The sequence below is a fragment of the Protopterus annectens genome, chromosome 9.part0 (genome assembly GCF_019279795.1).
Source record: "Protopterus annectens isolate FY-2018-M chromosome 9.part0, PAN1.0, whole genome shotgun sequence".
Taxonomy (NCBI): domain Eukaryota; kingdom Metazoa; phylum Chordata; order Ceratodontiformes; family Protopteridae; genus Protopterus; species Protopterus annectens.
The window spans coordinates 1,649,354,625-1,649,498,803 of record NC_056743.1 but is presented as its reverse complement, the minus strand read 5'-3'; positions in this window follow the sequence as shown (position 1 = coordinate 1,649,498,803).

The following is a 144,179-nucleotide window of genomic DNA, read 5'->3' as shown; positions in this document are numbered from 1 at the left end:
AGGACTGTATGCATTTCTAAGGGATAAATCAGAATAGTTATTTTATTTCGCAGTTACTGTTTTGTTGATTCTGTTACTGATTTCACAGAATATTTCTGACTTTACTTCATATTTTTGGGTTGACAAGTAATCAAGGAATGGAGCCACTAAATGGGAAGTGGGGTCAGCTGTGGTTGGAGGCAACTTTTTCGCTGGTAATTTGCTCAATCATATATGGTTTTAAATAAACAAGACTGCAATTTTATGAATTAAGCAGGGCTATTTATTCTCTGGCTATAGTTTAATGTGTACCAAAGTTGAAATTAAATGGGGGTCGGATGGCTTTGGCAGAAAATAACTTCATGTTATTGCTTGCTTAATTTCATGTCTGGCTTTAGAGGAATAGTATACATTTTGCATGAAATAAGTTGAATATTTATTTTGTGGCTGTTGTTTTTTTTTAAACTGCCCAGAATTCACAGAATGCCCCTGACTTTGCTTCATATTTTGGGGCTGTGAAGGAATTGAGGATTGCAGGCACTAAACTGGGAACTGATTGTGGCTAAAGGCAACTTATTCTCTTGTCAGTTGCTTAATCATCTGTGGCTTTAAAGGACCATACTGCCTTTTATGAAATAATTTTTAATATTTAATCTTTAGCTACTGTTTTGTGTGTATCAAAGCTAAAACTATACACAACTGCAAACACTGTCCCTGACTTTACTTAGCATTTTTGGGCTAGCAAGCAGTTGTGTATTGCAGTCACTAAATAGAAGGCTGGTTGTGACTGAAGGCAACTTATTCTCGTGTTATTTGCATAGTCATTTCTGGCTTTAAAGGATCAGACTGCACTTGCATGAAATAAGTTGGAATATTTATTCTTGGCCTACTGCTGTGTGTGTACTAAAATTAAAGCTGTACCCAGTTGCAGAGAATCTCCCTGACTTTGTTTCTTATTTTGGGCTAACAAGTAGTCAAAGACTGCAGTAACCAAAGGATGTAACTGAAGGCAACTTACTCTCTTTTTATATGCTTATCTGTCTTAAAAGGACCAGTCTGCAGTTGTATGTAGCAAGTTTGAATATTTACTCTCTGGTTGCTTTATTGTGAAGCAAAGTTGAAATTGCTCCTGATTTCACAGAAAAGTCTAGCAAATTATTGAGGTTTGCAGTCACTTAATGTGGAGAGGGGGGCTAACTGTGGATGATGGCTTTAAGAGATCAGTCTGCACTTGTAAGAAATAAGACATATGATTTATTTTGTGGCTACTCTTTGGGGTGGCCACTGTGGTGCAGCGGTTAATGTCACCTTACAGCAAGAGCAAAAGCAGAAAACACTGGAAGCAGACCACCACGATATGTGAAAAGGATTTATTTGACAAAGATGAGTGCTTTCGCGTACATAAAGCACGCTTCTTCAGATCACTTAAAACTAAGAATAACTAGTACTATATATACGTCAGAAATCATCTTGTGATGGGCAATCAAACAATCAAGTCATCAATCAATCAAAAACTTCATTTAGTGCAACTAATTAAGCATTTTTCTGCATTTTTTAAGCATTTTTAAAGTGCTAATATCTAAATATACTATTCATAACCCCATGAACTAATGGCAGGGTAAACCATTTATAAATGAATAAATTAGATAAAATAAGTTTTGCAAGATAACGATCATATTGAGCACATAAAACGTAAAAACGTAAAAACATAACAATACATAAAGGCAAAACCTTCTCTCAAAAATCTAAAATCTAAAACTACATCTCTTGCATTTGCACTCATAGCAATGTATATATATTGATGCATGAACAAACAAATCTGATCTAAACACTACCTAAAGCTAACGTAATGATCACGTCCCTTTTAGAAGTTTTCTCGCATATTTACAGCATTATGTTCTTGCTTAGAAGAAACTCATAACTCTTCTAAAAACAAGACCTGCTTAATATATCGTCTCAATCATTAAAAGTAAAGCACTAATCGCTATATGTAAAGCGTATTCTTCTGCAGCATCTATGTATTGACTTCATGATTTAAAATAGAAAAGTATCTGTTGCATATACATCATAACCTAACTTACTAACTTAGTAGTTAAGTAACTCCAAACATTATCTACTACTATCTACTCTAGACATCTAAAAATATATCTATATATAGAACTGTGTGAAAAGCGTAAGATAAGCTGAAATATGCTAAATGTATAAAAAATATATGTAATGTGCAACATGCAATATAATACATATTGTAATATATTCTAATGAAATATGATATAAAGTATCTAAAAACAGTCGCTAATATAATATGACCTCAGTAAATAGATATTTTTATTTAAATGTTTCTATTACACAGGTAGCGCTACATCTGATCATCATACAGTTTAAAAGCATATAGCTAATATACGGTACTGACCAAGAATTCAGTCTAAATTGAATTAAATGGGTGATATTTAATGACTAAATAGTCCTTAAACGAAGATATTCCTTAAACGAAGATATTTAATACTTGATATTTAATATTTAATGCTTAAATCTATATCTCTGTGTGTGCTTACATATAAAAGTCAAAGATGTTCCTTATCGAGCTTCTATAATTGTTCATTTAACACTACGTGCTTTTAAAGGAGCTCTAACACTCACATATTGATTTAGTCCTGGAAAATATTGAGCCTTCAATTTAAGAATCCAACTTAGTTCTTTGTTTTCCAAGTCATTAAATACAACTCCTAACCTTTTACATGGTGTGATAATCTGTAAAACTCTAAAGGCAAATGTATGTCCTGGATTATTCATAACGTGTTTTGCTAACGCATTTTTGGGATCACATTTCTTAATGTCATAAATATGATTGTATATTCTTTCTTTCAGGTACCTAGTTGTCATACCTACATAAAAGGCTTGGCAGACTTGACAATCCGCCAGGTATATCAAATTCCTATCTTCACATGTTGCTGTTAAGCTTGGTTCAAATTTAAAGGCTAGTGTAGGATGTACAAAGACTTGCCTTGTAGTAATCATTGCACACATGCTGTATTTTTCACAAAGAAATGTACCTAATCTCTTGTTGATATCAAGTCTATCTCTTTTATGTTCACCCAACTGTTCAACACACAATAACCTTCTTAAGTTCTTACTATTACGATAAACAAAGGAGGGTATAGAACCAACTATATTCACTATCTCTGAATCTGTCATGAGTATATGCCAATTTCTAGTTATTATATTCTTGATGTCCTTGTTATCACTAGTAAATCTAATATTAATATTCACCTTGGATTTATCAAAAGCTTTCTTGCTAAATCTATATTGTTTAGAAATGAAAGCGTCAGATCTTTCAGTTTCTCTTATGGGTATAAACATTTCTTTAATGGAACGTACCTTTTCTGGATTATATCCTCTATCTATAAAAAAAAATTCTCTAGCAATGTACCTTGTGTATGTAGTTCGCTCGTTGTTTTACATAGTTTCTTAATCCTGGCAAACTGACTCTTTACTATGTTGCCAAAAACAAATCTAGGATGCATGCTATTGTAATGGAGTAATGTATTTTTCCAGCATTCTTTTCTAAAAATGGTTGTACTAATAGAATGCTGTTTGTCTTTAGTAATCGTGATGTCTAAAAAATCTATGCTAATGTATGAGTAATTGATGGTAAACTTCAAAAATGTAGTAGTTGATTCTAAATGTTGAATAAACAGAAAAAGCTCATCTAAAGTACCATTCCAAAATAGGAGTACATCGTCTACAAATCTTTTGTACAGACTTATTTTCTTGAAACAATCATTATTAAAGAGATGAGTCTTTTCCCAGTAATACATCACTAAATTAGCATAGGTATTTGTGCAGGGGTCCCCATAGCTACCCCCCACTGTTGTAAGTATATTTTATCACTGAACATGAAGACATTGTTGGTCAATACTAGCTCTAAAAGTGCACTCAATAGAATCTGTTCACTATTCGTAAAATTGTTACTACTATTCATAATAAACCTCATAGCTTCCAAGCCAAAAACATTAGGTATGGAGGTGAATAGGTTTTTGACGTCTAGTGTAACTAAGATACATTCTTCAGGTAAACCATTAGTGAATTAATTCAAGGTATCTAGCAACTGATATGTATCTTTTAGGATAGAGCTGACTCCAGTAACTAATGGTCTAAGTTTCTTTTCTAAATATACTGATAAAGTTTCAGTGACCCAGCCATTTCCTACTACAATAGGTCTCATAGGGGGTGGCATTGTGTTCTTATGTATTTTAGGCAGGCCCTTTATATAGGGAACTTTCGGTTTCTCTATGAAGAAGTAAAGATACAAATCATAATCTATCTGTCTACTCATCATGAAGTCATATAATTCCTGATGTACTACATAAATTATCCTGTCCAAATCTCCTTTCTCTATTATTTTATATGTATCGACTTCACTTAACATCTCTAACATGCTGTTGACATACATATCAGTATTAAGCAGCACAACGCCACCTCCTTTGTCAGCTGACTTTATCATAAGGTTACTGGCACATTTCAAGGAATAAATATTATCCCATTCATTAGTATACATGTTGAAAAACAGTGAAGCATGCTTATATTCATAATAGTATTTATACAAGTCACTTTCACAAGCTTTTAGAAAACATTCTGCTACAGGTGATGGCGCTGGTGTAAAAACACTTTTTCTTTTGAAACTAATGATCTCAGTGTTATTAATTTCAATATTCGTTTTATTCTTCTTATTGAAAAACAATTTTAAAGATACTGAATGAATAAATAGTCTCAAGTCTATTAGCACTTCAACAATATTACTGACCTGTGCAGGTACATAAGAAAGTCCTCGGTTCAATAAATTAATGTCCAGTTCAGACAATACATGGTCAGATAAGTTGAATATTAAGTTGCTCCATCCCTCATTCGACCTCTGCGGCCCTGTTGTTCGTCGGAGTGCTTCCTCTTGGTCCTCCCTCGACTGTTTGATCTGCCTCTCAGGATACCTTGATTGTAAACAGGTAGCGGTAAAAAACGCTCAATGTTACTCTGTAGTATTTTCGGCTTAGCTCCCATATTCTGTTGGATTTGTCACGGTAAAGCTAATTGATTGGGCGGAGGTGTAGATTCTACATCCTGTGTGGAAAAAACAGAAATCCCAGATTGTGACGTAAGAGCATTCTCAGCTAAAACTTCTGTTCTTAAAGGGGGTATGCTCTGTGAATCTAACGAATCAGTTCGTCCTACTGGATTCTTGGATTGAATATCAGAGTTCATATCTCTGGTGTCACGGTACCTAGGCCAGACAAAAACTTGGCTGTTGGTAAAATCATGATAGTGTCTCTGTAGCTTACAAAGCTTTATCTGTTGCAGCCTGTCTCCATACGAAGAAGTTTGATACCGTACATTATCTAGCTGTTTCACAAACATATCCCCTTTAAATTTAGTAGTAATGTCATTATATAAAATTTCAACCTTGCTGTTTAGTTCATTCTCTATCGGTGTAAAATATTCAATGAGTAGTTTCATATAATTGTAGCTCAAATCAAGATTTAGTTGTTGCCACCTCTTTAATAAGTCAGGGTGGCTATTGCCATAAGATGGCATACAGAGAACTCTCATTCCCCTTGGTACTACTTTGAAATGTAGGCAGGCTTCTAGGTGACGCCTCTGCCAAACAAATCTAAGTAACTTATATAGAGTGTTCTCTAAATCTTTGAGCATAATGTTGAATTCAGGTACATTATTAGTGTTGTTAGTTGTATTCGAAGTACCTGTTGCTGAGAGTTCCATTTCTAAAAAGGGGTTGTCTTTTTTTCCTCCATAAGTAGAGTCCATCTCCTCTTCAGGTCTGGTCTCTCTGGTAGATAATCCAGCTCAACAGCAGCATTATCCATCGTGTGGAAAACAGCAGAACAGTTCAGCAGCACAAGCAATAGAAAACACAGTAACGCTGACTCCTAAAGGTCCACTCCAAAAAACGAGGAATAAGTCCAAAAGCAGAAAACACTGGAAGCAGACCACCATGATATGTGAAAAGGATTTATTTGACAAAGATGAGCGCTTTCGCGTACCTTACAGCAAGAGGTTCTTCAGTGTGATTCTTGGCTGGGGTGCTCCCTGTGGTCATGTGGGTTTCCTCTGGGTGCTCTGTTTTCCTTCCACATTCCAAAGATATGGAGTAAATGGACTGGACCTAAATTGACTGTAGGTGAGAGTGTGCATGCAAGTGAGTGGTATGAATGAATTACCATGGTAGGCCTAGCCACCTGGTGGTTTAAACTTTGGCTCAAGATGATTGTCACTGTTTAAGTGACACCCCGACCCCATGTGCATAATGGGAAAAGGGGTTGAGGATGGATAACTAGTGTTCTATTGAGACAGTCCTTGATATCAAAGAATGTTTTTGACTTAGCTTCAAGCATTGGCCTGCAAATAACTAGGGATTTCATTCACTAAATGGGGAGGGGGGGCCCGGCTGTGGTTCAAGGCAACTTGGTCTGCTGATGTTTCTCAATTTAACAGCTTATATTTTGGGACGACTATGCATTTGTATTGAAAAAGTCAAAATATTTATTATTAAACTTCTAATGGTGAAGGGAATCACTCAGCAACTCTGTCTACATAGACACCAGTACTCTTCTCCCATGCAGTTAAATCATGATGCACAGGAAACTAGTTTAAGCTAGATCAATTTAAAGCTATCTTGCCCTGACACCTAACATATCAATGGTTAGCAGGCATGACAAAATGTTGAGGAATGTTTAACATGTGGTCGTTGTTAAAGGTTTTTCAGGTAGATCATATTTGTAGATGAAAAGTTGGAGATAAGTTCACTTGTGGAGCGGGTCTCACAGGTAGATGAGGCATATAAGCCCACACAAAGTCCAGCTTGCATTTTCCTGGAGTGAAGCAAAAACAAGTCCTTGGGCTTGTAGGTCACGTCCCATTTTACTTTCCTAATAAAGCCTGACTTTAACTCACTTGGTGATAAGTATAAGGCTGAAGTAATCATACTGTATCAACACAACTTCTTTTACAGAGCACAAAAGAGAGAAAAGTTCTGAGCTTCCAAAAGGTGGTTGGTTGCTATTATTGAAAGTGGTCTCCGCAGTAACTCTGGGACACTGGCAATGTGTGGTCATGAGAAAAGGTAAGACTTGGGGTGTCTGGGAAAAACATAACAAAACAAAACTAAACAAAACAAAAACTCATCTGAATCTGAATAATATATATATATATATATATATATATATATATATATATATATATATATATATATATATATATATATCTGGTGCTGAAGGAATATGAATGGAGTCTGACTTTTTTCTGTCACACAAAATCAGAGTCCCTGGGAAAGAAGAGGTGCACAGTGGGGTCTAGGCCAGGGCTAGGTTGATAAGGACCATCTCAGGAAGATTAGAATCTCTAGTAACTAGTTTTATAATTTTTTCCAGTGCATTGATATTACAACTCTAGGAATCATTGAGCAATGGCAAATAGATAATAGACACTACTTTAATACCACTCAGAAATTAAGTATAAAATGAAATAGGGGACATCCTTACACAAGTATTAATTAACAGACTTGTGCTTCTAAAGTGGACATGCTTAGATCTGCCCTTGACAAAACCAAACTGGGTTGGGTCCAGTGTCTGAAGGTTTACTATATCTCTATTGATCATTATCATCTCCATGATAATTCTTTCAATGGCTTTACATATAAGACTCTCGTAATTCTCATCAAACTAAGCAAACAGCTGAGAGGACAAATACATTTTACCAAAGCCAAATTTCAGGTATGTTTGGCGTCCCAGGCCAAGGACAACCACAAAACATTCTTTAGCTATGTCTGCAACTTCAAGGGAAATACACCATTGTGTGCAGAGCTCATTGTAAATGGAGCCACCTATACTGAACCAGAAGATATAGCAAACCTCCTGGTTGATAATTTCAGCTCCAGCTTTACTCCTCTCTCCCCATCAACCTTCCCTCAGGAAATGTCATCAAATATAACTACCCCTACTATCACTAGGGAACAGGTTCTTAATTATCTCTCTAAGACCAAGAACACTGCATCAATGGGTCCAGACAATATCCCAGGATGCCTTCTAAATAGCATGAAACATGACCTATTAGGGTCTCTGGAATTATTATTTAATTGTAGCCTCCAATCAGGTTTCATGCCTCATGAATGGAGAAAGGCAGCAATCATCCCTCTACACAAATTTGGGCCATCCACAAACCCTGGAAACTACAGACCCATAAGTCTTAAAGTTTTGAACTTATGTTGGACGATCTTCAAAAAATATAGCTTTTGAAAACCAAAAGGAAGACTTGAGGGGTTTTATTCAACTTTTGAAATAAGAAAATATAAGATTGTAGATCGAGGACTGGGTTTATTCTCTTAAATTAACTTGGAAGCTTGTCCAGATTGACTGAATCTGTCAAATGGAATTCAATCTTTGTATGGTTATTTTTTAACAATAAAGTAACAGATGGAATTGTTAAACATGAATTGAAGCTCCAGAACTTCAAGTAAGCATTTTAAGAAATTTGACGTGAGGTGATGTTTTGGACAAATATAGATGCTTCTCCACAGTCACTCAAGGGCCTGAAGGCAATTGATATGCTAAACCCTGGCATGGAGACAGTGCTGTCATTGCACTGAAACCATGTATCAGTAACTACACAAATATGGTTAGGTTCAGGATTCAGGAGGGCCTCTGGTTCTGGTATCTTTCTATTTTGATTCCCTGTATTGAATAGTGCACCATGATGTTGTCTAAATTTGAGTTTCTATTCTCTATGTAGGAATATCTAGGAGGGGGACTCTGCCTAAAAAAGGCACTATGGAGGTAACAAAGACTTCAGCTAGTATGTGGAAGCCCTGACAAAAGTGTAAACCTCCCTGGTAAATCAGGACGTCCTATCTTATTCCAGGTTGACACATACTACATCTCCTTAAAATTACATCACCTACTTATCCAACATTTAAAGCAAATTATCTTTTCTTTTTATCTTGGCATCATTCATCATGAATGCAAGGTACTACTCAAAATTAATGCCTTTCCTGCCTCAATCACACACAGTAGCACAGTAAGTTCCATTATGTCTCTCTCTGCATGTCCTCTGGGTGGAACACCTTAGGTCATTTACTCCCACCTGGACTACCATTAGGTCATAATATTATTTTAATTTTAAGGAGCCTTGTGTCATCACACATCCTGAAAAAGAACAAGGAGCTTGCAGTCACCCTGCTCCTGTTCAGTCTGGTGAGTCTGGAATCTGTATGCCAAGCTAAAGAGTTCCATGACAAAAACACTTGCCTGTGTAGAAGAATGCTTAGAGAGGTTCTAAGACTTAAGTTTACTTACTTAATGATTCTTGACTTGATCCATGTGAGTCTGCAGTATGTGTGAATGGATAAAGGGTAGCTAGTGTCTTATGTGCTGCAGGATGGGATCTGCTACTGTGTGATGAAGGAGGAGGTTTTAGCAAACTTTTCATTTACATTCTCAGCATAAGGTATGAGCTTAGTGGTGCATTGTGATTGATGTGGTGTTGTACAGGTATAATGCTTACTGATGTGTATAGTGTACTAAGTTGTCTCCATGTTTCTTAAATACTTACATCACTTGCAAGTCACACTATTAATTGACAGAAGCAGTGAACAGTTAGCAAGCATAAGGTGGTTATTATACTGCTTTAGAGCACCTAATGCAGTCAGACTACCCACCGATCATATGACAGCAGACTGTTGAGACATACTGCCAGATGATGGAGGACTAGTGCTGGCTGTATTACTGAGGAGTTGGAGGGATACTATTCTAGAAGACTTTGAAGATATATGCATGAAGTTCTAGGCTGATTTTCTGAAGTTAGGTTAAGCAATGGCAAGTCAAGCAGCGCATAGGTTTCCCAAAGATTCAAATATTTTCCTTTTCTGATTATCTTAAATAAAAAATGGTACTTCTGAGCTCCTCACAAAAATTTACAAACTGCTATCCCTTTGCATTCAGAGAGCAAAATACAAATCTGTTGCTAAAGGCAACTAACCAAGAACTTTAAGGATAATAAAATAAAATAGAACACATATCAAGTGAATAAACTGCAACAAAAAGAGCAATAGAATGGAAACCAAGCAAGTGTGCAAATTTAAATGAAGATTTCCAAAACAACCTCACAACAGCAGCAACAGTCACAGATAACTGGATGTTCCCCGAGATTAAGGGCCCAATTCAGAAAGGAAGGGCCCATTTCTGAAAGGTTAAATGAGGAGTACAGCTCACTATAACCATTTCTGATTCAGAAACAGGTCTACCAGCATGCTGCAACATGAGGACATGCAGCACCATGGTGGACTGTCTCCACAACCATGCTAAATACTAATGAAGCATTCCAGGGAAGAGGCATATGCTAATTAGCAATGTGCTCTCTCCTAGAACAGTCTGTGAGAAGGCATACATACAGCCAAGTGATTCATAGAATTGTATGGCTATCTAAAGCAACACAGTTGCTCCTGGCCACTAGTTGTAATGAACATGGCCAAAAGACTGTGTTCATCCATCATGGTATAGGTAACTGCTGGGGAGTCTAGTGATCAGATAATGTTATGGGGGCTGTGAGTGTGTGTATCCAAAGCACTGCATGGGTCAGTGTATATGTGCATGTGTGTGTGTGTGTGTGTGTGTGTGTGTGTGTGTGTGTGTGTGTGTGTGTGTGTGTGTGTGTGTGTGTGTGTGTGTGTGTGCGTCTCTCTCTCTTTGTCTGCCTGCAAGGTTTATGAGAATGTGTGTGTATATGCGTGCGTGTGTGTATGTGTGTGTGTGTGTGTGTGTGTGTGTGTGTGTGTGTGTGTGTGTGTGTGTGTGTGTGTGTGTGTATACATATGAATTAATGGCAGAATGTATGCATGAATGCCAGATGGTAGGGAGTGTGTGTGTGTGTGTGTGTGTGTGTGTGTGTGTGTGTGTGTGTGTGTGTGTGTGTGTGCGTGTGTGCGTGTGTGCGTGTGTGCGTGTGCATATGTGTGGGGATGTGGATTGGTGCATGGAATGTTGTGGTGGAGATCATACCTCCACAGATCGCTAGACTAATGAGTAAAGCCTGCAACAGTGGCTTGGGAGTAACCAGTAGTACTAGGGCTAACCATCAGCTGTGGGTCACAGAGTACAAACATGGGTTGGGGGACTACTGGATATCAGGAAGAACTGTACAGATGTAGGTTGGGGGGACAGTAGCCCTCATGGATAACCCTAGAGAGATTGGATGGAGGAACAGTAGCCCTCAGGGATAGCACTACAGACATGGGTTGGAGTGTGGAATATCAGACACCAGGGAGAAACTCTCATGTCTTAATAGCACTGAGACATGACAGAGACGGGGGAAATACTAGACAGAAGGGACAGCACTGAAGATATGGACCGGCGTGACAGCAGACATCAGGGATATTATAGCATCTGCTAAAGGCACTTAGTTAAAAATAGAAAAAAAAAAGTGATGCAGAGAATGTCTAGACACCAGTGATACTATTAAAAGTAGTCTGCCTTAAAGACACTAAAATACATTCCGACTTTGTGCCCTCCTACTTCACAAATTAGTCCTTCACTCCACCACAAAAAACAAATGATGCACTAATGAAAACAAAAAAATAAAAAAACATAAGATTGAAAACAAATTCATCCACAAATCCTACACCCCTTGCCACAACAAACCTCAGCATCATGTTTTTTTTTTTTTTTGGATGTGTGCCAGGTCAATGAAGGTAGGTTCAGTGAATGCACAAAAATCAAAACCATTTCACTGAAACTACATTAAATGACAGTAGAGATTGCCTTTTTTTTCATTGTTGTACAACCTCAGAGTTTTTATATATATTTTTTTGGGATGCGGAGTGTCATCGCACATCAGATACAGCGGGGGCTTACCTCGAACCCTCACAAAAAAACTTTGCTTTAATGTTTGTTGAAGATAGTTTCAGTGAAATGCTTTCAATTTTTTTCCAGAGAGTCGATTAGTGTGCTGTTTGTTGATTTATTTATCCATATGTTACACACATGCAAGCTCTGCTGTGCAAATGTCTGCATGCAGGATGATATTATATCACTATGTATACCCGTGTAGCAGCAGACTGTTGCATCAGACATGGCAAGCTTGTTGTTGAAACAGTTTTGTTGGGGGGGGGGTATTTCCACACATATCACAATGCATTTTTTTCTGGTTCTGTGTCTGCTGTTGCTGATGCACCTCTAGAATGTTGAAGGTTCCAAGTATGATGAAGAGACTGCAATCAGTAGCTTTGGGTTTGAGATTTTGCTTCCAACAGAGCTGAAGTTGCCACTGCTGGTAATGTAATGGCTGAGTCTGATGTACAAGCTCAGACTTTTGTTGTTGAAGGACAGTGTGGCATAATAATGGAGAATGACTGTTGAAAGGCAGACACATAAGGACAAAAAACCTGCACATGTCAGACAAGTAGTCTTCTAGTGAGGTGTCTCCTGTGTCAGTTTCAGGGACAAATCATTGAGGAAGTCAGGGTTCAAAAACATTCCTGGTCCTAATCCACATTCTGATGGCAAACTCTCAGACATGTAGCATGCTGCTGTAGCAAGGGAACAGCACTATTCACATCTACATATCAGAGAGGAACCTGCTGTGTCCTTTTTGCAGCAGGGACTATGTTATAGGCTTACTTTTACAGCTGGTATGTCTGTTGCTGCTGGTCATGCCCAGACACAGCATACAAACCTATTGTGGGCAAATGTAGAATCACAGACCAAGACAGTTATAGCACTGTATGGATTAGACTGCACTGTGGAACATGTGACACAATATTACTGCATGCAGGCACACAGCAGTAGGTTAGATCTGAGGATGACATGATGCAGTTATCTGGCCAGTGAATTATTCTATTATAAATTTCTTTTGACTCTGCAGGGAGTCTGAGATAAGAAAAGTACTGTACATGCATTGGTGCCTCTACAGGCTATCATGTAACAAAACCATCAGTGAGTGTTTTAGTCCTTGCAGAGTGTTAGGTCAGGGTTTTTCATTGTACAGTAGTTATTAGGCATTAGACAGGCATAAAGAATAAAACAGGCCTAGAAAGGATGTTTCGTTTGTGCATACATTTTAGAAAAGCAGAAACAAAGAATCTTCCACTGAATATTGACCTTGCTGGCCAAGCATAAAAAAGATAGTTAATTAAAAAGGAAAGATAAGCATAAAGTGAGCAGATAGAATGTTCTTTTCTCAAGGAAAAGATCAGCTACAGAATGTTCTTTAGTGAAGCACAGACAGACCGAGACCAAGGTTAGAAAAAGTAAATAAAGAAAATTTACGAGACTAAAAGAGAATATAATATGCTGTGTTCAGGACAGCTGGGCAGTTAAGATTAGTAAGTTCGTTTGACCTGTTACTTCAGTGAAGATGTCTAACACTTGAGCAAGAATACAGAAAACAGGTAATCTAGAGACTATGTCAGTTTACGCTGTCCTGAACAATCAGAATGATGTACAGCAACTTGAATTGTTTATCAGAACTGTTAATGGAGACAGTATTCTAATATTGTGAACATCTAATAAAACCTTATTTAATGAACTATAGTGTATGAGGAATTCAGGCTGAATAGTGCACAAGACTTGGTTCATAAGGGAGAGACTGACACCTATTGGAGCATGAGCTTGGGTAATTAAGTCTTTAATTTCTCAGTCTCATTGCATACAGTGTTTCCAGCTAATTAAGGTACAGTACTGCATTTTCAAATCTTATAATGGTACCCAAAGAGGGACCTGCTGTCTGGGAAGAGATATATATTTCTCATAACCCAGTAAGCAGCTGAACCTTTTCACATCCATTTTCCACTACAAGCATGTTTTCTTAAGTTCACAGTGACTGTTTATACATCAGAAGAATGACAGCAGCAGCACACCACTCTTTCAGTGAAGGTATTGTTCATTTCCAAACTTGGTCATACTACGTGTGTTCTACAGAAATCTACAAAATGGCAGTGTGTCGTTCAACTTCATTTGTTCTTCAGACTATAAATAACACTGTTTTCATTAAAGTGTAGCACTCCATGTTTCATTCAAACTTCAACAAAACAGCTACAGTAAGTAATTTTTTCAAGTACAGTTTTATGGCAATAACTTCAACATTTCATTAGCAGTTTAAAGTGACCGCTACTGTTTCAAATTAAGGCTTGACAGTTTCTCTTTAAGACAGCATTAAATTGCACAGCACCAGTGTTTCCTTCAGGAAATCATCACACAACTTCAGCAGACCAGTATTATCAAAACAGTGTTCCTTCAAAACATAAAAGATATTATCTCCACAGACTTTCATGTTTTTCAGAGTGACATCACAAGTCAAAATGCAACAAAAAGGTTAATAAGCTGCAGACAATGGCTCACATTCTATCCAAGCCATAATGTTATGTAAGACTTTATATGCATCTTTTAGTTAAAGGTTCAACAAAGTTTAAATTATTTAATTTAATTTTTTTTGCATGTAAACGTGTCAAGTAATACTGCTACAGTTAAAATGTCAGTAAATTTTTGGTTTAAATTTAAAAATGCTCTCTTAAAGTCAAAGGTTATTAGTTCAAAAATGTTCAATATGTCTAAACGCAAAAGGTTTAATGACTAAGAAGTCAGTATGGTCTCCAGTTTAAATGTGCATGCTTCAGCACATGCAACTCAACATAATAATTTCAGTTGTAGTATAGCTTCACGTACAAATGTTCAGAATATAATACATGCAATTCGGAATACAGAAGTATGTTGCAGTATTGCAAATGTCAACACAGTCTACATGCATAACATGCAACCAATGTCTTAAGTTCATATTGCACTAAGAAGAGTTAAGGGGAATCAAGTGCAGATTTTGTAACTGAAGAACAGACTTCGGTGTTAAGTAAAAATATACGTTCCATAGCTAGATGTAAAGATCAGTGCACTAATCTGTCATGGTTTAAGGTTATTTCATTATTTACAGACAAATCAATTTCAGTGGCGCATATAAAAGATACATGTGTGGTCTTGTCAGAATTTAAAAAGTCAAAGATTATAGCAGCTACCAGTTCAAAGTGTAATAGGTCTGTATATACTGGTTTAGATTTCAGTAAAGAGATATGTGCAAATGTACAGATTTTATAGAATTGGTTATGAAAGAAACATGCAGATTTATGGGTTCAAGATAAAATAAACTCCAGTTCAGCTAACACAGCTGAAGTGCTCAGAAAGAAATATTGGGGTGGTCAGTCAAGGGAAAAAGGGTAACTGTATGCCTCTTTGTTTTGAGGTATATCAGAACTAACACTCAAATTAATTAGCAGAATAAAGGGTTTGCAGTTACAGTTGGCAAATATATTTTTTTGTATTATTGTTTTGTTTAAGAGATTTTGTATTAAAGTGTTGCAATGCATAAACACTATTGTAATACAAAATGTAAAATTTAAAGTCAATGCTACATTGTAAAAGTGACAACACAGTTAAAATCCGGATCCTATGTATAAAAAGTACATTATGCAATCAGTTTCAGACTGTATGTGTTTCATACAGACATGGCAGTTTGCCAAGCATATGAGCTCAGATTACAGTCAGCCTAGCAAGCTGAATTATATCACATGGCCTCCATTTTGATAACACATTATTGCAGCATTCAGTAATAATGAAATGTTAAATGATGTCAGCTAAAGAAACAGTTATGGTGAGACAGTGGGTGGAGTGTCACTCACTAAACAGTATGTTAAAATCTAAGGGTCATGAGGCAAAATGTAAAAAGTTCAACAGTTAAAAACGATGCACAGTGTTACATTATTTTCATTTACAACTATCAAGTTAAATGCAATTGCTACAGCCAAGACCATAGAAAAGCTGTCCATTTTAGTGTTGAGACAGAAACAGATTTTAATACTGAGTTTGCAGCAGTAAATCCCAACAGTTAATACCGGACATGGAAACACAACCGTGTAAAAGCTAGTACTTAGTTCCAGTTGTTTCCAATAAAGCTAAACAGGTTACTGTCAAGGCAGCCCACTATGGCTAATGACTGGGCAAATGACACAAGTAATGTACAAAGTACAAGCCCAAAGGATAATCACAAGTATGCTGTAGCTCAAGTTAATTTTGCCAGTGACATACCAGATTTTCAAAATAAAAAGAATGGCAGACAATACATTTCATTACTTATGACAGTTTTCATGCTATCAGGGTTTAAAATGTCAAAGGTAATTGCAGTTAATAGCATGCCTTTGGAGTTTGGATTTTTAAATAAAGCCAATCAGTCTGTGAAGAAAATAACAGCAGAATTCTTGTTACATTCTCAGTGTGACAGTACCATTTTAAAAATTACATTATGTCAAAAATAAGTGTTGTGTTCAAATTTAATGTAAAAGATCAGTTTGTTTACAGACTTGCAAAAGCTAATTAGCAGCAACTGTTTATTTCATACAGAAAAAAATCTGTTTATTTTCATGCAGAAAAATGTAAATAAAGTCAGCACAGCAAGCAATGCTGCCAGTTTATAGTTGTTGCATTTTATGCAGAACTTGTAAATAAAGTCAGGGCAATAAGCAATACGATGTTATTGTAAGGACCTGATACTAAACACAATCAAATAAGAAATGAAAAAAAAAGAGGTTTAAAAGGCCTAACTATAAAGAGGACACTTCAGCATTAAAGCAGGCCTTCCTTTACTTCATCAGCGAATGGAACAATGAAGAGCAAAATTTGGCAAAGAACTGTGGGACAAAAATTGACTGTCTATGTGTTCCAGTTGGTTCAGTTATTTCTTCAATGCTTAAAGCAAGTTCGGATGTTTTTAGACAATGTTCTCATGTTTTAGTAGTAGTGTTCAGTCTATCTGTGTTCAAATGGATTTCAGTTTATTTGTGTTCAAATAACACTGTCAAAATGTGCTCATGTTTCAGACAATTTTATTAGTTAGAATATAACATGTACAGTTTCAGTTATGCTTTTATTCTTTTAGTTTAGTTAGTTTTCAAAATATACATAACTATTTTTAAATGTTCAGTAGATGCTATTGTAAATATCAGTCAAGTTTCAGAATATGACAGTTATGTGTTCAGTATAGTAGCTTTCAGTGAAATCTTAAAATATTTCACATTATTCAGTCATTAGTTAAGGGTAAAATAACAAAATTATTTTTTGCTACAGCCTTATTATTTAAATAGCAAGTAGTAATAGTAATAGTTAAGGCATTGTACATTTCAGTCACATCTCAAAATATTAGTTAAGGGTAAAGTGACAGACTTGTTTGTAATTACATTATTCAGTCAGCAGTTAAGGGTAAAGTAATAGAATTATTTTTTTCAGGCTTATTATTTAAATAATAGGTAGTGATAGTTATTCAATGCCCTCAAGGCATAACAGGGCATGCTTAACTTATTAAGTTGTTTACAGATTACAGTGCATGTTTACAGATTACGGAATACTTTACATTAGTCAGAAATTTGGGTGGCCATGGTGTTGCAGTGGTTAGCATTACCACCTCACAACAAGAGGTTCTCTGGTTCGATCCTTGGCTGGGGTGCCTTCTGTGCAGAGTCTGCATGTCCTCCCTGTGATCATGTGGGTTTCCTCTGGGTGTTATTGTTTACTCCCACATCCCAAAGACATGCTGCAGGTGGATTGGACACTCTAAATTGGCCCTAGGTGTGAGTGTGTGCATGTGTGTGCCTTCTGTGGAAGGTTGGGCTGTTAACTCAGCACTGTAAAACTCCACTGCAAATCATGAGTGGACAAGGTGATCTGCTGTGGTGATCCCTAACCATGAAAAAGCCAAAAGAAGAAGTCAGAAATTAAGGACACTAACAAGGTAAAGACTTAAAATACAGAAAGTATAGGTTTTAGTAAACTATTATAGTTCATAAATATTCTTAAAAGATTAAAAAAAGGTAAATAACATTAAAAATAAAATGTATACACACAAGCTAACACAGCATATGGTAATTATGCTTCAAGACCATTTATAAAGTTATCTTTTTAGTGCATATTTCAATTAGTCTTCAGAAAATAGCCATCATGTTTGATAGGCTATACAATATGTGGTATAAGAAGCTGCCAAGGAGGGGATTTCCTCTATATCCAATGCAGTAAAAGAAAATTAATGTAAAAAGTTTAACAGGTGAGCCAAGTGGGCTCAACGGTTGAGGTAAATCTGGCAAAAACCCAATACATACAGGGGAATGCTAATAAAAGAGTACAATGCAAAGTCGCCAGTCCTTTCCTGGGAGTAAGGTTGTAAGAAGCTGATAAAGTACAACCATCAGCTACTATGTTATATAGGTTTTCAGAAAATTTGGCGTATTATAGGGCATACATTTTAAATAAAAAGAAAGTAAGTAAAGGTAAAGGAATTCAGGAGGAGTGTATAATATGTCTGCAGACTTACCCTACGTTAAAAAAGCCTAAGTTGCAGAGAAGGGCCAATTTCAGAAAAAAGCATAGTACAGTAAACAAATAAATTTTGCAAGACCTCTTGATGGGGTTAAATAGTGTACAAGTTTTAAGATACTCTAATCCAAACAGGTCATAAATGCTCAAGTGACACCTAGTGGTCAAATTAAAATTGCAAGTTTATTTATATCATAAAGTTAATTCAAATCATAAAGTTAAAAGACTTTAAACCAAACAAGGCATAAATGCTCAAGTGACTCCTAGTGGTCAACATTAAAATTGCAGGTTTACCAAATATTTTTTGTTTTATTTTTATTTTCAGATTATTAAGTCAGGTCGAATAAAGCTCAATACAGTAGCTAGTAATATAAATGTAAGGTAACTACAGATGTAGGTCCCAATAGACTTTCATCAGGGACCTCTGGAACAACTGTTAGATCAGGGTTTTTCATTATTCAGTAGTTATTAGGCATTAGACAGGCACCCTAGTTCCAGGAGTGTGCAGTTAGAACTTGTCTGATCAAAGACTGCTGGAACAGGGCTCAGTTTTTAGCCTCTTACTGGTTAATTTGTTTAAATCAGTTTGCTCATTTGCTACTGTTATATAAAAAAAATACACTTTATGCATTGCCGCTTAGATAGGGTTGAACTATTCCTGGCGCCATAAAATCTGCTCTTCAAATTTTCCCTTAGAACTAGCCAGGTTTTTAGTTTTAGCATTCTAATCTGTTTCTTTGAGCTCAGCACTTGTTCAGAACTCATTGTAAGCACTAAATAAGCTACAAATTACTACAGCACTCAACTTTCCTCACTTGTCTAGAGGAAAACAGTTTTTAGTACTTAATAAATAAGCACCTATTCAGGCATGTCTAAGGGTCAGCTCCTGGTGTTTTCTCCTGTCTACCTGATGAATCTGGGCATCTTGTGGGCAATGCAGCAATTGCCTCATGTACACAGACAACCATCTCCTCCTACCACCCAACACTACAACTTGTGAGAGATGCACTTATATAGCCAAACTGGAAGCAAAGCTCTCTTCACCCAAGACTGGACTAGACAGTCAAGAGGAGAAGGTAAACATTTGTACCACACCACACTCATCACATAGCCCTTTAAAACCTACATAACCAAAATACATACATAGCAACAAAGCACACACACACACACACACACACACACACACACACACACACACACACACACACACACACACACACACACACACACACACACACACACACACACACACACACACACACACACACACACACACACACACCTACATTCAAGGAGGCTCTCAATAAATATCTGCTCAAGCAACAGAGACCTCCAAAGCAGAAACACATGCAACTTCCACCCCCCAGCACAGCCCAAATGACACATAGCCCACAAACTCAGTGTGCCACCCAGCTATAGCCCATAAGGCATAACAATGTACCCAACACTCTAGTCATAGGTGACTCTATAGTCAGGCACACTGATGTTCCACTGACCAGGCTAAACAAGGAGAAAGTTTCTGTCAGCTGCCTGTCAGGTGCCAGGATCTACCACATAATGCACACACTCAGGTCACTCCACAACAAGTACAAATATAACTCTGTCATTGCCCATGTTGGTGTGAATGATTTGAGACGTAACTCCCTGGACTACATGAAAAGAGACATGGAAGAGCTCTCCGATCTTGTAGCCCAGGCAGGCATGATCCTAGCCCTAAGTAGCATCCTGCCATCACCCAGAATTATACCACAGTACAAGGACAAAATGACTGACTTCAACAATTGGCTAAGCTTCTGTTGTCATTCTAAGGGGATCCAGTATCTGTCTGCCTGGGATGACATGATCAACAGACCACGATGCTTTGCCAGAGATGGCCTGCACCTATCACCCTTGGGATTCCAGATACTGGCTAAGGCTCTTGTCACCCCTATAGTGCCTTTTTTTAGGCAAGGTTCATATGACAAATTCACCACCGTAACAGGTACAAGCAAGCAAAATCTGAGGGTAATGCTACTCAATGCTAGAAGTCTAAACCTCAAAATGCATTCACTCGAGGCACTCCTTAAAATGGAGAACATCGACATCTGTGCAATGAAACAGACCTAGTTCAAGGCTTCAGAGCACCCCTGCATTACCAGGCTATAATTCATACCACACCTTTCGGCCACCTAACCTGGACCGAAACACTAAAGGTGGAGATGTGTCCATATTCTTTAAGGATATCCACAACTCCAAGCTAGTTGCTTAGCATAATGCATCCGAGATTATCCAAGTGCAACTAACCCTGGGCAAGACCACAATCCAAATTGTAACCTGCTAAAGATCCCCCACCATGCCCCAGGATTCCCACTCCTTATTTCTTGATACACTGGAAAATATTAGGGTACAACCAACAACCTAATTATGGGCGATTTCAACTACCCCACCATTAACTGGGAAAACTACTCATGTACCAAATCTTTTGCTCAATGTTTTCTGGAATCCATAAATTCCAACGCCTTGGATCAACTTATCCACACCACCACCAGGGGCATCAATATCCTAGACCTGGTCATTACCAACATGGGCAGCCGGTGTTCCACACCAGAGGTCAATTCCTCGTTGGTCAGATCTGACCACAAGCTAATCAGCCTTGAGATCCACAATCCACCCCCACCCCCCATTAGGGAAACCACTGTCAAAAATTTCTCCAAAACCAACTTCATGCTTCTTAAGACAGAAGTGGCAAACTTTACAAAACCCATGCAGACAGACAATAGAGGTATGACTGCTGAATCCTACACAAATGCACTTTATAAGCACTTACTCAAATGCATGGATTGTGCTATCCCTAACAGAACCAAGATGCTATCCTCCAAAAAAAGGAAGCCAATCTGGTGGTCCTCTGCCATAAACAAACTCTACAACAGCAGAAAGAGACTGTTGCAAGAAAGAGTAAAATCCCATGACTGGAAGAACTCCCTGTTCATCCTCAGTAAGAAACTGAGATCCCTCATAAAATCCTCCAAAGCTAGTTATGAAAACAAAATCGCCACTGATTCTAAAGACAACCACAAAGCATTCTATAGCGATGTCAAGAATCTCAATGGCAAAACTCAGATCTGCTCTCAGTTACAGCACAATGGCACTAAATATACAGAACCAACTGATATTGACAACATCCTGGCAGATAGCTTCAGTGCTAACTTTACCCCCCCTCACCCCCTAAAGGGCCCATCTCTATACCAGAAGAATGCAAATTTCCTGTAATCATGGCTGTACAGGTAAAAACCACACTCTCCAAAGCCAAGAGCACAGCATCCATTGGACCTGATGACATCCCAGGCTGTGTTTTACATGAACTACAGAATGAGCTGGCACCCCACCTAAGCCCCATGTTCAATCATAGCCTCACCTCAGGCTTTATGCACACTGAATGGTGCACAGTGACAGTTATCCCACTTTAAAAAGGGGGAGCCACCACAGACCCTGGGAACTACTACCCCATTAGCCTAATGAGCCTGGTCTGCAAGGCCATAAAACATATTATCATGGAACTTATAAACAAAGACAATGATAATCTCCAAACTCTGGACCCCATCCAGTTCAGGTTTGTAAAAGGCAGGTCATGACTCCTAAACCAGATTGACTTCTTTGAAGCAGTCACGAAAGCAGTAGATGAGGGTAAGGTGGTTCACACAGCCTATCTAGATCTCTCCAAGGCTTTTGACACCATCCCTCAGTCTGGAATTATAGATAAACTCACTAAACTAGGTATAAATCCCTGTGTCACAAGATGGATTGCCAACTGGCTCACTGACAGAACCCACACTGTGAAAGTAACAGACTCCAAATCCGACTTCAGACCAGTGACAATTGGAGTACCACAGGGTTCAGTCCTGTGTCCTCGCCTGTTTGGTATCTACTTTTCTGAAGTACAGGCTAACACAGAAAGTCTTTGGCTAATGAAGTTCACAGATGACTGCAAACTAGGAGCCATAATTGAAACTCCTAACAATGTGGACATCCTATAAAAGGGACTCACTGAGACAGATGCCTGGTGTCAAAGACATGGCCTCAAGCTCAATGCCAAAACATGCATTGTCATCCCCTTTGGTAAAAACTCTGTACACATGAGCTACCACATAGATGGTAGTCTACTTAACACTGAATGTGTGATAAGAGACCTTGGGACACAGGTGGACAGTAGTCTCTCCTTTGATAATCACATTGCCACGGTAGTCAGAAAATCCTTCTATGTGGCACACCTCATCATAGAACGTTTCTCATCCAGGAAAAAAAGAGGTCATTATTCCCCTCTACTCATCACTCATTAGACCCATTATAGAGTACAACACTCCTTTTGGTGTGTACCTCACAAGATAGCTACAAGAATGGGAAAGGCCACAGAAATACCCCACAAAGAGGATTACTGGCCTCAAACAGATGCCTTATGCAGACTGTCTGAAAAACCTCCAGCTTTACTCCATCGCATATCGCCTACTCAGAGGCGATCTCTGCCTAACATACAAAGCTATATCAAACCCAGAGCTATTGGACATGCTTCAATTAAAGAAATTCCAATCCCTCCGAGCTACACAAATAACAGAACATGCTGGAGGGTTATATTCCTATCCCAGAGACTTCCCATACTCTGGAACAAGCTAAGTTCCGCATTAGCACTTTGCAAGAAAAATCTTGATGATTGGATGGGAAATTGGAAATTCACCCCGGGGATCACCTCTGTGGATCTGCTCAACAGGGGCACAGCAGGAAAATAATTTTCTTGAGTGGCGAAGGTGGCTAGGCATGTATAGGCCCTAGGGCCTCTAGACTAGTACCTACTTATGAACCTTGTGAAACTTATAAAGAATAAAACAGGCCTAAAAATGATGTTTCATTTATGCATACAATTTAGAAAAATTAGAAAAAAATTTAGAAAAGCAGAAACAAAGAATCTTTCACTGAATATTGACCTTGCAGGCCAAGCATAAAAAGACAGTTTATTAAAAAGGAAAGCATAACATATGCAGATAGAATGTTCTTTTCTCAAGGGAAAGATCGGCTACAGAATCTTCTACAGTCTACCCAGTTTGATGCAAAGGCAAGAATCTGGGTTCACACTTGAGCCATTAAAAACAGCCAAGCAGGTCCATTTCTACAGACATTATTCAAACAACAATCTCAGGGGACAGATTGATTGGATGCATGCCTTGTGGTCACTGTAGCCACTGCAATAAGGTCACCATGTCAAAAAAATTTTGAGCAGGAATTGTGGCATGGTTTTTGACATTGGTTTCTTTGCAAATTGTAGTAGTGACTGGTTAGTTTATCTGGCCTCATGTAGTTGCACTGCATTTTATGTAGGACATATATGAAGGCCACTTAGATTGCGGATTTCTGGGCATCTAAGTGATATTAAACATAAGGGAATTAGTAATGCTTTGTACAAGCATACTATTAAACACCCCACAGCTTCGTTCAACTTCATGATTGATAGGATCTTGGGCAATAGATCTAAAAAAGTGGGATGGCACTCCATCTTGGATATTAAAAAAAAAAATGGATCATCAAACTGGGTGGAACTTTTCCTCCCGGATTAAATGAATATTTATGAGGTAACCAATCACGGTATGTAACTAATTCATAGTATTGTATAAAAGGAACAAATGAATGTTTCTGTCTTTAACACTGATGAAGGCTATGAAAGTATTCTAGCCGAAACCAGTCTGTTAATTTTTGTTTTTTCTATGTAATATAATAAATATATTTTTTATATTTGTTTCAGCATACAGTTGCTGGCTCATTATTTTCTTGACAAGTGCAGACTAACCTATGAAGAAATTTGCACAAATGTCTTTAAATTGCATGTCACTTGAGTATGTTCTTTCATTCACCCTTTATTCCTAAACATTGTACATTGTATTTGCGAAAAGCTGCTCAGTAAGAGTGTTTGTTTCTACAGCACTTTCAAAAGATCCATTGCATAATTTAATAAATGCATATAGAAACTCAGAAAGGAACATAAGTGAATAATCCGATCTTAGAATTTTAATAAATGCAATGAATGGCTGCTCTGCAAAAGAAAAAAATGAAGAATATATTATGCTCCTTTAAGTTTCTGAAATGGACATACATTTGATACTGATGTTTACATTCAGGAAATGTTCTGCCCATCAGCCACAGTATAGCTACATGCAACCGTATTGTTTAGGCAGTTTATATAAGGAAAATGAATTACCTTTGCATAGAAGAATAATTGGAAAAACACCCAACTTTGCCGTTTTAGAGAAATGTAATCTCTGGCTGGTGAATCCATGCAATTATGTATTTCAATTTGTCTATTACTCAGTACAATACCTGGATGCCTTATAACATTTTCATACCACTTTATTATCTTATCTAGGGGTAGGATATGATTACCAGATTTGATTGGTGATGGTGTGCTTTCCCCCTGTAGCCTGATACAAGGAGAAACATGAGAGGAGCATGCCTTCCAATTGTACTGAATTACTAAGTTTTTACTGAGTTTTGGGGTTCAAATAATGGGGTGCCATGATTCCTGAGTGGCACCCCTTCATTCCCAAATTTTTTTTAAATTATTTTCGTTTTGCGCTTTAGAGCTGATGTCATCACGAGCATGATGACGTCCGCTCTGTCAGCCTGCGAGCGCGGAAATGTCTCTACTTTTGAATTTAAGCTTTTAGCTGTGAGCGCTTTTGGGCTAGTTGAAGGAAGCTTTGGAACTGAGTTGCACTTTCTGCTGGTATTTGCTGAGACTGCTTGCTTTCAGGTTGAAACAAAATTATTTGTCAAGACTGGTTGAAGTAGAATTGTGTATTTATCTTTTCTTTATGAAAATTGAAACAGAATTGCTTTTGCCGAGACTGCTTTGGAGCCATATTGCCGAGACTGCTTTCAGGTTTCTTATGAAAGTGATTGCTGCCTTTTCTGAGTTGATTAACAGAATTCTTTTTGTTGAGACTGCTTTAGAGCCATACCGTATTGCTGAGACTGCTTTCAGGTTTCTTATGAAAGTGATTGCTGCCTTTTCTGAGTTGAAACAGAATTGCTTTTGCTGAGGCTGCTTTGGAGACAAATGTTTCTTTGGGAAATGGAAATGAAGAGATTGCTTTCAGGTTTCTTATGAAATGAATTGCTGCCTTTTCTGCTTTATGTGTGCGTGTGTGTGTGTGTGTGTGTGTGTCTATTTTAAAATAATTCCAGAAAGCAAAATTGAGATCTTGTTAGAACACACATTTTAACAACATATCTCCTTTCAGTTGTAATAATCACTATTCAGAAATATCAGAAAATGATTTAAGTCAAACTCCATCCATATGGCTGGAATGTTAGGGAGTCCCACTGGAGCAGTTAAATCTTGTATTGTGCATTAAGTTTGGAGAAGGAACAGACACACACACACACACACACACACACACACACACACACACACACACACACACACACACGCATATACAATAAAACACAGGTATTATTTACATATTGCTTGGCAATGCTGAAACTGCTGACTAGTTGCATTTTGTAAAAGTCAAAATAGATAGGGACAGTTCATAGTCTTGCACAAGGTGGATCCATTTGTTTATGCACATGATTATGGAGTAGGTAAGAAGCCTTACAAAAATATGATTAAACCTTGTAAGGACTTCCTGTTCATGTTCTGGACTGGTTTATATTATACATATAGATTTATATATTATATGGTTTATACTAAATATTTATTATATTTTATGCCATATTATTGGCCTGATGTTTGTTTCTGAGATCTGTTCTTCATAAATGTTTAAACCTAATGCACAAATGTTGTGTGTGAAAATGCCCCCAACTCAATACACCTGGTGGCTAGAAGTATTCAGGCTCAAATCCTGTACCTTGGGTACAGGTAAAAAGAGCCAAAAGTCGCTAGCCATCACCACTTGTGAATTTATGCCTCATATTTTTGTTCTATTCCTCATTAAATCTGTGTTTTTTCAGGATTTTTTGGCAGTGGCAAATCATTGAAGGATTGAATTCACTAAATAATGACAGGCATTTGAATTTCAGACTTCATATTCTTCAGAAAATAAATGGTAACACAAAACCTTTTATTCTAGCAATTTTCTAAGTTTATAAGATCAGTATTTGAAAATTGTCCCTATTTTGGGTCTGTATATCCCCATTATTGGCTTTGTCCAGGTTTTTTGTGCTAAGACGTTGAGAGCTATGGTGAGAAGAAGTGAGAACTGAATTCACTAAATGATGGCCATTTAAGTTTCAGTCTTCCCGTCTTTCTAGAAACTGCTGATTGGGCATAGTGGTATGTTGCTCTGACTGTAATGCATACAGCATCCTGGGTTCAACACTTGGCAATGAAATGCATGGTGGTAACACATTTTATTCTAGCAACTTTCCAAAATTATACAAGCAATGTTTAAAATGTGTCCCTGGTTTTTGGCCTTTCACCCCCCCCCCAAAATAGACTTTTATGAAGGATACTGTGGTGGTGGTGCTGTGGTAGCGTTGTCGCCTCACAGTAAGATGTTGTCCTGTTCGATTCTCAGCTAAAGCATCTTCTGTGTGAAGACATGCGTGAATGGGCGTACTTTCGTTGAAGGTTGTACATCAGGGCTGGCAACTCGGTATGTAAAAATCTGTTGCCAATCATTAGCAGACCGGAGTTCCGCTGTGGCGACCCCTAACCAGGAAAAGCCAAAAGATACAACAACAACAACAGACTTTTACGAAGGAAATGTTCTGAACTGGGCAGTTTTGTCATTATTGGTTCATGCATTTTGTTTCATTGCCTACTGGAAAAATGTTCAAACAATAAATTTTAAAGTGCACTCTAACTTCTAACTTCTAACAAGTGTGATGTATTATACAAGGAATATAATTTAATAATGTCAGGAAGATGTATCAAAGAATGCATGTATTTTTCTTCTTTTGTGTGCAAGCCAAGGGCCTATGATTTAAAAACAGCCCAAAGGTAATCTTTATCCACCACTGGCCAGATGCATTTTCTTTGGCTGTGGTATGGATTTCAATGCTGTTTCAATGAATGTGAGGGTTTCAATGCTGTTTCAATGAAGTTTTAATGCCAAGTCTATTTTCAATGTGAGACAGTGTTGCTTTGTTTAGCAGATATCTATAAGTGTTTGTGCACTGTGTTATAAAATGTAAAAAAATAAAATCAAAATAATCATTGTAGAAGTAAAGCAGTATGTACACATTAGTGTTTATGGTAAATGGGGTGAAATAGACAGGTAATGGGACATTGGAATGGCTGCAGGGGGACTCTGGTGCCATATTTTGGTTGTATGTTCTTCAGTTTGTGTTGGGAAGTTGGTATCCCACAATTCCACTGGTGTGGGTGGGGCTACTTAATTATGCATGCACATTTTATGATAATCAGCATACAGATTTGTACCTATTTTTCATGGGCCTTGTCCAAATTTTTGATGTTTTCAGGTTGAGAGGTATGGAGAGGATTATAAATATTCAGAGGGCAATATATGAATTGTAGGTTCCAAAAAGGCAGTAACTGTCTAGATCTATTTTAAGTCTCAAACTGGGCAAAAGAAGAAGGCTATATATTATGGTGATACATGTTGCTGGTCTACCCTTTTGACAATTTACATTAGGTCCTCCTGTAGGATTTGTGTTTATTAATAAGCCATCACTGTAACCTTAGTGCTGACTGGTTAAATGTATTTCCTAGCTTTATTATGACAAATGACTTGCTGTTCCAGTTGATATGGCTGTTGCTCAGGTGGATCCAACAAAATAATTCTGCAGCAATCTACTAGCCATTAATTTTCTATTTGGCAGTTACTTCCTAAGTGTTACTATTTATTTTGTGCCAGCTAAAATGTACTCTTCCCATTTCAGCATTCTATGACCATATCTTGCATCATAGGTTTACAAATAACATTCTGTGGAGCATAGCCTCAAATGCATTAAAAACTGACTATGCCTTGATTAAAGAGTAAGATGAACATATTCAATTGAATTAATTTGTTGGTGTTGTATGTTTTTTTATTACTTCTCTAGACAATCTACCATTTCATCATTTTCTTAGTGTACCATAGTGGAAACTCAGGGAGAAAATTGCATTTAGAAAGCTTGGTAAGAACTTGATGCATGACTATACTCTTGCATATTTCATCTGCAATTTCCTTGGTCTCGCATATGACTAGACATTTATGGACCAGGTTAGACTCTGTTGGACCAAAAGAGAAGGTTTCATCCACCAGGTCACCACCAGTAAGGGAAACATTGTGTCCTTGTTTACAGGAAGCTATGGTAACCACTGGTGTCCTAGCAACAGAATCTTCAGTCAATATTGACCGTGTTGTACATGGCCTCATCTCATCTACTCCCACAACTGGACCTGCAGATGGACAAAACAATGAGGACAAACTACATGTTTTACTACTACAGTTATGGTCATATAGTGGATTTGCACAGACATTATGGATGCCCTATTGGTGGGATGCTAACAAGGGACCCATTTTGGGGTCCAAATGGAGATATGAAAAGGTCCAAATGAAGAGATGGTAAATCAACAAGCAAAGGAAAGTAGTATTGCTGGAACTGAATTCATCCTCAAGTCTTGCTGAGTACCTTCACGAGCTGCACCCTGTTTTTCACAAAATCTCTCCAAGATGACACTGATATACAGACTGTAATTTCTATAGCCTATATCATGGATAGAAATATGTTAAAAATAAAAAAGATAGCTGGGTGCACAAGATCCAGGATAAACAATGCTCAAATTCTGGTAGGTGCACTGGTGCCAGGAATGGGAAAAATGACAGTGTAGAATCCTCAAGACATGGAAACAATGGGGATAGGTCAGGTCCAGGGAGAGGATGGACCCCTATTGTAGAAGGAAGTAGTAGTCCACAAAAATTGCAAAAAATGATATGCCAAAAAAGAGCCATAAAGACAACAGAGTGTACTATTGAGGAAAAGAAAGGATTATATATTGTTACTATTATGCAAGAAGCCCAGAATTTCCAGACAGAAGATATACAAAGAAATTAAGACAGAAATTAGAGGACAGAAAAATAATTTCCTAACAAAAACTGTCAGAAGCTTCAAATAACAATTTGTGTTCATTAATACAACAGATTTATGAAAAACATTATATAGACCAAGAAGCCTTGGGACGATTGGAAAAAAACTGACTGACAAAGTGCGAACATATAAAGAACAAAATCTAGAGATTTTTGAAAGGTATAAAAAAGAAAAATAGACATGGGAAAAAAAGAGTGATCTGATATGGTGGAATATTTATGTAGAGGAAAAAAGCAAAATCAATACAAAAAGCAGCCCCAAAGATATTTGAAGAGAAATACAGGCAAAGCCTTCCAGTTATGGAAAATTTCACAATAAAAAAAAAATAAGATCATAAAAAGGGAACATAGAACAGAAGATTAGTAAAGGAGAAGTTAAATAAAAAGAATGTTGCAGTTATGGAAAATCTGCAAAGTGAAGGATTTAGTGTAGAAAGTCTAACACAGGTTATATTACAGCAGGATGGAACAATGAGTCATCCAAGTAAGGAAAAACAGGAGGAGCAGGAGACATCTGAAGAAGAAATATGGACATGGAAAAGAAAAAGATATTTGTAATGAGATAACGTCTTGCCTGTAATTAATCTCTTTGAGCCATACAAACTGCTGAGCCTTTTTGAAGCCACGGGAACCCGCATGTATTAGGTACAAGGAATGTATATAAGCTCAACTAGCGTTCTCTCTAACATAACTCATGCAGCTCTACAAAGCTAGTGTTAGCCTGGAAATAAGTTACAGTGCGTTAGATTGATTAGTGCATCACTCCTCTGTCTAAGCACTACAAGTTTAAACATTAATCACTCTACTGATTCACTGACGACTAAACTCTGCATTGCTATATGCTGTTTTATACTGAATTACCAAATGTTATTGATTTATTGGCGACTGAAATGCGTATTGTATTTTCTACTGTTTTATACATATTTTCCCTATGTGTTGAGTTCTTGCCTTAAGGCTGAGTGAGTTTATATAGTATCCTCTGTGTTTTAGTACTACAACCACAGTGATTCTAATGTGCTATCTCTCTCCCTTGTATCATAGGAAGCCCCCCACTCTAACTAACCAACTCGTGGCTCCCAAGACCCAAAACGCTCCTACCTGGACTACAAACTAGTGCGAATGCACAGACCAGTACTCACATCCTTAAAACTACAAGTTAACCACTTTAAGTGCTTAAAGGGTAAAATTCATAGCCTTGCTATCTCTGAACTAGCTAGGGTTAGCGTTCCGGTGGCAGGAACCTGGCAGTACCCTTACATTACCTGAAAGTGCAAACTATATTCCCTGAAAATTGCTTCATTTCTGCAAGCAAAATAGAAACTTAACTACACTGACTATTGCACTCACATACTGCTGCCTCTAAGACCCTGAGAACTCCTGGCGGTGTATTCCCCGCTCCGCTTCACCCTCACTTCGCTCGGGCTTCGCTCCGCTTCCCACCCTGCCCCCATATTCCACCCGCCCCCACTACCTCTACATTTATAAGGGTAGCCAGCCCCTCCCACCTTCCCCCTAGCAAATCCGACGGCCCCTCAATTTCTCTACTACTCCTCCCACTCTCTAGGCCCTCCTCCATTACTAAAGTAAAATCTACAGTCCCTCCCCCCCACTACCCTTTCCCTTTCTTATACCATGGCCAAAATCACATATACTATCACCCCTCTCACAACATTACTCCTTCTTACTGCTTATTTCTCAACAAGGTATGAAATCCAAACTCTGCTAGGAATCCCCTTCCCTAAGGGTTATACTAACTCCCAATCTAATCTTTCTGCCATTACTATCCCACCTTCCCTCTACCCTGACAAAACACTATCCCCCAAAATAGTGCATCTCACCCTCCATCTCCCAAAGATACCAAATAATAAAGCTAATCTCAAATTACAATTCAAACTACAAAGCTTCTTAGTTCACCTGAAAAATCGTATCACCATTGATGGTGATATCCATCCTAACCCAGGTCCCACTACTGTCCCTGACTCTATCCCCTCTAAGATAGCCCGAAATTCTTCAGACTCCCTACTTATACTACATCTGAACCTAAGAAGCATTAACAACAAGGTTCACAACCTGCATGCTATGTTAGCTACTCATTCCCCTGACATTATGTGTCTATCTGAAACATGGCTAAAACCTACCACTAAGGACGAAGAGATTCTCCCACCTGCGTAAAATATCTTCAGGGCTGATCGGGTAAAGAAAAAGGGTGGAGGAATAGCTGTAATGTTTAGGAATACCCTGAATATCATTAGGAATCCATTACAACCTCCTAAAATCTCTAATTTAGAACTTATTGCCCTAAAGATATGCCTAAACACTCAAAAATGCATCAACCTCATAGTAATCTATATCCCACCAGGGAAGAATACAGAAAACCTGGAGCAAACCCTATGCTGGTTAGCCACTAGTTATCCACAAGAAACCATAGTACTTGGGGACATTAATATAGACTGGTCCCACTGTTCTACCCATATAACCCCACATCCTATTAACCTACATGGTTTTTCCCAAAATATACTATTCCCAACTAGAATTGGCAATACTCTACAAAAAGAGAGCACCATTGATTGGATCCTTACCAATAAAGATTCAAACAACTATACCACCGGGACCCTTCCCAACGACCTCAGCGACCATCTAATTGCCTATATTATTAAACATAAATGCCCACCTTCCAACCCCCCCTTATATAGACTAATCAGAAACAAAAAGAAATTTGACCCACAACTATTCCTTGCAGATCTAAAATCCTGTAACTGGTCCATTCTAAAAACTCTACCCCTCCAGGAGAGCATTTCCCACTTTAATGACACATTCCTTAAGATACTTGGCTCCAAATAGACAAATCAGATCCAAAGTACGGATAGCACCTTGGCTAACCAGAGAAACCAAAACCAAAATTAAACTCCGTGACCAGGCCTGGGATAAATGGAGAGCCACTAAAACCCCCCAAGATCGCATTAAATTTCAACAGCTTAGAAACACTACTAAAACAGCCATTACCCAGGACAAAAAACAATACTTCTGCCACCTCCAGAATAAACACCAGAACAACCCAAAGAAGTTCTGGGCTGGAATTAACAACCTCCTCCACCCAGGTAAATCTACTACCCCAACCCCTGAGAAACTTATTGGGAAAGATCCGGAAGAAATAGCCAACACCTTTAACTCCTTTTTTACCGAGACTATCCAGTCACTAGCCAGTCAACTAACTTCTACTGCCTCACCCGCCACTCAATCTCATGACTCTGCTCCTACCTCCTTTAACTTAAAGCCAGTCTCTACCTCCTATATTCGTACCCTCTTAAAAAAACTCAAACCAACCACCCTAGCGGCGGATCACCTCCCAGCGGAATACTTACAAATTGCGTCTGATATTATCGCCTATCCCATATCAATCCTGATCAATAGAACTATAACGGAAGCTACCATTCCCTCTATTTGGAAGATTTCTTATATCATCCCTCTTCACAAAGGAGGTACCTCCACTGAAACATCCAACTATAGACCAATAGCAATACTGTCCCCAATAGCGAAAATTATGGAAAGATGTGTTCACAAACAACTCCTTCACTACCTAACCCTTAATCGTCTCTTGTCTAACTCCCAGCATGGCTTTCGCCCCCACCAAAGTACAACTACTGCCCTCCTCTCCTTTGCTGACTCCATTAATAATAACCGTAATAACAAACTAATATCCTCCGCCCTCTTTCTTGATCTATCGAAAGCGTTCGATATGGTCAATCACCAGCTTCTACTTAACACCCTGGAAAGCCTACATCTGAACAACCCAGCACTAAGCTGGTTTAATGCTTACCTCACTGGTAGGCAATAAGCTGTCCAGTGGCAAAACAGACTATCTGACCTGCTCCCTAACTCCATTGGTGTTCCTCAGGGCTCTATACTTGGTCCTCTTCTGTTTTCCATCTTCATAATTGACCTTCACTCAGTCATCCCTAAATCCACCTGCATTCAATATGCAGAGGACTCCACCCTGATCTGTTCAGACGTCTCCCTCTCAAAACTCCAAACAACTACTCAACTCTGTTTTACTTTAGTAGAAAAATGGTTCACCGACTTGAAACTCATACTCAATCCAACAAAAACCAAACTGCTACTATTTTTCCCCAACGTATCCACACCCCTAGGAAAAGAACTCCCAAATACTAACAATATGACCTTCCATGTTGAATCCATCAATGGGACCATCATAGTCCCTGTCACCAGTACCAAACTACTAGGTGTTACTATTGACCATAAGCTTAAATTTGACATACACATTAGCCAAACCATTAAATCTGTAAACAAGAAACTTGGATCCATGTACAGAATAAAGAACTTTTTAACCCCTACTGCCAAATTAACCATTGCCCGCACCCATCTCCTCTCCACCCTCCTGTATGCCTCCCCAGTTCTCTCTTTCCTCAATAAACATGAACTTAACATGCTCTCTGTTGCCTATAATCACATTGCTAGATTCATAACAGGATCCCCTTATTGCACTCACCATTGCCTTAACCTAAAGAAACTTGGCTGGTTGGAATTGCCCAATCTTCTCAAACTCAACCAACTCACTGAAGCCTTTAAAATAATCAACCAACCGGATAAAACTCCCTCACTGTGCAGTATTCTGACCCCCTACTCCAACCTTAACTGCCTTCGATCATCAAATAGCGTACAGATACTAACCATTAAATCTAAGAACTCGGGTGGTGATGCCCTCTACGCCAACTCCATTGGAAAGCCTTGGAATTCCCTCCCAAACTACCTAAGACTCATGACCTTGCATAATCAATTCAAAAATAATCTCAAAGAATATCTCAAGTCACACTGGCTATGCCCCTGTTCTGAACCAGACTAACCGAAATATCTCATAACATCCTAGTCTCATACCACCCTAGTCTCATCCCTTTCTCAGATTATTATAATCTCTCGACCTCACAAAGTAACCATGTAATCCTTGTTCTAGACTATCTTCACTTAGTGTATGCAATATAACTAGTATGTATAACCTGCTGTTTTCTATCATGTTTATATAAAACCTATGTTAATCCTATTTTATTATGTATGTAAATGTAACATGTATTCTCATTATGTTGGAGCTTTTCTCCCCGGGCCTCTACTAAAAAAGGATATGTATCCAGCTAGACTAGCCCGGTCAACAAATGTAAAATAAATAAAATAAAATAAATTTAATGCGGTGCAACATTTATGAAAATGAGAAGGCAAACTAATCAATACAAAATGAGTAACACCAACGATAATTGAAAAGAAATACAGGCAAAGGCATCTGAATATGGAAAATTTTGCAATACAAAAATAAGAAAACAAAGTGGAAAAGTAGAAAAGAGGATTAGTAATGGAGAAATTAAAGAAATAGAAATAGAGGTTATGGATTACCTGTGAAGTGAAGGATTTAGTGTAGAAAATCTAACTTTGATAACATCACAGCAAGACAGAGCAGTGGATCCCCAAATTAAGGAGAAACCAGTGGAGTGGGCAACATCTGATCAGTTGCCATATGAGGATACTTTGGAGCCGACCATAGTTCAGTTGGAGTTACAGAGAAAGAGAAGGAACAGGAAACTGTGGCAATCCTGACACAGTCAATATTGTATAGGGATAGGCCGGTAAGTTCCCTTATGAAACAGCCACTGATGACACAGGTTTAAACTGAAGAGAGTATGGCACAGGAAGAAGCTGTAGAACTTTCTATAGAATGCCCACAAGAAAAGGAGAAGAATGTGCCCTCAATTTATAAAAAAAATATCTAAGAGAAGAGTTGCTTGACTTAATAGACATGGGCAGACATATTGAGATCAATGAAAGAAATAGTCTGCAGAGAGTCAATAAAACTCCAAAAGTTAGAAATTTGATAAAACAAATGAACACAATAATTATGACTGTTTGGAGGGATTCATGCAATATAACAGAAGTAAATAGACTATATTACTTTGCAGCTAAATTAATAACAGGCACTCTTACCACAGAAACACAGGGCATTAATAGAAAGGAAGGAGATTAATCAAATGCCATCATGGAAGTATCAATCAGAGAAAATCATAAAGCAATTAAGACAAGTGGTGTCACTGTTAGAAGAGTATAGAAGAGGGAACAGATGAACAAAAGAACTCAGAAACCTAGACAAGATAAAAGTGATGCTCTGTATCAGAACAGAACAGGATCTATCGTGCACTGTCACAAATAATAAACTAAAAATATCAGCACAGGCAGAAAAACTTAGAAGATATCCTTGTAAATATAAACGAAACTACAAAATAACCAATTTATTGATAACCCAAAAAAGTTTAATGGAGAATTGGGAAATAAGGCAAAAGGAATTGAAACACCACCAAAAAAGAAGAAATATGTACATTTTGGAGAAATATCTATGAAGATCCTGTGGACATAACAAATATGCTAAATGGATAGAAGAAGTAAAAGAAAGAATAATAAGTTTAAATGTACAGGATATGAAATGGGATGAAGTAACGGCCAGATAGACTGAAGCAAAATTAAGAAAAGCTTCTAATTGGAAAACTGTAGTCCCAGATGCAGCACGTAACTTCCTACTAAAAGTATTAACATCTTTACATGAAGATTTGGCTATGAGTAAGGACTATTTATATATGCACTCCACACAGAGTACTTAAATGAGAGAATCTTCAAGCTATCCTAAAAACTTTAGACCAATAACTTGCCTTCTGACAGTGCATAAACTATACGCTGGAATTGATGCTGACAGAAAAAAAGTCATGATGGAAAACTGTAAAAAGGGAAAGAATCCAAGTATGGCATGGATAGACTATAGAAAACATTTGACAGTATCCCCCATTCATGGATAAAAGAGTGCTAAAAATGGATAAGATACACCCTACACTAAGCAATTTCATTGCAGCAACCACAAAACAGTGTCAAACCACTTTGCAGTTAAGCCATGATAAAGGCCAGATTGTTTTTCCAGAGATAAAAATTCAAAGGGAATATTCCAGGGTGACTCTTTGTCACCGCTCCTCTTTTTTCTTGCCATTGGAACCCATTAAGCTGTCTACTTAACAAATTAGATCATGGCTACAATTTGTATCCCATAAAACAACAAAGTGTGAAGATTTTTCATCTTCTTTTTGTAGATGATTTAAGACTATAATTCAACAGATAAGAAACTGAAAGAACAACTGCAAGTGGTCAAAACTTTTTCAGATGACAAAAGAATGTCTTTTGGTCTCGATAAATGTGCAAAAGCAACCTTTAAAGCAGAAAAGCTGAAGCACCAAGAAAACATATGTTTGAGACAGGAATGTGATATAAAAGAACCTGAAAAAGTAGGAGTGTATATAAATATTGGGACTTGATGAAGGATCAACAATAAAACATGAACAAATGTGAAGAAAACTCAGTAAGGAATATTTTAAAAGACTAAAATTGATACCGAAAACAGCATTGACATTCTGGAACAAAGTCCAGGCTATAAACCAATTTGCTCTTCCTGTCCTAACTTACAGTTTTGAAGTGATTGACTGGCGCCAAAAGGTGTTAGATAGGTTGGACAGGAAAATACAAAGGATGCTTCATGCTCATCAAATGATTTATAAAAATCAGTGTATACCAAGATTATATATACCCCATTCTGAAGGTGGTATCGGCTTGCTTGAAATTGATTACATGTATAGATCTGCAATCGTGGGACTGCATACATATTGTCTAACTTTACAAAACCCAAGCATAGTGAACATTTTGAAACATGAGAATAAGTCTAAGATGACTTCCCTGTTTAGTTTAGTAGACGCATATCTGTTTGAAACGTTAATGGAAATCAAACCAGAAGTAGGTAAAAATCAGGCAGCAACTGAATGTGCAAAAAAAAAAAACAAATGAAAGAATATAAGGTGAAGGATCAGATGAGAAGGCAAGAAATGTAGAAAATACATACATAAATACAGTTGCAAGTACAGAAAACTCTTAGAACAACCTTATATTGATCAGGATGAAACATAGGAATGGTTAAGGAGAGGTGAATTTAAGCCAAAAGACGAAAGGTTAATATTGGCAGCCCAAGATAGTGGACAACATATACATTGGTTTATAAAGTCCATTGAATATGTGGGAGAACAGAGAAATGTAAGTTTTGTAAAACAGAATTGGAAACAGTTTCACATCTTGTTGCTAGTTGTGATATACTAATGGCAGAAGTGCTATATACCGAAAGGCATAATAATGTGTCAAGATTATTGCATTGGGGATTATGCAAACATTATAATACTTGAAGCAGAAGGAAAACACTAGAAACATGAGCCACAAGGCATTATACAAAATTATGAAGTTTAAATCACATGGGATTACCCACAAAAACAGTTAAAAAATATATGTGAAAAAAGCAGTTATAGCAGTCCAGGAAAGAAGACAAAGTAGCATTGATCATTGAAATTTGCTACATCCAGTGACTATAGTGTCCTATCAACAGAGAAACACAAAGTCATAAAAAAGCAGGATTTACAGGCAGAAATTAGAGCAATGTGGAAGAAGGATATGCAGACCATTCCAATAGTAGTAGGAGCAACTGGTCTTATAAAAAGAATTTACAGTCGTACTTAGATGTGTTACAGATACATGTAACTCCACACAAATTACAGAAGGAATTGTTACTGAGTAACAGTGCTGTAAGCCGCACTTTTGGCTAACATCAAAGATTGAAACAATACAAATTTCATGAATTTGAATCATACTTTGACTTAGGAATGGGGTCCATTCCCCATTATGGTATTAGAAACCCAAAAGACTTGGAGAAATTAAGGGATTCAGCATATTGATAACATATTTATTAGCTACTTTGACATAAATGGTTACCACCAGCATGTCTGGTTAGCGCAATGCTCTATGCTGGTCAGTCAGAAACAAGTAGCTTTATTGATATAATCATAATGCAAATTAGCCCTTGTTAGCATGGAATAAAGTATATGAACCATTTTGTGCAACAGTGTTCATTACCATAAAACCATTGATTAGAAGAATTTTGGTAAAAGTCTGTAGGATTGCAGGTTTGCAGAGTAAATCTAAGGAATGTGTCCTGCCTGGTAAAATTCCTCAGGAAGATCAACAAATGCCATGAAAGTCGGTCACAATGGAAATCAATTATAGTGATCAGGGACAGTGTAAGGCATGTGCCTCATCACAATGAATACTCACAGTCTCATAGTTTTGTCCCTTTTCTACCATGCACCACACCATGCCCCAACTCCACAAGCCAAGAAAGTGGACAATGCCAACAATCACAGTGTGGCAGCTTGAACTCAGCAATAAAGCATAGCCGGCTTTAGGCACCAGCAAACCCTGCAGTTGCTGGGGCCCCCTGTTCCTGGGGGATCCACAATCACAGCAGGTTAGCTTATCTTGACATTTTGTAATATGTCTGTCAAACTGACAAAAGGTAGCACATCAGTCTTGTATACTTAATAAACCATGTAGGTAATAACTCTTATTTTACATATCCTTTAAAATTCAAAGATAACTCTGATTATAATAACAGTATTTTATAAGGCAACAGGCTTCACAATTCCATTAAATATTTTACCACTAGCATATTGCCCCTGGCTTACTTAAACCCTGCTGGTGGACATTTTCTCCACTACAACTAACAACATAGGCAGCTTTAGGTAACTGCAATAATCGTGGTTGCAAGGGGGCCCCCTTTAATCATCCTTGACTGTGAGGACCCCACAAAAGCTGTTGCTGGTTAGGGAAAAACAAGGAGAAAAAATATATTAATTTTCCAATTATGCTGTTTAACCTGAACAGGGCTGTGATATGACCCTTTTTGGATAAAACTGATAATGAACATAAGAAAGCTAAGCACCAGAGAGATCAGCAGCCCAGAGTGACTGATCTCAGTTCCTGCCTTGGATTTTAGGAAGAGCTGATGCTGCTGATCTTCAGAGATAGTTTTCTCTTTCAGGAAGTTTTGTAAATACTGGCAGAACACCAAATACTATAACTTTCAACTTCTTTGCTAATGAATTCAGTGCAATACTGAAACTAATAGTAGAATAGCGGCATAAAACCAGGAACATGTTTTAAATAGTATTCTAATTCAATTACAAAGTTAAAAGAATAGCACTTTTTACATCACATTACATTTTTTGGACAACAAGTGTAAAACTCTGATGTCTGGATTTAGTTACTAGCTGTAATCCTGAATGATTTACAAGCAAATCAAACTTTTGTATGAAAGACAGAAAATTATGAACAAAATCAGGGAAGGTGTTTGAAATCATGGACGGTAACAGGTTTGCATTACTGAGGTAAGTAAATGTGACTTAGCCCTGCTGCTGTTTGATGACTGCTAAACAGCAGTCACTGATCTGGTGTGCCCTTACTAGTGTCGCACAATGTATTGCTACTTGCTGAAACAAGTACAAAACTAGTATTGCTATGGCTTATGCATATGTGTGTGTGTGTGTGTGTGTGTGTGTGTGTGTGTGTGTGTGTGTGTGTAAAATATCCGTGATTCTTTGTATATACACACACACACACACACACACACACACACACACACACACACACACACACACACACACACACACACACAATAATGCTAAGATGCACATATTATTCTTCTGGGTATCAGTAAAAATTGTAGCTAATAAGTAATTTTATTTCAAATGTAACACATAAACTATATCAAAGATTATTCAGACACTTAGATTTTCTAGAACACTGCTCTCCCCCATACACGCACACTCCTCAGACTGTATAAATGGATACGAGGAGCTCCGTTAGTCATCCTTGACTGTTTGGGGGGCTCCTCATAAGCTGTTGCTGGTTAGGGAAAAATAAGGAGAAAAAATGTATTAATTTTTTGATTATACTCTTTAGCCTGAACAGGGCTATGACATGACCCTGTTAGGAGAAAGCTGATAATGGCCTCTGCTCTTAACAGCACCCATTCTAAACCAGCCCTGCTTGGATGCGTGTGTACAGAAAGCTGCTGTAGGTTATGTAGGGTGTTGTGTAGTTAATACTTCTTTAATTTTCATCACAGTCAAACCTTAGAGATGTGCACATGAGGTCATTATATCTTGTGTTAAGGCTGAGGACAGTGTTGACAATGTTTCTTCTACTCTCCTGCACAGATCTCAGAAGTGTACAAAGAAGTTTACTATAGCTTGTGTAGGGACCATGTACAGTCTCGGAGCAACACAGTAGAATACATTACTGCAATCTATATTTTTTTCACTTTCCTCACAATCACACTTGCACGTACACAAGTAGTTGTCTTTGACGGTTAAGGTTGAGGAGTGAAGAGGTATGCTATGTATACATATGTCAGCAGTCACTTGAAATATATGGCTTTGGCAATTTGAACCTCTGCTTTCATCCCAGTCTAACTCTAAAATCAGAGAGATGCATAGGCCACATAAGAGGCAGACAGTTCCCAGATAGGACCTGTGTATCCAGACAACAACTGGCTTGTTAGTTGATTGTAGGCTACTGTCTTGTCATCTCTGAACATTAAGCCTTGGGTACAGCTTATGTCTTCATTGATAGAAAAAAAAATAAGACTGAAATTCTTCTTACTCATGTTTTTTGTTTAGGACACCATTGAATTAAAAGGTTGGGAAAATGCTCTAAAATACATCCTAAAACGTCTGTAACCCTATTGCTTCTTGGGCCCTGGCTTATTTGAGCTATTTTCTAAATGTTTTTTTGCTGTGGTGTATTGGTCAGCAAAGGTGTGTCGAAAGGATGTAATAAAAACTAAAGCTGAATGACAGTATAATTTCTTTCCTTAATCAGAATTTCTGTTCAAGCCATCATTGGATGAAAAGTTTGTGAAATAAGAAAAAAAAAAAAACTCTAAAATGCACTTCAGAGTATATAGGAAGTTATAGCTTTTGGAAAAGCTGAAAAGTAAGAAAAATGTGAGAAAAGGAAGAAAAAAGTGATGTGCATGGTGTTGGGAGCATGGGCTGGAGGGAAACACAGGGGAAGACTGGATTTTGTGTGTGTGTGTGTGTGTGTGTGTGTGTGTGTGTGTGTGTGTGTGTGTGTGTGTGTGTAGGCTGAAACAGCAGGCCTAGGGTGCTATTTTACCTAAGCCAAGACCTGCATATAGAGTTGCTGCAAAGTATCATTCTTGCAGCTAAATACCAGTAACTGTAAATATCCCTTTGTGAGATGGGTCAACATAGTGTGGTACACAGTCTTGTTGTAATGTAAGAGTGTTATAGCTACAGGTCATTCTGTGTGTACTATTCATAAAAGGTTGCAGCATAAACTAAAGGGCTGCTTAGTAGAGGTGGCAGTGACAGGGTGATACTTAAACTGGAAGTGCCTATGGGGACCCCAACTTGACATATGCTGTGGGGCCCCAAAATGCTAACACCATCCTTGCAATAAAGGACATGATTCCTGACATCCCATGACTTCCAAAGTATGTGGCTGACCTGATTTAATCCCATGTCTCTTCTCCTTCTTATAATGAGGCAGTCACCACTCACTTTGTTCACATATCTCTGAAAGCAATGATAAATGCCCTGCCCACTCCGTAAACTCTGTGACTATAGTTATGTCTGACAAAGTATGGTTGGTCCATTTTGGGGCTATAATAATGCATGCAGTATTTTTCTCTATCACATGTATCACAACACTTTATCAAATTCTAGATACCTCTTTGCCCTTGTTGCAATGCATTGTTGCCATCACTGCCATGGTTGTGGTACAGCTTCTACATGCTCCTCACCTGACTCTGTACCCTGAGCTTCTACTGCCTGGACTACTGGTCACATGCTGCTCCAACACTTTGCACAGTGCCATGCTGTTCAGAATGGCAGACACAATAAAAATATTATTACAGATTACAAGATTACTTCTGCAGTACTCCACCTAATCCATCTCAGCAATGAAAGTATCCTTTGAGGTGGCTGAACACCTACTCTACAGTATTACAATATTAGCATGTGCTGTGTTATAGGAGAGTTTCTGCATGGTCTGTGGTTGTGGAAGTGAGTCATCTACCAGGGCTCAGGAGCATATCTGGTGCCACATACCACAAATAAAAACAACATATTTTATGCAATGGGCCATCTGTTTGTATGGTACCTTTTGTTTATATATCTGCCTATCTTGTCTCTTTGTGCCAACCAGCTAGATAACACTTTGGTATATGTCAGATATATTTCAAATGTAAAATTCATAGCAACTGCTTGGGTTGTAAAAGAATGCAATGTAAATAATGTGCTGGGCATTGAAGACCACTAGGCAATTACAAGAGTGAAAGTTCTTACTTTTGATGTATCTCAGTCACAGAGGTCCATTTGGGTCCTTGACAGCAATATGTGCATGCAATCCATAGCTTCCAATACCTATGAAAGAAGGGCAGCATCATAATATATTCCTATGGTTTTGGCTTTCTCTTCAGCTAGATATACTACTCCACATGCTGCAGTGTATTGCCGAGGAACATGTTCAGGATTCATAAGGATGATGCATGCATTGACCTTAATGTGTTCCAAGCAGTTCTCTAAAACATCTCTATAACTAAGATGGTTAAGGCTTCAGCTACACATGCTTAGCAGCTGCAGAAATGGGCATACCTTACATCCCTCTTGAATCCACTCATGGGAAACACAGTTTAATATGGTCCCCTGCAGACTCCCTCTCCACGTGCTGCGGAGTGTTAGCTGCTACTAAACTAAATCACATGCACCATGGTTCTCAGTCTTAAAATGGTTATATGCCCCAGTGCAGTGCATTCATTTTATATGCCTCTGAGCTGGTACACAGTTTAGGTGTGATCATTTACATACACTGTCTAGAGAATTTGCATGCACTTCCTCATTTTCAGGTCAATATGAACTAATTAGCATACCCTGCATAAAGCAGTATTTTATAACTCATATGACAACCCTGCATCTTTGAATATCTGATACCCTGTACATTGCCATTTATCATCGACCTTCTTTTCCCCACTTTTTTTTGTTTGTTTAACATAAGACTAGAATGTCACATCAACTGACAGTGCCTCTTTTGACTAAAAGCCAGACTTCTTCATTTTTAGCAGTAATGTCAGACTATAGCAGGTCTTCTGTCATGTGATCAGTCGATCTCTTGGCCGGTCATCCACATCTCCTTTGCATTTTTTCCTGCCTTTTCCAAATCTGCTTTACCAAATTACCTTCTATTTTTCTGCACATGTGGCCGAACCACAATTATCTGTCGTCCTTTACCTGCTCTGCAATTGTACCTATTTTGGCTTTTGCTCTGATATCTTCATTTCTTTGTCTCCCAGTGTGCAACCTACTACTCTCAGATGCTTCATCTGTATCACTCTCAGCTTCCTCAGCTGCACTGTCTTCACTGCCCAGGTTTCTCTGACCTACAGAACCACTAGTTGTACCACTGTTTTGTATACCTTACTCTTCACCATGAATAAAAAGATTTTTTGGGTAAATGCATACATGAAAAATTGACCTGTTTTGAAAATGTGTAGAGCATTCAATCCTAATTTGGGGTACATGTGTTAAGACAGAATGACATGCAGTTGTCAAGATCAGGAAATAGAATTTTTTGCAGGAGACATTTTACAAATTTTGACAAACACAAGGCAGGATTTTTGCCAGGTCAAAAATGTAACAGTTTACAGATGGCAACATTTGATGCACCTCTGATGGTTGTTAATGTTAGGAGCATTGATAATATTTTTTTTATTGGAAGATTTGCTACATTCCCACAAGATTAATATTGATATTGTTTGTGAAACATGGTTAAAGAGCAATGACTGGAAGCTAGTTCTATAAAAGTATAAATGCTTTTTCTGTAAAGGACATTGGAAAAAAAAATCAGTTAGAGGTGTTATGATAGGGCTTAAAGATTATGACACCTGTGATTATTGCATGTTCAGTCCGAATACTAATACTGAACATTGTGTACCTGTGACAATAAAGACACCCCTGGAACATATAACAATCACTGGAGTGTATAGACCACCAAAGTCAAATGCTGATGACCTTGAGGAATTCATAAATGTGTTGAATGAAACACAGGAGGGAAGAATAATTGTGGATGGGGACTTAAATTTACCAGAAGTAGATTACAATAATATTGATTCAACAACATTAGTAAGGAAATTATTTACAACATATGTTCAGGAGCAACAATTGCTTCGGATTGTAAAAAAAAGACTATGAGGGAACAGACCATACTAGACATTCTTTGTGTCCCTAAATAAATTACTGTTACTTCAAATCAAGTTTTACCACTGCTGATGTGTAGAGATCATGGGGTTATAATGGTTAATTTTATGCTAGACAATTATTCCAAACTGAAATATAAGCCAATGCACAGGAGATTAATATGTAATTGCATGGAAGGAAAATGACCAGTACGTAAAACTAATTAGATGCATTCAGTGGAAAAACTGCAGAAGGAATATGGAAAGTTTTGAAAAAGAAATTCTTTCAATGCAAAGAAAATGTTTAACACAAGGATCTAGGCACATAACTTCAGGTGGATATATTTCCATTAGAACAAGATACTTTAAGGTGAGAAACAAAAAATATAAGAAAAGGAAAAGAGGTCAAACTACAGTTTGAAAACTGAAATAAACAAGACGGGCAGACAAATTAAACAGTGTGAAACAAAATCGAGAACATTTTGAAGAAAGTTTATATGAAGATACCTTTTTGTAGGTACAAAAGATGTGGTAGGAGTAAAGACGTGCAACTTGATAAACTGTGTGCAGATTCTAAAATTTATTATAAGACACAACATATTATAGATATATTTATACAATATTATGGAAAACACTTTGGCTGCACAAAGGGAGTGATACATTGCAGTAGTGACATCTAGGTGACCTCAGATACTGAAAGCAAATTCGATTACACTGAAAAAGAACTACACAAACTGGATTCAAACAAAGTGCATGGAGGAGATGAAAACAGTAATAATGACTTGAGAACACTTTGGCATGAACTTACAGTACCATTATATCTGTTATTTATTAGGTCTTATAAAAAGATTGAAGATTCTTTGTTAAACCTGTATTTAAGTGTAAGGGGAGAAGAACAAACCCAGAGTCATATAAATCCATAAGTTTGCTTTCATGTTGTTGAAAAATTATAGAGAATGTTATATTGGATAAATTATTGTCAGAACTGGAAAGGTTAGCACTTGAAACCTTATATCAGCATGCAGATGTTGAAAACAGATCTATTACCACCTGTAACATGATGTTTTATAACAATATAATAACAGCTATGAATGAAAAATTGTACTGTGATGCAATTTATATAGATTTTTTACTTCAGCATTTAATGGGGTCATACACAAAACACTGATCAATAAATTAGAACAGCTAGGTATTGATGTGCTATTGATAAGATGGATAACTGCATGGCTTACAAATAGGACATGGAAAGTATCATACAGCAACTGGACAAGTGAAATTCAAGGTTACAGTCAAGCTGTCCAACAGGACTCTATCCCAAGGCTACACTTGTTCTGTTCTACAGTCTGTATGTAGATGACTTGAAAATGTGTAAACTAGCTACATATGTCAAAGAAAGGGCATGACTGCAAAAGAGCTTGACTAAATTGACCATTTGGGCACAGAAGAATAATATGTTGATAAATACATCAAAAGCTTAGCATATAAGATCTTGGAGACAGAAATTGAAAGGTGAATATTTAATAAGCATACAGTGATTGAAACTGTAGATTCATTTAAGGACCTGTGTATATGGATAGATCCAGCTTTGAATTGTTCTAATCATTTCAAACAATTTGTTAATGATAGTTACAGAACTGTAGGTTGTATAACAAGATTTATAAAGTATATGAAATCAGAAATGACAAAGTCATAGTTTGTTAGTTACATTAGACCCAAACCTGAGTATGGAATAGCAATATGGAAACCTTATAAGGAAACAATCATGAGTAAACTGGAAAGAGTACAGCAGAAATATACCAAGGCATAAATGGATGTGAAAATTCAAGTTAATATGAAAGTCTAAAATATTTGAACTTGTGCAGTGTCTTATATAGATATTTAAGAGGTGACCTTATTAAAATATATAGGGTATTGAGAGACAACTACGTCTGGGAATGTTTAGAGTTATCAAAATGTATCAGAGAATCATCAGGCAACCTATGCAGAAGATTCTATAGGAACGAGCACTCTTATTATGGGAACAGCCGTTTAGTATATTGGCAGGCTAGAAGAGCAGTATTGCTCATTTGAAATATTTGTATGCATGTATGTATGTATGTATGTATGTATGGTGGCTATATTGAGAGTGCTTCATTTCATTTTATATGTCTTCAGGTTTGAAGTCCATCTCCCTGTCCTTTGCTAAAGTTTCTCTTCATAGTCTGACTGTAATGCCACATCAACCACAAACAGCCACTTAGTTGCCCCTTTGATATGTTTCCAGATTTATAATACTACCAGTACAAACAGGAGTAAGCTCAGAGTAAACTATAATGCATATCTTCTTCCACTGTAAATCCTGTTTGTGAGTCCAAACATTTTTCATTCTTGTGTCACTGGATCTCTGTATATAGCCTGCATTAATTCTGTCAGTATTTATGAAACTTCATACCATCACATAACTGCCCATATCAGCTTTCTTGATATCTTGCAATATTATTTTTTTCCAAGTTTGGGAATGTCCAGTTAAACTGTTTCCTAATCTGCAACTTCTTCACTATCCATATCAATCCAAACATCAAGTCAGTTGTAGTGCATCCTGTCTAAATCTGAACTGCTCATCTCCCATCTTTCATTATACCAGTCTGCACATTGGTATATCAATCACCCTGTCCAGCACTTTCATGCAGTATGACAGGTTTAGTGCACTGCCACTAACAGCGCTAATCTGGACAGCAAAATGCCCTAAACAGTTATGAATACTGAATATAAGTTCTGCATTTTTCCTACTGATTTGCTAAAAAAGTAAAGGCTGAATATAACTTGTATTTTTGATACTTCCAAGAAGTTCATGTTCATAGTGACTGGACATTTAATTTTCTTTTGAAGTTATTCAAAATGTTTGTTAAAAAAAATAAGCATCTAACAAAAAACATCTCTGTCTGCAAAGATAAATTAAAAAGCATTGTTTTTAAAATAAGATTCCAAATAAAAAGGTTGCATTTTTGCAAAGGTAGTCTGGATTTTAGGTGTTTTTTGACATGACTGATTATATAAATAATGATCAAGCATGTCTTTATAGACTTATATTGCATAAAACAAGGGTGAAGACTATTTAAGGAATTATTTTGCCATAAATACACCTGTTACAAATAAAGATGTTTATGGCATCTGTACATTGTTTTAATTAAATTTAAAGAATATTTTGGATGATAAATACTACCAATAAACATCGATAGCTGTGTGTTCAGTTTTAGCTCCATTTGCCAATTTGGTTTTGTAGTGCTTGAAAAATGATTATTTGCATAAGCCTGCCTGTTTAAAAATACTTTTTATATATGCCATAACATAGCTTTGTTCTTCAACTTTATTAGTTACAACTGACCATAATATAGTTGATTCTAAACACAGCATAACATCCTTGTAATGTTAATCAGGGCAGCGTACCTACTCACCCTGCCCCAGTAAGCAGCATCCATACCTCTGCTCGCTTACCTTACTTATGAATTGCCATCCTTGTAATGCTAATCGGGGCAACATACGTACTCACACTGCCCAGTAAGCAGGGTCCATACCTCTGCTCGCTTACTTTACTTATGAAGCAGCGTCCCATTTCACTTCATACCCCATTCATTGAATTACCTTCCACCAAATAAGCAGCATCCTTACCTCAGCTTGCTTATCTACGCAGCAAGCTTCGTCCAACTACTCATTTTCCTGTCCCCAGATCCTTGAAATGAACATCCCTACACCAGAGGGGGAAGAGAAGAGGGCAAGCCTGTCCGTCTTCTCTGCCTTACCCCAACTGATAAACCCCCATCCCCCCAACCCCCCAACAAACAAGGGGAGGGTGGGAGGGTAGCAAGTTCATGCAAAAATGTGATTACTTACCCAGCTACACTTAAGCCCATCACTACCCTTATCTCATTTCCTCCCAATCCTCCCTGCCTCCACTTAATCCTTTCACCACCCCAACCCACTTACCACCTACTAATATCAGTCTAACCACTTATGAAGATGTCCCAGGACAACTTGGTTTGTTGTCAAACATCATTTGTCTCGGTCCCCTTCAATAAACACATCACACTGAATGACATTTGACAACCTTTATTAAAACTTCCATAACATAGCTTTGTTCACTAACTTTATTAGTTACAACTGACCATAATATAGTTGATTCTAAACACAGCATAACATCCTTGTAATGTTAAACAGGGCAGCATACCTACTCACCCTGCCCCAGTAAGCAGCATCCATACCTCTGCTAGCTTATCTTACTTATGAATTGCCATCCTTGTAATGCTAATCAGGGCAGCATACCTACTCACCCTGCCCAGTAAGCAGGGTCCATACCTCTACTCACTTACTTTACTTATGAAGCAGCATCCCATGTCACTTCATACATCATTCATTGAATTACCTTCCACCAAATAAGCAGTATCCTTACCTCCGCTTTCTTATCTATCCAGCAAGCTTCCTCCAACTACTCATTTTCCTTTTCCCACATCCTTGAAATGAACATCCCTATAACAGAGGGAGAACAGAAGAGGGCAAGCCTGTCTCTCTTCTCCACCAACCAGCCTGACCAGGCTCTTCCCCCTCCCTTCTATCCAAAATTGTTCAACCAACTACCTCCCATAATGGGAAGGGTTAAGCCAAATATAATTCGGTGTACCCCTCATCTGTAAAGCCCTTGGAATCCTGCATACCATCCCTGAAATACATACTAATGAAACTATATAAAGTAGGATTAGCCATGACTCCACTGTAACACTGGAAGATCCCCTCCAAGAGAATACATTCCTTTTCAGACTGCTTCCTTCCAACCACTAATCATGGCTCAACCTGAACGGAATGACAACCTCTAGCCACAACCCTGTCAACTGTAGCATATCACCTTAGTCCACCAAACTACCCAGTTCTAGGTATGCAGTAACCTAATTACCATAGGGAATAGTCTAATTCCAAAACTTTAATGCCCTTACCTTAAATGGCAGAAAACCATCACCGCTTGACCTAGTTCCTGAAGACTCACCTATGCTCAGCAATGAAGTACACTATGTGCCCAGCCATAAACACCCACAATTCAATGATTACCAAATGACAATCCAGACTAGAGCCAAGGCCTCCCCAGTCAGAACCTCCTAGCAGCCATCCTAAATAGAACACTTAAACTACTAACCTTCCTTAACCCCTGTTTGTCACTGGCCTTTCCCCTTGAAGGCTCTCTTCCTTTATGTTACCTATACCACTAGGACATAATTAAGACCTGGCCTACAGCTCCCATATCCTGTAGCCATTCTTCCTTTAAACCTTCTAACTCCCCTGTACCAATGCACCCAGTTTCTAAAATTACCCCAACACAGCCACCTACCTACCATGTTTCCTAAAACCCTACCTACAAAATTCACCCAAACCACAAGTGAAATTATCCTTATGCTACTCTGGAAAACCTTAACCTGGTATGTAACATTAATACTACCGACTCAAGGGACAAATTTGTCACCCCAAAGATACCACCCATTATAGGCACAAACTCCAGCATGCTGTCAATCACGTCATTGGCCCTTCCCCCATATACAGTTCAAACAACTGGATGAGTAAATACAAACACCCCAAGGTTCCAAGAAAGTAAGTGTTGAACTTCACTGGCTTGCAAGAGCCATAGGGCTTTAGCCTAATAAGTTCCTGTGCTCCTATGAATTTCATGACAATACTCATCCCATGGGAACCCAACACTCTCCATAAACCATCCCCAACAGTTTTTGCCCTGGCCCCCCTACCTACCTCTTCCTGACTTGCCCAATATACTAATGCAATAATCAGCTCCCACTAATTGAACACAGAGCTCTAACATGCCTTAATAAGGTGATTACTCAGACCCTCATTGTGCCCCATTCCAGAGGCAAGAACATCCATCCTATCAAAAAACATCACCTTTTAGATCCCCTTTTCAAGCCACCGCATGATGCCTTCTGCACTTCAGCAATCTGCAAAGAAAAGAAAAAACAATAAATTCTATGTGCACACATATTAATAATTACTTAACATGGAGGCATTGACAAGGACACCTGCCACCCATCAAGTGTTTGCCAAACTCTGCACCAAAGTATGGGACCAGCGCCCTCTTTTTCTTTTATTTATTATGCTATGACTCATATCCCTTTGGACAAGAGTGATAAGTGCTACCCGCGGAAATAAGAGCTGAACTTGTCTAGCTTGTAATCATCCCTGAGCCAGTAGCCTAATACCTTCCTATGATACTAAGAGAGCTGTGACTCCAATCCACCTACCTGAACCCCGTCCACATTGACGTGCCTTAATGAGCACTAAATAAAATGCATTACCTGTAACCTCAGCAAGCCCACTTCAGGAACCCAAACTCTTACCTATGGCCAATGGCTGTTGCTCCCTTTTACTATTGAATGCAAATGCCCGAAAGCAGGGACAACTTTCAAACATTGAACTAACATACTGAACAGTTAATAGAACAGCTTGTACAACCAATTAACCCTGAGATCACAAACTCAAATGCCTGTCCTTCTCTGGATAGCAGTGCAAATCCTCTACCAAAACTCAACAACTTTGAAACCAACTTACTTCAGTCAGTTACTGTTGCCCACTTGTGCTCCCCATGTGTAACCTCCTCGCTCGCCACTGCTTCCATCATCTCCGAATTCACTTTTGTATCACCACAACTGGTACTCGGCACACCACCATCTACAAATAAAAGGACAAAAGTAAATCCTCTAATATGTAAAGAGAAGGCTCCACCTCATACCCGCCTATTCCAAATTATAGCAGCAGCATTCCAACAACCCCATCTACAAGAAAGAAAAAGACAAGTAAATCATTTAAAATTTATAATGCACATTCCAAGACATCTTCAAAGACAACCTATCCTGCCAACCCGAGAAGGAATGTACCACCACCACACACATCTATGACAAAGCAACCATAACTGAAGCTATGCTTCTAATGACCCTATCAAATACCCAATATAAATTTAACTACCAGTCAAATATGTTAAACTAAACCCCACACTTGAAGGGACCTATCAATATCCACAACCTGGGTAACCTTGCGATTCCATACCATATCAATTAACGCACTGTATAAGTCAAGCTAACTTATATTGTAAAACCATCTGCCTAGCTCTTAACCTTCCATCTCCAAATGAGGCACACTAACCAACATAATGTGGAACAAATGGACAAAATGCAGCAAACCTAATAATAGCTTACTAGCAGCTTACAAAATACAATTAGGTATTATTTTAAATATTCCTCTAACAAACTTAAAAGGTTGATATAACAGGTTTGCGGTAGCATAGATATTCAAAATGGTATGATGTCTGCAACTCAAATGTCTGTCATTATTTCTTAATACTTTGCCATAACTTGTCAGAAGCCACCATGCTAAGGAAAAATAAAGGGGGGGGGGGAGTGTGCAGCAAAATCTGAACATCCTGCGAAAATCTGTACCATTGAGAGGTATACCCTCCTAGCGTGGCAGACACAACTGCTGTTTTGCTGACCAGTATCCTCAACTCTAACCATACCCTCCCCCACAGCCATTACCACAGCACTGCACTTGCAGCCCGCGAACAGACACCCTCTCCTTGGAAACATTCCAGTCAGCAACATACCTCCCAACATACTGAACTACTCGGTTTTTACCGAGTTTTCCGGTGAAATAATGGGGTGCCACAATTCCTAAGTGGCACCCCTTCGTTTCCGATTTTTTCCAGCTTTTATTTTTTAAATTTTTCTTTTCCGCATTTTGAACTGATGGCATCATGTACGTGATGACATCAGCTCCGTCAACCTGTTGGAATTGAGCTCAAGGGCTCACATGTAACATTTCCAGCTGGTTGCTTTGAATCTGCAAGCAGGAAGGACTTGCATCTGGCTGGTGTCTGTGCAAGCAGGAAAGACATCTTCTGGCGTGGGCTTGCTTCGGATGTGCATTAATGTCTGGATACTACATACTACTACTGCAGAGCTTGCAAGTGGGGCGGGAAGGACTGGGCTGCTTTGGATACTATTACTACTGTACTGTGTGTGGATGGAGTGGGAAGGACTGGGCTGCTTCTTTTAGGAAACAACTGCTGCTTGAAACGAGCAGGTATCTGAGAGATGATGTTAATTATGATCATTTTGGAATAAGTAAAGCTGAGGTGTAGTTCACATGATATTTTCCCAAATGCTGTAAGAATTCTTGTGTATTTCAATTTTTCCTACATATTATGAATTTATTTTGCATGTTCTTGCTGGGCCAGTAAACTTTTTAGGGTTTACTAGAACTAAGGCATATGAATGTTACAGTATTATTTGTTGTGCTCTTGTTCAAGCATCCTGTAATTATGCTTTTAACTCACTGACATGTAGTTTGCCTTGAAAGTCCTCCTTTCTTGTAAGATGTTGGCAGTTAGCAGCCTTACTGATGCCTTGTACTGCATAAACACTAGTTTTATTTCAACTAATTATACTGATCTGTCTAAAAAACCCCAAGAGAATGGTTTACTAGATCTCTATTAATTATTTGCAGTGTGCATGTGCTTGCAAGGTTTTTTTTTTTTTTGCATTGCAAGGTTTGTCTGATATTCACTAAACTTTCTGTAAGGCTTTAATCTAGTTGTCATGGTGCATAATTCACAGCAAACTTGGATGCATGTTGAATCATCTGTTATATGGAATGAAAATAGCCATGCTCTTACAAGGGTTTATCTGTGAAAATACTTCTGTCCAATAAATCATACATGCCACAAAAAATTAACTGTATTATTTTGCTTCTGTAAATAGAAGACTGCTAAAATGAAATAATTCTCATTTTAATAAACAACATTCAGGGAAACATAAAGCCAAAAACACTAAAATATGATCAAGTCAAACCAACTTTGTGCTGCCAGACAATGGTTTATATTTTTAGCATGCACTGTAATTCAGGAAAAGACCTAATTATTTTCAAACTTTTAGTGTAGCTGCTTTTTTTCTTATCTGCAAGTAATGTTACTGTAGCAATAATGTGATGTAATGTGGCAGTGCATATAAGGCAAAAGAGGAAATGCTGGAATTGTCATTTTTTTACCTGTACAATTTGTTACTTTCTTAAATGAATGTGGTCTTTGGACAGCACTAGTGAATCTGTAATAAATTATGTGAGCATATTCATATCATATGATATGTTCAGGTGTTATAATTTTGTACAAAAGTGAGATATTCAAGGAAAATTCATATTTATAGTCATTGTTAATGACTGGCTGTACTTTTATTAACAAAATAAAAGCTCACTACTGTAGAATTGTAGTAGTTTCTGTAAAAAAAAAATAAAGACATTTGCAGTTTTTCTTGCTTTTCCACTACAGGGCCCAAATAGGAGTTGCCCTATGAAAATAGTGGTAGTAACCTTAAAAACACCTGAATGCATTTGAAATGGTGATATGTGTGTGTTGTATACCTAGTTAAATTACATAAAGGTCAAACAATCAGATCAGCCATTATATAATTATTTTTTCATCTCTTTCTACAAGGTTGTGTAAGCCCTGGAGTTATCATATTTATTTTTTGGGGGTGTAGTGGTCGAGCCCATACATCAGGGACAGTGTGGGATGCAGTCCTATGTAAAAATTACACAGTGAGAAATTAATTCTGTATTCCCCGTTATTGGCTTTGTCCAGTTTTTTGTGCTAAGAGGTTGAGAGCTATGGTGAGAAGTGAAAACTGAATTCACTAAATAATAGCCATTTAAGTTTCAGTCTTCCATCTATTTTTTATATATATATATATATATATATATATATATATATATATATATATATATATATATATGTATTTATATATATATGTGTGTGTGTGTGTGTGTGTTTGTGTATATATATATATATATATATATATATATATATATATATATATATATAATAGTGTGTGGAAGTAGACTTTTATGATGGAAATGTTCTGAATTGGGCAGTTTTGTCATTTATTGCTAAATGCATTTTGTTTCCTTGCCTACTGGAAAAATGTTCAAATAATAAATTTAAAATGTGCTCTAACAAGTGTGCTGTTTTATACCAGGAATATAATGTAATAAAGTCAGGAAGGAATATATCAAAGAACACATGCATGTTACTTGTTTTGTGGGCAAGGGGTCTATGAGCTATGATTTGAAAACAGCCCAAAGATAATTTTTATCCACCACTGGCCACATGCATTTTCTTTGGATGTGGTGTGGGTTTCAATGCTGTTTCAATGAATGTGAGATTCAAGGTCAGACAAGTTTTAATGCCAAGTCTATTTTCCTTGTGAGACAGTATTGCTTTGTTTAGCAGATATCTATTAGTGTTTGTGCATTGCGCTATAAAATGTAAAAATAAAACCCAAATAATGATTGTAGAAGTAAAGCAGTATGCACACATTAGTGTTTATGGTAAATGGGGTGAAATAGCCAGGTAATGGGACACTGGAATGGCTGCAGGGGGACGCTGGTACAGTATTTTGGTTCTGTTCTTCAGTTTGCATTTGAAAAGTGATATCCCACAATTCCACTGGAGTAGATGGAGTTACGTAATTATGTATGCAAATGTTGTTAATCAGTATACAGATTTTTACCTGTTTTGCATGGGCCTTGTCCAGATTTTTGACATTTCCAGGTTGAAAGGTATGGCCACCAAGCGTGGGAATTGACTACTCCTCCACCAAATGGTCTGCCAAACAACCCCAATTTATGAGAATCAGATCAACATATAAGACTATATTTTTATTTTAGTGTATCCATTTTGCATAGATGCTATGGATTTGAATTTAGTATATTTTGTTAAAAAGGTATGAGATAAAGTTCCCTGGACATGGATTGCCTGAGATTTTACCTACTCTATGAATCGATTAACAGCTGACTTTGTCCTTATCTACCCCTCAGAGGCACTCCTCATCTGTCAGGTTATTTAAATAAATATAATAAGTCAATTATTGTAGTTATAAAGCACAAGAATCATTTTAGTCACAGCAGCCTTAACGAACCATGAACGTGCCATATTTAGACAACCCCACGTCCGCACCACCCAGCCCACTATATAAATTTATGGGCATTTTGTTGGGAATATTTGTAATAATCCCAGCACTGAGTATAGTTTCAAGGTCTTCACAAAGTCTATTTAGGCAGTATTAACTATACAGCTTATCCGTGATTTCAGTAATATTTTCAAAGAACTCATCGTGACTGAAAAGATATAATTTGCCTTTACAAATCTGAATTGGTATGTGTCAGTGGATGTAAGGTAATCTACATAACTATGTATTGCTTCAGCTATAAAATGTTCTATAACCTTACAACTAATACTAGGGAGACTAAAATCACTGTAATTCTCCGTCTAAGTAGAAGAATCAGTTTTATGTAAGGGCACCTCAGTAGCTGTTCTATAACTATTCAAGGTCCTAGGATTGTGTTTAAATTTTAAGTTTTCCAGGACAATCAAACTGTCATTTGTTTATTAACGTAGTTGAATTTCATTTGAGAATGATTTAGACATCCTATTAAAAGATGTCATTCTAATGACTGTGGGCTTGAATATTATTGATTTTTGTGTTTAATTTATAATTTGTCTCTTTGCTTGAGGTGTAACTTGCAGGTCATGCATTGATTACAAACACCTCCCAGCACGCAAAAAGCATCCAACACAGGGAATGTCATGCAATCCTCTCACCATCAACAACCAATCCCCCAGCCCGCAAAACACATGACAACCAGCCAGGTAAGAGGCCCAGTTCCACAAGCTGTCTCACACCACAAACTCATCCCACCAACGAAGTTCAACCCAATGCCATAGGTATAGTAACTGCTACCTGGTGGTGCTCCAAAGCCCTCGAGACCTCCTAAATGATTCAAAGCAAACCTCTGAACGTCTCAGCACAACAGAAACAAGGCCTGGTACATAGCTGAACACCTCTCCCTCTGCCAACACAAGAAGAAAAGTGAAACATGCCGTGACCATCAGTCATGGCCATTGATGGCCAGATCAAAGCACCCACAAAACAGCTCTCCTGCCAGCAGCAGCAATGCTCACCCTGCCTATATGTTCCAAAATGTTGCCACTGTTCCTCCTATGAAAGCAAGAAGCCAACCAAATAACCTCAGTGAAAACCACCACAACACGTGCGCAGACACCAACAGCAACCTTGCCCCCAGCCAAATCTGCAACCACGCCAACACTCCTAAAATGAGAAATCAATTTTTTTTTTGGTTTTTGTTTATTTTTTATCTGTTTTTTTTTTTTTTTTTTTTTTTATCTACCGCCACCTGACAAAACTCTTTAATTCTACAGTGACTGGTAGGAGAGAAAAACTGCATACACATCCAAGGAAACAATACTCACTCACATACCCTGCTACTGCTGCAGCCCTAGCAGAATTCCTTCAGTGCTGTTACTCCATAATAAAAAGTTGTACATTGCAATATAGAAGAGCCAAATGGTAATAAAATGAAGTAGTGGTAAATCCCTAATCCAAGGCAGCTCTAGCATTCTAACCAGAAGTGAGCGTGGGTGTGGAGGGGATAATGATCTTTACGGCTCAAATGAAGACGCATGCACAGAGGCATCTATGAATGCAACATCTCTCAGCTCCTGAAAGACTAGTTGCAGCTTGGAGGGAACCACACCCCACAGGGAATACTATGGAATCCCCAGTAATGACTACTTTGCCGGATAAGGGAGTAGAAAACAAGAATCATGCTGCATACTAGAAGTATAAAGCCCTAACAAGCCTCCACCCTCTGGCTAGCTGATGTAAGCATGTTTGTCTGTATATGAATGTATACACCTTTTTTTTTTTTAATCAATATATATATTCTGTGGTATTTGCTATTATAAATTTCTACTACAGAGCTCCTTCCCAGAATACGGCTACCAAATTACAAAATTACTCACTCCACTGCCCAAAGTACTCAACCCTGCCCCCCCCACATTTGAATCCTAACCAACTAGGGAAGCAGAAGACAGAAATAAAGAATTATACCTTCTTCCCTGCACATAAGTCTTAACCCAAGAACTACCTGGTCTCTTAGTACCAAAAGGTAATCTTGGACGTAAGCCTGCACTTAGCAAGTTCACACCAAAATGTGATTGCTTACCCAGCTACACTTGTCGAAACCTCTTAAGCCCCTCCCTACCCTTATCTCTTTTTCTCCCAATCCTCCCTGCCTCCACTTAACCCTTTCACCTCCCCAACCCACTTAACACCTACTAATAGTCTAATCCCTCATGAAGATGTCCCGGGACAACTTGGTTTGTTGTCAAACTTCATTTATAAGATCATTCAAACAAGGCTTACAAGCTAAATGAAATGTTAAATGCTACTTTACAACAGCTTTTTCTACATCAAACTTATATCTCTGGTCCTGCTATTTGAAAAGATATATTGTGATATTTGAAACTCGAACATCTTAAAATTCTTGCACACATTAAAATGCTTAGAAACTGCACATTTTCATCTTTTTTGTAAAAAGATCGAATATATTCCGGTGTTTTTTTTCTTAAATGAAACATCCGAGTAGTCTTGCAAATGAAAGCATCATATGCTAAACCGTGAGCATGGAAGATTACTCCAGGTGTTTTACATATAAATCTTCCTGATGATCCTATAGTATAACCAGTTTATGGATTAACAATGCAAGGATAATTAGTTATATGTTTTCAACTTGAACAACTCCCACAACAAAAACTTTCTGTTTCTTTGTTTGCAATTTATAAAAAATTCAAACTTTTTCTTCTTTTGGAAATAATTCTTTAAATTTTTTTACCTTTTGTTTCTTAATTCTGGTTAAGTTGCAAGAATTGCATTTAGTATTCCTTTCTTAAAACAGCTTTTCAGTGTGCTTCCAAACCATTAATACATTTTCATCTTTCGGCTTTTTCCCGGTTAGGAGTCACCACATCACCTGTCCGCTCATGATTGGCTGTGGAGTTTTTCGGTATCAAGTTGCCAGCCCGGCACCCAACCTTCCACAGAAGGCACACACACATACACACACACACACACACACACACACACACACACACACACACACACACACACACACACACACACACACACACACAAAAGCACTCATGCCTAGGGCCAATTTAGAGTATCCAGTCCACCTACAGCATGTCTTTGGGATGTGGGAGCAAACCGGAGCACCTGAAGAAAACCCACGTGACCACAGAGAGGACATGCAGACTCCGCACAGAAGGCACCCCAGCTGAGGATTGAACCAAAGAGCCTCTTGCTGTGAGGTGGCAATGCTAACCGCTGCAGCACTGCAGCCGCCCTTCCAAACCATTAATACTAAATGAGAATTAATCATCAAAACAATCTAAAGGATGCTCTCTTTCCACATGTGTTGTCTTACTTTGATTATTAGCTCCTATCATAATAAATGGCCTAAACCTCCTACTTCTGATTCTGACTACTTCATCATACAACTGCTTTATCAAGTGCATGGCATAACTGCTTTGATGAAACAATTCTGGAGTAACCATCACTTATTCTTTAAACACTTCGTCTTCAGTTTTTAGTGTAGAAACTCTTACTTTTTGACCTTTCATTTTCCTGTTTCCATAGATTTTTGAGGTGTGCTGTAATAATAAAGATATTTATTGGTACTCACTTCTTTTTTATGTTATTTTGTAGAAAGTTTCTTTCCTAACTCATTTTTCCATACTTCAATATCCAAAAATTCAACCCAGCCACTTGGGATGCACAAGCCAGTGCATTTCTTTGTGCCAGTCCCAAGCCCGGATAAATGGGGAGGGTTGCATCAGGAAGGGCATCCGGCGTAAAATTTTGCCAAATCATACATGCAGACAAAAGTACACATATACATACCAGATCGGTTGAGGCCTGGGTTAACAATGACCGCCAACAGTACTGTTAGCCAACAGGGTGCTGGCGGAAATTGGGCTACTGTTGGCCGAAGGAGGAGAAGAGGCAGAAGGCATAGCCGAAGGCAATTTAAGGCTAGGACTGTGACAAGGGTCAGAACTTTGAATGTTGGCAATATGACTGGTATAGGGAGAGAGCTAGCTGATATGATGGACCAAAGGAAGGTTGGTATATTGTGTGTGCAAGAGACCAGATGGAAGGGGAGCAAGGCTAGGTGTATCGGAGGTGGGCTCAAATTGTTTTATCATCATGTAGATGGGAGGAGAAATGGTGTAGACATTATCCTGAAGGAACAGTATGCTAAGAGTGTTTTGGAGGTGAAAAGAGTGCCGGGTAGAGTGATGCTTATGAAGCTGGAAATTAATGGTGTAATGATGAATGTTGTTAGTGCATATGCTCCACAAGTTGGGTGTGCGATGGATGAGAAAGAAAAATTTTGGAGTGAGTTGGATGAAGTGGTGATGACTGCACCTAAGGGTGAGAGACTGGTGATTGGAGCATATTTCAATGGGCATGTTGGTGAAGGGTATAGAGGGGATGAGGAAGTAATGGGTAGGTATGGTGTTAAGAAAATGAATGCAGAAGGTCAGATGGTAGTGGATTTTGTGAAAAGGATGGACATGGCTGTGTTGAATACGTATTTTAACAAGAGGGAGGAGCATAGTGTGAAATACAAGAGTGGAGGAAGTTGCTTACAGGTGGATTACATCTTATGTAGAAGGGCCAGTCTGAAGGAGATTGGAGACTGTAAAGTGGTGGCAGGGGAATGTGTAGTTAGGCAGCATAGGATGGTGGTTTGTAGGATGACACTGGTAATCAAGAAGAGGAGGTTGAGTGTGAGGGCAGCACCAAGGATCAAATGGTAGAAATTGAAAAATGGTAATTGTGAGGTGATGTTCAGGGAAGAGTTAAGACAGGCACTGGGTGGCAGTGAAGAGTTACCGAATACCTGGGTAACTACAGCAGAGCTAGTAAGAGAGATGGCTAGAAAGGTGCTTGGTGTGACATCTGGAAAAAGGAAGGAGAACAAGGAGACCTGGTGATGGAATGAAGAAGTACAGGAGAGTATACAGAGAAAGAAGTTGGCGAAGAAGAAGTGGGATTGTCAGACAGATGAAGAAAGTAGACAAGAGTATAAGGAGTTGAGGTGAATGGCAAAGAGAGAGGTGGCAAAGGCTAAGGATAAGGCGTATGATGAGTTGTATAAAAGGTTGGACACTAAGGAAGCAGAAAAGGACCCATACCAATTGGCTAGACAAAGGGACTGAGCTAGTAAAAATGTGCAGCAGGTAAGGGTGATAAAGGATAATGAGGGAAACGTAATCACAAGCGAGGAGAGTGTATTGAGCAGATGGAAAGAGTACTTTGAAGGGCTGATGAATGAAGAGAATGAGAGGGAGAGAAGATTGGATGATGTGCAGATAGTGAATCATGAAGTGCAGTGGATTAGCAAGGAGGAAGTAAAGATAGCTATGAAGAGGATGAAGAACAGAAAGGCTGTTGGTCCAGATGACATACCTGTGGAAGCATGGAGGTGTTTAGGTGAAATGGCAGTGGAGTTTTTAACTATATTGTTTAATGAAATCTTGGAAAGTGAGAGGATGCCTGAGGAATGGAGAAAAAGTGTTTTGGTACCAATTTTTAAGAATAAGGGTGATGTGCAGAGCTGTAGTAACTACAGATGGATTAAACTGATCAGTCACAGCATGAAGTTATGGGAAAGAGTAGTGGAAGCTAGGTTAAAAAGAGAGGCCATGATTAGTGATCAGTAGTATGGTTTCATGTCAGGAAAGAGCACTACAGATGTGATGTTTGCTTTGAGAGTGTTGACGGAGAAGTACAGAGAATGTCAGAAGGAGTTGCATTGTGTCTTTGTGGATTTAGAGAAAGCATATGACAGGGTGCCTAGAAAGGAGTTGTGGTATTGTATGAGGAAGTCGGGAGTGTCAGAGAAGTATGTATAAGTGGTACAGGATATGTACGAGGGTAGTGTGACAGCGGTGAGGTCTGCGGTGGGAGTGGCGGATGCATTCAAGGTGGAGGTGGGATTACATCAAGGTTCAGCTCTGAGCCCTTTCTTATTTGTAATGGTAATGGACAGGTTGACAGACAAGATCAGACAGGAGTCCCTGTGGACTATGATGCTTGCAGATGACATTGTGATCTGTAGTGAGAGTAGGAAACAAGTGGAGGAGACCCTGGAGACGTGGAGATATGCTCTAGAGAGAAGAGGAATGAAGATCAGCAGGACTAAGACAGAATATATGTGTGTGAATGAGAGGGAGGATAGAGGAATAGTGAGGATGCAGGGAGTAGAGGTGGCAAAGGTGGATGAGTTTAAATACTTGGGATCAACAGTTCAGAGAAATGGTGAGTGTGGAAGAGAGGTGAGGAAGAGAGTACAGGCAGGATGGAGTGGGTGGAGAAGAGCATCAGGAGTGATTTGTGACAGACAAGTACCAGTAAGAGTGAAAGGGAAGGTCTACAAGAGGGTAGTGAGACCAGCTATGTTATATGGGTTGGAGCCAGTGGCATTGACAAAAAGGCAAGAGTCAGAGCTTGATGTGGCAGAGTTGAAGATGTTAAGATTTGCACTGGGTGTGACGAGGATGGACAGGATTAAGAATAAGTATATTAGAGGGTCAGCCCAGGTTGGAAGGTTTGGAGACAATGCCAGAGAGGCAAGATTACATTGGTTTGGACATGTGCTAAGGAGGGATGCAGAGTATATTGGGAAAACGATGCTAAGGATGAAGCTGCCAGGTAACAGGAAAAGAGGAAGACCTAAGATAAGTTTTATGGATGTGGTGAGAGAGGACATGCAGGTGGTTGGTGTGACAGAGCAAGATGCAGAGGACAAGAAGAAATGGAAACAGTTGATCTGCTGTGGCAACCCCTGATGGGAGCAGCCAAAAGAAGAAGAAGAAGAAGAATATCCAAAAGTTCAGTTGAGATTTGATGGTACTATAATGGAAACTTTAAAAACTTAGTAGTAAAGTTCAAATATCTACTTAAATTTCTAATGTGATCCAACAATTATTTTTCTGTTTCGAGCTATATTGAAAAAAAATCACCTATACGATGACTGCAATATGTTATATTACTTGATGAAGGATACCCTTTCAATTTCTCCATTTCCAAAAAGGCAGCAACTAAGTTAGCAAAGGTCGGTGGTATAAGGCACTTCTATGGCCACTCCCATCATTTGTCTAAAAATGTAACAGTCAACAAATGAAACAAAAACATATTTTCCGATATCAGTTTCATTAATGTAATCAATATCTGTGGCAAAGGGAAATACTGCCTGTTAAACTACACTTATCAGGTAGTCTGTACCTTTACTCAACGAAAACACTGAGACAGTTCTGCTGTTATGAAATGAATTTGCTGCACACGAGGTTTACATCTAGCTTAACAATGAAAGGTATATACATCAAAAACATACTTCAGCTTACAGCATCAGGTCTGCAAGAATAGAATAATCAAAGTCTTTGATATAAAAGAAAAAGTCCCAGTCTTTATAGTGTCTTTTCTGCCTGCATCAGCAGTTTAGAGAATTTGCCAGAATAATAAGTCTTTCCTTTGAAGCTGGTCTGCTGACAGTCTGTTTTCCATATTTTAAACATTCAGTTCCTGAAGAATAACTCTTTTCGTCCTTGGCCTATCTTGTGTATCATGCTGACAAGACACAGCTGCATACAAGAGTTCATCTACCTGCTTGTAGATAATAATTTTACACAAAGCTGCATAGTTTATAAGAGATAAAATATTTTACTTCTGATTCTTATGAACAATGAATGCCAAGCTATATAGTTTTGCCAAGTTAGGTAACTGAGTTTAAACTGAGTGCACTCTACATACTGAAATGCAGGACATTTATTTCACATTTCCAGAAAAATCCACAGAAATCCATTTTAACCTGTTCTTTACTCTCACAATTTCCTCTTTTATTTAACTGTACACATTGAAACCTTCTCCAGTTTATTCAGGTTAACCATCACGATTTGCTGAACTCTATAAGTTTTTTGCAAATGACAACTTAGGTAGCAATTTCAGATAGTTAATATGACTATAATGCCTAACACTACTAATACAGGATGTATCAACCAATTTAACAGATGTTTTCCTGATTTTGACCAACCAGTAAAGATATCCCACCAATTGTGAGCAGTGTCTTTTTTGGTCTTTTCAGCCAAACTAAGTAGTTTATCTTTTGCAGTGATGCTTAATGCCTCATAATACAGAATACTTTTATTTCTTTTTTCCAAATACTCTCTGAGGATTTTAGTATTGTTCATTATGTTTTTTAAATTTCCAGGGATACAGATATATTGGGAAGCTGTATTAAGTCATAATTCCAGTTTTTGGAAACATTTACTTCTATGGGTTCAATAAACACATATCTCTTATTATTCCATGTAAGGAAATCAACATGTGATAAACATCCTACAAAAGGTAATTTTAAATGATGATTTACATCTTGATCTGTAGCAAGACAAATATACTAAGGAGCCACTTTTATAAGCATTTGAAAAGAAGAAGGTATAATAAATAGTCCATTTACACAAATTAACAGAATGCTGTAATAAGCATGGTTCATAGACAGGCGAATGCTGTTCACAAATTAGTCCATTTTGAGGCTGTACAATACTCAGTTTTATGTGTTTTTCCTCTCATATCTATATATTTACCTTCAAATTGTGGCAACCAATACTCATACCCTTCAGGTATGAGAAATATCATAGGCAACAGTAAATTGACACATAATAGTTATATCAGTAACATTATAATGCATAAACTTTCCTATACAATTTTGTGGAGTACAGTATGTTATTTCGGTAAATAACCTAATCCCATTGGTATCAGGTATCTATTTGTTAAACAATTGTCACCAAACATTTTCATTTTGTAACATAAGTTCAGTTTGTACTCGATTTTTCTAAATTTCCACATACAAAGATTGCATAGTGCATTTTGCCCAATTTACAAAAATTGTCATGTTACCATCAAATTTTAACTGATTTAGCTGCATAGCATTATAATTATCTAAACGCTGCTGCTGATAATTTATATTGTGCAGGTGTGTCTTCCATATTTCGGGATTCCAACATGCTTGTAAATACACAGTCTGCGAGATATCTTCCCCCACTACTTTTAATCAATTAGTCAGGATTTTAAAGTCAGCTGCATTAATAGCTACCATGCCTGTACCTAGGCTTCCTAGCAGAGAATTATACCATGCCCTTTTATATTGTCACCTGCCTGTGTCTGGGAATGTGATGTTAAAATGTACCACAACCTTTTGATACTGTCTGCCTACCATTTTACAGGTAGAAGGGATTTTAACCAAATGGTCTGTATGAACAGAGGTAGGTTTACCTGTTAATATTAATAGGCCATATACCCAATGTATGCGGCCTGTGATGACTGTGGTATCAGTACATATTACACAAACTTTTGTAGTAAAATTTAGTTGTACTGTTGTATTATTGGGAGGAATACTAATTTCCTGTATACTATGATTGCCACACTTCTTCACTTAGGAGAAGAGTAGCCGCTGCATTGATGTTGGATATTTCTTTAAATTTTTTTTCCCAAATAAAATATAGGAAATTGACATTTAATAGAAACTTTGGAATCAAATTTAAGGGTTACTTGAGGACTATTTGGTCAAATATAATGATGACCCCCAACTGTGGACCAAAAGGTAACATTGCTGGAAATTCTTATGTACCCGAAGCTACAAGTGGCATTATATGGACAAGTGAAATTGTCCTGCTGTCTTTGTTCATGAGAACGATTTACATTCCAGCTCTACAGTATTATTGCCATTGTTTATTTTCTAATCTTTTTCTTGTTTGATACCCAACCCCAAAGGCTCCAATGAGTACAGTCAGTACAATAACAAACAGAATTTGTATTATGTACAATAATATAACCTTTCCACGTAAATGGTACTAATTTTAAAAGTTGTTTTGATAGATGCTTTTTTAACTGTTTTAGACTTGGCATTTGCCATGAGGCCACAAAAAAACACAAAACATGGAGTCACAATGACTTTTAACTGATTTTTACGAACAAGAATTACTTTGCTCTTTTTCTTTTCTTTAACTTTGTACACTAGAGGTTTTAACTGAGCAATTACATCAAAAGGTCCTTGCCAATTACTATCCCATTGACCGGAATGTCTTGATTAATACCTGTGTCCCAGAAGGAAGGTTTTCTTCTGGTATAACAGGATCCTGTGATCATAATTGGAATGCTTGCATTTTTGATAAGTTTTGACACAATTCAGAAATACCTTTTTAACCATTGTTGATGCAGTGCAATTTTAAATAATGATCTGTTTGTACTAACAGTAGGATTGAACGGCAATTGTACAGGCATTTTTTTACCTGTCATGACGTCAAAAGGTGAGATCCCTGTTTTACTGTGTCGAGTTGCTTTAACACTCAGCAAGATTCCAGGTAAAATGCCTTTTTCCAAGCAGGCTTTCTTAAGACGTTTCTTAAGAGTCCTGTTCATTCTTTCAACTATCCCATTAGACTGGGGATGTAAGGAACATGAAATTGCTGCTGGATACCAAGCAAATCACACAAAACTTTTATCAGTTTACTGACAAATTGCGGCCCATTATTGGATTTGATAACTCGTGGCCATCCCAATGACAAAAAATGTTTTTCCAGAAGACTTATGCTGTAGCCTTAGCCGTCATTGTTTTTGTAGGAATTGCTTTTACCCATTTTGATAAAAACATCAACTACCACTAAAAGATACCTGTACCCACCTTTACCTGGGGGTAATGGACGTGCAAAGTCAATTTGGATGGCATACCAAGGTCCACCCACTGGAGTTACCCTTAGTAACTGCGATTTTTTCAATTGAGCATTAACCTGCAAACATACTAATTATTCAGCATGCACTAAATCACAGATTTTCTTTAATTGTGGATGCTAGTACTTGGTTTTTACAATGAGCCATAACTTTTGTGTACCCAAATGTCCCAATACCTTCATAGGTTAGTGCTAGGCTAACTGCCCTTGCGAGCCATTTTAAGCCTAGCCAGTTATCCCCTGTGAGATTCAAACACTGTACCCTATGTTTGTAAGGCAAACACCTTAACCAATAGGCCACCCTCCCAACCCTTATGATTACATTTCACTAACTGTCATGCCTGTTGGTATGTTATATAAGGAAGACTAGAACTGTCTTCAAAACATTTTGCATAATATTGCCCTGGACTTTCTCCTGCAAGAGTACATTTTTCTAACTCTTCATGCAGTCCAAACTTAGTTTGGGTCTGCAGCAAATCATGTTGCACATTCTGAACTGAAAATGTCTGTATGGCATGTACTGCAGTGGTTTTATTTGGTACACTAGAAAGGTGTTCTGTAGGATACAGTTGCATTCCTTCCTTTGCTGCTTTTTTTGCCATCTAATCAGTATAGTTATTTAACTGAAACATTTCATTTGTAGCAATCTGATGAGCTTTTACCTTTAAGATACTGTAGCAACCCACACAGGGGACTTACTACAAACCAAATTCCAAATAGTCTGTAACACAGAAGCATGTTTGAGTGGTTTTCCCATGTTATCAACAAACCCTCTCCTTGTCATTGTAGACATATGCAACCACAGAGAATTAACTAAGTATGCACTGTCTGAAAAAATATTGACAGGTGAAAAATTTTGTAACATATAAAGAACTGCTTCCAGTTCAGCTCACTGAGCAGACATGTGTTCCGGTAACTGAATCAGAATCGGCTGTCCCATAGAAGGGTTTTCTGGTACTACTGCAAATCCAGTCCAATATTGTCCATTGTCCCAAAATCGAGCACCGTCAGCAAAGACGGATGGCCTACCTTTCTGAAAATCAGGAGACAGAATGGGCTTTTCTGGATTTGAAATCTGCTTAATGCATTTGTGTCATTTTCCTTCATATCACATGAAGTTAGATAATTAATACTTATCTCCTGCCTTTATTGTAACTTGCTTGACAGTAAATAATGCCAAAGACCAAAAAAACAGGTAATCAGGTAATCCACAAATAGTCACAGTAGTCCCAAAGTAGTATCCTGAACGTAAGTTTATTTTCACAAAGACAAACGTTTTTGTTACTGTTCAGTAACAGTAACGAAAATGTTTGTCTTTGTGAAAATAAACTTATGTTCAGGATACTACTTTGGGACTACTGTGACTATTTGTGGATTACCTGATTACCTGTTTTTTGGTCTTTGGCTTTTGGTATTGCTTCACTAAATAATGCTAACCATTTTGCAAACACTGCTTGACTGATGTCATTAATCAGCTTATTTTGCTGAGTTTCATTTACCAAGGCTTGTATGGCATAATGCGGTATCTGTACTAGAATGTCTTTAGAAAAAGCTGTTAGGCATTCAGTTCATTTTAAACTTCAGTAAATGACGAAAAGTTGCTGAATGCACGGGTGATATCACCTCTCGACATATGTCATTTTCCTACTGAAAAATGTAATGAGGCGTAAAGTCCTTTCCTTTTGGGAATCAGAGCCCTGAGGCCACTCCTGTAAAAGTACAACAGAGAGTGTGTTGGGTCCAGCTGCTGCCTGTAACACAAAGGGATGTGTTAGATTTGGAGCTACTAATTTTGTAGCCTTGGCTAATGCTGCCTTTAAATTACAAAAAGCTGTATTTTCCTTTGGTCCCCACTCCAGAAATGGTAATTCTTTTTGGCTAGAAAGCATGTCATACAGAGGAGCTGCCATGCTTGCATAATCCTCTATAAATTCATGATACCCAGAAATTTGTGCAAATCCAGAATGGTAATCAGTTTATCCATTTGCAAGATTTACTGCACCCTCTCCGAACAAGGAGTACTACCAGAAGGATATAAAATAGTACCTAGAAATTTTACTTCAGATGACATGAATTGTACTTTTACACTTTTAACATTAAACCCTGTCTCCTGCAGTGTTTGAAGAACGTGTTACTTTAGACAAATGTTGTTCTTTTGTTTCAGACTGTATTATAGCAATAACCCACGCCTGGGTGTGGGTAATGCTGGATTTACCCATGGTTGGCGTGGTTTGGTCCCGAGGGCAAAGCCCGAGGGACCAAACAAAGCCAACCGTGGGTAAATACAGCATTACCCACACCCAGAAGTGGGTTATTGCTATTATACCATGACATTATTTAAGAAAAGAAACTATTACTTTTCTTAAATAATGGCATAGTATAATGCCTGTTTACTGTCCTTCCGCAGATGTCTGGCATCCGGCAGTTCTGATGTACTGCGCGCCTGCGCAGTACATCAGAGTTGTGCAAAAGCACGGAGAAAGCAAGATCTCCGTTGCTTTTTTTTTTACTGTTTTGCTATGTTAAATGGGTTTAACTTAGCGAGACAGCTTTAAAATAGGCAATGGAGATGTCCGTTGCTTATTTTAAAACTGTCTCGCTATGTTAAACCCATTTAACATAGCGAAAGAGTAAAAAAAAGCAACGGAGATCTTGCTTTCTCCGTTGCTTTTTTTTTAAAACCTGTCTCGCTATGTTAAATGGGTTTAGCACAGCGAGACAGCTTTAAAATAAGCAACGGAGATCTCTGTTGCTTATTTTAAAGCTGTCTCACTATGTTAAACCCATTTAACATAGCGAGACAGTGTTTTAAAAGTAGAGTTATACTAATGGAAAAAAGTCCAGGTGACTGGACCTTTTTCCATTAGTATAACTCGATTTACAATGTGCACGCTGGCCAATCAGCGTACACGTTTTGGGGGGGTCATGGTATAATAGTATATTATCAATGTAATGCAAAACAGAATCATCAGATACTAGACCTTGTAGTGTTCATTAAACTATTTGGTAAAATATAACCAGACTGTTTTGAAATCCCTGCGGTAACCACATCATGATATACTGTTCATTTTGAAATGTAAAGGAAAACCTTTGCCAATCTTTTTCCTGCAGTGGTACTGTAAAGAAATCATTAGCTGAGTTTATGACTGAAACCCTCTGACTTTGTGGTTTTATTCTTGCTGCTAGCCCTGGGACACCTGGAATTAGATGAGCCTAGTTAGTCGCAAATCGGTTTACTTTTTGTAAGTCAACAACCAATCAGTAAGTGCCATCTTTCTTTTTAACTGGCCATATGGGTGAATTTGTGGGGCTATTTCCCTTTTGAATTATTCCCACATCAAGCCATCATTGTATGCAATTTTCCATGTCTGTCTCTGCTTCCTTTGGGATCGGTTTACTGTTTTTGAAACGGTGGAATAAAATCTTTGTCACTACCTACAGAAACTGCTTCCTGTAGCTTCCCGCAGTCTGTGGGCCCTTGACACCACAATGTAGGGAATTGTTGTTTTACCTTTAACCATGCTTCATTTTCAGTAGGGCTGACAGTACGGCCCTTTTCAGAACTGTTTGATACATGTATTGCCTCAATCATACATAACATGGGACCTTGTCCTTGCCATATAATACCATTAGGAAGGACTATGACAATTCCAATTTTGGACAATATATCCATTCCCAAGATTGTGGAGGTGCATGAATTATGCATCAAAAATATCCCTTTCACTGATTCCCCTTGATGGGATAATTGTACTTGTACAGATTTACTACCTATCGCTAAACATTCAGAACCATTAAAACCTGAAATACATGTACATAAAGACATGTCAGGAGGCAAATGCCTACCTGTCACTGCTGAGACGGTTGCTCCTGTATCTAAAAGAACATCTTCCCACAGGTTCCCCTCTACCCAAATGTTGATAAGTGGTCATCCGTCTTTCCCTTTCCTGAAGTTAGTCAAGAAAGTGACTTGGGTAGGGGGGGGTCAAATCCCTATAGTAGATCTACTTCCCACCCCAAATCATTGGTGGTATTGGACTGCAAAGGACATAATTGCAGTGGGTAGGGGGGGTCTCACCCCTATAGTAGACCTACTTCCCCCCTGAATCATCAGTGGTATTGGACTGCAAAGGACATAATTGCAGTGTTTCTTCAACCTCTTCACAGTCAACAAAAAAAGATTGATTAAGTTCATGATGCAAGGCTATTTGCTGCTGATAATTAGGATTTTCTGGACCATCAGGACCAAAGTCTGAAGGGACAGTTGTATCCTGTGTGCTAACAATATTACTTTGTACATTGACACAAGGTGTCACACCATTCCGTTGTTGTACTGGGAATACTGACTGTTTAGTGTTTGTGGTATATAGGGGTTGCTGCTGTAGTCCGCTATTACCCTCGGTCACATACTGCTGTGAAGTGTACTACTGTGTTTGTAGTTCTGGCTGCATTACCTGTTGCTGTTTTTGTACACGTGGCTTATCAACATTTTTTACAGTAAGAAACTTACCCTTTGTCTCTTGTTCCTGGCACCATCTGCGATAATATTTACAATCATTTTTAGTATGACTTACCTGTTTACAGGAATAAGAAATAGGCTGTCTCTTTTGAGACCATCTATAAATTGAGTAACTTGAGAATTTAACTGAGTAGCTGGGGAAGCTGAAGCTGCCCATTGTTGCCCCTGTATAACTTGCCCTTGATGTGGTTATTTTGCTACCTGCTGTGAGACTTGTTGTCCCTGATTAATCTATCTCTCATGCCCCCTTCCCCTTACTTCACTAACAATGGGTGCAGGTGTAAATCTTTTGCTTATGAATAGCATTATCTTAACACATAATACATGCTTGCAGCAATTTATCTACTAATTTTGTGAGTGTGTTTGAAGATTCTTTAAAAAATAAGCTTAATATCACCTGGGACACCTTTCAAATGGTCTAAAAAGGAGCGCATAACAGTTTTTTGAAAATTGACATATTTTATATATTTTTTCATCACTGCCATTGACTAGCATATATGCCAGTTGATAATGTTCTGCTTGTTCTTCTAACAAGTCACAAACTGTCATTTGAAACTGATTTTAAAAGTGTTGGTGTGAGAGATTTCCCCCCTTGTGTATGCTAACAATACTGCTGTCATTGTTATGTGTTTAATTTGTATTGGATATTGCTTTTGCTGAATTATAAGCTATAAAACATTGTGGAATAAAATTCCATATACAGCGTTCAAGTGTATCATTTTATACACTGCCTACAGTTTTAAGAACCCAAGCTTCAAATGTAATCATGTTATTAAAAATACCTTTCTGTTCATCCCACTTAGGGAGAGGTTTTAACATCCTATATTGATGATAAGTTTCAGCAGAAAAGCCTGCTGAGGTTATTATAGGAATTGTAACAGTAGTTTCTAATGCTTTATATTGATATTCGTCTTACAGGGCTTGTAATTTTAAAAGGTCTTGATTAGCTAAGTCTATTGTTCTTGTAGCTTCAGACTCCAACTGAGCTCTTAATGTGTTTATTTCCTCCCTAGCAACAGTTACGTCACTCTGTGTGTCAGCCAACTGCTTGTCATATTTTCTTGCAAACACACAATTGTACTCATTAACCCTTTTATCATAGCAATAGCTTTACTGCCCTGTTCAATAACAGTTTGTGTAAAAGTCTTAATTTCAGTCTGTGAGACTTTCAAAAACTAATAAAATTCTTTTGTACATTCAGGGGTGTCAGCATGCAGTTTACCAGATGCATTCCACTTATCACAGTAAGTCTGAAAATGACCCATGAGGTCAAGATCCTGCTGGTTGCTAACTTTAGCAATACAATCTTGAAACTCCTGCAAATCAGACTGCAAAGTACAAACTTTGACATCTGCATCACTGTCTAACAAATCTTTTGCAAAAGGATATATAGAAAGAGGAACCATTGTCTGTGCTTCAAGTATTACTTTATATTGGTCGTGTTCCAGATTTTGTACAATGTTTACATCTAGCTTAGCAATGAAAGGTATATACATCAAAAACATACTTTAGCTTACAGAATCAGGTCTACAAGAATAGAATAATCAAAGTCTTAGATACAAAAGAAAAAGTCCCAATCTTTATAGTGTCTTTTCTGCCTGCATCAGCAGTTTAGAGAATTTGCCAGAATAATAAGTCTTTCCTTTGAAGCTGGTCTGATGACAGTTTGTTTTCCATATTTTAAACATTCTGTTCCTGAAGAATAATTCTTTTTGTCCTTGGCCTATCATGTTGATGAGACAGCTGCATACAAGAGTTCATCTTGACCTGCTTGTAGATAATAATTTTACACAACGCTGCCTAGTTTATAAGAGATAAAATATTTTACCTCTGATTCTTATTAACAACGAGTGCCAAGCTACATAGCTTTGCCAAGTTAGTTAACTGAGTTTAAACTGAGTGCACTCTACACACTGAAATGCAAAACATTTATTTCAAATTTTCAGAAAATCCACAGAAATCCATTTTAACCTGGTCTTTACTCTCACACTGCCAGCCCAGCTATCTGGAATTTTGTAAATAAGTATATGTCATTTCAGAATGTTAATATGATTTATATAGAATTGTGACAGAAGGAGATACTGCCAGCCCAGCTATCTGGAATTTTGTAAGTGGTTATGTGTCATTTGTGAATGTCAACATGCTTTATACAAGAGGCTTGTGCTACAACCTTGTTAGAACTGCATGTTATGCACTGAGCTAAAATGTAACCACAGCATCCCCTGCGGTCTTAGAACAGACACGTACATAAACTATTGTAATTGTGTAACTGTATATGTTTTAAGAGTGGGAACTAGGACATAGAGGGTTTACTTGCAAAATGTAAAATAGTTGAAATTAAATTGTTTTACAGTTGCGCTACAAAAGTTATCTTTTCAGTCAACATGAGACAAATGTCTACACTAAAGGGGTCTCTGTGTTGTTTTGTAAGTGTTTTATTGTTTTATGTTCTCTAGCAGTTGCATACATCTGAAGGCTAAGTATTTTCACAGAGTGATGTTAAATGTGAGTAGTTTCTGACAATGGGGGTTAAGCTTGGGGAACTAAAGTCAGGTGACAAAAAGTGATGTTATCCAAGCTAATTAAGCAGTAATATTAGATAATAATTTAAGAACGCTCTGAGAGAGAGAGAGAAACAGGGCATTTTGTATTTTGTCTTTGACCTAGCAAAAACATCCACTCTCACCACATCTGCACTCGCCTTGCTGTAAGTTTTTAGGGAATAATAACTCTTTTCGATTCAGATAGGACTATAGTAAAGTATAGCTTAGATGTTTTCTTTATTTTTTTGAGACTGTCCTGCAATGTTGTTTTAAATATTTCCTGTCATTTTGAACTTTGATGTAACTGATTACTTATTTAGTATTGTCTTGTTCTTTTATTATTTATTATTACATATGTTTAAAGTTTACAATTGTGGCTATTCTGTTTACAGATATTTAAGCTCTTAGAGTACTTGCATATCTATTTGTTGACACTGTACAGGCCAATCCTAAATAGCCTTGATCTTGGACAGACTACCATTTGGATTAATAGTAGCATTACACAGTAGGATTGGACACCCTTTGCTAAGGACCTTGAAGTAGATGAGTGGTTGGTGACAGTCTGAACTACCTTAGAGTCTGGGCAGAAGGAGGCATAGCTAGCAAAACTGTGCCAGCCTTTCTCAGAACTGTGTGTGTGTGTGTGTGTGTGTGTGTGTGTGTGTGTGTGTGTGTGTGTGTGTGTGTGTGTGTGTGTGTGTGTGTGTGTGTGTGTGTGTGTGTGTGTGTGTGTGTGTGTGTGTGTGTGTGTGTGTGTGTGTGTGTGTGTGTGTGTGTGTGTTTGTATATAAATCAGATCTCAAAGAGTGTGTGTGTCAGTTACTTGGGGAGGGACGCGAAGCACTGGTTGGACAGAGTGGGTACTGGAGATCTTGGTTTGGTCACTCAGCTAAGTTCTAAACTCTATAGCTGTGCCAGTGGAGAGTCCTATTAGGGATCTGGAGAAAGAGGAAGAAACCAGCCCCAGACTGACTGTGATCAACGTGTGCTCTTAAGGGAAATTGCACTTTACTGTGTGTGCACTTGTCATCCTCCCAGTGTGTATGTTCCCCACTGTTGCCAGTGGTGAGGATTTAGGCTCCCTGATTAATGGGACAGTGCCGGGGTGTCACATTTTAATTTTTTGACAGTGGTGGGATATCCACATCACATATTGATTGGTTTATAGTGGTGGGATATCCGCATATTAGGATTCAGTGGTGTGGATATTGAATTCCTGTAGTCTGTAAACAGTGGTCACTGAAGGTGTTTGTACTGTCAATCAGCCACACAGTGAATATTAAGAGTTTGATATCACAATTGATTTGTTTATTTATTTTTTTGTAAGCTTAGTTACTCATGGAGAGCAGGCAAGCATGTCATCAGAGGAGTATGGAACCAGTTGACTAAGATGTGCCAGGCTAAAGGACTGGTCCATGCTAACCAACTAAAGTAGAAATGACTGCAGCCTTGGGCACCGCTGCATCACAGACTAGTAATCAGGATGACAACTAGGCTGGCCTTAGAGATGTACAGCTCTCAGAAAATGGACAGTTCAACCTTTCCACAGAGGACTTAAAAATCCATCTGGAGTTAAAGAGACTTGAACTGGAGGCCAAATGTTTGGAAATAGAATTAACAGAGAGACTGCAGGACTAGAAATAAATGGAATTAGAAGCAGCAGAGAGATTGAGATGTCTGGAAGCTGAAGAGAATGAGAGACAGAGGCAACATGAAAAGGAGATGGTGACTCTTTGCCAGGGTCATGGAGGTAATGGGGAAGGGAGTAACCAAACTGTAGAAGCAATAAAGGTCAGTAAATATCTTCTACAATTGCAGAGAGTGTTACATTTGATCGTTTCATTCATATGTTTGAAAGGGTATGTAAACAGTATAATGTTGACCAAGGGCTCTTAGTAAGGTTCCTGTCCCCCTTACTCAATGGTAAAGCTGTAACTCCTATTTCTAAATCGTCTGATACTGATTTCTTAAATTATAATCCAGGCTAATCCAGCAGTAATATCTGATATTAATTTAAGGACTCTCTGAGAGAAACACTGCATTTTATGTTTTGTCTTTGACCTAGTAAAAACATCCATTATCACCACATCTGCACTTGCCTTGCTGTAAGTAAGTTTTTAGGGCATAACGACTGTTTTAGATTCATATAGGAATATAGTAACGTATAGCTTAGATGTTTTCTTTATTTATTTGAGACTGTCCTGCAATGTTGTTTTAAATATTTCCTGTGATTTTAAACTTTGATTTAACTGATTACTTATTTAATATTGCCTTGTTCTTTTATTATTTATTATTAAATATTTTTAAACATTTCAATTGTGGCTAGTCTGTTTGGAGATATTTAAGCTCTAAGCACTTAGAGTACTTGCACATCTGTTTGATGACATTGTACAGGCCACTCCTAAATAGCCTTGCTCTTGGTCAGACTACTATTTAAACATTACACAGTATGATTGGATACCCTTTTCTAAGGGCCTTAAAGTAGCTGATAAAGAGTGGCTGATGACAGTCAGAACTACCTTATAATCAGGGCAGAAGGGGACATAGTAAACCTGTGCCAGCCTTTCCCAGGAGAGTGTGTGTGTGTGTGTGTGCGTGTGTGCGCGTGTGTGCGTGTGCATGTGCATGTGTGTGTGTGTGTGTGTGTGTGTGTGTGTGTGTGTGTGTGTGTGTGTGTGTGTGTGTGTGTGTGTGTGTGTGTGTGTGTGGTGTGTGTGTGTGTGTGTGTGTGTGTGTGTGTGTGTGTGTGTCCTTATATAAATTAAATAAGAGTGTGTGTGTGCTGTTTTGGGGTAGGGACACAAAGCACTGCACTGACAAGAGAGGGTACTGGAGATCTTGGTTTGGCCACTCAGCTATGATCTCAACCCTATAGTTGTACCAGTGGGTAGTATTATTGGGGATCTGGTGAAAGAGGGAGAAACCAGCCCCAGACTAACTGTGTGCTCTTAAGGGAAATTGCAATTTACTAGGGTTGGGAGGGTGGCCTAATGGTTAAGGTGTTTGGCTTACAAACACAAGGTGCAGGGTTTGAGTCTCACAAGGGATAATTGGCTAGGCTTAAAATGGCTCACAAGGGCAGTTAGCTTAGTACTAATCTATGAACCTATGAACCTGTGTGTTTACTTGTCATCCTCCCAGTTTGTACATTCTCAGTTGTTGCCAGTGGTGAGGATTGAGGCTTCTTTATTACTGGGCAGGGGCCTCACAATATCTATAATGTTTCATTGTTCAATGCTATAAATTTAGGGAAAAAATAATTCCAAAATGCTATTCATTCTTGTGCAGGTATATAGTACCAGTGATTTTGTTGCTCTTAATAAAATCAATATGCATATAGATTTTATCAATAATTACTTGTATCATCCATGGTACTGATAGCTCCAACATTAGAAATGTTACAAAAGTAATTGGAAGAGTCTTGCAATAAATTAGTTTCCCTTGAAACCATTTTTCTGTTTGTTTGCAGCCAGTTGATTTTTTTTTCCCAAACACCTTTATTGAATTATCACTTATGAGTGACACAGGCAAATTTACATTCATATAAAGCAATCAAACTATATTAATATAACAAACATTACACTTCACATATATTGCTATATATCATATAACCTAAGCAATATTACATAAATTATTAAATTCTTTCTTTTTTTAAATCAAGAAACATCTTCATTAAACCATTACTTACCACACAGGCAATCATACATTTATATAAATGAAAACAATCCTCACCAACACAGTCCTAGTCAAAAGCATTTTACATCATAAACCATACTGACACACTCCTAGTTGCAAACATTATACATCACTTATAATATACCCAATCTTTTTCACTCAAACATTACAATGATCACTTAATTCCTACTGCCTTTTAGGCATCTTTCCTCCCTTGTATGCTTTGTTCACAATTCCCATTTAATCCTATGTAGTTTGCTCCTACCCTTTTCTAAAGATCTCAATTCCAGTTGTTTTATCTCTGTTGCTATATTCACTACTTCCAGTATAGTCGGTTTAGATTTTCATTTCCATTTTCTTATAATTGCTTTTTTGACAGCCACCATTATTAAACACAGCAAGGCCTTACCATGTCTAGGCAATTTGGATTCTGTGTCATAACTCACAAAAATCATCTTCCTCATCAGACCAGTCTTCCCACCCATCATCTCTGACAGTGCATCCTGCAGGGAATCCTTAAAGTCCGCCAAATCACTGCACTCCAGGTAGTTCTGAGAAAAGTGAGAAGTAGAGTGTTGGCATTTTCCTCACTTTCTGTCACTTCTATTTGCATGATCTCAGAGTTGGTTTATAGGAGATTATAGTCTCTATGCAAAAAAATGCCCTTGAGGTTTGGAAGTGTCCCTTTTTTGGATATTGACTTATCAAGGCTCTAGAAGTCCTAAGAATTAATCATTTCTATAACTGAATATTCACAAACTCAGTAGAATTTTGATAGTACGTTAATACAGCAGAAAAGTTACAACAGGGATAACTGCCTTGTGGCAGCCAAGCATTCATAGCAACATCACTTTTTGATCTTTCAATGTCATCTCTTCCTATCGTTGTGAAGCAGATTTCAACAGATGTTGGATTGTTCACCCACTAAGAGGGAATGTGAGCAGGGATTAGACCACCATGTGACTGGTTAGTTTGAACCTATTGCTGATGTGCTGTTGTAATAGTAATCCTGCTCAGTATGAGAGGAACTGAGGGTTAAATCTAAGCATTCCATCTTGGGAGGCAAGGGTACATTTCCCCTACATTAAAAAAGTTGCACTTTGAAGGGAATAAACTTACTGAAATTGTCATCATTGAGTTGCTTTCTGACAAAATAAAGCAAATCCATTTAATTCTCTATAACTGGTATTATAACTGTAATGCAAAATGCCTACGGATCTATGTTATTATTTAAGGGTATGTTAAAAACTGTTATAGCACTGGTTCAACTGCATGCCCAGGCACAGCCCTTATATAATTCTTTTTTTCAAAACAGGTTTATTGTTTTAACATATAAGAGAAATATCATAACAATTTTATACAAGTAATTAAAATAGGTATTATTATAATATTCAACAAAACAACTAAAGTATTTACAAAGACATCCACTACAATCAGATCAATTAATTAAACTAAAATACCATGCTATTGAAATTAAATTTTTTTTAACAAATTTTGTAAATTATCCCATACAATAAAATAATATGTTTTTCTGTTTGTTCTAGTCCTAATTGTGTTTATTTCCATATGGCACACTATATTCATAACATTTTTAAATTCATTGAACGAAGGAGGTGTATCTGAAATCCAATTTCTAGTTATTATTTTCCTAGCCACTGCTAGAATAGACCATAACAAGGGAAGCTTAACCTTTTTAACACTTTGAGGTACAGGTGTGTTGAATAATATAAGAGATTTAGAAATAATGAAATTATCTGTAAAAAGAGCCTGCAAAATTCATTAATTGACTTCCAGTATTCTTTCAATTTTATACAGTCATAAAACATATGAGCCCAGTCAGCATTAATTTCTACATTACATCTCTTACATAGATTATCTTTATTATTTATTTTATTCATCATCAAAGGTATATAAAAAGATCTATGTAAAAATTTCCATGTATAAAGTCTCCAGACAATGGAAGACGTAGTTCTATAAGCAGATTCCAATATATATTGTTTATCTTGTTGATTTGGTGGGTCCCCATTAATAGAAGTGAAATAATTCCAGTATGAATCTACACTGTAAGAGTTTCTTGTCTGATAACTTTATGTATGTATGAAAGTTTACCTTTATCAGAAACTTTATGTTGTAAATTTAATATCAAGTAATCAATCAGTGTTGGAATAGATTCTTTAACAGTTATAGACATTAAATCTATTTTATTAATGAGATGTTGTCTAAAGGTCTGAACCTCTAACCAGCAAGTTTCTCTTAGATCAAATTCTTGTTTTAAGAAATCTAGATTTTTAACTTTATTATCAGATATCAACTGATACCAGTACTTTAGATCATTATCTATAGCTAAATGAGTTCCTTCAGAAGTAGATGACAAAAGCATACCCTGAGTATACATTATAGGAAATACAATAAAATTCCATTCCCTATACTTAGGGTGCATGAATATAAAGTTACGATAACTAATAATAATATTTAATGGGTAACAAACCATATGTTTAGGTGTAATAGGTGAAGTACAAAATTCCTTTAGTAACCATAACATGGAGTTATTTACAATCATATTTTTATGTGTTAAGGAGATTTTCATGAAGTGTATACTAATTAGCTCCCAATAATCTTCCCATTTTGTGACATATGACTGATCTATTAATAAAGTAATAACTTTTACAATAGAAGAGATAGTATATAAATTAAAGTCTGGAAAAGAAATACCCCCTGAGACCAGCTATTAGTATGTTTCTTTAATGCAATCCTAGGTCTATTAGGTGCCCATAAGAAATTTAACATTAGTGTGTTTAGTTTCTTGATAATTATTTTTGTAGGTGGAAGTATTATTGATTGTATTAAGTATAAAATCTTGGGGAATATTATCATTTTAATAATTGTAAGTCTCTCCTCCATAGTAAAAAACATATTATTCCAGGTATTAAAAAGATTTTGTATATTAAGAAAACAGGTATTATAATTATTATATATAATAGATTTAATATCTTTAGATAGTATTATACCTAAATAAGTTATCTGACCTGAATTGGGTACATATTTAGTAAAATCACTAATGAGAATATTTTTTCGTGTATTTATAGGTAGTATTTTAGTTTTTTCTTCATTGAATATTAAACCAGAAATACTTTTAAAATTCATCATGTTACCAAATAGAGACTGTATAGAAGAATTAGATCCTGCTGATGTAATTAGATCATCATCTGCAAAAAGTTGAATCTTGGATGTTGTATTTTCATCTATTTCAAAACCCTCTATGTCAGTACTGTTTCTGATCAAATTAGCCCAAGGCTCCATTACTAAAGTGAATAATAGTGGAGAAAGTGGACATCCTTGTTTTTTACCTTTAAGAATGGGTATTTTTTGTGAAACATATGTTCCTACCTTAATATAAGCCAACGTTCCTTTGTATAAATGTTCAATTAGATTTACAAATGCATCCGAGAAGTTTGTGCACTTCATAAAGGTAAACAGATAGTCCCAACTTACTGAATCAAATGCTGAACTTATATCAAGACTAATAAGTGTTAAATCTTTCTTTTTCCTATTTGCAAAATCTATTAATGTTAAAGTTCTTCTTATATTATCAAAAGTATTTCTATTTACAATGAAGCCTGTCTGATCTATATCTATAATGCCGGGAATGATTGTCTTCAATCTATCAGCAAAGATATTCATAAACATTTTATAATCAACATTAAGTAATGAGATGGGCGATATGAAGAACATCTAGTTGGATCTTTATTAGGTTTTAAAATTGGTGAAATAAATGTATATTGCCAAGATGGGGGTTATTAACTCAGTTTGGGCCAAAATAAAACCTTATGTATTAATGAATATGTATTTTTAGAAAGGATTTTATATATCTCTGGTATAATACCATCATTACCCGGTGCTTTGTTTGATTTAAGCTTATTTATTTGTGTAATAACTTCTGTATATGAAATACTCTTGTCCAATAGTTTAATCTGTTGTTTATTGCTTTTTATTCATATTTGTGGTTATAAACTCCTTTATTTTATCTTTAGGTTCCATGTTAATATTATTATGGTTAATTTTGTGAAAGTGATTTCTAAATTCATCTACTATTTCTGGTATACTAGAAACATTCTTCTTTTTCCTTAGAGAAAAGATTTCTTTGATATGGTTTTGTTTATTCAACCTTTTTGTTTTATTTTTAAGTCTATGTAAGTATTTGGGGCTTATTGAATAAGACAAAACTTGTATTTCTCTAAAGTTATTTTAACTTTATGAGTTAAAATTTCTTTGTATTTCTCATTTAGTTTGTTTATTTCTTCAATAACTTTCTTGTCCATAATATTTTCTTTATTATTATGTTTATAAGAGTCTAATTTACTTTGAATATCTAACAATTCCTTATCCCAAGATTTCCTTTTATTATTATACCATCTGATACTTTGTCCATATAGATATGATTTTAAGGCATCCCAAACATAAACAATGGAGACTTCAGGAGTGTTATTTATGTCTAAAAAATGTTTTACTTCTGAAAGTATACATTCTTTATAGTCTTTTAGTTGAGTTAAGTATGCTGGTATCCTTTTGATCTGAACAGTATGAGTATTTTTTATCATGAATTCAAAAACAATTGAATTATGATCAGATATAGGACATGAAATGATTTTGGAATTAATTAAATCTGTTACCATCTGGTTAGAAATAAAGACCCCATCTATTTTTGAATAAGTTTTGTATCTGTTAGAAAAAAAGGTGTATGGTAATGATTTTGAATCTATCTGATTATTAATATCATTCAAATGATAAGAATTAGCAAAATCCTTTAAATGTTTTGCATTAGATGTAATTCTTCTCTTTCCTATAGTGGTAGTATCACTTTCATGTAGTATACAATTAAAGTCACCAGCTAAAATAATATCTCCTATAGAGAATGATATGATCTTATCAAGATGATGTTTCACTGTATTAATACCAATTCCAGGTATCCAATATACATTAATTAAAGTGTAAGTCTTCCCATTAATTTGTATTGTAACCATACAAAACATTCCTTTGTCATCCTGATAAGACTTAATGGTTTTAGGAATGGGCATACTTTTATTCCATAAAATAGCCACTCCTCTTTTTTTCTAAGTGTGCTCTGAACTAACCAATACTGTATATTTGTTTGTGGCTAGTTTATCAATATCTTTTTTCAAGAGATGGGTTTCTTGTAGGAAGACTAAGTTGGCCTTATGTAAATTAATGTATCTTATTAGGCTTGCCCTTTTACATGGATTATTCAATCCATTAATGTTTAAAGAAATTCCTTTTAAAGATGTCATTTGGCATTTTTAAAACTTAAGAATCTTATGATCAAAATAACAAATAACAAGATAAGCAATGTCACATCTCCTCCTTTAGGTGTACCTTTAAATATAGCTGTATTTATTGAATCTCTTATGGGATTTCGTATAGGATTCAATTTTGTTTGTAGTGACAATGAATGTACAAAATATATTGTGGATGTCAAAACTATATACAAATAACAATGAACAAGTGAAAATAATGTAAGGATTAAACCTTGCATCCAGCCTGGAGTTGTAAACTCCAACTTAGAGTAGTATTTACCACTCAAGTTAACCCCTTACCCTAAGCAGCAGTACGTCAGCTACCACCTTATCAATTTAATACTAGTTATATTTAACTGAAGTTAACAGTTTTCAATTCAATTATCTAGCAAGACAAGACTACACATTTGGTAAAACAGCATCATATAAACTAAAATAAACCTTTTTTTTTTTTTTTTTTTTAAAAACTGTTCATACTACTATATACATCCATGTAATATAAAACACTTGTATGCAAATAGCATTCAAATAATCTTGATGTTAGAAATCAAGAGGAGAGAAAATAAGTTCTAACATTCATTTAAATCAAAAACTTTGACTAATATGATTCAGACATTACATATATTAGGATGCATCTATTTTCTGTCATGTAAATACAGTTAACAGCTTCCAAAAAAACCTTGAATTGCTTGTATATGAGCATTTACTCAAACTCATTATTGCCAATAGAATAAAATATTGTATTCATAGAAATTGTTATAAATCATACTTCATAGTTAAGCAGATTCTCAGAAACATTTATATACATATCTACATACACACACACACACACACACACACACACACACATATATATATATATATATATATATATATATATATATATATATATATATATACATACACACATACACACACATATACACATATATATATATATATATATATATATATATATATATACACATGCATACACACACACACATACACACACACACACACACACACACACACATATACACACGCATACACACACACACACACACACACACACACACACACACACACACACACATACACACAAACACACACACACACATACACACACACATACACACACACACACATACATATATATATATATCTGATCTCACTGAGTTGTATCTTTACTGAGCACCATCTTACATTGCTGTCCCTTCAATAAATCTGTCTGCTTTATACAAAATAATGCACAGCAAACACATTTTAGTAACCAGATTTTACAAACATGCTATACTACTGCTTTAAAATATATCACATGACAATTTCTTCCAGTATAGAGTTATAAAATTATTTATGCTTGTCAATCAGATGAATTAAATGAGTTACAGTAATGTATATGTTTGGGACATAGGTTTTTAACACATATTATTAATCTGCTATTCCTGTATATGTAATGTGTCAGTGTGATATCTAGGTCAAAGGTGAGACTAGCTGCTTTCAGCTTCTCTGTGAGAATTCTGAGAGTTGAAGCTTTTGAAGTAGCTCATGGACACTGTGCATGAGACAGCCCACATCCCAGATTGTCTCTCTTAACATTTTGGCGGGAAACTTATTAAAAACTAGTGACAAACATTCATTTAGCAGTGTAAATGCATCTAAACATGACAAAACATTCACAATGCATTCTACAGGTTATTACAGACTCTATGTAAGTGAAATCAAGCCCAAAATTATTAATAAGTAACAAAACTCAACAGTTTTGTCCCAACTCAACTCCTATGCAAATCTTATTAGTTACTGTGTCTATATGATCAAAAGCATTTCTATATATTAATAAAGAAAAGAAAAGAGAGTAGAAAGTAAAAGGGTGTAAGGCAGAAATAAAAAATGTAAGAGAAAGCTATAAGAAGTATATACAATAAAATGTTACTTACTGTTTATATTAATAGAGTTAAAAATAAAACATATTATTTACTATTATTTAGTTCTAATTATTATTGGTTAAAGCATGACAGATTATTTACAAACAAGCATAAGCAGTGTAATCAAGAAAGTATAATTAGGAATAGCATTTGAAGAACATATAAACTTTTAAAGGAAAAAAAAATGTATCAAATTACTGACCTTATTTTTCCTCTTCAGAAAGAGAAACAAGTTAAATCACAGCTTGCCATTAAATCTCCAGATATTTTGACTAGTTATGAAACAAAACATTTCTTTGCACACAGAGAATAACTTTGATTAAATCTTTTCAAAATATTTGTTGCTTCTTGGAAATGCAGGAACTATATTTAAAAAGATTAATAATAAAATAAAATGATGAGAGAGAAAAAAAAAAAACATAGTACAAATCATTTGTTTTTTAGTCTCTTCTTCTTCTCTGAAGTCTTCCACGAAGTTTCAGTTGCCAGTCTCTTTAACGAAGGACTAGCCCATTCCATTTCTTCTATTTTTCCAAAATCTTATTTTTTTTGATAAACAGTAAAGCAGAGTCTAAGTCATCGAAAATTTTAGGACCATCAGGAAGGAAGATTTTAAGCTTGGCAGGAAACAGAAGGTATGTTTTAAACTGTGCTTTTTTAAGCTCCCTTATTAGTGGCAGAAAAACTTTTCTTTTAGCTAATACCATGGAAGAATAGTCATTGTCAAAACGCACAGTTGTTTCATTAATCTTAACAGGAGCTTTAGCCCAAGCAGATTTAAGAACCATCTCTTTATCAAAAGATGATAGATATCTAACTATAACTGATCTAGGATAGCTTTTGTTAGAGTTAGTATTAGCTATAGATCTATGTGCTCTTTCGATACCAAAAGAGAATGCTTCTGGTAAATCTAAAGTTTTAGGGAGCCATGTTGTTAAAAAAGAAGTAATATTGTTACCTTCAATATTTTCTGGCAGTCCAAAAATCCTAATGTTATTGCGCCTAGATCTATTTTCCAGGTCATCCAGCTTTGTTTGTAAATGTGTATTTTGTTCAGCAGAAACTCAATGTTGATTTCCTCTTCTTGTATTCTATTTTCCATGTCATTCACAGCTTCTTCTATGCCTGTCATCTGGATCTTCTGTTGTTGCAGGTCCATATGTAACAAGTCTATTTGTTTTGTAGTTTTTTCTATGAAAGTGTCTATTTTAGTATCCATTTTATCCATCTTAGCAGTAAGTTGCTGGACTATAATTATCAGAGACTGAAGTTCTTTCTTGATGCTGGAGTCTTGAGAATTTGTCTTACTGGAACTCATTTCAGACTGATAAACTGACAGGAAAATTTCCAAAGTAATTTCTGACAGGAATATTATTAAGATTTCCTTTTTTTTTAGATATAGTTCAAGAACTATATAAAACAAACATATTTAGAAAGAAAATTACTTCAAGAATTAATTTTTTAAGTAATTAATTCCTGTCAATGTAATGAAATTGGTGGAGCTGAAGAAATCTGCTGCTATCCTGTGTTCATCCTTGGCCTTTTATCTAATTTTACTTGTTTATGTCTTAAAATTATAAGTAATGTAATTATTTTAATGTATTAGTCACATGACCATGGCTGTGGGTCACGTGACGTGTTGGGCGTGTATTTAATGTCTGATTTTAATGTACCTGTGTCTATCATTGAGAAAGGGTCTTGTACCTGAAAGCTTTGTGTTTGATAAAGGTGTGTTTTTTACCTCAACTTTTTCGTTGTATTTTGTACTTTCATCCTTGGCCACGCCAGCCATTATATAATTCTTGACCATTCAGAAAGTAATTGATTTGACAACATTTTTCTGTACAGCTAGCCTTGATTCTCAACTTCAGTCATCCAAAACTGGTTATATGCAAGAATAGCTCAAACATCTCTTGAGAAATCCTTAACCCTTTGGTTCATCCTTCAGTTACAAAAATTCACAAGTGTGTAAACATAAAGTTTTTAACTGAGAAAAAAAATTAAAAAATACTTGAAAATTATACAGTTGTTTATCTAAACCTTCCTTTACTTCATCAACAGAACTTTCCGAAGAGCAGAAGAAGTATTAGTCACCAAAATGTTTAACATACCTAAAAAAAAAAGAACAAACTAAAATTCAAAAATCCAACATTTTCTTTAACAAGAAACTCTAAATAATACCCACTGCAAACCTTAAAATGTTTCTTTTTCCTTGACTCTAAACTTTACATAAATCCCTTACTTGCTTTACTTGATCAGGTTGAACTGAGAAAAAGAAACTTTTTGGGAACTATTCTCTTGATTCTTATAGCAAGAAAAAAAAAAGAATGAGTTGCAGATAGTTGTGAATATGGAGGATATCACAGTGATGTCATATTTACCCTTATGAGCCCGCCCTATCACCTGTATGTGGATCAGGACCTTAATAAACAGATAAACTTGAGACATTTCCCTTAAGGGCTTTCTTAGCATATATAAAATAGATGTTGTTCCTATGTGAGTAAATGGAAGAGACGTCAATTATCTATGTTTTATTTATTCATTCATTTATTTATTTATTTCAGTTTGATGATCGGGGAAGCCCATTGGGCCTACAAAGAGCCCGTTTTCAGTGTAGGCCCTGGGAGTCTTCACAAACACTTCTATTATTGCACCCTGTTCGTGTGTGTAGTAGTTAAATACAAAGTATATTTTTGTTGTATCATGATCAAAAGGTCTTTATATCAATTTTTCTCATAAGTCATACATGTCCTTTGAAGACTGCAATGCTGAGGGACTGTTAAAATTTAAGGTGCTTGAATATAAGCACCATATGAAGTCAAACAAACTTCTACTACTTAATAAACAAAAAACTGCTGTCAGTAAAAAATTACATCAGTAAAAGCATTGCTATGACACCAAGAACATAATAATCCATGCAAAAATGACTACTATAGAAAATGCCATTAAACACAGAATATTAAGAATATCCCCACTCACACTGTTAATTTGCTGGTAAGATGAGTATATGTTCTACTTTAATTTACAGTGCTCTGGCAATTACCATTCACTGAGTTAGGATTAACTTTATTACCTTAAGGTATCTCTCTGAATAATGGATAAAGATAGATGGCACCTACTGCTACACTTTTGTTTGAGCACTGAAGTTTTACGTATAATAAGCTCAATTCATGTCCTTTGAAAGCTGCAGAAGTGATAATTAAAAATAAATTAGACCATATGCCTATGTGCCCTGTTTACCGCAATTGTGTGAGTGACAATGTTTTCTGCTTGCAAAAGTCACGATAGTGAATGCATTCCAGTGAAGTGTGTTCATTAATGGAGTCTGTCTTGTGTTCTGCTTCATTTAGTAAACTGAGGAGAGTCGGAAGAACACAAACATTAATTGTATTGATTAGATCAGGTTGCATTTGCCTACTGCTTATGGCTTAGTAGATTAGCAGACTCCATTTCTAACGCAATTTGCAAGCTGCGTGCTTCGAACATGGATAATGTCTTATACCAGCCAATCAGTTCTCTGGCAGTGCCTTCATTCACTTGAACACAATAGCTCTTCCCTGTCCTTGAAAGACAGAGAACAATTAAAGGATAAAGCAAAGCATATACTTCTGACAGTTGGGAAATTATAAAAGCAAAGTATTTTTTTAGCATAGCTGGTCTATTTGTTAATATGATAGAACTATAACTTGTTGAATGCATTTTTTGAAAGAGTAAAATGCATTTTCATACTGTTCTACTAGAACAAAGCTCATAAATTCATTTTCCCTCCAGATAGCAGCTGGGCTATGTATATTCAAATAAAAGCACATGTCATACCTTCACACATTATGTGTAAGTAATATTCTAATGCATAATTAAAGTAAGTGCCATATCTGGGAAAACAGCAAATTGCATTATTTTGCTAGAGGTTTAACTCCATTGTCTCAATAGTTTTGTGTGCCATTTAGTTTTCTTTCTTCATTAATTTTTTTCACGTATTCAACAGCTTGCTGTTACTGTAGTAGAAAAAATATAGACTCGTTTAAAACACAACAAAGTTAGCAATCAAATGTTTAAGTGAAAAAAAAAAAAAAAACAGGGAGTATCCAGGAAATAACCTCATATTTTTGAGCAGGAAAGCTAGCATTTAAATACATTTTGAGATAGTCTGCCTTAAATACTGATGAACTATTAATTTATATACATGCTGTGCAACATCCTTCTATTTGAATCACCCTTAGATGACTTCCCTTACTTGGACTAACATTCAGAAGTATTTGCTAGATAGACCTCTTTATCTGAGCTTACCATTCTTACATAAACACATATAAGTGCTTTTATATGAACTACTAGCTACTCCAGCATGAGATTAAAGCAAAATGGTAATATAATGATGAGGTTTGCAAGTGCACTTACATACATAGCTTTGCACCAGACCTGAAACATTTCTGCATGCTAAATAGTTGTGCATATAAAAAGCTAAACATGGTGTTCTAGTCATAAAAGAAGATGGAGTATACATTGTGTTTATTAATCCTTTCTGAATAGTAAACTGCATTTGTATAAGTTGCACTTGCCCACAATAGTGGATGTTTGCATTCTCCTCTGCTGTAGTAGCCCTTAGGCTATATGGGTTATTTACCACCTAGCAAACAACAACCAGCCAGCTCGGGTTCCCCCTGCCATTCCTTCAGTTTGACTGTTAAGTGGCTAATCCCCAGGAGGGAAATTGATAGAGTGAAGTGTTCTTCAAGATTTTTTAAAGAGAGAAGAGCCTAAAAATCTTGAAATAACCAAGCAGTCGAGACAATGAAATATCTCAAGTAGAAACAAACATAATCACACTTTCTATCCTGACTATAACTATATACAAGGAGGATAGTGAGTGAACCCAGCTATTGCAGCAGTGAGGAATTCAAACAACTACTGTTGTAGGATAGTGCGACTTACACAACTGCACTATATTCATCATTTACACTGTTGCATTAACCCTTAGGTTATATAGCTTGAATACCAAAGACTATCCATCCTGCGAGGAGGACAGTAATAGATCCAGGAGCCCCTGGAGAATGGTGCCTGCAAATTTTGACTTGGAGCTAGAAAAGGAGTCTGGTTTGTAATGCTTACAAAAGAATGCACAGAGGACCAAGTAGCTACCTCCAGAATGCTTCTACAGTAAACCCCTTTCCAGTATGCCATCAAAGAAGACAAAGTTCTCACGGAATGTGCCTTGTTATCGCCCGGAATGGATTCATAGCACTATGGTAGGAAATAACTAAAAACAATAGCAGAAGACAACCATGTGGAAATTTTCAGCTTAGACACATGGTGTCCTTTATTGCTCCTTGATAAAAAAAAAATAGCTGATTAAATTTTCTAAAGGGCTTATTTCTGTCAAGAAAGTACCTGAGCTACCCATACACATCATGATCATGCAAAATATGGGTAGAAAACTGCGAGATTGATGACCTGATTCAATGTAAACTCTGAAACGACTTTGGGCATGAATGAGGGGTTTGTTCTTAAAGATACCCTAATCTTGTGAAAAATCAGATAAAGTTCACACACCATGAAACCTTGCAAGTCAGATACTCTTCTTGAAGATTTCAGAGAAATGGAGAGTAACTTAAGTCATGGGCCTTAAATCAGCCTGATAAGTAGGTTCAAAATGTGACAGTCAATTTCCCAGCTCATAGCTGAGATCCCAATAAGGAGCAACCTGTTTATGGGGCGGTTTGAGGTGTACAACTCCTTTCAGAAACTGTTTGACAACAAGCGGAGAAGGAAGAGGAGGATACATGGGCAGATAAGATGAAATGGCTGCAGGATTAATCTTTAGGGAGTAATAAGCAAGGCGAGAAGAAAGTAACTCACACAAATATTTGAGAGCACCAGTAGTACAAAATCCCTCATGGGCTCTGGATATTGGCCAGGTACCAACTAGAAAATTGCTTTCGCATTGTAACATAAAATTTTCTAGTAGAAGGCTTTCTTGCCCCCTTTAGCACTTGCTAAACCTCTTCATGAAATAAATGCATAAACGGTATTAAAACTGAGTCATTCATGCAGTCAGTTGAATTTGATTGATAATGGTGTATATCAACCTCCTCCTGTCTTCTGTGAGTAAATCCAGGCTGTGAGGAAGCTTGTGGTAATTAACCATGGCCAGTTCCATCAGAAGGGAGAACCAATATTGCCTGGGCCAAAAAGGGGTCACTACAATCATTTTATTAGTATCCTTTTGAATTTGCAGAAATATTCTGGAAATCAGTGGAATGGGTGGTAATGCATAAGGGAACATTCCTTGCCAAGAGAAAGAAAATGCATATCTTTTCTATACTTGCTTGCAAGTGGCCCTGAAATAAAACTTGCTTAGTTGTCCTTTTCTAAAGGAGATGAACAGATTTGTTTGAGGTGTTCCTCATAACTGGATGAATTCCTTGAAAAAAACTCATTCACTTTCCATTTATGAGTGTCTTCCCTTGTCCTAGTGAGTTTGTATGCCACTATAATTTGCTCTGATGGAATGTAAGATAATTGGATGGTTAAGGAATGCTGAAGTGCTAATTCCCAGGCTATCATTGCCAACCTTCATAGGGGTACAACCTTGTACCTCCCTACTTGTTTATATACCACATGACTGTGGTATTGTTCACAATCATTTGGAGAGGTCCTGGAGACCAAAGGTGTTTGAGTGACTTCAAGGCATATATCATAGCCAACATCTCTTTTAAGCTGATGTGCTTTGGTCTGACTAAAGGATTCCACAAGCAAAATCTGACACTTTTGATGACAGATTGCACTAGCATCTGAGGAGAAAAGGGGAGACCTCAGTTCAGTTGAGTTTGTTGTCTCCATCCAAGCAGTTCCCTTTTTATAGAGTGTGAAAATGCTGGGACCATGTTATTTTAGAAACCATTATGTCTTTGTCATTTGTTATCTGGAAATAGTTGTTATGAGAATCATAGAAGCCATGAACCCTAGGATCCTGAGAAATTCTCTTGCAGATGTTGGATGCTAATTGGAGAAGTACTGGAAAATTTCCAGAATATGTAGGTTCCACCTTGTCTTGTGTTAAAATATCTTTTGAAGAGAGTAATTGAAAATGTATCCCATAAACACAATCCTGTGAGATAGAATCAAGGAGGATTTTGCAGTACTTATCCGGAAGTCCAGATTGGTCAAAAGAGACATAACTCATGTCAGTGACTCTTAACATCTGGATAAAGACTCTGCAAAGACAATCGAGTCATCTAAATAAAGAAAGATGTGAATACACTTCAGTCTGCAAAAAGCTATGATTGGGGCTAGACAGTTTGTGAATGACCTTGGAGATGTACATAAATCAAAAGATAATGCAGAGAGCTGATAATGTGACCTAGAAACAGAGAACCTTAGAAATTTCTTGAAGCCTGTGGCTTTGGGAATATAGTAGTAAGCATCATTTAGGTCTAGAGTTATCAAGTAACTCATGTGGGGAATGAGATGTAACAGCTTCTGTAAGGTCAACATTTTGAACTTTAGAACTCTCACCTGGAAAATTAGAAATGAAAGTTCTAGTACTGGTCTCCAAGACACCTATTTCTTTGGTACCAGACACATAGAAACCTTTGCGCTTTTGGCTTAAAGGCACTGGTTCTATGACTTACTTGGCTTGTAAAAGAATGAAGAACCTGAGTAAAACATTCTGTTTAGCTTGGAGGTTGGGAAGGTATTCCCCCTGAATGGAGTTTTCTGTATCCAGTGCTATCTGTAACCCTCCTTCATGACTTATAACACCCAGGAATCCAAAACAACCTTTTGCCAAAGGGGAATGTCGATGGCTAGTGTTTGGGACACATTTGTAGAGTTATTGGTCAGGAGAGAGAGAAGAGGGTAAACAATGCTAGCATAGTCATTCTTTACTGTTGGTCTGTCCATTTTTTCTGATAAGACCCCTTTTTATTTTTGCTTCCCTCTGACCATCTCTTTTTTGCATTTTGTATGTCAGGAACGGACTGGCTTTGTTTATGTCATGTTTTTATGTAAGAGGGAAGCCATATGATTTGTATTAGGGTACATGAATATTTTTAGAAACTGGCTGAATTAATTTTCCTCTTTCATCAAATTGTTTAAGAAACTGGGTAGCAGTGGATCCAAACAATGCTTCTTTTGTCTGAAGCAGAATCTCAAGATTTCAGGCTTTGATGCATCTGCAAACTTTTGGATGTGTACCCAAGCATATCTTCCCAACACTGTAGCAGAGACTTTAGACACTGCAACTGCACAATCATACATAACAGAGGCCTTGTACACTATATTTGCACAACCATACATATTCTTCATAACGTGTTTAGATACCCGAGAAAGGGTAAGAACAGTTTGGCACAGAAAAGAGCTTTTCTTTCTGTAGGATGATTAGAAGCCAATTTCCTCACAGCGTCCATGTGGCATAACATAAATTTCCACAAATATGCCTGATATCTCATAATTCAGAAGGCTAAACTGGAAGAAGAAAACATTCCCTTAACTATATGGTTTCACATTTTCCCATCCTTATCACCACATGAAGGGTTGATATCGAGCACCAGTCTGCTGCCAGTATGAGATACAGTTGAAAAGGTAGCTGGGTCTGACCTAAGGTGACAAAAAAGAAATGTTATTAGTCTGTGGTACTTCATACAGATCATCTGCTTTTGTATAGACTGATGGCTGGTTATCAAGATGAGTACTGGCAGCGCTTGTCACGTACTTCAGTGCTGGCAGTATGGGAGAGGAATGAGGTATATCCATTTGTAACATATCATAATATCATCTCACTTCAGGGCAAAACATCTATTTGCTCTTTTAAAAATACCTTGCTCATCCTGACAATGGTCTGATTAAAAGAAAATGCATCCACTGGAGAATAGCAATTAAAGTTTACTTCACAATGAGAGAGTTGGATTTGTGAATCTGCAGAAGAAGTTCTATCTTTGTCAAAATCAGAATCATCAGACTCTGTTTCCTCAATAATAATTTGTCAGAGAAAGCCCATCTGTAAAGGCTTCTGCATACCAGAATTTCCTGCCGGTAATGCCTCTCTCCTTTTTATCCAAGGTAAGGGACTCATCTACTTTAATAGTAGTAGTATCTTCTTCAAAAGATCAATGCTCATTTTTTTTAACAGGAATTCCAGCAGAAGTAGACTGACTCAAAGGAGGGATGTCTGCCTGGTCTAATGGTCTTCTACCTTCGTTACTCAGAAAAGAATCTCCCAGAGTGTCTCGCAGACCCGGAAAAGATGGCTGTCCTATACCTGCAACAGTCAATGAGAATGAGACTGACCATCAGTTCTTTCTGATTAAAAGGACTACAACATAGGGACTCAGAGAGGTAAGCATGTGATCTGAGGAACAACTAATGGCTACTGCAAGTTCACCCACTATCAGCTGATGCAAAGACTTAATCCGCAACAACAGCAAGAACTCCATGGTATGTGATCCTTTCTTTCTACTTACTTTGAAAGAAGAGCCAACTGGACCGAAGTGAGTATCCACTCTTTAACCAGGAAAGAAGCAACAAAAGCAGTAAATATTGCTTGATCTAGCTGGTCTGAAGCTGAGTTGTCACAGAGTGTTCACGAGCTCATTCCCCAGTCCCTTAGGTTATAAAAAATAACAGTAGAACAGGTATTCACTGCCAGTACTGTTTAAACACTTGCACACAAACTGGCAGAATGAAAATGGCAGGTAGGTTGTCACTATGTCATCATAAAGCATTAATCTGACACACAATATTACACCCATTCTTCTATAAACTTTTTTGTCCCACAAAATTCAACGTTTACACAAGCAATTCACACATTTTCACAAAGTTAGCACCAAATACCATGATAAACACTCTAAGCCATAAATAGCTGTCCCTGACAGGAAAGTTCCAATACTATGAAACAAAAATACTTTTTTTTTTCTTAAAGGGGAAATACCACTTTTAGTCAAAAGCAGATAAACCACTATTTTTCCTTAAATGGCAATACTATCTGAGTGAGGGGGTTACACAACAGGGTCCTATCTGCCATCAACAAAGCTTTTGGAAGATTGTTACCCCTTTGAATCCTGAAAGATGCTTCTTCTCAAGATGGCAAAAAAGTGCTGGAAAAAGCTACTGACTGCTGATTTCCCTCCTAGGGATTAGCCAATCAGTAGTCTGAGTAATGAGTGGTGCTGGTGGGTGAGTGGGGGGCAGTTGTTGTTTCCTAGGCAGCAAACACCGCATATAGTTTGTGGGCTACTACAGCAGTTGGAATGTGTCTGCAGGACAAGAAGCATCTTAATTATGTTTCAGCTACTTTAAGTTATAGAAATAGAGATATGCTTTATGTGTAGCTTTGCTCTCTTCTTTAATTGTATATTAATAACCCTTAGACATAGCATTCTGTATGAAATTAATTTCACTATTTAGCTGGCCTGATGATGTCATATGCAATGGAAGAACTTACAGTTAGCTTCATTTTGCCAAATGAAATATCAAAAAATGTGTGATCTATGTCATAGTGACATTTTGCAGTACAAAGAAAAATGCCACAATGACATTGATCACACATTACCCATTATCAACTAAGTTCATGAAATAAATGTTCATAGGTTCATAGCTAGGTACTAGGCTATCTGCCTGAAGGCATTTTTAAGCCTAGCCAGAATGTGTTGGCTTTTGCCGCCCCCTTAGATTAGTTCCCTGTGCCTCTATCCAGCAGAGCCACTGAAGTGATCCCCGGGGTAAACTTTCTGTTTCCCATCCACTCGTCAAGGTTTTTCTTGAAGAGTGTTAGCGAGGAGCTCTGCCTAATGTAGATTGGAATCTTGTTCCAAAGCATGGGAAGTGTCCGGGACAGGAATCTATCCCTCCAGCATGTCTTATTTATTGTTGTGGTGAGGTTTAGATCTCTAGAGCATGTGGATCAAGGGGATAAGGTTTTCTTTAGGTGGAGCATGTCCATCAATTTGGGTTTGTACATGGCCTTGTATGTCAGGCAGAGATCACCTCTGAGTATGCGGTATGCAACCGAGTACAGCTGGAGTTTCTTCGGTTGAGCAGCAGAGGGCATCTGTTTGAGGCTAGTGATCCTCTTGGTGAGGTACTTTTGTGGTCTTTCCAGCTGTTGCAGGTGCCTTGTAAGGTACATCCCAAATGGGGTGTTGTACTCTATGATGGGTCTGATGAGTGATGAGTAGAGGGGCACAATGACCTCTTTTGATCTGGATGCAAACCCTTCCAAATACTTGACCTGACCCAGTTTGGCTTTGGTAAGGGCAGATCATGCCTACTAAAACTGGTTGACTTCTCTGAGACAGTCACCAAGGCCATAGACAAGGGAAAGGTGGTTCACACAGCCTTTCTTGACCTCGCCAAGGTGTTCAACACCATTCCTCACTCAGGTATTATAGAAAAAACTCACCAGGCTGAACATAAACCCCTACGTCACAAGATGGGTTGCCAACTGGCTTACAGGCAGAACTCACGCTGTAAGAATAGCAGGCTCCAGGTCAGACTCTAAACCAATCACAAGTGGTGTCCCACAAGGCTCGGTCCTGGGACCCCTACTGTTTGGCATATACTTCTCAGAAGTACAGGCAAACACAGGAGGACTATGGCTAACCAAGTTCGCCGATGACTGCAAACTGGGAGCCATAATTGACTCTCTGGCTGACACAAACATTCTCCAAAAAGGTCTTACTGAGATGGACATCTGGTGTCAAAGTCATGGCCTCAAGCTAAATGCCAAAAAATGCATAGTCATCCCATTTGGGAAAAACAAACACCCACAAATTACCACATAGGTGGCAGCCCCCTTAATACAGAAGAGGTAATAAGAGATCTGGGGATCCAGGTAGATAGTAATCTCTCTTTTGACAATCATATTGCCAATGTAGTTAGGAAATCCTTCTATGTGGCCCATCTAATTACTAAAGGGTTCGCATCTAGAAATAAAGAGGTTATATTGCCCCTCTACTCATCATTCATCAGACCCATCATAGAGTACAATGCCCCATTTGGGATGTACCTCACAAGACACTTCCAACAGCTAGAAAGACCACAAAAATACCTCATCAAGAGGATTACTGGTGTCAAACATATGTCCTATGCAGACCAACTGAAAAAACTCCGGCTGTACTCAGTGACATATCGCTTACTCAGAGGTGATCTCTACCTGACTTACCAAACCATGTCCAACTCAGAATTGAAGGACATGCTCCACCTAAAGACATCCAAGTCACTGTGAGCCACGCGCTCTATTGAGCTAAACCTCACCACAACAATAAATACAACATAAGCATAAAAAATGCTGCTAAGGTAAGGCTCCAGAACTCACAAACATCAATGCATCAAAAGAAACTTTCTGGCAGTACTGTCTTTATTGCAACACAAGCCCTTTCACATTCAACTTCATAAGGTGTATAAGCATACCACAAAAACACACACCTTTTATATCATACCTCTAAATCACATGACCTTCATCAATCAACATTTAAAAACATATTATTTGTTACTAATCATTAAAACAACACAAGTATTAAAAAATGGTGCAGAAATATATTGCTTTCAAAGTACATTGAAACAGATAATAATAACCAAATGATGAAAAACAAAGAAACTACCTACATAAAGCTCTTTTTCCAAGCACAGGTTTCATGGGCACACAATCATTAAGCCCATGTCCATAATTTGCTTTGAGCATTACGATCCATTTTGCTTCCATCTCTTCTGTCCTAGACTTAACATCCCCTGTCCTCGTACTCACATATGTTCTACAAACAACCATAAAGTGAAAGCTACGTTGATCACCCATATTTAAAACATGTTTCGCTAAAGCATCAACACTAGAACCTTTTCTTATATGATAAACATGCTCCCTAATTCTTTCCTTCAATGTGCGATCCGTTTTACCTATATAAAATTTATTACAGACCAAGCAACTAGCCAGATAAACTACATGTGTGGTCTCACAAGTAGCACTGACCCTAACATCAAAAATTTGTCCTGTATCTGGATGTTTAAAAAATGTTTCTTTATTAATATATTTACATTGTGCGCATTTAGTTCCATGATCTAAAGTACTATGAACCTTATATTTTGGCATACATAGCCTTCTCTTCAGATTCTTCTTATTTTTAAACAAAAACTGAGGTATCTGTCCTACTATTTCACTAATCTGAGTATCTGTTACTAATATTTTCCAATGCTCATTAATAATATCTGTATATTTCCTAACAGCCCTTGAATAAGGTATACAGACTTTAAGTTTATTATTTTTCTTATATTCTTTCTTAGGGGGTCTCTCTGAAAAATAAGGCTATGCTCTTGTGCCCCTTAATTGCTTAGTGACCATAAGACTATTCTGAATCATTACTTGGTCATAACCCCTTTCTGAAAGTTCATAACCAGTTCTAACCAATTGTTTCTCATATTCATCATTCTTAACACTCAATCTAGAAACTCTTAGGAACTGGTTTTGAGCTACATTTTTAAAAACATATTTAGGATGCATGCTATCTCTATACAAAAGTTTATCTGCATGACATTCCTTCCTATATAATCTAGTAATAATGCTACCTCTGCCATCTTTCTCTACAAAAATGTCTAAAAAACTAATACCTTTATTTGAATAATTTAATGTGAATTTTAAAAATTCTGATGATTCATTAATGTAACTAACAAAATCAAATAATTGTGTTGTGGTCCCTTTCCATAAAAGTAAAAGGTCATCAACAAACCTTCTGTAAAATCAAATCAAATCACTAAAAGGCCCTTCTAATAAGTTTTCTGATTCCCATACAGACATAACTGCATTGGCATAGCTGTTAGAACAAGAGCTGCCCATCGCAACCCCATTCTTTTGCCAAAATATCTGTTCACTGAATAAAAAGACATTATTCATAAGTACAATGTTCATTAAATTCTGTAATAACTCAGTCATGTCAGTAGTAAATGTCCCAAACCTTTCCAACAACTTTTTTAAATATTCAATGCCTGCCTCATTAGGAATAACAGTAAACAAAGAGACCACATCAAGGGTGACAAAAATAAAATTCTCACTCATAATATCCTGATTAGTAAAATCATATAAATCACGTAAAAATGCTCTGTATCCTTTAAAACATAATATATAGAAGTGTCAATCAATGGTCTCAAATTTTCTCTAAATAAATAGAGATCGGTTCTGTAGTCCATCCGTTACCTGAGACTGTCGGTCTCATAGGTGGACTACTGTAATTCTTATGGAGCTTGGGTAGGCCTTGAATTGTAGGAAGGGTGGGATTGCATACGATGAAATATTTAGCTAATGCACTACTTATTAACTTAGCTTCTTCCATATGCTTAATCTGATTACATATAGATTGAATCATCTTATCCTCTTGTGTTGATGTGACAGTTTGAGAGAACTTTGTATCATTCAACATTTCATACATTAAAGTGTCATAATCTAGCTTGTCTAATAAAACAATTTGTCCACCTTTATTTCCTGGTCTTATAACCAAATTTACATAATTTTCCAAATGCTGCAAAGCTTTAAATTCATCTTTATCTAAATTGTGCCATTTATTTATTACATTATTTGATTTCTGGTTGTTATATACTTTATAAATTTCAGAAATACATATTTGTTCAAAGACAATAATAAGCGCAGTTTGTTTAGGAACATAAACACTTGGCTTCTTAAAACTAAAATCATATTCATCTTGAGTTTGTTGAAACATATACTTTAAAGTTAAATTCCTAGTGAACATTTTTAAATCAAACACAATGTCAATAATACTCATATCAGTAGCAGGTATAAAGGACAAGCCTTTTTCTAACACATTAAGCTCAAATCTAGTTAAAACACGTGTGGATAAATTAGCAACTAGTGTCATACTTGCTGGAATGCTTTCTTTATTGTGTATACATTGTTCATTTCCTCATTGAGCTTCCTTTTGTATCTCGTTGTGCTCCTACCTCTGTGCTAGCTTCCATGGTGTTTCACTCCTCTCCGATTCATAGAATTGTCTCTCATCGGCAATGGAAAATTCAACCCGATGTTAGACATACTCTTCAGCAGGTTGTTAGTATTCGCTGACACAACAGCATCAGCAATAACAGGTGTAACACTATCTGCTGCCCTATGGACCTCTGCTGTTGTTAAAATAACTTTCTTCCTTGCCCCTAAGTCAGTTATGGCACTACGTGTAGATGTATTCAAAAGATTTTCATCAAATGCAGTTTTGCTATGACTCTGGAGATCCTCCCCTTGCACACTCACTCTCTTCTCAACTCATTGGTTCGGGGACAACGTACTTGCATCATGGTTCGATTTACTGGGTATAACTACTTCAGCTGTAGGAAGCATCTGTTCACTAAGTGCTGGATCACGGGGCCAAGTGAAAATATTACCCAATAGGAAATCGTTGTGGCCTCTTTGAAGTTTTTTGAGCTTGTTTTGTAGTTGCTTCCTCTTATACACTGTCACATTGTCTACAGTATCAGACATTAATTTAGGTAATAAGTCACTATTATAAGTATTACACAATTGTAATTTTAAATTTTTTTCTACCATTACCAAACACAGAGATTTGTAACTCAGCACTGAATTCAGCACTGACCTGAAAACTGGACTATACTAGCTTAGAAACGTGGGAAACAAGTATATTTTTTTTCAGAAAATAAAGAAGATACAATAAAAAAAACACTTTAAATGCACAGAAAAGGATGCTTATTGTTATATATCTCAGTTTAGAGTTGTAGTCAATGGCCCTAGTAATGACGTAGGAAGGAACACAAATACAGTAAAAGCAGATGAATAAAGTGCAATTTTTTAATATAAATATAAAACAATAGAAAATGAACAAACTGATTTAAACAAGTTACCCAATTACCCAGAAGAAAGCTTAAAACTGAGCCCTGTTCCAGCAGTCTTCAATCAGACAAGTTTTAACTGCACACTCCTGCTACTAGGGAGCAGGGGAACCTTCTCCAAAAAAAGATGGCCTGGATCAGTGCTCAAGTTATACAAACAAAGCTAGATTCAGCAGGTCTGAATCTGGTCCCATGCTACAGCAACAAGGTGCACCAATTTCAGAAAGAAACAGTTCAAATAAGCAGGCACAATAAGCCTGTGACCAGAAATTCTCAGCTCAAAAGGGCAGAATCCAGCCTCTCCTCCCACAAGAGTGCAGACCACAAACCTTAATGTAGAATAACTGGCCTGAAGCCCAAGTGCTTAAACCAGAACTAATACAATTTTAGAATAGCAGACACTGAGCCTTCAATCATCAATCCCAAGCTTAGAAGGATGTAAGCTACCTGTCCTGCCACAACAGTGCAAACCACAAACATTCTTAATGTAAAACAACTGGTATGAAGCCCAAGTGCTTAAACCAAAAGATTTAGAATAACAGTTCCAATTTAATCAGGCTACTACCAAGCAGTAATAAATGCAACAGAATAAATAAAATTGAGTACTTTTAAGAAGAGGCAAAAGCAAAATAAACTAGGAAGAAACACAAATACAGTAAAAGCAGATGAATAAAGTGCAGATTTGTTTTGTTAGTAAAGTGCAAGGGGAGAGGAAGGAAAAACCTAAGTGGGTTGGCCTTCTCAAATCTTCTCTCTGTATTAAGTAGAATGAACACTAGACTCAGAACATGATCTCACTGTCTTAGGTTAATTAAGCAAATGAGATACTCAGGAGGAGTGGTCAAATACAGACTTACTGGAGGGGCGGGCAATTCCAGAGCCACCAACACTAACACCAAAACAAGAACAAGGACGGTTGGTGGGAACAAACTGCAGAGAGAGACACAGGACACACACTATTCAGTGAGACACACAATTAGGTACAGAAAACATGAAAAACAGTACTTTTAATACTGCAAGTTTGTACTTAACGTCAGCTTCTAATGCAGGTGATTATAGCCAAGCAAGTCTCTCAGAAGTTGAGTATAAAATGATTTCTCAACCTTTGTAGCTAGCACTTAAAGTACAGAGGAATCCCTCTAGGCTTACAGTTAAATATCAGATAACAAGAAGTGAGAAGACCACCACCCACTCTTATAGCAGAGAGAGACACAGCACACTCACTATTCAGTGAAACACACAATTAGGTACAGAAAAAATGACACAGTACTTTTAAAACTGCAAGTTTGTACTGCAGAAGCTGAGCATAAAATGATTTCTCAAACTTTGTGGCTAGCACTTAAAGTACAGAGGAATCCCTCTAGGCTAACAGTTAAATATCAGATAACAAGAAGTGAGAAGACCACCACCCCCTCTTATAGCAGAGAGAGACACAGCTCACAGACTATTCAGTGAAACACACAATTAGAGCATGCCATCATCTTTGTTGACTGCTACAGGAGATAAATTGATAAATACAGTTTTTTGCACTAGTCATTATTTTGCGATACACAGCTGACTCAGAATTCACACTGTAACCATGTAGTATTCTATTTATCTTTTATTAATTAACTGTTCTAGTGAGAATAAGATCACAAAATATGATTTTACATAGTGTCAGACATGGTTTTAATATAAACATTTTCACTGAGTTTCAGTTCTTAAAGCCGGGCTAAGTCTCAGTTGCCTAGATCATATCTGAAAAGGTTCCCTGGTCAAACCACATTTCCCATTATCAACTAAGTTCATGAAATAAATGATGTGATTAACATTATACAATGACTGGCCATTAACATTCAGAATAGAGCATGCTGATTGGTCAGCTCAACCAGAGTGTCCATTGTAAGTCGAGTTTATACCAACAGAAAAAAGTCCATTCACCGGACTTTCTTCCATTAATATATGCCATAGAAATTTTAGTTTTCTTTATTTAAAAAATAAACTTAAAGATCCAGAGACTTCAAAAGAACAAGAGAGATGGGACAGAGAAAATACAAGGATAATCAGGTACATTATGCAAAACTAGATAAACATACCTCATTATCCTTATATTTTCTCTATCCCTTTTCTGTTGCACATTTGAAGTCCTGGATTTCAATTTTTTTTCTTTTTTTTTATTAAAAACAAATAAAAAAAACCAACAGAGATCTTTCTTTCTGTGTTGGTTCCTTTCTACAGCAGTGATGTACTACATATCATGGGAATGCAAGCTCCATGCTCATGCACAGTACACCAAGAACATCCCATGAGACCAGTAAACGCATGGAAGAGTATGATGGCACCATTATACAAGGACATTATTTAAGAAATGTGTGGCTGGGTGTGGGTAATGCTGAGTTATCCACAGTTTGCTTTGCTTGGTCACTCGGGTTTCGCCCTTGGGACCAAATCACAAGAAATGTGGGTAAATCCAGCATTACCTACACACAAACAAAGCACCCAACGAACCAGATAAAACATAAAATCACTGTGGTACAGCTGTGGTAAACAGGCAGACAGCAAAAATATAACCCAGAAAGACTTTATTAGTGCTTTTGTCCAACAAAATTAATTTCATCAGATAACACACCATATTGAAGCGGTGTTGGTGCTGTGGTAGCGTTGTCACCTCACAGCAAAATGCAGTCCTGTTCGATTCTCATCTAAAGCATCTTCTGCGTGGAGACATGCATGAATGGGCATACCTTTGTTGAAGGTTATACGTCAGGGCTGGCAACTCGGTACGTAATAATCTGCTGCCAATCATTAGTGGACCGGAGTTCTGCTGTGGCGAACCCTAACTGGGAAAAGCCGAAAGATACAACAACAACAACATTGAAGCTGTAACTTATATGCATCAATCAATTAATATTAATTAATTAATTAACATATTACATCACCCCCAGTTTTAAAAGCAACAACCCTAACCATTAAAATACATCCATAACTAAAAATTTAAACATTTTCTTTAAGCAGTTATTTTAAAAATATACATCCCAATCTGAAGAAATACTAAAAAAGATTAGAAAGGAAACTTGAGCATGAGCATGAATATGTCATCAGAAAAGGGCAGGAAATTAATGCACTGGTGAAGAATGTCAGCAGATCTGTGGGCCACAGTTTTAAATACATGGTTATTGACAGGGTAGTCTTAGGATGCCAGGGAGACCCTCGGAACTTTTCTTAGAGAGGAAGGAACTTTTATGACAGTTAAGGCTTAATGCCTTCAAATGGCCAGGTCTTAGTGATATGTGTTCTATCTCCTGCTTATTGAAGATGAAAGCCTTGGAAAGATACATGTGTGCTTATTTATTTATTCCTAATGCAATTTCATATGGTTATTGATGTTCAAAAGTTTCCTTTTTAATCTTTTTTAATATTTCTTCAGGTTGGGATCAGAATTAAAAAAAAACTGTTTAAAGAAAATGTTTAATTTTTTTAGTTATGGATGTATTTTAATGGTTAGGGTTGTTGCTTTAAAAACTGGGGGTGATGTAATAAGTTAATTGAGTAATTAATATTAATTGACTGATGTGTATAAGTTATAGTTTCAATATGATGTGTTATTGGAGGAAGTTCATTTTGTTGGACAAAAGCGCTAATAAAGTCTTTTTGGATTATATTTTTGCTGTCTGCCTGTTTACCACAGCTCTACCACAGTGATTTTATGTATTACCTACAGACACACATGGGTTATTGCTATAACATTTACAATTTTGGATAAACTAAAACACCTGGAATAGGTCACATCATGCATTCTTAATAGACTGTGGCTTTTCTATGATAACAACAGTGGCTTGAGTGAGATGCTCTTTTACATGCAATTTTAACATTAGGAAACACGAACATAAATGCTACACACTGATTACATGTAACAGCAAGTCACTGCTAAACTGAAGAGCTTTCATACTGGCAGTTGAAATATTTTTGAAGCAAGCATCTGCACTGACTCAGCTTATACATCTTTGTACCTCACTGACTGTCTTCTAACCACCACTGAGGTGACTCCCAGTGTGTACTGCGATTATCCTACAATGCTGGAAGTTGCAGAAATAAGTATGGCAGGATTTATGGAGAGTGAACTTGCTTTAAAGCAGAGTCAATATTAATGTTGTTGGAACACATTTCCATGCCATCGTCTTTGTTGAGTGCTGCAGGAGATAATTTGATATTGTTGTCTGAATGGTGGTCTATATAGCAAAAGCAGTGTGAGCAATAGTGCAGAGGAGCTGCTGTTGGAATGGTGGAAGCTGTTTCTTCTTAATATTGTTCATACTCCTCCCATGTCAGTCACAGCACTGTGTTAAATCAATAAATGCAAATGCCCTAAATTTTTTTATTTAGCATTTCTTTACAGGGTTAGTCTGTCTGACTATGCTGAGACAACTCTTTTCAGTGAAGGACCGGTGAGAAAAGCTCAATATATATTAAAAAAAAGCAAAGGTAAAACAAAATTACAACACTTGCAACAACTGGAATCCCCACAGAGATACCATAATAAAAGGATACAAGGCCTAAATGGGCTTACTCAAAGCCCTTTCACTATACTCAGTATCCTACAGACTGACAAGAGATTATCTGAGTCTGAATAACAAGGCATCTTCCAACTCATTACTGATAATTTTACCACACATCAGCAAGTCAAATGGCTTAAGAAATATTCTGTCTAGGGATCTAAACCTTTTCTATAACACCAGAATGGTTTAGAGGGGCAGGTATATTTTATAGAGTATACCACTGCTGTGGACCATATTTACTAGTTGCATAAAACAAAGTTCGTCCCTGTCCATTTTCAAGTGCAATTTAAATCTATGATGGGAAACAGAACATTTATCCCAGGACTGCCTCCTGTAGTACTAATGGAAAGAGGCAATTCCTAAATGATTTAGCCCATGCATGGGCCCCCTTAAATTGTCTGTGGTATTATCCCAGCTTTTTTCAGTAGGGGTCAATTATCAACCATGGGATGAATAAAGCCAATCTCTAACCAAATGTGCTTGGTCATTTTGAGCACAAAAAGGGAAATTGGCTAGGCTTGAAATGGGTTGCAAGGGCAACTGGCCTAGTACTTACCTACGGACCTATGAAGAAAGCTTAGAGATATGCATAATTCATTAGAATATAAATGTAAAGGTGGAGCTTGGTTGGCCAACTGAGAGCAGTGAATTTTGAGAGCTTCATAAACTACCATAATAATATAAGAACATTTTATTATTTTCATGTTTAAAATGTCAGAAATATATAGATAAACTACTAAACTACATAAATATCAATGTTAGTAGAGATGTACAAAAATGTTCCTGTCAATCAACTTGGAGATATACAGAGTAACTGAATATGAACAACTCAAGGAATTCTCACAGAGATGCTGCTTTGAAAAAAGATCTGCAGTTGATGACATCTACCCTACAGAAACTATCTTTGAATATGGATGGCTTTAAAAATGTTTTAGAAAACCTCAAATTAAATTCTCATAAACAGACTGACATGCTTAAGGAACTATTACAGCAACACCATACAACAATAACAAATATAGAGACTTCTCTAAATGACATGGAAGGGAGACTCAAAGAGGCAGAATTCCCAAAAGAATTTCTGCTTAAATAGAATGCACGGCTGCTTCACAAAATAGATGACTTAGAAATCAGGGAAAGGAGAAATAACATAAGGATCTTTTGTCTGCCTGAAAATACTGAAGGTGAAGGCATTATTTCATTCTTAATAACCTGGATTCCTGAATTTTTAGACTTGAAAGAGGGACTTTCATTTGGAATTGAAAGGATGCATAGAACACTGAGGAAACCTGCTTCTAACTCAACAAATATTCCACCTAGATCCATAGTTATACAATTTCTTTCATTTCTGGACAAAGAACTAATATTAAAATCTGCTTGGAGGAAATCACCCTTAAAATACAATCAAAGCCTGATAAGGTTTGAGAATGATTATTCTTCCAGAATACTAGAACAAAGGAAAAAGGTCTGGCCAATAATAAAACTGTTAAAACAAAACAACATTAAAGCACAGCTGGTCTTTCCAACCAAGATAAAAAATACTTTTTGCCAATGAGATGAGAATCTTTAATGGCTTAGAAGAAGCTACTATATTCATCAAAAACAACAACATAGTGTCTATACCAGATGAAATGGAATGGATGGCCCCTACTCTTAAAAGAATAAAAGAAACAAATCCTTGGACTGATGCTAGAAAGAAGAAAAAAAAAACTGATTCCAAGATAGCTAGGGCTACCACCTGTCCCACTTTGTGAGAGACAGTCCCTCTTTGACCAGTTGTGTCCTGCCTAAAAACTGAAAAAATGTCAAATGACCTGAGATATTAGGACAAACATATTTCCTATGTTTAATGTAATAGTTGCATAAAACAGTTAATCTGTTTCTGCAACACTTAAATGTTATAAGAAACAGAATAAACAACTAAAATGCCACAAGAATAAGCATTTATGAAGGCAAAACAGTGAAGTTCTGTCCTATGTACTGGCTGTGGATATGTTTTGCCTTGCAAAATCTGACATTTGTACAAAACATGTCCCACTCTGGGCATTTTAAAAGGTGGCAACCCTAAAGATAGCTATCCCCAAAAATAACTCTTACAACTACATCTCTCAAAGTATCAACTGATATGGTACATCACTTTTTTTTATTTAAAAAAGGAGGGTTTCTTAAACAACTGAGAAACAGTAATGATTTATTCAGAATGTTGAACAAGTCCAATAATTCTTCACAAACAGGTAGGTCAAGATGGGTTACTATTTACATTATATAGAAGCTAAACAAAGCAACATATAATACAAACAGACATTTCTATTCCCCTACTTGAACTCAATGAATACTTATCTTGTTCATTTTTGATTGATTTTGCTTATAATAATTTAAGTAATTAATTAACTAATTTAACAAGGTACCATTCATCAGAGTTCAGACAAATTAACATCATATACAATAGCAGTAACAGTAGAGTGTTTTTGAAAAAAAATGCTGTCATTAAGACTAATGCCTTCTTCAGTTAAAGTATGATTTAGAAATGTCATGTATATCTTGGTTAAATAATAGTAGCAAGCTCTTAGTACAAATGTCATCATTATTCTGTCTAAATATAGCTAACATCAATTATGGCAGGTATCAAAGCTACAAGTGCTATTTGATCAATCCTGATATGGTGTGTGTGGATGCAGCTGTGTCTGGCAGCTAGTACAAATGTCATTATTATTTTGTCTAAACATAATTAATATCAGTTATGGCAGGTATCATATGTCATTATTATTCTCAGGTATCATAGCTTTGAGTGCTATTTGATCGATCCTGATATGGTATGCGCGGATGCAAGCTGTTTCTGGCAACTAGTACAGATGTCATTATTATTTTGTCTAAACATAATTAATATCAATTATGGCAGGTATCAGTGCTTTGAGTGCTGTTTGATTAAGCCTTACATGGTGTATGTGGATGCAGCTGTGTCTGGTAGCTATTATATGTTGCTGTTTTCATCTCCAGGAAGCTGTGAGTTGTGGCTTGTGATTGAGGTTTACTGATGCTTGTGTATTAGGAAGAGACATTTGGTGTTTTAGCCTGGATCCAGGATGTATAAAATAAAATGGCTGTTTCAAACCATATGTACACATAGTGATGGTCTCCCAACACTTCGTTTAGCTCATTAAGTTGATTCTTGATAAAAAAAAACAAAACAATAAGCGCAATTTTATATTTAAAATGTTTTTTGGTCCAAACACATTAAGGACTTACATAAGAGTGGAAGTCTGAGTTACTGTGAAAGACTAAGAGCACTTCGTCTTGTGCAGTACCATTTGCAGTGGTCAAGGAGGTGAGCTTGCTCGTATGTGTTGGGCATATGGGGATAGCTGATTCCATGGTGTTTGGGGTTGCCAGGAAGTGCTAGGGAGTCATCAGAATTCCTTCATAGAAATATCTGTGGGAATGGAAGGTGGGTTGAGTGGTTCACAGGCAGAGTTGCTACTGCATGGAACAGAATGGTAAAATGGAACAGGACAAATATCAATTTGGATATTTTAAGAACAGCCTGGAAACACACCACATGAGCTATTGAATGATATTCTGGCAAAACTGAATGGGCATTGTTGCCCATGCTTGAAGTACTGATATGTGTGTATGTAAGGATAGGAATATACTTACAACAAACAAGAAACTAGAAGGGTCTCATAATTTAAAGTCTATGGACTGTATAAACATGCTTGGAAGGGGATAATAATAAGAATAAACCTTACAGCTTGTGGTCTCTCAAATAACTAAGCAACAGCCAAAGGAAAAAAAAAACACACAATAGTTATGTAATGTATGATTTTAGTAAATCTAGACATAAAATATATAATCGTCATATAAGATGAAGCAGTCTACTGAATTTTGATATTAAAGACATGATTTAATAACATGGGGTTGTGTATAATTAACTTGTCATAAATTACATACACTACATTGAACATCAAGGGGAATCATGATGATTTTCTTATATAAGTAAATATGCATAACAAGTCATTTAATTGCTTTAATTGAATTGTAGTTTTTGTAACTCATCTTGACCATATATAATACTTAAGAGGTTACCAAGGTAACTAATGTTTTATACATGACATCAAACTTACAAAGTTGTTCAAGAGAAACAATAAAAGCCTGAACTTGAAATGTCACAGGATGTAACAATTATATTCTGCACAAACAGTGTTAAATTGACAATAAACACTCAGTTTAATAACATGGGGTTGTGTATAATAACACTACTGTTTTAACTTGTCATAAATGATGTACACTATATTGAACATCAAGGGGAAGCATGATGATTTTCTTATATAAGTAAATGTGCATAACAAGTCATATAATTGCTTTAACTTGAATTGTGGTTTTATAATACATCTTAACCATAAATAATACTTAAGCTATTACCAAGGTAACTAATGTTTTATACATGACATCAAACTGACAAATTTGTTCAAGGGAAACAATATAAACCTGAACTAGGAATGTCACAGAATGTAACAATCACATTCTGAACAAATAGTATTAAATTGACAATGATCACTCAGTTTAACCTTTGTTGATTATACACAATAAAATGTTGCCATTTAAATCTAAAAACTTTCAGTATATGCCATAGAATGGCAATTTACGAATATGGAAAGGGAACTTGTAATAATTAATCACAATAAGTGAATTTATTGTTTTTAACCTATAATTTCACTCATTTTATAATAAGAAATGACAAATATGAAAATCCTTATGTGTAGGAAATGGGGGGAAGAGGGATGCACTTGTAATTAAAATGTATTAACTTTCATCAGTGTTTGCATAAAAGAAACTTGATACTTTAAGTAAGTTAGCAACAAACAAAGTGATTACTTAAATGCTGGCAAACAGTTAAATATAACTTCTGATATATCCAGTAAAACACATTGCATTATAAACATTATTACGATCTATTTATATTAAGTAATACGTTTTGAAAGACTTCATCAGTAAGGGAGAATATGTTAAATAACTATGTGCTATAATCTTTTACTGAGGTGTTATATATGATACATCCTACTTTACTATGATTGAATTGCTTATCATCTATCTTTCATGTAAATATTAATTCCTTATACATTAAGTAGACATTTATAATATTTTAGAATTCTGTCTAATCTAAAATAGTACTATATCTGTTCAAAATAATATAAATATTGCTTATTCCTATTACAAATATTGTATATATGATAATGCAATTTATGAAGCTCAGATGGTCTGGATTGTCAAGGTATGAGTGATAATCTGATTGACATAGGTTTATCCATCAGATTAGGAATGATTTTCATTCTATGGCTAATGCAGATCTTAGTTTTTTAACATTTATTAGTTTAGATTTATTTCACAAAAACATTTTTAGTATGCCTGAAGAAAACATTACTTTATTGGTAAGCACTCAAAGTGTAAAACTAATCATTTCTTTTAAAAGCTCAAACATACACTTTATATTTATCAGAGGAAAATGTTTAATAGTCACAATAAAACAAAACATACATAGTCTAAATAACCTAAGATGGATTTAACGTTATTATCTTTAAATACCAATGGCTTAAGCAATCCTAGCAAGAGATCAACTCTACTGAACTGTTTAAAACTGAACAAAGCACAAATTGTCTTCCTTCAAGAAACCTATTTCAAAACAAATGGCAATTACAAATGGAATCCTAAGGAATATATGATATTGGTGCAATCCACCTATAAGATAAAGACAAAAGGGGTAACAGTTTTATGGAAAACAAATGGAATTAACCCAGAAATAATTTATAAGTATGAAAACAAAAAGGCCTTATGGCATTAGTAATAGTTAAATATAATAACAGAATATGGACCATAGCCATTCTATACTGGTTCCCAGGCATTGGATCAGGCACTGTTAAAAAAAAACACTTGGATTTCATTTCCAATAATTATAAAGGCAACTTAATATTAGGAGAAGATTTTAACTGTATATCTGATATTTCTGAAACTGCAAATAAAGGATTGCCGCGTACATCTGCTGTATCAAAATGATGCACAGCCTTCAACGAAGGTACTCCCATTCATGCATGTCTCCACACAGAAGATGCTCTAGCTGAGAATCAAACAGGACAATGTCTTACTGTGATTATGCTAATAAAGAAAATAAAAAAAACACTCATAATTTGCTTAGATATAGAGAAAGCCTTTGATTCCCTAAATTGGGGATATTTATTCAAAATCCTAATGCTATTTGAATTTCCTGCATCCTTTGTTCATCTACTAAAGAATATGTATACAAATAATTTAGCGTATGTCAAGTTAGGTCCTTTTACCTCTGAATCTATACATATAACAAAAGGCACTAAACAAGGCTGTCCCATGTTTCCAATTTTATTTGCTCTGGCTATTGAAATATTGGCAGATTCAATTCATAACAATATAATAATCAAAAGAATAGAGACATTAGAAGAATTAGATATATTAATTGACAAATTTCACATGAATTCAGGGCTTCATTTCAATAAATCAAAACCAAAATTTGTATTTTGAAATAAAAAGAATGCAGACTAAGGGGGGGTCACATAATAGGGAAACAAGAATCTACCTTAAAATATCTAGGAATTGAGTTATGCAAGGATAATAATGAATTAGTCTCAAGCAACTACAATAATATCATCAATACAATTAATCTTTCTGTGGAAAAATGGAACAAAATAATATTAACATTTAAAGATAGACTACAGTTAATAAAAATGGTTTTACTGTCCAAGATCCTATATATAGCATTGGCAATGCAGCTGTTACCATAAAGGAATATACTTAAAGAAATACATTTATGCCTAATAACTTTTTTATGGTTTCCCAAAAGAAACAGAATAGCTTTATTACATCATATCAGACCATGGAAACAGGGAGGATTAAACTTTCCTGATACAGAAACAAACATAAAAGCATCAACATCTAAAACAATCTCAGATTGGGTAAGTCCAAATTACTCTGCAAATTGGAAAGAATTACCAACTGTAATATCAATTAATGAATTTGATTTACAAACAAAATTTCAAATAACAGATAAAAACAATTTGCCATGGCACATATTATGTATTAGTATGCAATATAACATAACCAAACCCACTAAAACTCGTATGATTAATTATTACATTAACTAATTTAGGAAAATTATTAATGCAAATATAGATTTAAAAATCTGTTTTGATCTTTTAACACCATTTATAGTCACAAAGAACGTTCCACATAAAATATATAGAGAGATTATTAATTCCTGGGAACAGAAAGGATCTGTTTCTTGGCTCCAATGTATAAAAGAACTAAAAGTTTTAGATATGCAAGTAATAAAAACAACATACAAAATTCCACAAGAGGACTGGCTAAATTTACAGAGCACTCTGCCATATTCGCAAGATTTAAGTAGAATAATTAACAATTATTCATATAAAGAAATACCTAAATCTACGAAATACATATATGAAATCATATATAATGACTCTGACATGGGAAACAACATTTCAACATTTTAGAAAATATTGATAAACTATAAAACAACACCCAAAACCTCATATTGGAAATATATAACAAAAGGACACTCAGTACAGTTAACTGAACATATTAAAACAAATATCTTATTATTGATAAAACATGCATCCTTTACACAATACTGGAAAGTTTTTCATTGGAAATGCTTGCACAGAGCATTCTTAACTCCAGATAGAATCAGTAAAATTTGTTTTTCTATAAAATGAATATGTTGGAGATATGAGCAAGTACACAATGCAGAATGGAACCGCATTTTCTTTGGTCGTGTTAAAATTAAGCCATTTTGGAATGGTATTAATAACTTTCTACAAGGTTTATTTAATTAATCATTTTATTTAACTAAACATCTTGTATTATTGAATGTGAATGAAGATCCTCATTTGAATAGGTCAAACATGTATCTAGTATGGACTATACTTGCAATTTCAAGGAAGTGTATAAGAAGAAGATGGAATACAGACACAATACTAACTTTGGAAGACTTCTACAGCCTACTGAAGACCACAGCATCATTGGAAATTAAAATTAAAGAACGAAGAATTTATCCAAAGCCGTTTATCAACAATCCTTGGGAAAAAGTCTTATCATTGATTGACACTATACAATAATTAATTTGACACTCTGATAATGGATTGGACATACTTATAAAGTAACTGTATACATTAAGATCTGTTATAGTGTCAGGCTTATGTAAATAGTGTACATAGTTATTTAAGATGTTATGTATAAATACTATGGAATTCATTCAAATGTATTTGAAAAATAAAAAAAAATTGAGAAAAATGATAATACTGCAGGCAAATGTAATGAAATGTCAAAGAAACATTGCTAATATAAATCCTGATGTATTGATATAATGATAATTAATCTTAATGAAAATACATGACTTGTGTACATAAATAAAATGGACATGCTAACAAAGGATGTAAGAGTGATATAAAGCTGCAGTGTAACAAAGGGGAGTCAATGTGATGCACATGTCAATGAACTGCTGAGCTAAGATAGCAGCAAGGACAGAACATACATTATGTGATAAATGCACAGACTGCAGTTATTGTATATGAGATGTATATACATGGAATTTATGTATGCAAGCCAACAGCACTGCTGTATTCTCCACCTCAGTATGTATACACAAGAACAAATGAACCTCACAGTTGTCATATTATGCACAACAGAAAGGAACATGTTTATGCAAATACATTTTATTACACCCATAAGAAAGGGGTTTTACATCTGTGAACATGTAATAGACAATCATGTGTTTTTATAGGTGTGTAAATGCAAAATGGTTAATTAATAAAACTCAACATACACAAGTGGCAAATATCAACTCAGATCTAATGACATTTCATGATTTCAAGTTTATCATTGGTAATTTGCACACATCTCAGACATCATTATACTGGGCATGTTCACATGGAATTACAGGGTTCAATAACACAACAGCAATTCACCAACACATAAGAAAGTGACATAACAGAGGATCAGTCACACTTTCTGATGGTCTGGAAACATGCCATACAGTAAAAAATGTTTTATGGAAGCCCTCGTCTACCATTAAGCTGTATAGTATCACAGAATCAATTGCAGTAATGAAGAAATGTTGGGATGAAGACTAATTATTCTGTAAATAGTTAGTGCCTGCGGGCAATGAAGGACATAATAAAAATTTACATCCTGTTATTTTCAAACACATGCTAGGACAGATATCAGAAAGTTGCATTCCAATCATGGATACCGCAGAAATATGCATATCAGTTCTGTCATGAAGAACACCCTTGAAGGTCGAACAATGTTTTCCTATAATAAGGGTTATGGATGCCCTACCTTGTAGGACAATAGCTTGAAAAAGGTGGTCCTCTGATTGTGCCACAATTAACATCTGTGTGTAAGCAACTGCTGTCTGACACACAGACAGATGTTACTAGATTCAAATCCCTGCCTATAATACTAGGCTCCCTACAGATCTCTGTATTGATTGCATGTGCATAAGGTCGAATAAATATAATAGAACAGGCCTGAAACTATAGAGTCAGGCCTGCATCTTCATTTATACATGCAATTTCAGGGGAAAACAGTGCAGTAGAAGGGAAAAGATAACCTTTCTGGCTAAGCATGAGATGTGCAGAAATAACTGTTCTTAAGGGGAAATTTACAGAATGTTCCTTTCACAAGGGAAAGATATGTGTGCTTGCAGGCAAAAGCTAGGTAAAGAATAGACAGTTAGGCACTGTAAGGCACCTGTGAGACAAGGCCTGGGAATTAAGGATGAGGGGGTGGATACAGCTACCAGAGGAAAGTTACTGAACTGAAGTAATATGTTTAGACAAAGAAGTTAGTTGGAGTCTGGTAGAAGACTTGTTCAGATGTTGTTGAACTACTTTTATGCTTTCACTTGATATATTACGCTGCTATATGCCATTTGAATATGCTGCTGTGACATTTATATCTGCTGCTATTATATCATCAGCTCAGTCTACTGAGTACAGAGAGAACACTTGGGAAGGCCAACCCCCTTAGTTTCTTAATCTTGAACTATCTTCTGTTTCCTCCCTGTCCACGTAATAAAATAAATTGCACTTTATTCAGCTGTTTTTACTGTAATTGTGTTCTTTCTACTTTATCACCTAAATGTTACTGTGTGCTCTTAAGTGTTCAAGTTCCTTTATTCTGCTGAATTTATTACTGCTTGTTAATACACTGATTACACGTATCTGTTATTTTAAGCATCTTAGTTTTGGTTTTAACACTTTCGCTTCAGGCCAGTTACTTTACATTTAAGAAGGTTTTTTCTGGTCTACACTCTTGTGAACAAACCCTCATAAAAACCCTCTCTCCATAAGTCCGCCTAAGTACTTGGAACACTATGCCTGGACAATTCCCATCAGTTTCTCATGCTAGCTTGGTTGACATAGACATACTGAGACAGAGTAGCAACAGCTGCATGTTTACTGACAACCCTCTTCTCCTAGCACATAATTCTTCTAATTGTGAGAAATGCATGTACATCAGTAACCTGGAATCCATGCTCTCTTGCACGACAGTCAGTACTCCTGACAAAGAGGAGATTGCCAGCACAAAAAACACACCACTCACATCACATAGCCAAGAATAACACATGCTCACCTATGTAGAGGTCTTCAATAAAAACTTACCTAAACAACAGAGACCTCCAAAAAACACTCACAAACATTCCACACATGACACCAACAACATCACACACAGCAGACCATACCAGTGTCTCACAAACACAGCCCATAAGGCAAAAAAAAAAATCACAGGCCACATGGCATAACAATAAACCAAACATACTACTCATTGGTGACTCAGTTGTGAGATGCACCAATGCCCCCCTCACCAGGCTTGACAAGGAAGAGGTCACTGTCAGTTGTCTGTCTGGTGCCAGAATCTGCCACATCACACATGCACTTAAGTCTCTCCACAACAAGTACAAGTATGACTCTGTCATTGTCCATGTTGGTGTGAATGACTTGAGACATACCTCCCTGGACTATATGAAGAGAGACATGATTGAGCTCTCATAGTATGTGTCCCAGGCAGGTATGACCCTAGCCCTAAGCAGCATCTTGCCTTCACCAAGAATGTTACCACAATACCAACAAAAAATAATTGACTTTGACAATTGGCTTAGTTTCTAGTGTCATTCCAATGGGATCCAGTATCAGTCTGCCTGAGATTACATGGTTGACAGGTCTTGATACTTTGCCAGACATTTCCTCCATCTGTCACCACTGGGATTCCAAATCCTGGCCAAGGGTCTTGCCTCCCCCATTGTGCTGTTTTTAGGTAATGTTCCAAAGGCAAATCTTCCAACAAAAACATCTGTCAAAAAGCAAATAGAAGGTTATGCTGCTTAACGCTAGGAGTCTTAACCTGGAAATGCACTCACAGGAGGCTGTCCTTGCACTGGAAGATATCAATGTCTGTGCAGTCACAGAAATTTGGTTCAGGGCTGTGGAGAGCTCCCCTGCCTTACCGGGCTATACCTCATTCCACACATTCTAACCCCAAAATGAGGTTGTGAAGACTAATGGTGTTGGAGTTTCTATCTTCATTAATGACAGGCACACCTCCAAACTGGTTTGCCAGCATGATGCAATGGAACTACTCCAGGTGCAACTGATAGTTGGAAAGACACGCATCCAAGTTATAGCCAGCTATAGACCCCCCTCCATGACTCAGAACACCCACTCCTCTTACCTGGCTTGACTCCATCAAGGTACCCCTTGACACCCTGATCCTTGGTGACTTCAACTGTCCTACCATAAACTGGATGAACTATTCCTGCACTAATGCACTCACTCAAAGATTCATTGACTTTATCAGTTCTAATGTAATAGACCAGCTTGTCTCATTCCCCACAAGGGGAGATAACATTCTGGTTGTCACCAACATGGGCGACTGCTGACCCAATCCCATAGTGTGTCCTTCCCTGGTGAGATCAGACCATCAGACTGTCTCATTCAAAGTTTCTATCCTACTTAACGCCTCCCCCCCAGCCATTATCAAGCTAAAAACTTCTCAAAAGCTGACTACAACCTCCTAAAGGAGGGTATCTGTAGCTTCATACCACTGCCTCCATTAGAGGATGCAGACAATTATGCTGAACAGCACGCCAATCCAGTATACAAGCAGCTGCACAACTGCATGGACTCAGTCATACCCAACAGAACTAAAACTTCTCCTCAAGGAAACACAAACCTGTTTGGTGGACATCTTCTATAAATAGGCTTTACAACAAAAGGAAGAAACTGTTGTCCAAGGGCAAAAAGAGACAAATTCCAAATTGGAAAAACTCCCTCCTTAGCCACAAGCAAATTAGATCACTAGTGAAAACCTACAAAGCCAATTATGAATCAAAATTAGGCTCTGAAACAAAGGGAAACCACAAAACATTCTTCAGTTACACCAGGTACCTCAATGGCAAAGCCCAGATTTGTTCTGAATTAGTACTTAACTGTATGACCTACACTGATCCTGTTGACTTAGCCAACATGTTAGCAGATAGGTTTATGCAAACTTCACACCCTTGTCCCACTAAAGGCCCTTTCAGTATCACCAATACTTGTCCTGCATCTCACATCTCTATAGATCAAGTGTTAAAGCCCCTATCCAAGGCAAAGAACAAAGCTTCCATGTGACCTGATAGCATCCCAGGCTGCATTCTGCACTATATCCCACAAGAGCTGGCTTCATCATTGATCACCCTGTTCAACCACAGCCTAAGTACAGCCTTCATCCCAGCAGAGTGGAGAACTGCCATTGCCATCTCCTTGCACAAAGGTGGTGTCACTACTGACCCTGGAAATTATTGCCCCATTAGCTTGACAAGTCTGATCTGTAAAGCCATGGAGCACATAATTATGGATCTCATAAACAAGGACATAGGCAGTCCCCAAGCACTTGACCCCACCCAGTTTGGATTCATCAAGGGCAGATCTTGCCTATTCAACCTGGATGGCTTCTTTAAGACTATCACCAAGGCCATGGATGAAGAAAAGTCAGGACATACAGCTTACCTTCACTTGGCCAAGGCCTTTGACACAATCCCCCACTTGGGCATCATCAAAAAGCTAACACAACTTGGCATAAATCTCTATCTCATCAGGAGGGTGGCCAACTGGCTCACCAACAGGACGCTCAAGGTCAAAATAGCTGCCTCCACCTCTGATAGCAGACCTGTCAGTAGTGGAGTTCCCTAGGGATCTGTCCTGGGACACCTACTGTTTGGCAGCTACTTCTTGGATATCCAGGCAAGGACAAAAGGCCTGTGGCTGACCAAGATTGTGAACCACTGTAAGTTAGGTGCTGTCATTGACTCCAAAATGATGTTAACATACTGCAAGAGGGTCTCACAATAACTAATGACTGGTACCAAAGTCATGGCCTCAAGCTAAACACAAAAAATGTATCATCATACCATTTGGCAAACAACACGGCTCCTACTGATTACCACATCAACTGTAAACCCTGTAAAGACACAACCTGTGGTGAGAGACCTGGATACTCAAGTTGATAACAATCTCACATTCGACCATCATGTAGCGGCAGTAGTCAGAAATGCTTGCTACCTGGTTCATCTCATAAGTAAAGGGATTGTATCCAGAAAAAAGGAAGTTATTACCTCCCTATGCTCCTTCCTCATTAGACCAATAATTGAGTATAATGCCCTGTTTGGTATCCACCTCTCCAAACATCTGCACCAACTGGAAAGGCTACAGAAATACCTCACTAAGAAAATCCATGGCTTCCAACACCTGCCTTTGCCAACAGGCTCAAATCACTATCACTCTACTTGGTATCATACAGTTTTCTCAGAGGTGTTCTGTGTCTTGTCTACAAAGCAATCTCAGACCCTGCCCTACTAGATGCTTCTTATCCATAAGTCCAACTCCTCACGCATTACCCACTTGAAAGGCCTGAATCTAATATGCGACATCAACTAAACATGCTGGGGTTTCAGGTTTGTCTTCCAGAGGCTGCCGCATCTCTGGAAAAGACTTCCCATATACATCAAACAAAGTACCTCACTGATCCTCTTCAAGTGCAACCTTGATGAGTGGATGGGAAACCACAAATTTGTCTCAGGGGTTCCACCTGTGTCCATCATTGATAGGGCCAACAGGTTCTGACTGAGGTTTCTTTTTGGGATAAACTCTTGGCTAAGCTTGTAAGCACACCAGGGCCATTAGCCTAGTAACTTCTTATGATCCTATGATTCTATATGCTAATCACTACAATAAACTATTATTAAGCAAGCCAGGGCAACATAAATCTGATTTCTTACAATAGGTATGATAACTGGCACAATGTGATAACCCCATTGGACACTTCTCAAGACAGGTAAGAGTTTTTATACTGTTAATAAAGACTCTTTTTGTGACACTCTATTTACATCAGGGCAGTGTATGGAAAAGTTTTAGAACAATATGAATCAAATAAATACAGTAATCCATGGAATTCATACATTCATACATTTCAAAGTATTCAATAGAGAAGTGACATGAAAAGCATTCATTCAATTTAGAATTGAAGTGGAGAAGGAGACATCAAAATAATGTTTAAACAATATTTGCAAAGATGTGATGGGTATTATTAACATTTATGATAACAGAGGTTTATAAACTTGAGGGATGGGATGTCATGTGGTATTAAAAATGGAAAATAAAAGATTGTGCACTTTCCAAGTCTGATAAGTGTGAATGGTAACGGAGGTGCAGTAAAATATTGGGGGCAACAAAAAACTTTCTTTTGTGGAAAACGTGATCATTAAATTAATAACTGTGATACAAGAAAATGTTATGCCTGTGTTAAAGTGGACATGGCACAAAAATGTGTATTGAAATATTTTAAATGTGAGAAAATGGGGCACTTACAGATGAACTGTAAAGAAATCAAAGCACTAAGTAAAGAAAAATGTAAATGAAAAACAAGATATTGAGCAAGAAATGGAACAAGAGCAAGATAAGCAATTTGAGAAAAAAATGGGAAATAATGTTAAAGAAAAAATAAGGTATGAAGGAATATCAGAAATTAGTGAAAAAGAAGAGACAGACTGAAAAGTAGTGAAAGGAATAAAAAATTCTATTGAAAAAAGGTGAAGGATAGGAAAAGAAAAATTATAGGCTTAGGAATGAAAGACAACAAGAAAGGAAAATGTTAAATAAGAAAAGGCATTACAAAAATGATATAGAAAAATTAAATTGAATAGAGAGAAAACTGAGTATTTTAGCAATTAATGTCAATAGAATAAAAATATAAACCAAATAATAGAAGTATTGGTGTACAACACTGAACATGGCTATTATCATTTTAGAGGACATAAAAAGATTAACAGAAGAAGATAGACTACAAATAGAAAGATTTGGGGGGAATAAGATTATTTGGAATATAAGGAAAGAAACTTGTTCGGGTATTGGAATACTCTGCAAGCAATCAGTAAAAATCTTAGATTGCACTCTGGTTATAATGGGCAAAATAACAACAGCAGCTGTGAGGTGGGAAGAACAAGCCTATAGAATTATAGCAATGAATGCATATGTTACAAAGAAAGAAAGAGAGGATATATTTAAAACGATTTTTGAATGCATTAATGTAAATATGGATATAGTATTAGTTGGTAATTGGAATTGTGATTTAATGAAAAAAAGGAGTGGGGATATAAAAATAATGTTCAAAATAATTAAAAGTGGTTCATAGGTTCATAGGTAGGTACTAGGCTATTGCCCTAAGGCCTATATAAGCCTCGCCAAAAAGGTACCCTGGCTTTCGTCACCCAAGAAAATTATTTTCCTGTGCCACTGTCGAGCAGAGCCACAGAAGTGATCCCCAGGGTGAACTTCCTATTTCCCATCCAATCATCAAGATTTTTCTTGAAGAGTGCTAATGAGGAGCTTTGTTTGATATAGATAGGTAGTTTGTTCCAGAGTATGGGAAGTCTCTGGAACAGGAATCTATCCCTCCAGCATGTTCTGTTTATTCTGGTGAAAAGGTTTAGGTCCCTAGAGCATGTAGCTTGGAGGGATTGGGATTTCTTTAAGTGGAGCATGTCCAACAGCTCTGGGCTTGACACAGCTTTGTATGTTAGGCAGAGATCGCCTTTGAGGAGTAAAGCTGGAAATTTTTGAGGCGGTCTGCATAGGGCATCTGTTTGAAACCAGTAATCCTCTTTGTGAGGTATTTCTGAAGTTTTTCCAGTTGTTGTAGATGCCTTGTGAGGTACATACCAAAAGGAGCATTGTACTCTATAATGGGTCTAATAAGTGACGAGTAGAGGGGCACAATGACCTCTTTTTTCCTGCATGAGAAACCTTTTGTGATGAGGTGTGCCACATAGAAGGATTTCCTGACTACTGTGGTGATGTGATTATCAAAGGAGAGACTACTGTCCACCTGGGTCCCCCCTGTGTGTGGTAAGATAAACATTTGGAATAATAAGCAATAGAGATATAAACAAAATAACATAAGAACAGAAACGGATGATTTTATTATTTCTGAAAGTTTAGAAATAATTCAAGAAGGAACTAAGTGTACAGGTTATTCAGACCATTTGGCTATTTGGATAGAAATACAAGAAAACATGGTCATATAAAATAGGTAAAGGGATTATGAGAATAAATGGAAAAGAGTTAAATACAGAAGGTGAAGAAATGATTATGCAATTATGGACAGATCATGTGGGAATCAGAGATTTTTATAAGAACTGTATAAAGCTTTAAAACAAATATAAGAAATGCTATTTGGAAAGACAAATTATAATAAGAAAAAGGGGAAAGGAAAATATAAGATGTGAGTAGTAATGCATTTGCAGATATAGTTAGAAATAAAATGAGTTTTCTGATAGAGAGAAATAAACATATGAGATGAATCAAGTAAAGATTAAAAAATATTTACTTAAAGATATTTCCAACAAGGGAAAAAAAGAAGAGGAAGAACCTTATTTAAGTAATATAGTAAAACAGAACAAAGGATAGTAAGGGTAATAAGAAAATGAAAAAGGACAAAGTGTGAGAAATCAACAAGAAATAATGAATGTAGTCAATGAATATATAGAAAGGAAATGTCAAGAAAACAAGATAAAAACAGAAGTGGAAGGTTAAAAAGCTAACAAAACAAGATAATAAAGAGTTGGAAAAAGAAATATCAATAGAAGTAAATAAAACATTAAGAATGGTGAACTTAAAATCAGCAACTGGGCTAGGTAGAATAGAATATCATATGTACACAGATATGTCAGACTGGCAGAAGAAGTATTTTGTACAGGTATTGAATGAATGGTTAGAGGAAGATTTCAGACAGGAATAAGTATGACTTATTGCTTTGAAACTTGATATGGAAAACAGAGAGAGACAGAGAGATAAGGTTTAAGAAACTGGAGGCTCATATTGCTTAATAACTCAGACAATAAAATTTTTATGAAAATGAAATGAGATAGGAAAACCAAACAAATAAAATATTGGAGGATACAATATTTGGAAGAAAGGGAAAATAAGTCAAGAATTACTACTACCAATAATAGAAATTGTAGATGACCTATTAAATAGGACATCAGGAGTGCAGATTATGGCAGGTGACTTGGGCAAGGCATTTGATAAGATATAACATGAAATATTATAGGACATAAAAGAATATAATATAAGTGAGACGTTACAAAATATTTTTATGACAGCGTATGACAGAAACAAAGTGGAAATAATACTGAATGGCTGAATATGTAAAGAACTCAACATAAAAAGTGGCTTAAAACATGGATAATAGTACTTTATTTGCGTTAGTTATGAATGCAATAATAAGTACAATGAATGCATCACTGAAAGTAGCAGAATATATGACAATGGAAAGAATTAAAATCCCAACAATGTGCTCATATGCAGATGATATAGTATTAACAACAAAGAATAACGAATTGATGGAAAAAGCTAAAAATATAGTTAAGAAATATCTAAGTGCCATAGGTATGAGTATAAACAGAGAGAAGAGTCTAGGATTTGGGGAAGAAGATGCAATATGGAGGATTCAATTTAATATGCAAGAAATTAAAATACTAGGTATTGTATTTGGAAATGAGACAACTATAATACAACAATGGGAAGACATGATGCGAAAATTAAGAAATATATGTTTATTTTGGAGAACATATAAATTGTCATACAAAAACAAAGTATATTTAATAGATTGTGTATTGTTAGGAAACATTGCATATTCAGTAAATGTTTATAGGATTCCAGTACAATGTGAGAAAAAAAAAACTAATTTCAGTTGTGTTATCTTTTATACAGGGATATAGATTAAATCTTGTGAATGGAGGTATATTGTATGTTAAGGAGGAAGAAGATGGATTGGGATTTATAAATCTGATAGTATACATAGCATCATTAAATTTATGTAAAGTACTGAAATGGATCAAAGAAGAAAAAAGTTGTTAAAAGATGCAATAATCAAAGAAAAATATAAACTATATGGATATGATGAACAAATTAAAAGTGGAAAAGAAGCTGTAAATGGACAAATAGAATATCAAAGGAAAATAATAGTATGGAAAATAAACAAAAAATATAGAGGAAAAAAGAAAACATGGTATTCAATATTAATGGAAATATTATTGTGTTTATAGGTTCATAGGTTCATAGGTTCATACTAGGCTATCTGCCCGAGGGCATTTACAAGCCTAGCCCATAGTTTTGTGGCTTACATACCCTTTAGTATGGGGAACTATACCCATTATTTTGCTGTGCCTCTGTTGAGCAGTGACACTGAGGTAATCCCTGGGGTATATCTGCGATCTCCCATCCATTGGTCAAGATTTCTCTTGAACAAGGCCAGCGAGGTGCTCTGCCTCACATATAATTTTATTCCACAGCATAGGGAGTCTTTGGGTGATGAATCTATCCCTCCAGCACCCCCCCTAATAGCCGTGTCGAGGTTTAAGTCTCCCGCCCTTGTGGCTCTGACGGAACTAGATTTTTTGAGGTGAAGCATATTCATCAAATCTGGGTTTGACATGGCCTTGTATGTTAGGCAAAGGTCACCTCTGAGCACTGAATAGAGCTGGAGTTCTTTCAGTCGGGCAGCATAGGACAGATGTTTGAGACACTTTATCCTTTTGGTGAGGAACTTTTGTGGCCTCTCCAGCTGTTGCAAGTGTCGGGTCAGATACATTCCGAATGGGGCATTGTACTCAATCATTGGTCTGATGAGTGATGAGTATAGGGAGACTATGACCTCCCTTGATCTAGATGAGAATCCCTTCATGATAAGGTGGGCAATGTAGAAGGTCTTCCTAACTGCTTTAGCTACATGGGTGTCGAATGACAGACTACTATCAACCTGGGTCCCCAGGTCCCTGATAACTTCTTCTGTGCTCAGTGGATTGCCACCTATTTGGTAGCTAGGGGTAACCTTGTTTTTCCCGAAGGGTATGACTATGCATTTTTTGGCATTTAACTTTAGGCCATGGCTCTGGCACCAGTTATCCGTTTCTGTGAGACCCTTCTGAAGGATATCTGTGTCAGATGTGTTTTCTACTATGGCCCAGTTTGCAGTCATCTGCAAACTTTGTCAGCCATAACCCTCCTGTGTTTGCTTGTACTTGGAAAAGTAGATGCCAAACAAGAGTGGGCCCAGGACTGAGCCCTGTGGTACACCACTTGTGACAGGCTTTGAGTCTGACATGGCGCCAGCAACTCAGACCCTGTGGGTTCTGTCACTCAGCCAGTTTGCAACCCATCTTGTGATGTATGGGTTAACATTTAAGCTGATGAGTTTTTCAATGATACCCGAGTGGGGTATTGTATCGAAGGCCTTCGCCAGATCGAGGTAGGCTGTATGGACTGCCTTTCCCTCATCAATGGCTTTGGTGACTGTTTCGAAAAAGTCAACCAAGTTTAGAAGGCATGATCTGCCTTTGACAAAGCCAAACTGGGATGGATCCAAAGTCTGCAAATTCCCTATGTCTTTATTTATGAGGTCCATTATGATCCTCTCCATGGCTTTGCAGATAAGGCTTGTCAAGCTAATGGGCGGTAATTTCCAGGGTCAGTGGAGGCACCGCCTTTGTGAAGTGGGACCACAGTTGCAGTATACAGGGGTAAGACTATGATTAAACAGCTGTCCTAGCTGTCGGTTTAATTCCTCGTTGAGTTCGTGGAGCACACAGCCGGGGACACCATCAGGTCCCATGGATGCTGTGTTTTTTGCTTTGGAGAGAGCAGTTCTCACTTGGGCGTTGGAGATGTTTGGGGGGCTGCAATCGCTTGGTATATATATATATCTCTCCTTTTGGGGGGGAGTTTGCACTGAACCTGTCAGCCAGTATGTTGGCAATGTCTGTAGGATCAGTAATCTTCACATCATTTTGAACTAGTTCTGAGCATATCTGGGAGTTTCCTCCCAGGTTTCTAACATAGCTAAAGAAGGCCTTATGATTGTCTTTTGAGTCTTTAGCTATTTTTCTCTCAAAATTTGCTTTGGATGATTTTATGAGAGCTCTTAGTTTTTACTTATAGTGATCAAGGGTGTCTTACCTTTTAAGGATTTTGCTCTATCTTGTAGTAGCTTCCTCCTTTTGTTGTAGAGTTTGTTTATGGCTGGGGTCCACCAGACTGGACGCTTGCCTTTGGTACAAAGAGTCTTTGTTTTGCTTGGGATTGCCTTATCCATGCAGTCCTGCAGGTGCTGGTAGAAGGCATTTGTAAGTGATTCAGCGGCTTGAGTACTGTTTCCTTAAAGGAGACCACAATAGTCTTTAGAAGTGTGAAGTCGGCCGAGAAGTTCTTTACTGTGGTCTTTTTATTTCAGGTGGGGTGGGATGAGGACCTCCAGCGAGATTAGTCTGTGATCTGCTCTCACCAGTGAGGGGTATACTTCGGTGTTGAACATTGTGCTCCCATGTTCGTGATGATGAGATCAAGTATGTTTTCTCCTCTTGTGGGGATGGTGACTAGTTGTTCCATGGCATTTGAGTTTATGAATTCCAGGAACTTTTGGGCTAGGGTGTTTGGGCTTGAGTAGTGTTCCCAGTCTATATTAGGGTAATTGAAGTCACCTAGTATGATGGTGTTTGGTGATACATTTATCCCTCTAGTGTTTTCAGGAAGGCCATGTGAGGTTCCTGAGTTTGTGAGGGTGGCCTGTAACATGCTACAATTTGCAGAGCAGTCTTGCCTATGGTTAATTGCACCTGGATGGTCTCCGATGCATGCCACCAGTCTTGAGGTCTGGGTGTCTTTGATGAATATGGATACCCCACTCCTTTCTTGGTATTGTCCGGATTTTGGGGCCGGGCATGATAAGAGGTAAAACCTGATAGTGCTGGGGTGCTCTCAGGAGCCTTGAACCAGGTTTCTGTCACTGCACAGACATCGATGTTCTCCATACTGAGAAGGGCCTCGGTGCATTTTGAGATTTAGACTTCTGGCATTGAGCAGCATTACCCTTAGTTTTTTCCTTTTTGTGTTCTAGGGTGGTAGGTTTAGAATTTGAGCCTTGCCTAAAAAGGCACTATGGGGTGGCAAGAGCCTTTGCCAATATCCGAATCCCAGGGTGACAGGTGCAAGCCGCTTGTCCAGCATGTCATCCCAGGCAGACAGACATTGGATCCCCTTTGAATGACACCAGAGTTTAAGCCAATTGTTAAAGCTGATCATCTTATCTCTGTATTGTGGCATCATTCTTGGTGAAGGTAGGATACTGCTCAAGGTCAGGGTCATACCTGCCTGGGCTACATAATCAGAGAGCTCCTCAATGTCTCTTTTCATGTAGTCCAGGACACGCCTCAGGTCGTTTACACCAGCGTGGACAATGACTGAGTCGTATTTGTACCTGCTGTTGAGAGACCTGAGTGCTTGCGTTATGTGGCGGATTCTAGCGCCCGACAGGCAGCTTACTGTGACCTTCTCCTTACTCAGTCTGGTGAGCGGGACGTCAGTGTGTCTGACTATGGACTATCCATCACAAAAAACTGGGAAGGAGAAAATGAAAGAAATAGAACTGGAAATGCAATGTTGCAAAAAATATGTGACATTTAGAAAATTTTTTATGGAAAGAAAACAACCAGTAAAGGTGAATATACCATACAAAAGAAACATTGAAATAATATGTATTTGTTGTGTTGTGGTGAAGTTGAAGCAACAGAACATGTATTTATAAAATTTATAAGGACAAAGGAATCATGGAAAAAAGTTATATGCAAATAATTATTTGGAAAGAATTAAAAATATATAACTTATATACAAGGATATGTTAGAATATGGTTATTATTAAAATAAGACTAAGAAATTTATAAAAAATGGATATGAATATGTTTTACATAATATTGTCTGTATGGAATGAAAGACTGAATGAGATAAAGTTCAATGAAAAATGAACATTGGCATACATATTAAAAATAATAATAAATACAATTTTGGCTATGGGAAAAAGTCTGGGGTTCATAAGATGTATGTATAAGAATTGAAATTTATAGATATGAACTTATACAGGAGATGGAATAATATGCAAACAATATTGCAAATATTTTACAAATATTGTATAATATGTAAATATAGTATTTAGTAAAAGCCCCCTACTCTTTCATGGGTTCTTTGTGAGGTTCATTAGGTGGCACCAAAGGGTTGTTACTGGTAATGACTGAATCTTAGATGGAGGCTGTGAGTAGAGATGAGGTAAAGAAGGAGAAAATGGAAACTCTAATTCAGAAGGAAACATGCTTTTGAGGTGAATATAGTGTTGTTGGGGGGGTTCTGGATAAAACCTTGCACTGAAGTGTGGTACTGGGCAAAATATCTGGCAGAGAGGATATATCAAAAAGACAAAAGAACTCTATAAACAATGGTATGGCTACAGGTACAGGATATGTCTGGCCAGTGGAGTAAATGGTTTTAAGGGTGTGTTGTTTGCAGTGCTTTGGGAAGATGAGTGAGAGGGGTAAGCAGGGAAAGACTGTCAGCAGTGCTTCCAGACTAACAAAAATATGCAGCACCAGTAGCAGGTTCCAGTGAAAGATTGCAGAAAGAAAAGGATGTGCAGAAGCATATCAGAGACAGACTGGAGCTTTTGGAAAAGGCCTGTGTTGAGGGTGACAGCAAAGTGTGAATAACAAATAAACGGGTACTATTTTAGACAATGGTGTTATACCCATAGGCTTCAGTTTGTCTAATATTAGGACATTAAGACATGTAGAAATTGAACCTTTCTGTGAAATAAAGTTTGAGAGAATTGCATTAGCAGAATAATTTGTTAAGGAACATAAAATGAAAAGTAATATATCTCATTGGAAGAACTATGTTTATTAAAATTTAAATATAAAGTTAAAAAGGAAATTGTTGCTAACATTTAGAATAACTGAAACAGAAGAAAAATAATTAAAATGTTTTCTAAGCTTATGTCAGGAATTTTATGATATTAAAAAAGTTGCAGATAAAACCTGTGGTCTGAGGGTGGTAAGTTTATGTAACTTCAAAAACAGAAAACAGCAAGTTACATCATGCAACAGAAAGTGCTAAGTACTGTAGAAAGCCAAAAGTATGATTTTTTTATTCTTTGGTAGTGAAGAGCCATATTTAATCCAGGATTATACAAAAGTAATGTGTGGTTAATGTGGGGAGCTTGGACATTCCAGAAAAAAATGTAAACCATATTTAGGAAATATGGAAGTGAAGAACATTTTTGATTTTATTGTTCACTAATTAATGAAGAAAAACAAACTGAAGAAAATGAAGGGGGGCATGCAAGTTTTTATGTAAGGAAGGATTGCAGAGAATGATGACAGGAAGGGAGTAGAGATGAAGAAATACAAGGTAAAATCAGTGGCAGCTCGTGATATTAGACTGCAGGACTGCAGGCCCCCCAGCTTTGAACCACAATGGTACAATCCAACAATCCAATAACTTCTCAATAGAAAGTGAATCTGGACTGCTGCCTTACCAGTCTGGAAGAAGGCAGCAGACTGCTAACCCTACCCACATAGAATGGAAGGGGATCGGACTGCAAGGTCAGCAGTCAGTGTTGGTGTGTGTCAGACTGCAAGGTCATCAGTCTTGGTGTGTGTCGGACTGCAAGGTCATCAGTCGTGGTGTGTGTCGGACTGCAAGGTCAGCAGTCTTAGTGTGTTGGACTGCAAAGTCAGCAGTCTTGGTGTGTGTGTCGGACTGCAAGGTCAGCAGTCTTGGTGTGTGTGTGTGTGTGTGTGTGTGTGTGTGTGTGTGTGTGTGTGTGTGGTGTAAAATGCCCCAGTTGATATATACTGGTGGCTATAGAGAGAACTCAGGATACCTGCTGGTGGGGTTAGAGAATACCACAGGCTTGAACTCTGTACCCTGGGTGCAGGTAACACAGCCTGAATTCCCTATCCACCACCATTTGTCAAACTTTTGCAGATTTTTGCCTCATATTTTCTTCTGTTATGTTCCTCATAAAATCTGTGATTTCTGAGTTTTTAATTACTTAAGTAGTTGATGGTGCAGTGGTAGCATTGCTGCTTCACAGCTAGAGGTTCTCTGGTTTGATGTTTGGGTGCCTTCAGTGTGGAGTCTGTATGTCCTTCCTGTGTTTGTGTGTGGGATTCCTCTGTTGTCCTTTCATGTTACAGACATGTGTTGGCAGTATTTCTCCCTGGGCCTCCGCTGAAAATTGGCTTTTGTTCCAAGTCAGACTTTCCTGGTTAACAAATGTTAAATAAATAAAATTGACAGGCATTTGAATTTCAGATTTCATATACTTTAGAAAGTACATAGTAAAATTATTATATAAATTTTCTAAGTTTCTAAGATGAATATTTTAAATTTGGCCCTATTTTTGGGATTGTATTCCCCCATTGTTGGCCTTTTCCAGGTTTTTTTTGCTAAGGTTGAGAGCTATGGTGAGAACTGAATTCACTGAACATGTTTGATGGCTGTATTCCCCCATTACTGGCTTTGTCAAGGTGTTTTGTGCTAAGAGGTTGACAGCTATGGTGAGAACTGAATTCACTAAATGGTAGCCATTTAAGTTTCCATCTTCCTCTTTTTCATAAAGCAGCTGATTTGGCATAGTGGTATGTTGCTCTAACTGTTTTGCACAAGGTCCTGGGTTCAAGACTTGGCATCAAATGTATGGTGATAACACAACATTTTATATTAGCAACTTTCCAAGATTATACAGGCAGTGGTTAAAATGTGTCCCTGATTTTTGGGCTTTTGCCCGCCCCCCCAAATAAATGTTGTCTTTTTCCAGATTTCTTGTGCTGCAAAGTTGAGGGATACAGTTTAGTGTCGAGTAGATTTTACAAGGAACTGAGAGCTACAGAAGAAGAGAAGTTTAAGGCTGCTTATGCTAAGTCTGCATGCATTATTAATAACACAGCAGGTAATATGCTTGCTTTTGATGCAGAAGGCTGTGGGTTCTACTCCCACAGAGTGTGGATGCTGCCATACTGAGAATGTCCTCTTTGGTGAAATTACAGGCACTTTATTTGTAGATGAAACAATGAAATATAAAGTTGTTTGCTAAAAGCAAACTCTTGATTAATTACAGATCTCTTTAATGTGGCATTATTTAGATGACTTTTACTTCTGCAGCGATTGTGCATATTTACTGATCCTGGTGGACAATTGAAAAGTTTTGTCATTATTGGTGCATGCCTTTTGTTTCATTGTTTACTGGAAAAATGTTCAAAATAATGAATTTAAAACACCCTCTAACAACTGTACTGTATTATACATGGAATATAATTTAATATGATCAGGAAGGTGTATCACACAACACATGTATGTCTTGTGTGCAAGGGGTCTATCATTTGAAAACAGCCCACAGTTAATCTTTATACTAGCCAAATGTATTTTCTTTGAATGTGGATTTCAATGCTGTTTCAATTAATGTGAGTTTCAAGGGAAGAGAAGTTTTAATGCTGTCTATTTTCATTGTGAGACTGCACTGCATTGTTTATCAGATGTCTTATCATTTTGTGCTGTAAAATGCAAAATAAAACTTTCAAATGAAATCCAAATCATTGTAGAAGTAAAGCAGTAAGCATATTAATGTTTATGGCAAATGGGGAGAAATAGCCAAGTAATGGGACATTGGAATGGCTGCAGGGGAGAGGCCCCATTCAACCATGATTTTTGTGAGGGAGAAGGGTGGCAAACTCAGACAGCCCCTGATGAACTATACCTCTCAACTGTCTAGATTTTCACAGAATGAATATATTTTTGCTTCTTATTTTTGGTTTGTTCCTCATAAAATTTGTGGTTTTCTGGCAAATCATTTAGGAATTAAGTCACTAAATAATGAAAGACATTGAGTTTCAGACTTCATAACCTTCAGAAAAATGCATGCTAAAGCAAGGCCTGCTATTCTGTCAACTAAGTTTATACAAGAGCAATTTTAGTACTGTTTGTATGTTCCCACAATATGTTTGGCCTTGTCCAGATTTCCTGCATTAATAGGTTGAGAGGTACGTGCAAATAAATTGCTTTATAGAATTAGGCATATCCAAACCTCTCAACTGTCCCCAATTTTGGCTCAAAATATTGCTCTCCCTCTAATAATCCCATCACAAAATGTCAATTTTGGAAGAAAACGTGGATGGTTTACAATTAATAAATAACTGTAATAATCAGAGTTATAGATTACTTTTATTTCAGAAATGCATGTAGATTTGTTTATTTTATCAGCTGCTCAAGTTAGCAGTACTAATATTAAAAAAGTGTCCTTTCTTTGACAGGTTCCCAGCTGTATTGTGTGGCTATTTTATATTTTTGCATCACATTTATGGTTCATTTTTCATAAAATTGTGGTTTTCTGGCAAATTAGTAGCAAATCATTAAAGATTGAAGTTAGAAAATAATGACAGACATTTAAGTTTCAGATTTCATACCCTTCAGAAAATTCATTAATGCAAGACCTACTATTCTATTAGAAAGTTTATAAGAGCAATATTTAAATATTGTCCTTATTTTTGGGCCTTTGTCCCACTTATATGTATGGCTTTGCCCAGATTTCTTGCTCTGAGGTTGAGAGATATGGGCCATCACAGTCAGCCAGAGACATTTTAAATTGTGATATACTTGTTGCACCCCACTCCCCCATGCACTGGATGTGTCCAAGCAAGGCAAGGAGCAGTTATGCAGTGTAAGTGTGCAGAGTATCCCCCCATCCAAGGTAGACACAAGTACTACAGTGGATTTTCATCTGTCCTTGCTTGATTTTGCAGAATGTTCTGGTTTTCTGTCATATTTTTATACTGTTGATTTATGCTTATTATTATTCAGAAAGTGCCCATTTTTCGGTGTTTAAGTAGCAATGCTTTCATGACCATCAGGTAAGCTTGTCTGAGATTGTAGGATGCAAGTAAGCTTTAATAAGCATACTGTTAAAGAAATGAAATGCATATGACAATATTTGTAATAAAGGACAAGATTGTCGTATTTTAAGAAGCTCATTAGCTTTGTTTGAGACTTGCAGTTATCTTTGCAGGCTTTACCCATAAACTAAACAGAATGCCAGTCTATCATTTGTGGTCCATAACCTGTGCAGTAATCTTTTAAGCGATTTATCTTGAGCTTGTTTCTTGTTTGCTATTCATTTTTTTACTTTGATCATGTTTTCCCCATGAAACAAGTAGATATTTTTCAGGCAGCAGGTCTTTTTTGGATAAGAAACATTTTTACAAGTGGGGGTATCACAGAGATTGCTACTTTTGGCATGTTGCTTGGAACTTTTATAAAGCTGAATATAAATTATAATTCGAACTGCAGTGCAAGGAGAAGTGGTTTGAGTTGAGTGCTGCTTGTTTTTCTTATACTTAATTTTGACTGGCATTCCAGTAATATATTCAAAAAGTAATTGATTTTTTCATGCCTCACAACCTTTTTGTTTCCATCTAGATATTAAATAAGCTGTCATGCAGCCAATGCACTGAAATACTTTTTTTTGTTCTACACTTCATTTTGTCTTGATTGGACTCTCGTAATGATGATTTGGCACCCAGAGCAGTGTATTTAATTAAAGTTCCAGTTTTTAAGGTTTTGAGCATAGCCCCTACCCTTTCTAGTTGACCACACCCCTTCCCATTGGCCCCACTCATTCAGCTGTCTCCTGCAGTCCCCCTTTGAATTGAAGTCACCAGCTGCCACTGGGTAAAATATAGAAAACGATGCACAAAATAAAGTCCAGAAATTAATAATAAAAAAATAAACACATATAGAAATGGAAAACTGGTCTTAGAAACAAATGAGGAAGAAGAGAAAGATGCCAACTCTGAGTCAGGGAAGAAAAAAAGATTGAAGGTTCTTTTGGTGGAAGAATGAGGAACAAAAATGGAAGCCAAAATATGAACTAAAATGCAAAAAAAAGTGGAAAATGGTTAATATAAATACAGTATCTCTGAGTGAGAATAGCATGACAAGTGATGTTAGAATAATGATGGTGTCTGTATGTTGTGAAAAATTGATGCAGAGGTAATTTCTTTACTTGATATAAGATGTACAGATAAAACGAAAAGGGTGCAATGTCAGATGATTTGGAAAAGAAAATTGGTGTGGACTATAGAGAGCAATACATGATTAGGTATTGCAGTATTATTTTAAAAATGATGAGTTAAAATACATATAATAGTAGTGGTGTCAGATACAGTTTTGGTGCATGTTGTATGAAAGGGGCAGAAGATGTTTGGAATAGTAGAAGCGTATGCGAGGAAATTCAAAATTATGTGATAGTAAATGTGTCTCTAAGAATGGAAAAGGGAAACAAGCATAAGATTTAAAATGTTTAGACAGATTGTAAATAATGGTTGTCTAAAAATAGGAAAGGGAGGGAGTAAATATACTTATAAGAGGAGATTACTTAAGACAGATTGATTATATTTTGTTTCCATGTAACATGAAATAAATAAAAAGATGACATTAAAGAAGCAAGATTTTCAGATCACAGGACTGTTTAGACAGTAATAGGAGAGAATGAAAATATAATAAAAGAAGGAAAGAGTTAAAATGTAACAAAATAACACGTTCCAAACAACACACCACAAGAGTCCCGCTAAGATTAAGCACTTTCCTTCTTTAATATTTTCACCATAGAATTTCCTCAGAATCATTTTACAAAATATTTCCATACTATTTAAATACTCTGCAGGCCTTGTGCCAAAAAACACACACAACCAATCAACTACCATTCAAAGCACATGCGCCCAATAAAATACAATATTGAAATTAGTTTCAAAAATCTCAAAAAAGAAACATTCCCAGGTATTCAGGACCAATCATTATACACTAAAAACAAGCCAATCATAGATCTTAATGGCTTTATTTACCAATCAGAAAATAGAGCTAATTGAAGACCTTGATTGCCTTTTTCCACCAATCAAAAAAACAATGTTAAAATCTGTTGTCAAAAAGTTATGTTCCCAAATATTATGAGCGGTGTAAGTCACCCTGGTAAATGAGAAGTCTTTACCATCTCATCCCAGGTCAGTACATTCTGGATCCTTTTAGAATGACACCAGCTATTTAGCTGGCTGTTAAAAACAATTATCTTATCTTGGTATCTAGGCGTTATCCTTGTTGAAGGCAATATACTACTCATGACCAGTGTTTCTTCTGTCTCTAACACATTCATAGTAGGTTCCATCATGTCTCTCTGCATGTCCCCCTGGCAGAGTGTCTCAGAACATTCACACCCACATGAGCTATTACTAGATCCTAGTCATATCTGTCAAGTTTAAGAGACCCTAGTAACTTTGTCACATCATGGATATTTTTTTCTGGACAACAAGCATACAACACCCTGTTCTTGTTCAGTCTGATGATTGTGGATACTGCATGTATAAGTAAAGAGTCATCTGAGAGTAAAACATTTCCTTTTGTGGATCCACATTTAGCAGGCCACATGGACTTAGGCCTACTTTCCTGGTGCCTCTTGGCTGATCCCTGTGGTGTTGCAGTAGATGATAATGGAGAAATAGGTGATGCCATGTGTGCTGGAGACTCAGATCTTTCAGAATGTGTTCTAAGAGACTTTGTCAATCTTTTCTTTAAGCTTTATGCACTTAATGATATGTTGTAACTGATGTAGTGCAGTACATGAATGAAGAATACAACAATGGGAGGATGCATGAGGTTTGCTACCATGTTTCTTAGAGATTAACATGTCTCAAAGGTTATACTATCAATAGATAAAAACAGTGATCAGTCTGTAAGCACAAGACACTTGCTACTCTGCCTTAGAATACCTAATGCAATCGGATTAGCCAGAGGTGGGGTAAGAACAGACTGCTGAGCCATGTTGCTAGAGTGTGGAGGACTAGCGCTGGTCATAGTACTTAGGGTTTGGATGAACACTAATATTGAAGACCCTGAACATTTTTGATCAAAGTATTAGGATGATAATCTGAAGTTAGATTAGATTGTGTCTAATATAATAGTATGCAGTGAAAAGACAGAATAATATTTTTTAAAGACAGATAGATGGTGATGGTTTGCTTAACAGCTACTATTGGGATTACTACAAGTACTATTCTCACTGCAGCTACACATAGCTAGGAATCAATGTTAATTTGCTCTTTCTCTAATTAAAGGCAAAACAATGGCACTAATACCATATTAGTTCTTGAAAAGCAGTGGACAGGCTGCTTGGTGATCGGCAGTCTTGTTCTAAAAATAACACTGGTTTGTAAACTTGTACTCCTGTTGGGCATCCTGGATAACATATACAGCAGCTCAGCCTGAAGAGAGCTAAGCTGCACAGTGGTCAAAAACAGGCCAATCCGGGTAGTCCCATATTGTCCAATCAGAAGCAGTCAGGCATTTTTTCCCTGTGCTCTTTCCCTTACCAGGAACAAACAATCACACTAATTCCAAGCTGGCTCCCAAGAGGCAGGTTTCAGACTTTCAGGCAATTAGTAGTCTATAGTAAGGCTAGAAAGTAATATTCATTTCTTCATTATCGCATCAGAAGCAAAATAGAAGCACTGATTCCTGTGAAGTGGTTTGTAGACTGCAAGTGATTGGTATTCTTCTCTAGATGTTTGTGATTTTAAAAGGAAGATGGGATAAACATATCAATGCTGTGGAGAGAGATGAACAAGGTGGAAGCTTCAGCTTTATCAGTCTTAGAGGAGGACTTCCAAGTTTGCATTTCCCATTCTCACTAGCATGAGCAAATAAGGTGAGACTGGGAGGATCATCTAGAGTCACGTGTACATTTGGTCAAGCCACTCAGCAGCCACTGAGTTTAATAGCACAACAAGGAAATGGTTGGTGGCTGTGAAAATTAGTCATGCAACAGCAGCAATCATAGATCAGTTGCAACTCCAAAAGATTAAAAGCATTTCCTGCATTTCTTACCTTAAATAATAAATGCTACTTCTTAGTTTCTCTCAAAGATCCCCTACACTTAATATCTTAACAATCAGAGAATTCAAATCAAATCTTTGCTAACTTGCCATAAACAATAACTTTTTAAATCTCAATGAAAAACAGATTTGTGCAACATTTTTGGAACTGCCTCTCAAGACTACCGTTAACACATGCCGTTCTGCTAATTCTGATGCTGCTGCTAGAATCTGAAATTAAGTAAAGCTCCTGTATGATGGAAAATACTGTCATTCAGTACGCTGGGCATGTGGCATATGCCTGTAATCCTAGCATACTGGGAGGCTGTGGTTGTTGGATCGACTCAAACTGTACGTTAGAGACCATACTTCCTGGGAAAAGGGTGTAAAAAGTGACTGTGATAACAGAACCATCCATTCTAGCAGTAAATAATGTTACAGCAGCACTTTATAACCCCCACACAGTATCATAGCAGGACAATCCCCTCCCAAATGTACAAAATACCTGTGTGTTCAAGGTCCAGCAAGGATGTAGGTAGGCATACTCAGTACTGGAACTGTCCAGTTTTCATGAGCATCCTGTGCTAATGTCAAGAAAATAAAAAAACAAAAACTGTGCAGAAGTGAGTACATTAATATCCACAGTATAGCAGTTTACAAACAGTTTGTGTGCCAAATGAAAATATCTCAATAACTACGTATGTATGGCAGCTAATTGTATAAGTAGAAAAGAAACTACATACTCCCATGTATCTTGTGTTAGCATTTGTAGGGGTGAGTACAATTTTACACTGCCAACTGTGTACTGGAAGTGGCAACATTCAGGTCTGAGTACAACATTCAAATCACTGGCTACACCTCTAGCATCAGATACAAGAAGTATACCAACCCTCTGACTTACACAACGGTGTCCACAGCAAGCAAGCATGGCCCCACTTTGGAAAGATGAAAGGGGTATGCCTACCTGACTTAGCAATTTATAGCATTAGGTTGGTATGACAGTGAGTACTGCAAGTACCGCACAGCAGGCTGCATGCAATTGCCAAATGGTGGCCAACAATTGGTGCAGAGGCCATCACATGCACATGTGCAGATACCTGTAAAAGCAGGCTGTACTTGCTGTCCACACATGCAATCATTTTATTGCAGGTACGGAGAGAGAGAGAGAGCGAGAGAGAGAGAGAGAGACGGACACAGACAACAGCAGCAGAAAAAACAAAAGATATAAAAGAAAATATATTAAAAAATAATATATTGAAAAAAAGATATAAAAAATATATTGAAAATTAAAAAATATATTGAAAAAAAATAAGATATAAAAAAAAATTACAAAACACGCTGAACTGACAAATACAAACACATACAAAGGAAAGGTATGTAACAAATATGTATTTACTGGCATGTAGTAGATGTTTTTGAAGAGTACTCTACATACTTTGAATCATCCATGTGTGGCAGCAGTACGTATCTATGCACAGATGCTCTGCATAACTACTGCCATGGAGAAATCAGTTTGTAGCTGTGTGCAGTGGGATATGACTGTGACATATGTAGTTCAGCCTTAAATGTCAAACATCTGATCCATGTTATGTGTGTTCTGTACAGTAGTGTGTACAATGTCTGTTTGGGGGAGTAGCGCATACAGTTATATGAACATGGATGTGACAGAGTAATAAATGCATGATAGTCATATTAACATGTAGCTTAGCATTGGCAACAGCTGTACCAGGCTAGTATGCTAATCTAGCATTTGCAGCTATATATACACCCTCTAATGTTACTGTGTGCTCACATGTGACACTTGTTCATGTTACAGCAAGGCCCAACAGGTCAGCCATGAGGTTCACGGACTTACAACAGTGTGGTCCTTGTGTGTGTATGGCACACATATACGGAGAGATCTGTCTGTGTCAGATATATTAGCATCTGTACATGTGCATAGAGCAAGGGACATACTGCAACTGTTTGTGAAAGGTGGACATATATATGTTGTTGAAGGTTGTTATGTGCATATTTCTATGTAGGTTGTAGTGTGTGGCAAGCAAGACAGCATACAGTGCTGGTATTTGACATGTGGTGGTTAAACGCTGTGGGTATGATTCATCAGGTTTGCACTGTTGCAGCCAGTGAGGTCTGCTAAAGCTACATGGGCTGAGAACACCTTCAATGCATTCTGCACAACACTGTGCAATATTATGACATAACTGTATACCTCACAACCTTCGCATAATTGATATTCCCACCATGAAAGGTGGACTGTATATGTGCCTATATGTATATCTATATGTACACCAATGGATGTTTATATGTATGTGTGCATTTATATACACACATATATATATATATATATATATATATATATATATAGAGAGAGAGAGAGAGAGGGTCATATTTACTGCAACAGATGCCTGGTGACAAAGCCATGGACTCAAGCTCAATGTTGACATTGCATTGGCATCCCTTCTTGCAAAAACTCTGTACCCATTAATTACCACATAGGTGGTAGTCTGCTTAACACTGAAGGTATGATAAGAGACCATGGGACACAAGTGGACAGTAGTCTCCCCTTTGATAATCACAGTGCCACACTAGTGATGTACATGGCACACGTCATCACAAAAGGTGTGTCATCCAGGGAAATATAGGTCAGTGTTCCCCTCTACTCAACACACATAAAATCCATTATAGAGTACAATGCCCCATGTGGTATGTACCTCACAATACATCTACAGCAACTGGAAAGGACACAGACATACCTCACAAAGAGTAATACCAGCCTCAAACAGATGCCCTATGCAGACCGTCTCTCAAAACCATAGCTAAACTGTGTTGCATACTGCCTACCCAGAGGTGACCTCTGCCTAACATACAAAGCTATGTCAAACCCAGAGCTGTTGGACATGCTCCGTGTAAATAGATCACAATCCCTACGAGCTACATGCTCTAGGGACCTAAACCTTGAGACCTCAAAAAACAGCACATGCTGGAGGGATAGATTCCTATCTCAGAGACATCCCATACTCTGGAACAAACCACCTATCAATAGCAAACAAAGCTCCTAATTAGCAGTCATCATAAATAATCCTGATGATTGTATGGGAGATAGGAAATGCACCCCGGGAATCACCTCTGTGACTCTGCTTGACAGGGCCACATGAAATGAAATTACCTGTGTGTCAAAGGCCAGGGCAGCATATGGCTAGACATCTATAAGCTCTAGGGCCAATAGCCTATTACCTACCTATGAACCGATACACAACCACATGTACTTGTTGCAATAATTGCTATGTGAGGTTGACTGAGTGTGATGGTGAATGTGTTGGTGAATGTATCAGAGTTCTGTGTATGTGTGATAGCTTATTGGGAAACTGTTTCTGTCATGGCATTATGTGTCCTACTTGTGATCCCAGCAAAATATGTGTATGCTATTTCTAGGCAGAAAAAGCAGCATGCCATATGGTCTAACATAGTCCCTTGGTATCGACTGGGGTGTCCCATTGTAGGCTACAGCAGTACATGTATGCTTATTGAGTATTACTGCTGGTGAATCCAACTCCTGTATGAACTGTAGTACTACCTGAAGCTGTATGCCTAAACAGCACAGTATGGTGTATGTCCACATTTCTTGGAACCACTGTTTTGTGTGTTCCCTGTAGTCCTCACAGATTGCATACCTCAGGCATAAGGTTTTGTAACTACTGTCATACAGTACTGTATGGTACAGAGGTAAAGGTCATCTGGGTTGCCATACCTTTGTGTCTGGTATGTATGTCTGATATGTGTGTGTGGGTATGCCTGTACCATGGCCTCGGTCATATGTGTGTTACAGGATATAAGTGAGTATCTAGCAACATGTATAGTCTAGTACAGCAGTATGCCACCTATATTAATGAATCAGGGGTTTGCCATCAACAACTAGTGTGGTATACTGGTAATACTGTAACTGGACTTTGCAATCATTGCAATGGATTGCATGTTTCTTTATGCATTAGCTTGATATATACCTCCTGTGGCTAGGTGGTGCATTGTGTCACATACAGTGTGTCATGTACTGTTGTATAGTCTTACATACTAGTTTATCTTTGTTGTTGTGCAAAACATGGTTTGATATATAGAGTGTGCAAGGCACTGTCAGGCAGTTGTGGGTTGAGCACTGATATGTGGTATTGAAAGTGTGTATCCTCCGACAGCCAAAAGGTTGATATATATGGCAGTTAATTGATATCTATACTTTAGAATGTTAAGTGTGCCACATGACTTGCTCACACATATTGTTTCATTGTCTTCCAGGGTCATGGCCCACCATCGTAATCCCTCATATAGCCCAGCAGAGGAGGAACAGATTACAACCAGCTTGGATCAGCACTACGCCCTGCTGTTCTCAAGAACCTGCCAGGACCAGCATGAGCGGACTTCACTGTGGCAAGATCTTGTCCGTAGGGTAAATGACATAGGCATGCATAACCGGACATATGAGCAGGTACACCATCACTGCAGTGATTTAATTAGACATGTCCGGCAGCGTGCATCTGATATCCATAGACAACAGCTTACCACAGGTGGTGGGGTAGCCATCCACCCCCCCCCTCACCAGAGTGGAGGAGCTGCTCCTGAGCCAGGTGGCTCCTGGCCAACAACAACAACAACAACTAACATGTATCATCATGGAGGCCGGAGCCACCCAGCAAGTTGACATGGAGCGTGCAGGTAACATGGCATAGCTGTAGACTACTGTTACCTCTATTGGTAGATCATGCTTATGTGAGATGTGTACTGTGTAGTTAGAAGATGTGGTGCCTAGTGTTGTGCAATACTAATAATTAGGAATATAATCTGTAGGCCTGTGACTGTCAACCATTGTACTACTGTAAGATTGCAAACACACAGTAGCAATGCCACAGTTGGTGCCACTGACAAACTGTCTCATATCCTTGTAGGTCCCTCTGGTGTGACAGCAAGGCAACAGACCCATGCTGGCGAGTGTGTTCTACATTTAATATTGCTAATTAAATGTGCATGTCATAGGTGAGGTGTAGGCCATGTACACGTAACACCTGCACATAATGCATGCTGTACATGTTTGCTGTGAGACTATGCACATCTCAGTAACATGAGTAGCTGCCTCAAACACATGCAATACACAGAGCATCCCACACAATTGTGGCAACACTGTAGTGGACATTGGATAGGCAGAGTCGATACACATGCACACAACATACACAACTGTGTCATACGCAGTACACGTTAACATGCTACACATGGCGTATTCAGACACCTGCTGTAAGGTCACACTCCAATATCCCAAATATCATCCACACAGCACACATAATATACCTGAGGGGTAGAGGCCTCTCATGTGGCTGTGCGACACTCTTCAACACATAACACATTCATGTTAGGCAATGCCCCCTATTGTGCACCTTACAAACCCATGTAACAACTTGCTGTGAAATGGTGAATGTAGCCATGGTACTGCAGTTCAGGTACAGCATGCTATGTGTTGGTCTGGCACACATTAGTAGCCTTGAGTGACCACATGATGTGCATGATGATGGCTCATGATACTACACCCCATCCAGTTACAGTGACCACAGTACTACACAAAGCATTAATTGCTATGCACCTCAATGTTGTGTGTGTGCAAACATATGCACCTATACACAATATGCATAGCAATCACCATTTGTACAAAGTGACACACATATGTCTTTTAATGTTATTGTGTATAGGTCACATGACACACATTGTGTATGTGTGATGTTTAATGCTGCAGTTGTGTTGTAGCATGCCATGTCATGGCTGGCACTGGCATGTCCACAATATGTTCTACACGCAGATATCCACAAGCCACAGGACTCGGAGCCAACTTGGAATCAAGGCAAAGTTTAATACGTTTTTTAAACAGAACAAATTCAACCAAGCGCTTTCACCCGGCCTCTGCCAGGCTTTTTCAAGGACTGAATGATATTACACTCCACAAATCACCACTTAAATAGTTCATATCCACATCAGCTGGTCAACAATTAATTAATTAAATCAATATTTTCAATTAACTTAACATTTAGTTAAAATACAATATCCTTGACATTAAAAATCAAATTAATCATGTTAAAATCTTATACATAAATTATTACCCCCCCCATACCAAAATATATTAAAGTCTAGCTCTCCTCAATTTTAAGACTGGAGCAATATTTATGTTGTCATTTAATCCTGGGAACCTTGTGGCATCTAATTTAAGCTGCCAATAAAGTTTACGGTATTCTAGCAGTGTCTCCCAGCTCCCTCCTCTTAATTCAGGAGTGATTTGTTCCAGTACCATAAACTTTAACTCCATTTCCTTACACTTCTGGGAATGTTTAAAGAAAGCATTAGTTTCTTTATTTCTAGAAATGTCATAAAAATGTTCATACACCCTTCTTCTTAGGGGTCTTTCTGTTTTGCCAATATAAAAACTAAAACAAAATGTACAGACCACCAGGTATACCACTCCCTTTGATGCACAGTTATAATAGTTATCAGATCTAACCACAAATTTTCTATGCGGTAAATAAAATGTGCCTTGGTTTAACATAGCAGTACATTGATTACAATGATTGCACTTAAATGTCCCCATTTTGTTCTTGTTAATCTTAGCATTTTCCTTTCTTTCGAACCATTCTTTTAAATTAGCCCCTCTCTTCCTTATAAAATGAGGATTCCCCAAAAACAATTCTTTCAATTCTTTGTTTATACCCAGAATCGGCCAGTATTTTGAAATAATAGCTTCCATTTCTTGTGCCTCACTAGTAAATGTGTACACAAAATTGTTATTATTTTCAAGCTCAAAAATCTTTTTTTGTTGTTCCCCATGAATCGATGTATTACCTGACCCTTATAAAGGTGGGTATTTTACCTCTCTACTATCCCTAACCTCTTGAATCATATTATCTATTAAATATTCAGGGTATCCTTTTTCCAAAAATAATCCTCTAAGGGTGTCCATTTCTTTGTTAAAACTTTCCATCAAGCTGGACATCCTTGAGGCCCTGATTAACTGCCCTTTGATAATGCCATTTTTCTGGTAAAAAGGGTGTCCACTATCAAAGTGTAGATAAGAATTCGAAAAAGTAGGCTTCCTAAATATTTGAGATTGGAACCTCAAATTAGTATAATATTTCGTTAATTTAAGGTCTAAATAGTGCAATTCATTCAAGTCAATATCATAGGTGAATCTCAAAAAAATTGTGCTTGAATTAATAAACTGTATGAACATTTTTAATTCATCCTCTGTGCCAGACCATAATAAACAAATATCATCCAAATATCATCTGTAAAATCTTATATTTCCCTTCCATGAACTGTTCAACACATACTTTTGTTCCCAATAGTGTAAGACTAAATTAGCATACACTGTGGCACAAGGAGTTCCCATCACCACCCCTTTTCTCTGCCTGTAAAATTTACCATTAAACAGCATAAAATTATTTTCCAGTATTATTTCCATAAATTCCACCATCAAATTAATGTTCCTACTATCTAAACCTGTTTCTTTGCTTAAAACTTCCCCAAACCATTCTAATCCTGTTTGATGTGGAATACTGGGGAACAGTTCTACCACATCTATAGTAACCATCCAAAGCTGGGTGTCAAACCATGCATGGTTAATTTCTTTTAAAAATTCTCAAGAGTCCTTTCAAATATATTCAATTGTAGACATAAATACCTTAAGTCTTGCATCAATAAACTTAGCTAATGGTTCTGTTATACTTCCAGAACCTGCCACTATTGGTCTAAACTTCAATTGTTCTAACCCTTTATGTGTTTTCGGTATCCCAAAAATAACTGGGATCTTGGGTTTGTCTACATATAAGAAATTATATAGACTCTCATTAATCACACCTTGCAATAAGTGGTCATACAACAAATACTTAATTTTGGAGTGGGCTATGTTGATTTCATTTGTGGATGATACTTCATATTGTTCTTCATCTTGTAACATTTCATAAATATGAGCATCATAATCCACCTCATCCATCAACACCACCCTCCCTCCCTTATCTGGTTTCATGATTCTACAGTGTTCTTTCTTCAATAATTGCATCAAGTCCCATTGATTTGCATCCAAGTTACTAAACTGGAACTGATGTGAGTTTGTTCTCATGTGTCTCAAATCCTTCTC